General features: G+C 44.2%; 2 protein-coding genes and 2 pseudogenes across 9 annotated transcripts; 2 read left to right on the forward strand and 2 right to left on the reverse strand.

Moving 5' to 3' along the window:
• Nucleotides 1-220: 220 nt before the first annotated feature.
• Nucleotides 221-53,677, reverse strand: MEIKIN (meiotic kinetochore factor). The gene is given in 14 exon segments (XM_090290235.1): nucleotides 221-276; nucleotides 1,259-1,382; nucleotides 11,167-11,286; nucleotides 11,927-12,007; nucleotides 20,137-20,204; nucleotides 22,389-22,453; nucleotides 33,517-33,556; nucleotides 35,896-36,015; nucleotides 43,174-43,308; nucleotides 51,130-51,190; nucleotides 52,810-52,900; nucleotides 53,311-53,404; nucleotides 53,461-53,477; nucleotides 53,580-53,677. Coding segments are annotated over 14 exon segments (1,170 nt in total).
• LOC150000534 (arf-GAP domain and FG repeat-containing protein 1 pseudogene) lies at nucleotides 6,561-8,148 on the forward strand (annotated as a pseudogene).
• Nucleotides 37,527-38,570, forward strand: LOC150000535 (oligosaccharyltransferase complex subunit OSTC pseudogene; annotated as a pseudogene).
• Nucleotides 53,678-60,528: 6,851 nt separating the features above from the next.
• Nucleotides 60,529-114,834, reverse strand: ACSL6 (acyl-CoA synthetase long chain family member 6). Of its 8 annotated transcripts, XM_090288021.1 has the most exons (22): nucleotides 101,981-102,244; nucleotides 96,714-96,934; nucleotides 93,339-93,453; nucleotides 92,589-92,653; nucleotides 92,216-92,317; nucleotides 92,007-92,106; nucleotides 91,274-91,452; nucleotides 90,294-90,326; nucleotides 88,913-88,964; nucleotides 85,448-85,521; nucleotides 83,797-83,874; nucleotides 83,662-83,739; nucleotides 82,219-82,353; nucleotides 81,714-81,848; nucleotides 80,544-80,639; nucleotides 79,523-79,595; nucleotides 77,099-77,187; nucleotides 76,260-76,376; nucleotides 73,268-73,411; nucleotides 71,164-71,265; nucleotides 70,158-70,229; nucleotides 60,529-60,993 (listed from the first exon to the last, which is right to left on the reverse strand). In XM_090288021.1, exons 1-22 carry the CDS (start codon nucleotides 102,042-102,044, stop codon nucleotides 60,856-60,858), a joined length of 2,262 nt encoding a protein of 753 aa, XP_090144147.1. In that variant the 5' UTR covers nucleotides 102,045-102,244; the 3' UTR covers nucleotides 60,529-60,855. The 8 variants fall into 8 exon arrangements, with proteins under 8 accessions (XP_090144147.1, XP_090144146.1, XP_090144142.1 ...); XM_090288020.1 differs by lacking the exons at nucleotides 83,662-83,739; nucleotides 101,981-102,244 and adding an exon at nucleotides 114,604-114,834; XM_090288016.1 differs by lacking the exons at nucleotides 83,662-83,739; nucleotides 101,981-102,244 and adding an exon at nucleotides 114,125-114,229.
• Between the last annotated feature and the right edge of the window lie 29,345 nt (nucleotides 114,835-144,179).

Raw genomic sequence — 144,179 nt, forward strand, 5'->3', positions numbered from 1 at the left:
AACTGAAGTTTCTCTGAGGAAGAAAAATTCCTCCTGCAGACTGCATTAACATCAGCTCCTGCCCCAGAGCCTCCAGCCTGCCCTATAGTTTTTAGCCAGACCTTACAATTGCTCTAAGTCAATTCCTTGAAGTATGTGTTTACATCCTACTAGTTCTGTTTCTTTGGTAGAACCTGGACTGATACGGTATCTACTATTCCCCATGACTATGCTAATGTTATCAGGGATAGAAATAGAAGTCTATTATGTGGTCTCTATCCTTAAAAACTTCATAACCTGAAGAATATAAAAAGTAAGCATTACAAATTCTGTCAGGTAGTAGTATATTATTAAGTGTCAAATGAGTAGCACTGAATTAACAATTCAAGGAACCCAGAAAGAAAAATATCTCTGTGGATTTAAGCAGTGCTCAGAACAGGCTCTGTGGGAAAAATAGGGACAAGGATCAATAGGGTTTGATATGCAGTGAAGGAAGTAGAGAAAAACCTAAACTTGGAGTTTAGATAGAAAGATTGAACTCCTTTCTACCACTTGGTATAAATATGACTTTGGACAAATTGCATACTACTTTAAGCCTCAGATTCTTAATATATAAAATGAGGATAATAGTACAAATCTTATCTATTATAAAGTCATAGTGAGAAATAAATGAGATATAATAAGGTGCTTAGCTCAATGCCTTTCACAGAGAAAGTGCTCAGCCAATGTTAAATAAATGCAGAAATACCATTAAAAAGAATGCTACTAAAAATAAAATCTGACAACACTAAATTTCTAATAGTTGTAAGAGGAATTGTCTTAAATACATTTTTAAATCAATGGCAATAACTAATTTTTAAAAAATGAAGTATTTGATTTCTAAAAAATTATTTTAGCGATGGCTGGTGTGGTTCAGTAGATTGAGTGCCAGCCTGCTAACCAAAGGGTCACCGTTTTGATTCCCAGTCAGGGCACATGCCTTGGTTGCAAGCCAGATCCCCAGTCAGGGGCATGCAAGAGGCAACCACACATTGATGATGTTTCTCTCCCTCTCTTTCTCCCTTCCTTCCCCTCTCTCTAAAAATAAATAAATAAAATCTAAAAAAATTATTTTAACGAGGTTCTGAAACCTGACCAAACTTATAATTTTACTATTTCCATTTGTGCAGGAACTCTCAGAATACAATTTATAACTGAACTTCCTCTATACATAAGGAATTTACAATGAAAACATGTTTATAGCTTTTTAAAAGTAGGCTCTGTATTCATACTACAGTACCTTGAGGAATATCTTTAGGAAGAGAAAACTTCTTCTTTTTTACAATAATATCTTTACTTTTCACTTGTCTAGTTCCTGGCGATGCTCTAATAATACAACATATTTCTGATATATTTGAAGGAACCTGAAAAAGAAGAAAAAGCAGATACTGAATAATTCTTTCAGGTCCTATATTTATATGAATTTTTATTTCAAAGGCAAATATTCTTAATATCCGTATTTTATAAATATTCATAAAAAGCATTTATGAAATGCTTGTCCACTATGGACACTAACTAATTGGTATTAAAACATTTACTTATTTAATACTCACAAAAAACAGTCAAGGCAGATTACATTTTCCTCATTTGTAAAATGAGAAAACTTAAGATTCTGAGAGATTGGATAACTTATTTAAGGACAGAGAGAAAGTAATGATAAGAGTTGAGACTCAAGCATTTCAAAGTGGGAGAGAGTGTTTACAAGATTTACTGAATTAAAAAAACAATTTAAATTTAATTCTGAGTCAAACACTAGATTTCCTTGATTTTCCAACTCATGTAATTTTAACAATTTCCCATTAAGCAGAGAGTCTCTAGAATAAAGAAATACCATATCTTTCAAAAGTGATTTATCTGTTTCTTAGAACACAAAAGTAGAGACATGTATTTATCAAGGGATCCTCTCTTATTTTCTTTTATTGATTCTGGAGGGAAAGGGAGAGAAGAGAGGGAAAGAAATGTTGATGTGAGAGGAGTATAAACCCGCAACCCAGGCATGTGCCCTGACTGGGAATCAAACCAGTGATCTTTCACTTTGTGGGACAATGCTCAACTAACTGAGCCATGTTGGTCAAGGCAGGGCTCCTCTCACTTTAAATAAAGCCTATATAGAAATCTTCTCTATTGTAAAATTCCATATCATCCTCAGTAGAGAATATTTGCAATTTTCCAGCCCAGTATTCATTTTTCATCCTTCTGGTACTTCTAGTTCTCTTGGGAGAACGTATTCATTCCACCAGGCTGCATACCATCCCCTCCATATGGATTGGGTGGAGCTGAGGATACTCCTGAGTCCCAAAATGACCATAACACCCAGCCTAGCCAATCAATGTATTCCATGCCCCTGGACACAGTGACTGACTCAGACAAGAACACTACTAATGGGCCAGCAGGAAAAAGGAAGTTGTTGAAGCTGTGATTCCCACATTAAGTCAAAATCTTTAAAGGGGGCTAAAGTGGCCCCAGGTTGATACCCAATTCTAGCTATAGCTGTTGTAGAATAAACAGATCCAAATACTCTTAGGATGATATGATCCCCAATTTAGGTCCACAGGATTATTATCAAATAAGAGCAAGAAAGTAAACAATCAGGGTTAGGGGCAGTGTCAGAGTTGTCATTCAAGATTCAGCCCAGAATAATTCCAAGCAGAAATGATGGACAAAATACATTTTACCTCCTCCTATAATTTCATTGTAACAATAAAGAACCAAACTCATCAGGAATCAAGGTACCATGTATAAGACTATATAAGAATATCAAACAGTGGATTTAAGCCCTCAGAACAGAAGATATTAGATTGCCAAATCAGAATAGAATAACAATGTATGAAATGATTAAAAAATTAACAATTCAAATCTTATGGATGAGCAAGCAGGAGACTATGAGGAACGCAAAGCAGAATTGAAAAAGAAACTAGAACGTCTTTTTTTTTACATCTTTATTTTATTATTATTGTTTTTCAATTACAGTTGTCCCATTTTTCCTCCATTGCTCCCCCCACCCAGCCCCCCTTTCTCCCAGTCATATCCCCGCCACCCGTTGTCCATGTCCATGAGTCATTTATACATGTTCTTTGACTAAACCCTTCCCTTACTTATCCCCCTTCTCTCCCTCCCCCTCCCCACCCCCGATAGCTGTTATTCTGTTCCTTGTTCAATTTAGTTCATTTGTTTGTGTTGTTCATTAGTCTCCTGTAACAGGTTAGATATCATATGGTATTTTTCTTTCATTGCCTGGCTTATTTCGCTAAACATAATTCTCTAGTTTCATCCATGTTGTTGCAAATGGCAGGAGTTCCTTCTTTCTTTCTGCTGCATAGTACTCCATTGTGTAAATGTACCACAGGTTTTTAATCCACACATCTACATATGGGCACTTAGGTTGTTTCCAGCACTTGGCTATTGTGAACAGTGCTGCTATGAACATAGGGGTGCATAAGTTCTTTTGAATTAGGGTTTTAGGATTTTTCAGATATAATCCTAGCAGTGGGATCGCTGGTTCTAAAGGCAGTTCTGTTTTTAGTTTTTTGAGGTAATTCCATACTATTTTCCATAGTGGCTGCACCAGTCTGCATTCCCAGCAACAGTGCAGTAGGGTTCCCATTTCTCCACATCCTCGCCAGCACTTGTTGTTTGTTGACTTGTTGATGATGGCCATTCTGACAGGTGTAAAGTGGTATCTCATTGTAGTTTTTATTTGCATCTCTCTGATGGTTAGTGATGTTGAGCATTCTTTCATGTGTCTATGGACCTTCTGTGTATCCTCCTTGGAGAAGTGTTTGTTCTTTTGCCCATTTTTTAATTGGGCTGTTTGTCTTCTTGGTGTTGAGATGTGTAAGTTCTGTATATATTTTGGAGATCAATCCCTTGTCTGAGGTATCACTGGCAAATATGTTTTCCCATATGGTTGGTTTCCTTTTAATCTTGCTAATGTTTTCTTTTGCTGAGCAGAAACTCTTTAGTTTGATGTAGTCACATTTGTTTATTTTTTTCCTTTATTCCCCTTGCCTTAGGAGATGTATCGGTGAAAATACTGCTATGTGGGATATCTGAAATTTTCCTGCCTATGTTTTCCGCTAGGACTTTTATGGTATCACGGCTTACATTTAAGTCTTTGGTCCATCTTGAGTTTATTCTGGTGTGTGGTGTAAGTTGGTGGTTAGAGCTTCTTGAAATGAAAAATACAATTGTTGAAATAAAAATTTGCTGGAAGGTTTAAGCAGCAGAGTAGACACAGCTAAAGAGAGAATTACTGAAAAAACCACCCAGAATACAACAAATAAGTGATAAATATTAAAAGAGGTTGAAAGATATAAAGGAAGAGGCCTAACATATGCAAATTACCATTCCAAAGAGAATAAAACAGATAATAGCTGAGAAATTTCCCAAACTGATGTGAGACATGAGTCCACAGATTCAGGAAGCTTAATAGCCTGAGAAAAATTAAAATTAAAAAAAAAAAGTGAAAATATTAATCCATTTATGTACACATTCTCGTGAAATTATAGCATACCCAAGTATAAGGAGAACTAAAAAAAAGCCAGAAAAAAATATATATATCAGTCCCCAAGACCTCCCTCAGGTCCAATGATTTGCTAGAAAGACTCACAGGATTCAGAAAATCTGTTATACTCATAGTTATGGTTTACTACAGCAGAAGCATAAAGATTAAAATCAGCAAAGGGAAAAGGTACATACAATGGAGTCCAGGAGAAAAGGCGTATGGAGCTGAACCCAAAAGGACAAGCTTTGAGTTATCCTCTACTAGTTGAGTCACATAAACAGCAATTAATTCTCTATGCAAAGTGCTGCCAACCAGAGAAGCTCAGGGAACTCTGACTCAGACCCCAGCCCCACAGAGGTCAAATTGATACAAGGTGGCCCAAAGACTGAGGTATCAAAACAGGTATTTACCATAAACCGCATTGTTAGTATAAACTATCTGAGTGGTTCACAACATAAAGACGTTCTTTTCAGGCAGGATAATCCACTATCATCTCTCAGAAGCCTTGCCACAGGACAGTCCTGAGAACTGAGAATATGCAGGACTGATGAATTAACCCTTTCCTGCATACATACAACTTGAAAGGAAACAACGGGATGTTAACAAAAAAATTGCAATAGCAATATGGAAGTCAGAAGGCAGTGGAATGATAACACCAAAGAGTGGAGAGGAAAATGGCTGTCAACATAGAAGTATACACCCACCAGATACAAAAAAAGAAAAAGAATAAAAATCATATTCACATAATAGCAAACTAGAAATAGGGGGAAGTCCTCAATCTTGTAAAGGATGCTGGTGGTCCTGAGTATTGTTTCTCAAAGATTTTTGGAGAAGATGCACTTATTGGCCCCATGGTTCAGTAAGGCCATATGACTATTTCTGGCCTATGAGTTTTGAGCAGAGGCATGTCACTTCTAAGCCAGAATATTTATGTAATTACCAATGTAATAAGACCCTCTATGGCTTTATTTTTTCCACTGGCATCATTCAAGATGGCTTCTCTGTCAAGTATAATGAGCAATGGAGGTATAGCATGAGCCAGTAATGAACCTTTATTGATTTAACTGCTAAAACTTTTGGAGTTGTTTGTTACCACATCTTATCCTGCTTAGTACAAGGTATCTATAAAATAAGTTGTGCAACCTTTAATCTTAACAGTAAAACTTTGAAAATAATTTCCTTTGAGATCCAAATATGAAATGTGTTGTACTGGAGGTCTTATCCAGGTACAAATCCCATGAAAAAAACCAACCCAACAACATTGTCATTACTCATAGATGATATGATTGTCTACATAGAAAATCCAAAAGAATATATAGACATATATTATCATTAATAAGATTTAGCAGAGTTTAGGCTATACACAAATATATACAATTGTATTTTTTATGCTTCATCAACAGCGTTAGAAAATGTAATTTATAAAAAATATATATGTCTAACCAAAAGATACAAGATTATTCTATTTAAAATAATAAACTCTACTGAAAAATATTAAAGAACACCTAAATAAACGAGGAGATAGATCATGTTCATGGAATAAAAGACTTAGTTCTAAGAAGTAAAAAGAGGACACAAAACTCAGGATAAGTTACTTATGGGAGAGTGTGAATGGAATCATGGTGAGACTCATTTGCTTTTGGGGAGTGGTATTTGTAATATTCTATTTCACTGTTAGCATGGTGGGCACAAGGGTGTTCATCTCTCTTTTTCTTTAAACTATGCATATTCTCTTTTGTATGAATGCTATACGTATATAAAAAGAAAGCAGTAGAATCCCAGATCTAGATGCTCTCCCACTTCTTGTGACTACTCTTTCCTAATTCAAAAAAAAAGACTGGCGGATTTTTCTATGAAAAGGGTATATAACAAATGGTTGCTCTCCGAGGGATTACCAGCAGTTGAAAGGGGAAGTGTTCTGATAAACAAAGTGATGCTCTACCTCCAGTCCAAAGAGGCCTATCTATTAATATATGCTCCAGTCAAAAGCTTGAGATTCTGCTCTCAGGCTGTCCCGGCTGGGCCAGTTGGTGTGGCGATGGGTCAGTTAGCCACGCCCAGCCCAGCCCAGCCCAGCCCAGGCGGACGGCAGCCAGGTCCCCCGTGGGCGGCGCTGGCACATGCGGACTGCAAGAAGGCAGCTCTGGCCAGGGCAGCCCATGGGACCACGGGTCCCCGGGACAGCACCTTCCAACTCCCAGCCCCACAGACCTCCTCCCTCTGTGCCACAACCAAGGTGACCAGCACCAAGTGGAAGCAGGAAAAGCACCTGAAGGTGCTGCAGGACATGACCAGCCTCCTGTACAAGGGAAAGTGCTCGACTGGGACCAGCACGGCCCACCTACTAGAACATGCCTAGGGCTCCTTGCTCTGTACTTCCTGTTCCGGCAGCCAGCCAAGGTTAAACCCACCACTCAGGGTGAAACCTATCTCCATGACAACATGTACACGTAACAGGAAATTGAAGTCTGTATACAGATTTAGCTAGGATTATTTGATGGTAGATCTTCAGCAATTTCAGACTCTAGGGATCCACAAAAAGTGAGAGTTCCTACAAAAATATGGAAAGAAAAGATGGTATGTCTTGCCAGAACAAGCCAAAGTGGTGGCATCAGTTCATGCATCTATTTCAGGGTCCTCTGCCAGCAGCACAGGCAGCACACCTGGGATCAAACCCCCAAAATTTATCTCAGGAGGTTTAGCAAGAGCCCTGCACTTAAGGGAACACCTAGTCAGCCCCCTGTCCTGCTCTCAAGGACATCAGCGAAAATAAGCAGTTTGATCTTTTAAGTAATCTTGGCTCAGACATCTTTGCTGCTTCAGCTCCTCAGTCAATGGCTACAGCCAATTTTGCTAACTTGGCATATTTCAACAGTCATGGTCCTCAGAATTCTGCAAATGCAGATTTTGAAAATTTTGATGCATTTGGACAGTCTAGTGGCTCACGTAATTTTGGAGGTTTTCCACAGCAAGTCACTTTCATTTTCAGCCCCAAACTACAGGTAGAAGTGCTGGATCGGTAAATGCTAATTTTGCTCATTTTGATAATTTCCCCAAATCCCCCAGTGCTGATTTTGGAACTTTCAATATGTCCCAGAATCATCAAACAGCATCAGCTGTTAATAAAGTTTCAACAAATAAAACTGGTCTATAGACTGCAGACAAATATGTGGCACTGCTAATTTAGACAGTATCCTCAGTGCTGGGCAAGGCAGCAATCAGGGAGAAGGGTGGCTTTGGGGCCACAAGTAAAGCTCTTATTGGTTCTGTGGCTTCAGTTCCTAGTCAAGTGCTCCTTCAGACAAGTATGCAGCCCTGGCAGAACTAGACAGCATTTTCAGCTCTGCAGCACCTCCAGTAATGCATCCACTTGCCACAAGTAATGTTAGCAGCATTGTTTTTGGAAGAGTGCCAGTGGGTGCTTCTGCACAGACAAGCCTGCTTCTTCAAGTGTGCCTGCTTCCTTTGGAGCTATACCTTGCCCAAATCCACTTGTTGCTGCTGGTGGTCCTTCTGTGGCATCTTCTGCAAATCCATTTCAGACCAATGCCAGAGGAGAAACAGCAGTGACCTTGGGCACTACATCCAGGAGTATGCCTGCAGGGTTCTGTATTCCTTCTCCCTAGAGTCCTCCCAAGAGTTTTGGTGTCAGCTTCCAGCAGCTTGCCTTCCTAGCCCAAGTAGTGTTTTCTCAACATACAGACTATCAACAGCCCAAGGTTACCATGTACCCTTTTCTTGGGAAGCTAATGGATGATTAGCTCCACAAAAATAAGGCAGAAAGAGAAATCCATGGGGGAGACAGGAGGTCCAACCCAGGAGAGAGGGCAAGTGAATCCCCAGCATGAAGGTACAGGGAGATCCCAAGATCACAACTAGGCTCCAATCACAGAGGACAATACAGCAAGCACACTGTATTAGAACAGGTCAGAAGGTTTCAGAAAAAAAAAAAAAGAGTTCTTCAGTAAGTTGAAATTCATGGAAAACTTGATGCAACTGAATATCTAGAGAGGCCACATGGATAACTGGCAAAAAGTTTGGGACTGATTAGACAGAAAAATAGGAAAACAAGTGTTATGGGTTAAATTAGATCCTCAAGAAAAAAAAAAAAAGATATGTTGAAGTCCTAACCTGCAGTATTTGTAAAGGTGACCTTATTTGGAAATAGGGTCTTTGCTAATTTAATTAAATTAAAATGAAGTCATTAGGGTGGGCTTTAATCCAACATGACCGGTGTCCTTATAAGAGGGAAATTTGGACACAGTTAAAGACACACAGGGAGAACACCATATGAAGACACAGAGTCACGCAAACACAGAGGGAAGACAGCGATAGGAAGCCAGAGACAGAGATAATAATGAATTATGCTGCCACAAACCAAGAAGTGCTGGGGGCTGACAGAGCTGAAGAGGCAAGGAAGGATCCTTCGCTAAAGGCTTCAGAGGAAACATGGCCAGTACCTTGATTTCAGATTCTAAAACTGTAACAATAAATTTCTGTTGTTTTAAGAAACTACCTAGCTTGTGAAACTTAGTTGCTGCAGTTCTAGGAAACTAATGAAACACAAGGGGGAAAAAGTTTTAAATTATTCATTTTAGAACAGAAAGTAAATGAAATTAAACAATAATCAGAGTTATACTAGAAAATGTTTGAACTAAAAAGATATTGTGCAAGAGGACTGAAAGGCCTTGGCATATTCCTAAAGGTCCCCCTTTTCTCCTTCCAGTTTTATTGAAATATAATTGCCATACTACACTGTATAAATTTAAGGTGTAGAGCATAATGTTGACATAATTACATATAATGAAACAATTACCTCAAGTTTAGTTAATATCCATCGTATCTACTTTCTTAGCAATTTACAAATATACCTGAAAGCACTGTTCCCTTCACCTTTATTTTAATAAAAAACTTCCATTCAAGTATATCTTCAAAAGGATGTTTTCTACTTACAAAGGACCAGGTAGAAAAATAAACAAGTTATCTGAAAAGGAACAAAAATTAGAATGGTCTCACAGTTTACTAAACACAAGTGCTTTTTCTGCATTTATTGAGATGATCATGTGATTTTTATCCTTCATTTTGTTAACGTGATATACCACATTTCGTGATTCATGAATGTTGAACTATCCTCCATTCCAGGAATAAATCCCACTTGAGTATGATCCTTTTTTTTTTTTCTTCACCTGTATGATCCTTTTAATGTATTGTTGAAATCAGTTTCCTACTATTTTGTTGAGAATTTTTGCATCTATGTTCAACAGGGCTATTGCCTGTTTTTTTTTTTTTTTTTTTTTCTTATGGGGTCCTTATCTTGTTTTGGTATTAGTGTAATGCTGCCATAGTAAAATGAGTTTGGGAGTGTTCTCTTAGCTTTTGGAAGTTTGAGAAGAATTAGTATTATTTCTATTTTAAATGTTTGTTAGGATTTACCAGTGAAGCTTCCTGGTCCTGTATTTTTTTTCGTTGGGACATTTTTGATTATTGATTAAATCCCCTACTTGTTATTGATCTTTTCAGATTTTCTACTTCTTCATGATTTAGTTTTGGTAGGCTTTATGTCTCTAGGAATTTATCCATTTCCTCTAGGCTGTCCAGTTTTGGCATATAATTGTTCACAGTAGTCTCTTATGATCCGTTGTGTTTCTGTGGTATCAATTGTAATGTCTCCTCTTTCATTTCTAATTTTAGTTGAGTCCTCTCTTTCTTAGTAATTCTTGCTCAAGGTTTCTCTATTTTGTTTATCCTTTCAAAAAGTAGCTCTTAGTTTCATTGGTCTTTTCCTTTGACTTTTTAGTCTATTTCATTTATTTCTACTCTGTTCCTTGTTATTATCCCTTTAATTGCCTCTAGTCTCAGTCTTTTATAATCTGTTCTCTACCTCTGGAGGCAGAATAAACTTTATAGAACACCTGATATCATCCCCTGTTCATAATTCTTTATTGGCTCCCCTGAGGAAAAAAATCCAAATAATTTAATATGGATTATAAGACCCTTTACTCTCTTAGCCCTGGTTTATCTTTATAATCTCATCTCTAGCTTTCTCCTCACCACCTGGATCCCCATCCTCACCCCAACATCACACTGACAAGGTCTGGCTACATAGAACCACTACACAACCTTGAAATTCTGCCTCATTCTTTTTCATTCTGCCTCTTTTCTGTCTTACTCTTTCCCTCTGTATCTCTGCCCCAGCTCCCTTCTCTCTGGTCCTTTCTTTCTCCTCCGCTCTCTGTTCTTCTCTTTTTTTTTGCTTATCCCCTCTCTCTATTCCCCACCCCACCCACGGCTCTTAGAGCCATGAGTTCTATGTACTCTATTAATAGAGCATAGTACTTTCATATAACACAATGAGGTTGGTGACCACAATTTATATGTAAAGACAAAAAGTGAGTTCTGGATCAAAGTAGGATAACACTGTTTCCTCTAATTGTTTAATACACCCTAGTCCAGAGGATGCAAAATGTTTTGCCTAGGGCAGCCTAACATCCTTTATTTGGAATTGTAACTGATAGCAGACTCCACATGTACATGATATTAAGCTTAAAAGAGTTACAGATTTTTAAAGGTATCTCATCTACAAAGTATCTACTATAACAGTAAGTATTTATTTTGGTGATAGAAAGGAAAATTGAAAATACTACCTCATTTGAAAAATTTTCTTGCAGACTTGACACAGGAACAATTTCATCTGAATTAACACAGTTGCTAATATTTGGAAATAATTCCTCCAAAGATGCTTTTTGTACTGAGGACAGATCAATCTACAAAAGAATATATTACTCTTTTGTTCAAGTTAAATATTGCAAAACCAATTATTTTTAAGTAATTGAAGGAAAGTTAAAACATACTATTTCATTAGAAGCATTTTCTTGTGAACTTGACAGATGAACAATTTTATCTGCATTAATTGCTGACACTTTGGAAATAAGTTATTTGAAAAATGCATGTTTAACTGGGGACAAATCAATGTATAAAGAAGACTATAATACTCTTTAGCTTTAAAGTTATTATTTAAATAGGTATTTTTATTAGTTATAGCATCATGTAATTTTTTCCTATTCTTTATCCAACTTATATTTATAAGGAGCCATTAACTTAAATCCATCTACCCTTTTTGTAAGCCAAAAGACTGAGCATGACAGTCAAAGAAACAGAGTCAGAGACAGAAAAGGACAGATAGAGACACATCAAGACAGGTTGGTGTTGCCGTATACTAATCTTTTTCCTTTCTTTTATATATAGCAATATACAGAGTACTACCAGTGAAGTGTGTTTATGCAATAGAAAAATAAAAATATTATTCTCTATGTGCAATGTTCCCCTGGTGTTATAGAAATAGAATAAAAGGGAGGAAGGGGAATAAGACAATAGATGCTACAAAGTGCAAATACTAATTCTTACCTCTAAACCAGCTGTGGGTGACGTTGGAGTACTTGTTAACAGGCCTCTGTTTTTCTTATTAGGAGTACTGGGATTTGTGTTCTGTCAATGTTTTGTGAAATACGGGATTTAATAGCAGAAAGAAATTAACTACTTTAATACCATAAAAACACAATTTAAAATTAGCAGACTAAATAATAATGTGTCTTATTTATAAAAACTTAATCTGCTAATTAAATTTTAAACCACTAGCCCTAGCTGGTATGGCTCAGTGGCTTGAGTGCCAGCCTATTAACCAAAAGGTCACTGGTTGGATTTCCAGTCAGGGCATATGCCTGAGTTGCAGGCCAGGTCCCCAATTATGGGCGTGTGAGAGGAACCAGGAGATATATCTCACACATCGATGTTCCTCTCCCTCTCTTTCTCCCTCCCTTCCTCTCTCTCTAAAAGTAAATAAATAAAATCTTTTAAAAAATAATAAAAGAATCACTCTTTAATTAATTAATTAATTTTAAACCACTAGATAAGTAACTAAAGAATTTTCTGCCTTGAGCTAGGTCAAACAACTCCCAAGATAACTTTATGTGGTGTAACAACTATTTGAGAATATTTTGGTTGAAATCACTACTAATTTAGGAAGAAAATCTAATTAAAAAGTTGAATTAGGAAACGGTGCTTTGATTATCTTTGTGAACTGCTAAGAAAGGTATTTTAGTTATAGCATTTGTTTAATTCCTAGTATACACTGTACTTTTTATGGGAAGGAATTATAAGTTATTTCCGAAGCTCTTCAAATACGTAGCAAGAATAGCTGGTTTAAAGTACATACATTTAAATACATATAGATACTTTCATTTACAGGACATCAAAGTTAAAGAAAGTACAAAGTAGGATACAGACTCATTTTCCATTTCCTGAAGATGCAAAGAGGCAGACAGACAAATCAAGAGAGAGAAGAGAAAGTGACAGGATCAGAGAGCTAAAGAGTTTAAGAGACAGAGAGGGAAAGACTCTGAGAGAGAGGGGGATAGGTAGAGTGGAAGGGGGGAGGGGGACAGAGAGGGAGAGAAGAGAAAAGAAGGGAGAAAGAGGAGGAAAGAAAGAGGCAGGGAGAGGGGAACAGGGAGAGAAGGAGGATGGGGAGACAAAAGGCAGAGAGGAAGACCCTCGTGAAATCCAAGAATGTCAAAAAGAGAACCAAGAAGTTCATCTTGCACCAGTCAGTCCGATTTGTCAAAATTAAGCATAACTGGTGGAAACCCAGAGGCACTGACAAAAGGGCCAAGATTCAAAGGCCAGATCTTGATGCCCAGCATTGGTCAGGGGAGCACCAAGAAATGGGCCAACTGTAATAGAACAACAATTAAAATAAATTAAATTTAAAAAAAAATCCTATGCTGCCCAGTGGCTTTCAGAAGTTCCTGGTCCCCAACGTCAAGGAGCTTGAAGTGCTGCTGATGTGCACAAATGTCACTGTGCTAAGACGGCTCACAGTGTCTCCTTCTACAACCACAAAGCCACTGTGGCCAGAGCAGCCCAGCTGGCCACCAGGGTCCCCAATCCCAATGCCAGGGTGCACAGCAAAGAAAATGAATAGAAAGCTTGCGTGCACATAGTATTTTTGATAATAAAACCATAAAATTCTGCCATCTAGCATTTCAAAAAAGAAAAAGAAAAAGGAAAAAGACTGAGGCTATTCCTGCCCAGTCCTGCTCCCTCCCTGCTTTTATTTCTCAGGTATTACCTGCCAATACGGCATTTGAACTCTTAATTCTGTCTGAATATCTCTGCCCAATTGTCAACTGTCAGCCCATTTACAAACATCTACCTTTATAGAGCTGTAAGTATAGCGTCTCTGCATTTTTCCCTAGATTTGTTAAGAAATTGTGCATATCTAAATCTTCCTATAAGTACATTTTCTTTTCATAGTCTTTCCAAGAAGTAGTTAGTAAAAGACCAGGGCTTACCAATGCAGGTTCCAGGGGCTGAGGCAGCAGCACTTTGGTAACTGATTTACTTGCATTGCTTTCAAGATCAGACCTCTGGTGAGATGGCTGAACCTTGATTTTTAGCCGAGAGCTTAACTTTGTTTGAAAATTTGTATCTCTAGGTTCAGGATCTTTTCCAGGCTGAAACAAATTCATAATCATGAAATACTATTCACAGTCTCTAAAAAATTTGTAGCACTTCTCAGATGTCCTATTTTTTACCGTATTGTGACAGAAACAGGGGAGTCCAAAAACAAACCCCAGAGTTTGCGGCTGGGAGACAGAGAAAAGGAAGGAGCTTTCAGGATGCCTTTGCATGCCTGGGGCTAGTGGCTGGAAACTTTCTTGCACAAAGATCCCTTTGAAATTTCCAAGGCTCAGGAAGATGGGAGGGGTCTTGGACTGTGGGATGGTACGGAAGGAGCCTATAGATCCAGCATAGGGTTCTGTGAATGGTCAGAACTGTTTGCAACACCCACTGCGTCAAAGGACACATTCAGGGATATATAAGGAGCTGCGGACATTTTAGCTCGCGGGCTCCCTCCATGTGGCTTGGAGGAGGGGGCTCTCCAGGCTGCTTTAAGAGGCTCTCGCCATGCGGTTTTGAGAAGGAGAGGAGATCCACGTGATTTGCAGGAAGAAGGCAATTTACAATTGAGAGCTGGAGGGCACCACGGCGCAGAAAGGACCTCCCCAATCAGAACTGAGTGATTGGCAGCTGCTGGTAAAGCTGAACTGTGCCTAGGAAGTAGGGAAACAGTGTGTCTGACTTTCCTAAGACTGGCCAGGTCTGGGAGGGGGAGGGAGAACTATGTGCAAATAAACAATTCTTTTTCTTTTCACTAAGCTCTGGTATTGAGAGTTATAATTCTGGCAGCAGGCAATCGGGCCCCTAACTAAACAGCTCATGGGTTCTGTTTCAATCGGAGCAGCCCAGGGGTTCTGTTACAGTATCATATATTATAATTGTTACAATTAAAATAAGATACAATTTTTTCTTCTCTTTCTTCTTTCCCTCTCTTTTTCTTTCTTTCTTTCCATCATCCCCTCAACTTGAAAAAAGTTTTAAACTTAAAGATAATTCTTTTTCTTAAAAAAGTAAGGTTTTCATGTCGGCCTGCGAACCAAGTGTCGCTGGTTTGATTCCCAGTCAGGGCACATAACGAGGTTGCACATCAGGTCCCCAGTTGGGGGCGCGAGTGAGAGGCAACCAACCACACAGTGATATTTCTCTCCCTCTCTTTTTCTCCTTTCCCCTCTCTCTAAAAATAAATAAACAAACAAATAAAAAAAATATTTTTTTAAAGTGAGGCTTTCTATAAAGGGTGGGCAAAGTAGGTTTACAGATGTTCATATGGAAAATAATAAAATAATTAATAAATAACAATGCAAGAAAACACTCTGGCCCTGGCCAGCATGGCTCAGTTGGTTGGAGCATCATCCCATACACAAAAAGGTTGTGGGTTCAATTTCCGGTCAGGGCACATGCCTAAGTTGTCGGTTCAATCCCTGGTCAGGGCATATATGGGAACCAACCAACCAATCAATGTCTCTGTCTCTCTTTCCCCTCTCTTCTTCCCTCCCTTCTTCTCTCCCTCCCTCTCTCTCACCCTTCCTGTCTCTGAAATTAAAAAAATAAAATAAAAAATAATTTAAAAAAGAGAATAAACACTGTATTTTGCATACTTACAACTGCAAACTTATTTCTGCCCACTCTTGTATATTTAAAGAAAAAAAAATATGCTGAAAGACAAAATAGTTTGTAATATACTCAGCTCAAAAAATTCCTCTATCACATTTAAGGCAACATCTCCCAGAAAGTGTGCTGTTAAAACAAATGATAATTAGATATATCTGTTAATCAATACTTAAAACTAAAATTTAGAGAAAACATTAAATATGTCTTTGTTATGCAATAATTTTCATTTAAAAAATCTAAAGTCCTCTCTAAGGTATCAGGAAGCTGCAACTACAAGAAAATGTTGCTTTACCAACTAATCCCTGCTTTGAAAATTGTAGACGGTTCAGTGACTGCTTCTTTGTCCTAAGTTGTGTAACTTGTCTAACGCTCTCAAGATGTAGTTAAAATAGTATTCAAAGTTTAAATATATTCAACATCACCAAGGTGGAGTAATCTGAACTGGGTCCTGAAAGAATGACAGGATTCTGAGTTGGGAGTGAGGGGAACAAAGAGGATGGTAGAGTCCTGGCCGGGTGGTTCAGTTGGTTGGAGCATCATCCTGTACACCAAAAGGATGGCGTTCCATCCCGAGTCAGGTCACATACCAGTTGACGTTTCTCTCCTTCTCTCCCTCTCTTTCTCAAATAAATGAAAAAAACATATCCTTTGGTGAAAATAAAAAATTAAGAGAGGATGGTAGAGAAAGAGAAGGAAGTAGAAGAGGCATATTCCAAGCAAAGGAAAGAACAAGGATATAAAGCAAAGAGGTACTTAACTGGCAGTGAAGATTTCACACCTTGCACACAGCTTTTCCTCTTACTCCTGTCATTATTCTCAGCAATTTCATCATCCAAGTGATAACCCATGCAAGTAACTGGCCTCTGAGTTGCCTGACCTCTACATCTCTAATAACCTCTTCCCCTCATGCTATTTCAGTTACTTCATGACCAAATTTAGGTAGTCCTTACCATAACAGAAACTACAAAATCACCAATTCAAATAGCTTTTTATATCCTTCCAACCCCTGTTCAATTGTCTTCATGAAATAATCTTCCTCCTCCCTGAAATCTCTAGTTTACTGATACTACTGTTTTATCTTTACCCACAATCCTTCTCCTATCTTACTTCCTTATCTACCACTATCCATCACTATGCGTGCTTTCTTATCCTTTTCTCTTCATGATCACAGATGCCTGACAAATCCTAGCCCTAGATGAATCCTGACATCAATATCCTCTAGACCTCCACTGCAAGTGAGTGCTGGGAAAAACTGTACTATCTGGCATAGCAAAGACACCACAAACTCAGGAGTAGCCACAGACTGGCAGCTTCTCTAGCTTCTCATGACTATTTCACACTCACCCTATTTTCCTTAAACTTCTAGCCCCTTTTCTCTACCATTCCCAGCTAACAGCCTCACTTTATACTTCCTTCTGACTACAGAAGACATCAAACAGGATGCATCCACCGGGACTCATAATTTTTAGGACACAAAATGAAAATGTCAGGCCCCTTGTTTAAAAAAAAAAAAAAACTATTAAAAAATGTCAAGATGGTGACAGCAGAGCATTAAGTACAAAGCCTGCCCTGCTACCACGATATCTACAAATGCCCCACAATGGAAATACTGTATCCCTATTCTTTTAAAGGCCAGTTCCTCCGCTTGTGTTCTGGATCCTATCCCCTCCCATATTTTCAAGGACTTCCCTCTTCCATATAACAGTATGAGGACGTTTTTCTTTTTAACACTTTATTGAGATATAATTCACATACCATACAATTCACCCATTTAAAGAACAAAATTCAATGGTTTTTTACAGAGGAGGATTTAACAGAGGGTGCACCAGGCGCACCGGGCACACACCCTCGGACCTGACTTCTAAATGCCCCGCAAAACCCCAACTTTACACTTTTTTCTAATGACACCAAGTTTGGTTTCATATGTGCAATTTTACTCATGTACAAGCTGTAAACTTGCGAAGCCGTTCAGAAGTCGGAGCCCAGGGCACGCGCCTGGTGTGCCCTCCATTAAATCTGCCTCTAACACTACTTATAACTCTGGATCTAATGCTATTCAGTCTCTTCAAATTGTTTTTTTTAATATATATTTTTGTATGCCTTGTATTTTATTGCTAAAAAGTGGACATGATGTACTGGGTAATAGGAACTCTGGTGAAACAGGTCTTTAGTAGTGTAAAGTGGGGGGACAGGAAGCAGCCTATACTTTTGTGATTAGGTCTCGGGTTTTTGTCTAGCCTTTGCCCCTGGTCTGTGAACATCACCAGTGCTTCTCTGTTTCCATCCACCCCCCAGGTGGGACAGCCATGGTTAGAAGGGACTGTAGTTATGTATTTCCATTCCCTCAATGTGGAAGGCTAGAGGGAGCTCGAGATATTTTCCTTTCCCTATTTGGAAGGACAGAACTGGCTGGAGTTGGTTATTTCCCTTCTCCTGGATAAGGTAGGCTCTGGTAAAATACTTTTCTTCTGAGGGTAGACTTTGTTAAGAAAAACAGAATACTGTGGTGTGTTTCAACATTGTTACTTTTTCATTCCCACTAGTGGAAGCCATGAGGGGATTTTTCTGATATTCACCATCAGGATTTTGTAGAGCTCCTGAAGATAAAACTCGAGTAGAGACAAAAGTGTAAAGGTCCTCTGATGACTGGGTCCTCTTCAGCTTTCAACTTTCAGAGTTTTCCACATTATACTTCCAGTAGTTTATTGATCACACTTTTGTTTTTCCCACCCCAGCATTGGTTCTCAGGGAGGTTTCTGTTCATGTGTTTTCGCTCTAGTTAAGTTGTGATTCTCTGTACCCACCTATCAGTCTGTCCAAGTTTGGGTGCACCAGTATGCCCTATGACCTTCCTTCTCTGGTAGATCAAAAAAAGAGTTGTGGATTTTTCAGTTTGTTCAGGTTTTTACTTATTGTTAGGGCAGAGTGGTAACTTCTAAGTTACTTACATATTGGCCTGGAGGTCCGTTTATAACACTGAACCTCCAAGCAGCATTCAACATCATTGACCACTCCCACCTTCAGGAATAAACATTCTTCCTGGATTTTATGATTGCATACTCTATGTATTTTCCTCCTTCTCTCTGTTCACTCTTCCTTATCTACCTGAATGTAGAATTTTCTAAGGATTGACCCTGGACCCCCTTCTCTTCTGAAGTCTATAGATATTATTTTTCAGGTGACTTTGTCCATTTCCATTGCTTTATTTACTTATTTGTTTGCTTATTCTATTACAGTTGTCCCAATTTCTTTTTTTTCCCTTTTGCCCCCCTCCACCCAGCCTACCCCTCTTGCCCATAGTCAATCCCTTCTCAGTGGTCCATGTCCATGAGTCATTTATACATGTTCTCTGACTAGTCCCTTCCCCTTCTTTCCCCAATTCCCCCTTTCTCCTCCCCTTCTACAGTTATCAGTCTGTTCCATGTTTCCATGTCTGTTTCTGTTTTTCTCGTTAGTTAATTTTGTTCATTAGATTCCAGCTATACGTGAGATCATATGGTATTTGTCTTTTACCAAATGACTTATTTCACTTAGCGTAACAGGTTTTCATTAATTTGAAAACATTTATAATATTATACACTCCTCTTCTGTTATCCTGACCTACAGATTTATAGCCAAGGGGTCTTTCAAAATTTTCATCTTTGTGTGCCCTCAGACCTCCTGCTTTTCCCACTACTTTAAATAAAGCCCCTTTATCCACCAAAGCTGCTTAAGACAAAAACCTAGAAGTCTTTCTTGACACTTCTCACTCCTTCACCCTCTACTTTCAATCCATGAACTGCATAGGCAAAATTTTCTGAAATCCATGCATATTTCTCCATTCTTCTTACATCCTAGTCAAAGCCACCACAATCTCACACCAAAAATCTTTGTAACTTCATACTGAGTCTTCCTGCTGGCACTCTTGCCCTCTTTCAATCTGCTCCCCAATGTATACAATAACATTATGGTATGGTGGGAAGAGTACAGATTTTAGAACCAGACAGACCTGCCACAAGCTCCTTAAACATATTGGTTAACAACCAAACCTCATTTTTCTCAGCTATAAAAAGGTAAAACCAAAACAAACAAACAAACAAACAAAAAACCCTCACCTGATAGGAATGCCATAAAGAAAGATATAATTAATGAAAGGTGCTTGGAATAATGCTTAGCATCAATGAGCTACCTAGACAGTAGCTCCTGCTACATAAAATCTAAAGATCTCTAGATTCTAGGCCTAATGTAATAATTCACACACATTCCTCAGCATAAACACTGTTCTGGCTACATAGCAAACATCTTAGTACGGACTTACTGATCAACAGATATCCAACTATCCAAAATGAAGCTGGAAAAATTATAAATTTTAATTCTCTTCCATTAAGCTTATATAGACTATATACTCATGTAATAATAATGTAATAAAATTGCTAAACCCCCAAAATGTTTTGAATTATTGACTTAAATAGCTGGAAAATAATTCCTGTAAAATTGTTGGTTAAAAGTATGTCCTATATTAATGAAATGTATGGTTTATGTAGTTATTCTGATTCAATACTTGCTTTTTTCTTTGTTTTCTCAGGGATTAAGGGGTATATTTTCTCAGCAAGTACTCCACAAGCTGCATTATCTGAAAATAAAAACACACTTTAGTATTTTAATTATTTAACTTGTCATTAACTATAAGTACAGAAAATTCAAATTTGAAAAAACTAATAACTTTGATTTTGTAATAGCTTTAGAAGAAAAACTTAATATACTTTGAATAATCTGACATATAGCATAAAGTATTCTTTTAAATATCTTTATCTCAAGAGCTCCAGGTTTCACAGGAGTGAATAAACCCTATACTGTATAAAGATATACATTTCAATTAGTAGAGAAAGTGTAATTAAAATTCTTCATTACTTATCCTCCAATTTCCACTCTCCTGTATTTTCAGGCTTTTTCTTTTTACTGCAACTTTTCTATCACCATTTAAGACATACTCAGTTCTTTTTCATCTCACCAAAAATACTATCTGCCCCCTCCCCCAACACATATATCCCTTTCCCTCTCTCCTCTTATTCATAGACAAGTTTCTTTAAAGAGCTATCCACATATGCTAATATAACTTCCTTTCCTCCTATTTACTCTCAAGCCCACAGAATCTAGTTTCAACTCCCACCAATATGAGCAGAAACCTTGCCTATCCTACCTTACTGGATCTCAGTATAATAGGTGTGACGATCTTCCCCCTCTGGCCCCTTTAATAGCTCCTCTTCAGTCTTGACTCTTCCCTTTTACTCACTCTCCAAATTCAATTCAAAGTAACAAGTGTTTACTGCTATGTACCAATTTTACCTATTATATGTACTTAATATTGCAAATTTGGCTCTTCTTTATTCTTAACACCAGCACCTTGAGTTAAGGCACCAAAAGATTTTCCTTTAGGTTATTCCAATAGCTTTTCAATTCACCCTCTGCAGTCTGTTGTTCACACTGCATACCTAAAATAAAAATCTAACATAATCTGCTTAAAACTTGGGCTTTCCACCACCCTCAAGTTAAAACTCAAACTCTTTAACTTGGCATGCAAAGTCCTGGTTTTAATGATCACTGTATTGCTTACATATCCCCAAGTAAAATACAGAACGTGCACTTAAAGTTCAAATAAACAATGAACATTTTTAGTGTAAGTATTTCTCCTATATAGTAGTACAATATTTGTGATATAATTATATTAAAAATTATTTGCTGCTTATCTGAATTGCAATTAAACTGGGCATTCGGTGTCTTTATTTGCTAAAATGGACACCCTTGAGAAAAAATTTGGAAGCCCTGTTTTTTACAGGACACCTATACATATCAGACGGTAGATTGAAAAGAGATTAAAACTTGGGAACTAGCCTTAAAGAACTCCAACATTTGATGGCTAACAGCAGTAGATAAGATTGCAAAGGAGAATGAGCAGAAGTTGCCTGAGAAGTAATTTCTAGTTTATTTGTTGTCTCTATTACTAGACTATTGACTCCTTGAGGACAGGAATAGAGGCTATTTCTTGGTTTTCTAACAGTAAAAACCCTTACACACAACTGAAAGAGTTGAATTTGTTGAATTAAGGAATGTGTAAAAAATACCTCTAAAGCAAGACATGATTTATTTAATTTTGAATTTTAAGTCAATCAATCACATAAAGAATACAAAGTACATATAATTCCAGAGTCACTATTCTGACTCACTAGCAGGCATTGTAAATATTATTTTCCATAGCCAAGCCACAACTTTTATTGGGCAAGACCTACGTAAAATCATGGTTTTGGTACCTGTACAGCTTTTCCTTTCATTACTTCTTTGTTAATTCACAAATTCCCTTACTCTTTGGTTTGTAAAACAAATCCTCCTGAGTAGTAGGTGCTATTCCTTCTAAGAAAGTACATTTTTACAAGTTTAGTTTTTATCACTAGGTTATTCCCTTAAAACAGAAACTATCTTAATCATTTTTATACCTATAGTTCCTACCATTATACCTGACATTTAGTAAATACACAATAATGCAACTTCTGTGTGTGTGTGTGTATGTGTGTGTGTATGTGTCACTCCCAACCAGCATATACAGCAAGTACTCAGTAAATGTTTATTAAATGAATTAATGATGGGCGCTATGTTGACAGTAAGACCCAGTTTCTAACCTCACATGTCTTAATTTCTTAAATACTGTACAACCAAGCTAAAAAGCACTCAGTTTCCTGGGCTACCAATTTTCTTAATATATACTGATTTGTGACAAAAAATAAAATGCAGAATTATGAAAATTAGTTTCACTATTTATTACCTGATTCTGAATCTGAAGTACTCTTTGGCTTTGGAGAAATATTTTCGTCTGCTAATGTCATCTCTCTATAATAAGAACAAATTAATGGTATTCTCTTAATCTTTCTGTAACTTTCAAGAATCCTCAATTAATACATAAATAAGGATATGTATATGCAACCAATTATCCTGTAGAAACAAATACAACTAGTTAGAAAAAATGTTACAGTATCTATATAAACAAATAGTTTAATAAAAAGCAATATATTTATATGTGTATCAGTGCGGGACAGTACTGCAGAGGACAAGGCATATGTTTAGAATCAGGCAGGCCTGAGTTTAAAGCCCAGTTCCACTACTCGGACTTGAGTGGCCCTGGGAAAGTTACTTGTCTTGAGTCTTCGTTAACTTATTTACACAAAAAGGATAGCAATCTTGTTTCCCGGATTCTTGTTCCAGTAAAGATCTTAAGTAACATGAAAGATACTTTGAAAAAATTATCTTTTTCTATTCTACACTTTCACAAGTATGACTGCCTCCAATTCTATCCAAAGGTGTAGAAGAAAATTAGCTATTATAAGAGGAATACAAAAGGATCAAAGCTCAACCTTTGACTACCAAAATGGGATTTCTGAGTCCCCAGCAAGACAATGGAATTGAAAACCAAATGTGAGAAGATACTTTTCTAAATTCCTATTATAGGTTTATTGAAGAGTTGAACTCTGTAATCAAAACACAATTTTTCAATGTCACCCTAGTAGATTCCATTTAAAAATTAAATTTAAAAAACATTCAATTTTTTTCTTCCATATTTCCCCTTTAAATTCATCCTGTCAAAACAGTACTTTTGTCCTTGAGTGGAACTTCAGGTGCATTCCATTGCTTTTGTGGTATTCTCTTGTAATAAATGGTTATCTTTAGGTAATAAAAAGCCCGGTGTAATATCACAACACCAAACTCTTATCATACATTTTAAATTTCTTCCTTTTCCCAACATAGACCAGATTTAAACTCATAACCTGCAGTGATAAAAGCAACCATGATGGGTTTCTTTTTGTGTTTTGTTCTTTTTCCTCTCCCATTTGATAACTACTCTTTAGGATCCTTTGGCACTGGAGTAGGAGGAAGTTGTAGAAAGAGACAAGAAAGGTCTTTCTTGATCATGACTGATGCTATTATAATATGCCATTGGTGCCCTTGGATGTGACAAATAACCAAACGCTCTTTCAAACATGAAGTATTTTGGAGGGTGTAGTGATATGATTCATCTACCCCTGGGGCTCTCTCACTGGCTACTATTTATGATCTCAGATTTTGCATTTGATGATGAAATGCCCAACCCCTTTCAATTAAGTTTACTTTGTTTTTTGCAGAAGTCATACTGGGCATGGTCCCTTTCAGGATGATTCATAAATGGCTCCCTTCTGAGCATTATGCACAAATGTCAAGCTCTGAAAATACATCCAGCTTCCTCTTTAGTATGCCAGATAAACTGTCTAGCAGACCCTCTTGCCTTCCATAGGGCATACGTCAAGCTTTCCAAATGGTTCTCTTGGAGTTTCCTTTCTTGTGTTAAGGTGAGGGAGAAGTCTCCACCTCTACTTGCATAAGATACTTACAACTCTTATCAAAGAAGTAAACATTCTTGGCCATTTCATTCTTTCAGTGCAATTTTAACCTTTTCTCAAATAGCTTGAGGTTTGGTAACAGGCTGATGCTTGAAAAATTGAGTTTTGACCTCACATTTTATAAATTCTACAAAGATACTTCTACACAGAATGGGGGATGGAGGATGTTGTCATTTTTATTTTGTCGTTACCTATTGAGGTCACTGTCCAAACTCTAAGACTACATGAAAGCCCCATTTAAGATCCTGCTACATCCCTCAAGTTCCTATTAACATACATAAAGTAAGGATTGGTAGACACAACCATAGTTTTCCTGTTAGCCACAGAATATAGAAAGAACTTGGGTGTGACCAGAGACAGATGCCCCCTCCATGCCTTCCAGACTAGAGGATTATTGAAAAGAGAAAGGGGGACTTCTGGTCAAGATGGAGGTGTAGGCAGATGCACTTAGCCTCCTTGTACCACTATAGAAAGAACTGCAGCCAGATCTCAAAAACAAATAACAATCAGAACCATCAGAAAATGAAGCTATACAGAAATCCAACCACCAAGGATTTAAAGAAGCCACATTCATCCAGATGGGTAGGTGAGGCAGAGTTCCAGAGATGGGACAGAGAGGTGGTGTGGCTCAGACACACAGTGAAGGTGGTGATGGCAGTGGAACAGAGAACCCCACATTCATGTGTGGTGAACAAAAATCAGAAGGGATAACCTGGGAGCAAGGGATCTCAGCCACAGGCCAGACTGCACAGCCCAGGGTTCCAACACTGGGAAGATAAACCCAAATTGCCTCTAGCTATAAAAACCAGTGGGTGTTAGGGTGGCAGAAGAAACTGCCAGATATTTGCCACTTAAAGGGCCTACACATAGAGTGGTGGAACTGCCAGATTTTTGTCGCTTAAAGGACCTGCATGGTCTTAGAATGTACGTGAACCCAAGGGCAGCAACTAGAAGGGTGCCAATGACATACAGGGAGTGGGTGAAGTGACTGGAAGGGGGGCAAGAGCCAGGCAAGTCACCAGAAGTCAGGTAGCGGCATTGGGCCCTCCCTGAGCTCCTCACTACAAATGGAGCCTTAAAGCAGTGAAGGGGGTAGCCCCACCCTAGCAATTACCTAAGGCTCTACCCCATTAAATTTACAGGTGCCTTTTACATAGGCCATGCTACTAAGACAGAGAGTAAAAGCAGCTCTACCTAATACACAAAAACAAACACAGGGAAGCTGCAAAATTGAGTAGGCAAAGAAACATGGCCCAAATAAAAGAACAGAACAAAACCCCAGAAAAAGAACTAAACAAAATGAAGATAAGCAATCTATCAGATGCAGAGTTCAAAAGACTGGTGATAAGGATGCTCAGATAACTCAGAGTACGGCAAAAAATAAAGGAAGAAATGAAGAGTGCACAAAGTGAAATAAAGAAAAACATACAAGGTACCAACAGTGAAGGGAAGGAAGCTGGGATTCAAGTCAATGATTCAGAACAAAAGGAAGAATCAAACGTTCAATCAAAACAAAAATAAAAGAAATAAGAATGCAAAAACAACAACAAGAACAATACCAAGGAGAGGATTAGGAACCTCTGGGACAACTTTAAATGTACCAACATCCAAACCGTAGGGGTGCCAGAAGGAGAAGAGGAAGAGCAAGACATTGAAAACTTATGTGAAAAAGTAATAAAAGAAAAATTCCCTAATTTGGTGAAGGAAATAGACATACAAGTCTAGGAAGCATAGAGAGTCCCAAATAAGCTAGACCCAAAGAGGACCACACCAAGACACATCATAATTAAAATGCCAAAGGTCAAAGATAAAATCTTAAACGCAGCAAGAGAAAAGCAAGAGTTACCTACAAAGGAGTTCCCATAAGGCTGTCAGCTGATTTCTCAAAGAACCTTTGCAGGCAAGAAGGGACTGGCAAGAAGTATTCCAAGTGATGAAAAGCAAAGACCCATAACGTAGATTACTCTATCCAGCAAAGCTATCATTTAGAATGGAAGGGCAGATAAAGTGCTTCCAAGACAAGGTAAAGCTAAAGGGTTTCATCATCACCAAGCCATTATTACATGAAATGTTAAAGGGAACTATATAAGAAAAAGAAGATCAATACTATGAACATTAAAATGACAACAAACTCACAACTATCAACAACTGAATCTATAAAACAAAAAAACTAAGCAAACAACCAGAAGAGTACTAGAATCATAGGTATAGAGAACATCTGGAGGGTTATCAGCAGGGAGGAGGAAGGAATAGATTGGGGGAAAAGGTACAGGGATCAAGAAGTATAACTGGTAGGAACAAAATAGACAGGGGGGGTGTTAAGAACAGTAAATGAAATGGAGAAGCCAAAGAACTTACATGCATGACCCATGGACATGAACTAAGTGGTGGGGGCAGAACTGCTGGAGGGAAAGGGGGTACTGGGTCGAGGAGGGAAAAGGGAAAAAAATTGGGACAACTGTAGCAGCATAATCAATAAAATATACTTTTAAAAAAGAAGAGAAAGGGGGCAGAAGCTTAGGACACAAGCAGTTAGACAATGGGAACTGACTTTTCTCCCTCAAGCCCCAAATCTAGAGATGGTAGTAATAGGTGGGAAGATGAAATTAGAAGAGGTGAAGAGAAAGGCAAAACCCCTACTTGTTTTTACAGCCAGAGGTAACAGGGGTTTATCTTCCCAGTGCTAGAACCCTGGGCTGTGCGATATGGCCTGAGGCTGAGATCCCTTGGGGAGCAGACGTCCACGCATATTGGAAACTCAGTATTAAAAATAAGAGCTCGAGATAGTCAGGCAGGGAGAGAGCCTCAGTTAGCCCTCCTCCGAATCCTTTAATTCCTGAATATTGTGAACAAGTTCTCAAGGCTCCACATACTAAGGGCAATGCAGAAGGTGGTCAAATTTAGAATCCAAACACCTGGCTTAGTGCTACTGTGGTGAGGTGACTCTACCACAAATCTTGCAGAAAGGCAACCAGGTCAAAGTCTGGATGCAGGATTTCAATAAGAGTCAGGGAGTTTGGGGTACCAACAAAAGCAAAGGTGAGGATAAAATCAGCAATGGAGGACCTCAGGGCCTAAATAAGGTCATAAGTTCACCAATGACTTTAAGGTGGAGTCCAGCCCAGGTATAGAATAAGCCTTAACACTTGCAGCACAAATTAGTAAAATTCCAGAGATAACTTGTGGATATCAGACACTTCAAGCTCCAACTTCCCCCTTTCCCCACCTCTGGCCTGCAACTGTGCCTACTTAGGGTGACTACATGTCCAAACTTGGACCTTTCTGAGAATAAAAGTGAGCTCTGTTAACAATTATGTCAGAACAAAAGGCAGATATTGGGACTGTTCCAGGCAAAGCAAGAGATATGACCACCTACCTATATGCCATCCTCAGGAATATGGAATGGGGAAAAAAATCTAAAAGCGTCAGCATTCCCCCAAAAGGGGCTTTTAAAAACATTTTTATTTTTCAATTACAGTTTACATTCAATATTATTTTGTATTAGTTTCAGGTGTACAAAAAGTAGTTAGACAAAGTGTTACTCCTGATATTTCTAGTACCTATCTGGTACCATACAGTTATTACAATATTTTTTACTGTATTTCCTATGCTGTACTTTATATCCCTGCAAAAGAAACTTTTTAAAGGAAGTAACTAGGTGGCATCAATCACTAAGTTTAACTCATGATTCCCCAGCTAAATAAAGAAGGGTGATGAGAGTCCATGAGAAGTTTAGATCAGTTATTTAAAAATAAATATATATTTTCTTTGCATATCTAAGTGGTAGGTTTTGTTTTCTAAAGATAGATCCGCATTTAAGGGAGAGAGGAAATAGGATGAGATACATATAATCAAGCATTATATTACATTTGCCCCATTTCAATACATAGGCAATGGTCATTGAAGTGAGTTTATACAGATTTTATAGCAATAAACAAAATTCCCTTTCTCCATTAAGTACCATATCAAAGTCACAGGGTTTAATTTTGTGAATGTGTTACTTAAAGAGAATGCCAAAATATCTAGTAGATAATAGGTGTTCAAATGTGGTATCATTATTATCCAATCCCCACCCTTTCCTCTTCAGAAAAAGCTGCATTGCAAATTCTGAAGTCCATCATCATTTCTCTCTGGTGACCTTAATCCCTTACCTTTAGAATTTTCACTGGGGTTTACCAAAAAAGAGCAATTCCCCTAGACATAACAGTAATAGATTTTCCTTTCTTCAGAAACTTCTAACCATTCTGATGCAAGTGTGTTCATAAGAAGGCTAGCACCCTAATACTACATTTTTCTCACTCTACACACTTTTCCAAGAGGACAGCTATGCCTTCAGGTCAGAACTTTTCCCTTGCTCTCCAGGCTGGGATATCCAGCTGTTTGCTGGATATTGTCAATTCAAAATAGTGTAGGTATTTTAGTGTTTTCCAAACTAAAATAGTCTGTCACCCCAACTTACTCTTGTTTTTCTATTTGTGTTCCTTCACTAAGTTAATGAGTCACTCACTCAGTTTTCTAAGTCAGAGGACTGGGGGCCAACTTGCACATCCTCCTCCTCCCTTAGCCAACCAATCATTAAAAACTATTGATTAACCCTTGTGAACTGTTCCCAAATTTTTCCTTTATGCTATTCTTGCTGCTAAAGTTCAGATCCTAATCACACCTCACTTGGAATAATACAATAGTCATTCTTTCAATCTAATCACTCCTTCTAATCCATCTTTTCCTTGCTGCAAGAGTACTTCAGGAAGACAGAACTATGATAATGCATATCTCTGAGAAGATGTGGGATAACAGGCAAGAATTTTGGCTGGGTAATATGAAAGTTACACAGAAATCTGCACTCAGAAGTATATCAATCTTTACCCCCACACACTCATCAGCATGGAATATCTATACAATATAGATCCCCACCAAAAAAGACAACATTGTACTGTCTACCATTTAATTCTAGGGCAGCGGGGAATCTAGGTAAAAGATTGTAAGAGTTGTACATTATTATTTCAAGGACATGAAATCTATCAGATAGCTACAGACGTTTTCCTTGTGTGTCAAGAAGCTTAGTGGCAAAATATGGCTCAGTTAACTCATCTGACTCTTAACTTCTATGGCTTATTTTTGTTCTACTCCCTTTCTAATCTATATCTCCTATTAAAATTATATTTCCTTGATTTCCTTGATCCTAACTTTGTTTTTTTACAGCTTTGTTGATATAATTCACATACAACACAATTCACCCATTTAAAGTGTATAATTCACAGAGTTATGCAACCATCATCACTATCAATTTTTAAAAGATTTTATTTATTTTTAGAAAGAAGGGAGAGGAAAGAGAGGTAGAGAAATGTCAATTTGCGAGAGATACATCAATTAGTTGCCTCTCATACTCCCCCAGCTGAGGACCTGCCCTGAAACCCAGGCATGTGCCCTGACTGGGAATCAAACAGGTAACCTTTCGGTTCGCAGGCCATAAGTCAATCCACTGAGCCACACCAGCCAAGGCTCCTTTGCCTATTTTTAAATTGGGTTATTTGTCCTTCTATTGTTGAGTTGTAAGAGTTCTTTATATGTTCTGATACAAGTTCCTTATCAGATACATGATTTACAAACATTTTCTTCCATTCTGTGGATTGTCTTTTCACTTTCTTTTTAAAAAAAATTTATTTATTATGCTATTGCAGTTGTCCTGATTTTTCCCCCTTTGCCTCCCTCCACCCAGCACCCCCCATTTCTTCGGGCAACTCCCCTAAGGCTTATGTCCATGGGTCATGCATGTAAGTTCTTTGGCTACTCCACTTCCTATACTGTACTTTACATCCCTATGACCATTCTGTAACTACCTTTTTGTTACTTCTTAATCTCCTCACCTCTTCACCCATTCCCCAAGACACTGCTTCCCTCTGGCAACCATCAAACTGAACTCTATCCATGATTCTGTCTCTGTTCTTCTTGTTTGCTTAGTTTGTTTAGATCCAATTGCTGATAGATTTGTATTTTTTGCCACTTTATTGTTCATAGTTTTGATCTTTTTCTTTTTCTTAAATAAGTCCACTTAACATTTTATGTAATAATGGCTTAGTGATGATGAACTCCTTTAGCTTTACCTTGTCTGGGAAGCACTTTATCTGCCCTTCCATTCTAAATGATATCTTTGCTGGATAGAGCAGTCCCGGCTGTAGGTTCCAGCTTTTCATGACTTTAAATATTTCTTGCCAATCTCTTCTACCCTGCAGTTTCTTTTGAGAAATCAGCTGACAGTCTTATGGGTACTCCTCTGTAGGTAATTGCTTTTCTCTTGCAGCTTTTAAGATCCTCTCTTTATCTTTAACCTTTGGCATTTTAATTATGATGTGGTCCTCTTTGGGTCCATCTTGTTTGGGACTCTGTGCTTCATGGACTTGCATGTCTATTTCCTTCACCAATTTAGGGAAGTTTTATTTCATTATTTTTTCAAATAAATTTCCAATTTCTTGTTCTTTTTCTTCTTCTTCTGGTACCCCTGTGAAGTGAATGTTGGAATGCTTGAAGTTGTTCCAGAGGCTACTTATATTATCCTCATTTTTTTTTTTTTTGCATTCTCTTTTCTACGTATTGTACTAATTGGTTGTTTTTTCCTTCCTTATGTTCCAAATCATTGATTTGATTCTCAGCTTCATCCACTCCCCTGTTGTTCCCCTATAAATTTTTCTTTATTTCACTTGGTGTATCTTTTGTTTCTGACTGGATCTCTTTTATGCTGCTGAGGTCCTCACTAAGTTTCTTGAGCATCCTTATAACCAGTGTTTTGAACTCTGCATCTGATTGTTTATCTCCATTTCATTTCATTCTTTTTACATAGTTTGATCTCTTCTTTCATTTGGGCCATGTTTCTTTGTCTACTCATTTTGGCAGATTCCCTGTATTTGTTTCTATGTATTGGTAGAGCTGCTTTGACTCCATGTTTTGGTTGTGTGGCCTAATCTAGTGGGTGCCTTTTAGGGTCTGGTGGTACGGTCTCCTCTATCACCCAAGCTGGATACTCCGGTGCACCTTCCCTATAGGTTGAGTATACCCTCCTCTTGTTGTTGAGACTTTGTTGCTGTTGGCAGATCAATAGGAGGGATTTACCCAGGCCTGTCAGTTGCAGGGATTGGCTGTGACAACTGACCACAAACCTCCACCCTCTATCGAGGATCAGCTGTGCAGGGTCAGGGAGGTGGTGCTCTGATGTGGTAACTGTCCACTGGTTGTGCTGGCCCTGGGTTTTCCCGGGTGGTTCAGGCCAAGGTCAGCCCCCACCTGTGTTTTGCCTGGGGCCACCCTGCCTGAGCTATAGAGCAATCTGAGATGGCTGCTCCTTGTGCTGGGCTTGGAGATTCCCAGGCAAAGCCAAGCTGTGAATCTAGGCTGGCTATTGCTAGTGCCAGGCCTGGGGCTCACTGAGGCCAGTATAGCTTGTTTGAGAGGATTTAGGAAGTTGTGAAGCATGAGCCAAGACCAGCCACTCATATGAAAAAGCAGCTTGAGTGGCCCATAAGTTGGGTGGGGCAGAGTCTCTGGGGATCTCCAGGGTGGGAGTCTCAGATAGGGCACCAGCTTGATGGCTTGTCAGGGGATGATTTAGAAAAGGGACAATGGCCTCTGCTCACTTTGATGCCAGACCTTTCAGTTTCCCCCAGTGTGCCACCACTGCCTTTCAAGCTGCTACCCCACTGCTGGAGCTCTGAGAGAGTGAGTCTGAGTAGTTGAGTCGGTATGTGGGTTATTTAAGAGGAACTGCTTGGGGATCCAGCAGTTTCTCCCACCAACTCGATCCCTGGTTTTTGCAGCCAGAAGTTGTGGGACTTATTTTCCTGGCACTGAAATCCTGGGCTAGGGGCCTGGTGTGGGGCTGGGACTCTTTCCTCCCAAGATGTCCCTCCTGAATTTTTATCCCCTACACGTGGGTGAGGGACTTGCGCATTCCACATCTGTGCCCCTCCTACCAGTCTTGATGGATGTGGTTTCTTTAATTCCATAGTTGTCAGACGTCCATTCAACTTGATTTCTGACGTTTGAGTGATGACTACTCTATATTTTAGATGTAATTTTGATGTGGTTGTGCGAAGAGGTGAGCCATGTCTGCCTATGCCGCCGTCTTGACTGGAAGTCCCCAGGCTCCAGCAAAGGGAGGGTAGAGTGGACACTTGAGGAGAGTCTGGGATTGGTGGCACTGTAGAAAGAACTGAGGGAACAGCCACCAGGATCCCTGTGGTGCATCATTCCTGATGTTGCAAGAGCCATCTCCCTCAGGAAGAGCACTCCTTTCTGAATGGCATCAGCCTGAGAGGAAGCAATCTCTTTTCACTTTCTGTATGGCATCTACTGACTTTATTTTTAAACTTGTATGAATTTTTTATAAATTCATTCAACCTTTTAAGATTAAGGTGTTAAAATTTTACAGAACTACTGAAAATATTTCAGGGGTTCCCATCACAGTCAGGATAAAATAAAGATCCCAGCCCTTAAGGCCATTCATGGTGTAGACTGCAACCATTTCCTTGAAATGTCTCTCACATACACCTTAATCTCAGTTTACATGCCCCAAACCAAACTCTTCATCTTTCCCCAGTAATATGTTTATTTTTCCTCAGTCTTCTTCATATTAAAAAATGGCAACTGCATCCTTCCCATTGCTCAAGACAAAGCTGTGGAGTCAGCCTTGACTACCTTCATACTCCACATTCAGTCCATCAACAGTCCACTCTGTTGGTTCTTCCTTCAAATTATATCCAAAATCTCACCTCTCACTCACACTACCTCTACTCTTATCACTATGGTCCATAGTCCAATATCTCTTGTGTAGATTATGGCAAAATTATCTCCCTAATTCTTTGCCTCCTCATAGTCTAGTCTCAACACAGCAGCCACGGTGGTGGTGGTGGTTGTTGTTAAAACATAAGTCATATCATGTTTTCCAATGCATTTATATTATCTGGCCTCCTGCTTCTTCTTTCAGTTCATTTTCTACCTTTCTTCTCCTTCCTTACTCTACTCCAGGAGCCTAGGCCTTCTTGCCTCAAGGCCTTGCTCCAACTATTCCTTCTACCCAGAATGCTCTTTTCTCCAGAGTCACCCATCAGTCTGTCTCTTTCATTAGGTCTCTGCTCAAATGCTACATTTTCAATGATGACTTCTATGACCACATTCTTAAGACAGCAAGCCTCCATCCCAAGGTTCCTTAGCCCCTTATCTTGCTTTATTTTTCTCTATAGAATTCATTACCATATAGCACAGTATAAATTTACTTGCTTGTTTAGTGTCCATATCTTCCAACTAGAATGTGGACACAAGAAAGGCAGAGATTTCGTTTTTAATCAATTTCATTCACTACTATATATCTCCAGCAATTACAACAGTACTGGCACATAGTGAGTCCTCAAAAAATACTTAATAAATGAATATCTAAATTTGCAGATTAACAATCATACCTCCTATATAACTATTAGAATATGAAGTTTTAAAAAGCCCAACAAGTTTAAAAATGTTAGTTCTAGTTCTTACATTTTTCTATGGCATTTCTGATAGTCTTCTGAAGAGGTAGCTAGGAAAGGAAAAAAAAAACCAATCTATTAGAAATATAATTCAAACACAGACCAGAGGCTCATATTACTCTAGGTAAAAGTAAATATTTCCTCTAAAATTCATGGTGATAGTGTAGTTTGTTTTTTGGATTTATTGTTTTACATTGCTTTTATGTCTGCCACTTAAATTAATAAAAGTATTTTCAAAATACCAAAATAAAACACAATTAATGTAAAATTTTATGAGATGCAGGAATCTATCATCTTCCACTTGGACAGTTCTTTTTAACTTTTGAGGTCCTTTTACATCTATTATCTTACTTGAGTTTTACAGCAACCCTGTGAGGAAGACATACCATTTTACTATTTCCATTTTACACATAAAGAAATAACTGGTCAAGTTGTAAAACTAATAGCTATATACCTGAAACTTAAACTCAGGTTTCATTGTTCTTAATCTAGGACCAACTATAGAGATAAGCATATTAGTAGATTCATTAGTCAAGAGAATTCCAGTCAATCAACATTTTATTGCCTAGATACACCAGACTATTACTAGAAATATGAAGAGCCATGGGTGTGGTCTTTTGTGCTATAACCCTCAGCAGCTGCAGAACTCTGCTTACATTAAATCAGAGTATAAAAATCCCAAGTAAGGAGAAAGTGAAGTGAATGGTGCTTTCCAATAATTGCAAACATTTCCCTGAAAGGGAGGTTCCCCAAACATAAAGGACTACAATGGACATGTATCATCCAGCATTCACTCTCTGCTTTAGCTGATAAGAGTTTCCTACTTTTTCTTCTGATGGTCCAGACATTGCCTGTGACTCAATGCAGCAAGAGCCCTGCATATCTCCCTGGCCAAAATGACCATTCAGGGATAGGCATATGAACTACTTTAAGCCAATGAGTAAGGCCCAGGACTTATGTTCAAATAACTGGGAAAGGAAAACACTTAGTTCATTGGATGTGAGGCTGTAAGTATGTAAGTCTGGAGCTAAAAATGGTTGCTATACAAAGGAGCTTGGCTTAGAGTATAAATGATACAGAAGGATCCTGAGCTGAGAAATATAAAGTCATTGGGTCCTAGGGATATCATTTGAAACACTGCATCAAGTTGTATCTGCATCTGACTTACTACTGGATTTTTCAGGTTCATGTGGTAATAAATTTCCTTTTTAACCTAATACAGTTTGAGGTAAGTTTTTTTTTTTTTTCTTATCATTTGCCATGGACAAAGAAGCTAACTGAAAAACTTGCTAAAAAGGCAGACAGTTTCTTTGGGCACTATATATCAGGAAAGGTGTTGCCAAACTAAACATAACACAGAAGATAAGGCCTTCAAACACTGTTGGAAATACTGCCATCCAGACAGGAAGGAGGAAGTGATACTTTTCTGAGAATATATTTTTGGTATAGCTATGACTCTTAGAACCATAATCATGTTTCACATACTTTCACATAGTCTCCTCTCCTCAAATACATAAACAGAACAAAACAGGATGGGGGAACCAAAAACTGAATCTAACACTAACAAATGAATCTAACTATATTACAAGTGAATAACAAATGCACTGAAATCAGGGGAGGGAAAGAAAGAACTAACATACACAACTTTGGAAACAATATTTTGATTGGATACTATAATGATAAAGACAAAAAGAAATATACATAAATGCTTTAATCTATTTAGTAAATGTGTTTCTCACAGGGGTCTGGCGTAACTACTTTTTAAAAAGATTTTATTTATTTTTAGAGAGAGGGGAAAGGAGGGAATGTGTGGTTGCCTCTTGCATGCCCCCATCTGGGGACCTGGCCCACAACCCAGGCATGTGCACTGACTCGAAATCAAACCCGCGAACCTTTGGTTTGGAGGCCAGTGCTCAATCCACTAAACCACGCCAGCCAGGGCTGGTTTAACAATCCTAAAACATTTTTACATGTAGACTTGATTTAACTAATTAAGTAAATAAATAAAAGTATTGGACTTTAACCCATAAAATAAATATCCATAAGCCCATACTGATAAGAATAATTGAATAAATAAATGGCAGAGAGAGTCCTTTTACAGTAAAATTTAATTAATGTAGCAGGAAAGAATGAAGTAGAAAATCACCATTAGACAAACACCACAGCAACAATGGTTGCTGTCAATTTCCTCTGATGTCTGGTAATATCAGTGAGTGAAAGTTTGAGGAGACACAGGATTTTCAGAATGTCAAACTATCTTTTTCTAGATATTTGTTAACTATAAAGAGACACTAATAATTTTACAGTGGTGAAAATCAACAGACACCACCCTTAATCAAGTGATGATGGCTTTTCTTGTGATATGAGAAAAAAGAATGTGAAAACTCACCTAAAATTGAAGAGAGGTTTGAAAACTGTGGTGCCTTCTCTATTGCTACTGCTTTACTGGTATCCAGAAGAGTGGAATTCTTGCATTGTACATACCCTTCCAACTTGACACACTCCCAATCTTAGAAAGCAGGGAAAAATGGCATAAAACTTTGAACAACAGCAGGCAAGTGGCAGGTTACCTTTCCCTACTTCACCTTAGGTTCCCAGCCCATACCCCACCATGATAATTAAAGTTTTGTCCAAGAAAGAGAAAAAAAGACAAGCCTTGATGGCATCAGAATAGCGAATAATCTTTGGCCTATCCCCGTGCTCTAACCCAATTTCTTTCAGACTTTTGCCCCATGAAGATTATTGACCTAAGGGACAGACAGCATACATGGGAGCTGCCTCTCATATTTTATGTATTTTACACCTGTGTCCCATTAACTCTCATATCACTGAATTACATACTGCTCTTACTTGATGTCAGTTTTAAGCTTTCCATTGACTTCCCACTATGGAAAAATGAAGCTATTCTCTCTTACATCCCCTTGTTCCCACATTTCTTACCCTTCCCATTGTCCTCATTATTATGTCACATATTTAATTAGATCAATAGTCAGTGTAGACATTATGATGGTAACTTGCTATAAAAATGTTATTTATTCTTGTGGTATACCATAACCACTGTTTGCTTCTCCTGGGGTCAATAGAAGTGTTTTTTGTTTGTTTAGTTCTCTCCATATTTTCATTTTTTTATCCAAAGCTCTGCCAAATTATACAAATCCATTCTATTTATTCAGTTCTCTGGTGTTCTGAAGTTTCATAATGCTCTATCTTGATGTTTTTCATGTATTGTGCTAGAAACACTATGGCCCTTTTAACCCCAAAATCATATTCTTTATCTCTAGAAAATGTTCTTGAATCATTTCTTTGATAATTTTCTTCTCTCTTGTTTATTTCACTATCTTTTTTCTGGAACTCCCATTACTTGATATTTGGTTTCATGTACTGCTTCTCTAACTTAATTTCTCCAAATTGCAATCTTTAATTTTTCTGAAAAATTTCCTCAGCCTTATCTTCTAATACTTCTAAAGTTTTTCATTCTGCTATTGCACTTAATCTGTTCTCTGAATTTTCTTATAGCATCCTATTTAGCAGATACAATATATATTTTTCTTATCTCAATGAAACTTTTTCTGAGTTATTTTCCTCTCCTCGTGTTTCTATTTCTACTAGGTTTTCTTACTTTTTTAAACTTTTATTTATTGAGGTAGGAATGCCTAACATGAGATCTACCCTCTTAAATTTGTAAATGTATAATAGAGCATTGCTAACTATAGTCACAAAGCTGTACAGCAGATCTCCAGAACTTACCCATCTTGCATAATTGAAACTTTATAGCTGTTGAACAGTAATGCCCCACATCCGCCTCTCCCTGTGCCCTGGCCACCAACATTCTACCTGATACTTTTTTGAACTTGACTATTTTACATATCTCATATGAACGGACTTACACAGTATTTGTCTTTCTGCGACTGGCTTACTTCACTTAATATAATGTACTCAAAGTTGTCGCACATGGCAGGATTTCCTATTTTCTTGAAGCTAATATTCCATTGAATGTATATACCATATTTTCTGGGGTGGCGTGTGGGGTTTGAGACCAAGAGCTGTTCTTGCCACCGCCAACATGGAGACTCTGTACCGAGTCCCATTTTTAGTGTTGGAGTGCCCTAACCTGAAGCTGAAGAAGCCACCCTGGGTGCATATGCCCTCGGCCATGACGGTGTACGCTCTGGTGGTGGTGTCTTACTTTCTCATCACCGGAGGAATAATTTATGATGTTATTGTTGAACCTCCAAGTGTTGGCTCTATGACTGATGAACACAGGCATCAGAGACCAGTAGCTTTCTTGGCTTACAGAGTAAATGGACAATATATTATGGAAGGACTTGCATCCAGCTTCCTGTTTACAATGGGAGGTTTAGGTTTCATAATCCTAGACCGATCCAATGCTCCAAACATTCCAAAACTCAATAGATTTCTTCTTCTATTCATTGGATTCGTCTGTGTCCTATTGAGTTTTTTCATGGCTAGAGTATTCATGAGAATGAAACTGCCGGGCTATCTGATGGGTTAAAGTCCCTTTTGAGAAGAAATCTGTGGAGACTGGATTTGTTCCTGTTACTGAAGTTTTAAAGGCTGAACCAGTCCTCTGATGTGATATATGGAAAAGGATGAAAAGCAGTAGAAAAGAAGCATCTAGTAGAAAACATGGGAAGCATATGAAAGCTCGGACTAGAATATCTTCTCGGTATGAAAGAGACAAGCTTGTCATACTTTTTTCCTGTGACCTAAACTGACATACCGACGGTGTTTTTTCCCTCAGTTCTTAAATTCTTAAAGAAAATATACTCCATTTCTAAAACTATAATACTGAATAGAGTGATTATTTTGTACAACCCCCTTCACATTTTTTGGAGATGACATTTCTGATTTTCAGAAATTAATATAAAAAAGCAGGAAGCAAGATCCTATAAGCTGAGAACTCGGGACAGCTGATGAGCTTTACCTGTGGTGCTTTGCCTTTAAACAGTGTGCGACAGTACGTTATTTCACATGTGTGTGTAAGACTGTTCCCTAAATAATAAGGTGTATGAAAGGAGCAGAAATAAATAATTTTGCAAATTATACCATATTTTCTTTATCCATTCATCCATCCGTAGACATTTATGTTGATTACACACTTGGCTATTGTGAATAATGCTCCAACGAACACAGGAATGCAGATATGTCTTCGAGATCTTGACCGCAATTCTTGTGAATAAATAACCAAAAGTGGGATTGCTGGATTTTATGGTAGTTCTATTTTCAATTTTTTTAGGAACCTCCACACTGTTTTCCATAATAGTTGTAACATTTTACATTCCCATAAAGTGTTTAAGGGTTCCAATTTCTTCATATCCTTGCCAACACATCTTAAAATAACAACCATTCTAACAGGTGTGAGGTAATACATCACTGTGGTATTGATTTGCATTTCCCTGATTAGTGATGTTGAACATCTTTTTTATGTACCTGTTGGCTATCTGTGTCATCTTTGGAGAAATTTCTATTCAAACCCTTTGCCCATTTTTAAATCATGTTATTTGTGTTTGCCCCCCTGAGTTGAAGGAGTTTCTTAATATACTTTGAATAGTAATCCCTTATCCTATGAGGTTTGCAAGCCTTTTCTCCCATTTTGCAGGTTGCCTTTACACTTTGCCATTGTTTCTTTTGCTGTGGAAAAGCTTTTTAGTTGTATGTAGTTCTAGTTGTCTATTTTTGCTTTTGTCACCTGCGCTTATGGTGTCATATCCAACAAATCACTGGCAAGATGAATGTCATGAAGTTGTCTCCTGTTTCCTTTTAGGAGCTCTTATAGATTCTGGTCTTATGTTTAAGTTTTTAATCCATTTTGAGTTGATTTTTGTATGGTGTAAGGTAAGGGTCCAATTTCATTTTTTTGTAGCAGATATCCAGTTATCATAACATCATTTGTTGAAGAGGCAATTCTTTCCTCATCGTGTATTCTTGGCATCCTTGTCAAAGATCAGGTGACTATACATGGATTTATTTCTGGGCTCTCTATCCTGTTCTGCTGGTCTATGTCTGTCTATGCCAGTAACATACCATTATAATTACTCTAAAATATAATTTGCAATACATTTTGAAATCAAGAAATGTTGATTTTTCTATCTAGATGGTCTATCCATTATTGAAGGTGGGAGGACTGAATTCTCCTATTCCTGTAGTGCTGCCTGTTTCTGCCTGCAGTTATGTCAGTGTTTGCTGTATATGTTACTCTGCTGTTGGGTGCATATTTATTTATAATTGTTATCTGTTCCTGGTGACTCGACCCTTTTATCATTATATAATGCCCTTTGTTGTCTTTTATAATAGTTCTTGACATTGTCTATTTTATACGTATAGCCATTCCTGCTCTCTTTTGTCACCATTTGCATGTAATGTCTTTTTCCATCCCTTCACTCTCAGCATGTGTCCTTAAATCTAAAGTGAGCCAGTCTTTTAAAATCCACTCAACCACTGTCTTTTGATTAGAAATTTAATCCACTTACATTTAAAACTATTACTGATAGGAAAGGTTTTACTACCCCTGTTTATTGTTTTCTGTGTTTTGTAATCCTTTTGCTCCTCTTTTCCTCTTCCCATCATCCTTTGTGTTTTATTGATTTTTAAATTGGTATGCTTTGATACTTTTTTTCTCTTTTAAAATTTTGTTTTATTTTTTTATCCTCACCTGAGGACATTTTTTTTTTTTTTCCATTGCTTTAGAGAGAGAAAGGGAGACAGAGGAACATCAGTGTAAGAGAGAAGCATCAACTAGTTGCTTCCCATAGGTGCCTAGACCAGGGGTCAAACCTGCAATCTAGGCATGTGCCCTGACCAGGTATTGAACCAACAACCTTCTGGTTACAGGACGATGCTCCAACCTACTGAGCCACGCCGGCCAGATCTCTTTCTATTTTTCTTTTGTGTACCTTCTATAGGTATTTCTTTTGTGGTTACCATGGGGCTTAGACACAAAACATAGTTTTAATAGTCTATTTGAAGCTTTAATAAAAATGTTAATCATATACAAAAAATCTACATTTTTACTTCATCCCTCATACAGTTACTGAGGTTACAATCCACATCTTTTAATACTGTGTATCCTTTTACATATTTTTATAGACAGTTATTTTAAATACTTTTATCTTTTATACTAGAATTAAAAGTAATTTTTATGCCACTGATACAATATTAAGTATTCTGTATTTGTTTACATACTTACCAGTAAGTTTTATGCTTTCATATGTTTTTATGTGCTGTTTAGTCTTTTGTTTCAACTTGAAGATCTCCCATTACCATTTCTTATCAGGCATGTCAAGAAATGATTAACCCTTTCAGCTTTTGTTTTCTGGGAAGGTCCTCATCACTTCATTTTTTAAAGGACAGTTTTGCTAGTTATAGTATTCTTGGTTGACAGTTATTTTCTTCCTGCACTTTGACTCTGTCATTTCATTATCTTCTGGCCTACAAGGTTTCTGCCAAGAAATATATTGAAAGTCTAATGGAGGTTCCATGTAAATATTAAGTCACGTTTCTTTTTCTGCTTTCAAAATTCTCTGACTTTTGACAATTTAATTATGTGTCCCAGTGTAGATTTCTTTGGGTCAGCTTATTTGAGGTTCTTCCTGGGACTGGATGTACATTTCCTTCCCCAGATTTGGGGTGTTTTTAGCCAGTTTCTGTGATACACTTCTCTCTCTCATATTCTCATAAGCTCTCTCTTCTTCCTCTGGAATAAATATTTTGATTTGTTTATGCCTCTAAGTCTCTTAAGCTTTCTTCACTCTTTGAGTTCACCAGTTCTTTCTTCTGCTTGATCTAGTCTGCTGTTGAATCCCTTTATTGAATTTTTCAGTTCATTTATTATATTCCTTAGCCCTAAGATTTCTGTTTGGTTCTTTTAAAAGTTTTCTATACACCTCTTGAAATTCTCACTTCTTTCATGTATTCATCTCCTGAGCTCATTGAACATCTTTATAACAATTATTTTAACCTCTCTGTCATGTAATTTATGTATCTTCAGTTCATCATGATCAGTTTCTGGAGCTTTATCTTATTTCTTTCCTTGGACCATGTTTCCTTGTTTCTTATTTTTCTTTGATTCTTTGTGTTGATAGCTGCACATAGAAAAACAGCCACCTCTCACAGTCTTTATGGCCAGCTTCAAACAGAATTCTCTCACCAATCAGCCCAACCAGAAATTCTGGGATCCTCTCCACCTTTCCTCCTAGTCAAAACTACCATCTTTGTTCTTAGCAGCCACCAGGTGTCTAGAGTATACCAGGTTCCATCAGTGCTCTGAGATAGGTGAGACAGAAGTCATTTCCTTGGGCAGCTCTCAACTCTTTCCCTTCCCAGAGAAAAGCTGGAATTTAGTGAATACTTGCATGCTAGACTAAGCTTCTTTGTTCTATGCACCCATCAAGCTTCTAGAGTATGTTAGGTCCCATCAGAACTCTGGAACAGGCTAAACAGTATCCAATCCTTTGAGTAGCTCCCATAAAACTTGGAATGCTTGATGCATAGTTCAGTCCTTTCCTTCCCTCCCCAGGGAAAAGCTGGGAGCTGTGGATTTCCTGCCAATTGTATGGTGCCATGTTGGAGGTAGGATTTATGGTGAGAGGGTGTCTTGAATTTTCCTCCTGGCTTTGATGTGGTTGGTTTCATGCTCTTCTGGGATTCGAAAGCCCCTCAACTAGTTTTTAGATTTCTCACAAATGGAATTAGTCCATGTATTGTTATTGAATTAGTGTGCCCATGAGGGAAGGAGGGTCCAAGGCTTCCTATTTCAACACCTTTCTGATGTCACTCCCATATTTTGCTTTGTTTTTATCTTTATGTTTTATGTTAGAAGCTTTCCTCAGAAGTCTGGTGATCCTTGGCTCTATGCTCATATTTAAGAGGGGTCTCTAAAAGGTTAAGTAAAATATCTTTCAGCTTGTCACATAGTTGGCTTCACCGTAGGGTATTCTTGTCAGTCTCATCAAAGGGCTACTGAGGTCATTATCATTAGATATTTTCTTTAGGACTGCTCAGATTTCTCAGCAAAGTATCTCCCATTCTCCTGTGTGAAAGGTTCATGTCTGGTTGCTAGTATTTCAGAAACTGAGCAGAGAAGTGAGCTGTTGGGTTGGGATGGAGGTAGGCACTGAGTAAGCAGGTCCCACAGCTTAGAATGTAGTTTCATTTCAATTTCCCCTCCTCTGTGTTTAATACAGTATCTGAAGAAGTTGGCTTTTTCTGTATAATAAATAACCCCAAAACCTCAGTGGAATAGAATGAAAGCATTTATTATCCCCATGTCTACTGGTTGGTTCATGCAGCCTGTTGATTAACTGCGCAGCACCTCTGCACTATGCAGGCTGCCTGGACTATTCTGCTCTATACCTGTTATTCTGGGGTCCCACACAAGAGGCAGAAGCTAATTACAATATATTCGTCTTATGATGGCAAAAGTGTATAAGAGGACAAGGCCAGCCATTTAAGCATATGTTTTATTCACTAATATCTTATTGCCAAATCAAGTCACATCACTAGCTCCATATCCAAAGTGTGAAAAGGAGGTTTTGGTGAGGAAGACAAGTAATGATCTTCTCAAAAAGATCATTATTCATTGGAGAATTTGTGGACAAAGGAACAATTTCTATAGTGAAAAAACTTTAGGTTGAAATTATTTTCTCACCTAAATAATCTGATCTTCTGAAGACTTCAGGTGATGGAAAGCTACTTAAATTCTCTTCAAAACTCTCGCATTCTGTATAAGAGTCTGTGATTGAATAGCTCAGAAGAGAACTAGACATATTCTGTGAACTTAGTCCTATAGAATAAATAAACAAAGAAGGTAAAATGTTTCAATAGTAAACATACTCAAAATCCTAAGAACTCAAATTTTTAGAAATGTACATGCAGTTATATATTAAGAATATAAAATTACTTCCACATGCAAGTGAAAAAACATACTACTGGTAAACCATTTTAATTTCATCTTAGAAAATAATTGTTTTTGATATAGAGAAAATGCACTATAATTCTTTTCCATTGTTTTTCAAAGTTTTATAACTTATTCCTTCCCTACTTTGGTTCAGTTATGATTCTTGACTCAAAAATCCAAGTTTTATATATAAGTAACCCACTAACTAGCTGAAGAGAAGAAAGGGTAATTCTAGTTATTCCATTTAAAAAACAATGAACATAAACATAGACAAATAGAATGAAGGAACTGAACAGGGAGTCCAGAAATAGACTCACACATATATGAACAATTGATTTTTGACCAAGATGCAAAGGCAATTCAGCAGAGAAAGAATACTCTTTTTTATAAAAATTAAGCTAGAACAACTGGATATCCACATGCAAAACCAAACCAAAACAAAAAATCTGCACTCATACCTTCAATTATATAAAAAATTAACTCTAAATGAATCATAGACCTAAATATACATCCTAAAACTACAAAACTTCCTGGGGGAAAGAAAAACGAGGAGAAATTCTCCTGATAGTAGGTTAGACTTCTTTGCTATAACACTAAAATAACAGTCATAAAACAATAGCAATGATAAATTGGACTTTTTCAAATTAAAAAAAATTATCTTCAAAAGAGACTGTTAAGATGAAAAAACAAGCCACAGGTTAAGAGAAATCATTTGTAGATGTAATGGAATCCAGAATTAAAGAATTCTGAAAATTCAATAATAATTTTAAAAAAATCTCAATAAGAAAATGTATAAAATATTTTAACACAGAACCTCCCAGACTCAGAGTATTCCAGTTATCCTTGTGAGAGTGGACTAGAATAAAGAATTTTCCAATAAATTACTGTGATAGAAGTTAGTAATAAAAGCTAAGAACCAGAAGATTTAGTAAGAAAAGGGAAAATCTGCTATAGTCAGTCAGAACTTATTAAACAATTCCAACATGATAAAATAGGAATCAATACTAATAGAAACTGGTGGGTCGGGGATTAAGGAGTGAAAGAGGAGCATTGCTCTGAAAACTGATTATCCCCTCCCTGCCCTCCTGAATCTGACATATGCTCATCTCTGCTTATCCACCACCTACCTGAGAGAACTAACTCTGTCCTACCTACTTTGAACTCATCACACCTTTCTGTTCCACTCCAACCCTCCACTTAAAGCTGACAATTGTTTCCTACCTGGCCACTTCCTCCTGCCATTACTGCAACACTTAAATTGATTGACTCAATCTACCATCCTTCTGCACCTACTCAGATGTCAGGAGTAGGTTATTCTTCTGAGTATCTTTTGTTTCCCCTACTCCAAGTGCCCTAGAGTGTCCTCTCCCTATCCTTGCTACTTTTTACTCTTTCACTCTACCTTCATCTTTTCCACTCACTTGTTACATCTCTCTTGCCTTCCATCTCTCAAAATTTCCTGAATATCACTCACAAAAGAGCTATCCCTTCCACCAAATCCCAGAACTCAGCTCAAATTAGGAAAGCCCACACTTACCATCTGGGTTGTTGGGTAGAGAAAATAAATGTTCATGACTATATCAGTTGGAGGTTGTTCATGGTGTCACAAGTTAGAAATGTATATGCATTTAAAATTAATTTATATTATACTATACAGTTTTAAAAAGTCATATAATTCTACAATGCTTACAACAAAAAATACCATCTCTTGTCTCATACCTCCCCATCATAATTCCCTACTCTCTAGAGACAACTAGTTTTAACTCTATTAACTGTTTCTTTTAAGGAAACCTTTATATTTATTAATTAAATGTATTCAACAACTCTGTTATGACTGCTCAAATATATTTACAGCTGAGCCATGTATCGTACTATGAGCTTTATTCATCATCTTTTTGCTACAAGCTTTTGTTTTTTCTTGGAGTTGATCAGCTAATTTTTAAATTAGTTTTCTAAGTACCTATCACTGTTTTATTCCAACCTTCTTGTAAAAGTGTAAATTTCCTCTTAATACTTAAAAAACAACAGGTTATTTATCCCCCCCCCCCTTTTTTTAAATCCTCACCCAAGGACATGCTTATTGATTTTAGAGAAAGGGGAAGGTAGGAAGAAAGAAAGGGAAACACTGTATGCGCCCCAACCAGGGACCAAACTGGGACATGCCCCAGCTGGGAATCAAACCCATGACTTGACTTTTCGGTATACAGTGCAGTGCTCTGATCAAGTGAGCAACACTGGCCAAGGTTCTATCAGCTCCTATTTCTTTCCTTCCTTTCCATTCTTCACTCCCTTTCTCCTTTTCCTCCTCTATCTTTCCTTCTTTTTTTCCCTTTTTTAAAAAAAGAAGTATTGCAATTAGAGATCACAATACACTTGCTCAAATTGGGACTGGTTGTCCTCTAGACATGCTGCAGAGGTCTTTTCTTGGGATTTGCTTTTACCATTGTCCTAAGAAATTCTTTCACCTATTTCCTGTATTAGAACCTTTGATTCCTAGATCCATGATCTCTGGTTTTGTTGGAGTATCTCCTTTATTTCTTTAAAAAAGATGCATAAAAGACCTGTCTAAAAATTTCTTTACTCTATCTTCAAACTTAAGCGATTGTTTGGCTGGGTACCAAATTCTAGACTAATATATTAAAAAGCCTAATTCCATGTTTTGATGTTTGACAGACTAAACCCCTCAACTGGGCAAGCTGATTAAGAAAGCCCTTGTGCTCCATCTTTTGACAATGGCAGCAGGTTAAAACCATGTGTAGGAAAACTCATTTCAGGTTCATCCTCTAACCACATAAAAACCTCAACCCAGTCTCCTTCCCTTATCTTTCAAGCCATTTTCAGCCCTGCTTGAGAGATGCCCTCTCCTCCAGAGAGCCTCATTATATGAATAATAGACCCTTCCATTCCCTCTTGGTATATGGATGGCATCAGCAGTCTGGAAAGCTGAACCAAATTTTGGGTGGGGACCCATCCAATCTCTGCAAAATTAGTTCTCTTTAGAATTTTATTTATTTATTTTTAATATTTTATTTCATTTTTAGAGAGGGGACGGGAGGGAAAGAAACATCAATGTGTGGTTGACTCTTGCATGCCCCCAACCAGGGATGGGTCAGGGACGTAGTCTATAACCCAGGCTTGTGCCCTGACTAGGAATTGAACTGGTGATCCTTTGTTTCACAGGCTGGCACTTAATCCATTGAGCTACACCAGCCAGGGGTTTCTCTTTAGAATTATAAATGCATTTGTTCTACCACATTCTAGCTTCTGGAGTTGCTCTTGAGAAGTTCAGTGCTATTCATATTCTTGATAGCTTATTTGCAATCAGCATTTTTTTTCCTCTGGAAGACTGATTTCTTTGTCCTGAGAATTTTTAAATTAAATAATGCTGTGCCTTGGTGTGGGTCTTCCTTCAGTCATTGTGATGGGCAGTTGGTGGTTTTTTTCAGCATATGCACTCATGACCATATTTAATTCTAGAAAAATTTCTATTTTTATGTGTTTAGTAATTTCTTTTCTGTTTAAAATGTCTGAAACAACTATTTTTCAAGATGTTAGAATCCCTGGACTCACCTTCCAATTATTTTTATTTTTAAAATAACATTTTTATTGAAATAAATTCATATTCCACAAACCTCAACCTTTTAAAGTGTCAATTTGGTGGTTTTTAGTATACTCATAGAATTGTGTCACCAATGCCACTGTTTTTATCTTTTATTTTCTCTTTAACTTTGTTAACTTTTAGAATATTTCCTTAAATTCATCATCTAATCCTTCATAGAATATTTCTGATTTTTTAAAAAAGATTTTATTTATTTATTTTTTAGAGAGAGGGGAAGGGAGGGAGAGAAACATCGATGTGTGAGAGATACATAGAGCAGTTACCTATTGCACACCCCCAACTGGGGACCTGGCCTGCAACCTACCCTGCCCCGACTGGGAATTGAACTGGTGACCTTTGGGTTCACAGGCTGGCACTCAATCCACTGAGCCACACAAGCCAGGGCTGAGTTCATATTTTTAAAGAATGGTTTTTGTTCTCTGAATGTTCCTTTTTATACAAGCCTGCACTTGTTTCAGACATTTTTCATCATCCTAAGGACAATAATAAAGGTACAGCTTTTCAAAGTTTTCTTTTCCTTGCATTATCTGTGCCTTCAAATTTCTTTGTATTTGGTATATATTTTTTATTTTGAATGCCTTCTTTGAATGTTTCTTTAAACATTAAAGAACATTAATTCTTGAATGTTAAAGAATGAGGCACTAAAATAGCAGTTGGAAACTGAATACATGAGTGGAGTTTAGGACTTAGTGAATATGACTGAAAGGTATTTAGGCAGAGACCAAGTCATTACCGCCAGAATATAGGTCTTCTCCTGAGCAGAGAAGTTTCCAAAAGAGAAATCCTCCATTATAATAGTTTGGGTGTATTTTTCTGAGCAGGACAAGGGGTCCTGAGGATTTACTACCAAGTATATAGACTTTACTAATTCCCTTCCTGCCTCTGTCTATCTCCATGGTGAGTTTCCTTTTTCTCTCTTTTTTAAAAAATTTTTATTTATTTATTTATTTTTAGAGAAAGGGGAAGGGAGGGGGAAAGAGAGGGACAGAAACATCACTGTGCAAGAGGAACATGGATCAGTTGCCTCTCACATGCCCCCCAAATAGGGAACAAACCCACAAACTAGGCATGTGCCCTGATGCCAAATTGAACTTTTGACCTTTCAGTTTGTAGGCCAGTGCTCAATCCTCTGAGCCACACCAGTCAGGGCTGAGTTTTCAATATAGCACCCCTGCCCTGAGCAGTGTCTAGCAACCCTGAGTCCAGACCCTCTGCTTCAATGTCTCTGGACTGCCAGAGTGGAAAAAGAATAGGTGCCTGGCCATACAGTGTTGGAGAAGGGATCAAATCATCTAACTGCTACTTTAAAAAGATTTTCAAAGATCATTTTTCAACACTACACCCATTTCTTCAGAAATAATGTGATGCCTCTAATTCCTAAATCTACAGCCTAAGTCAATTTAATTTTTGGTTTGTTCTTACTCTAGGCACCTTTATCCCCCCAGCATTTTTTTTTTTTTGTCCATTAGTCCAATTATAATTTATTCATCTGCCTCCCAGATTCCAAACTTGTTGATTATTGTCAGCTGAGGTCTCTCTTTTTCTCCACCTTGTGGTTTCATACCTTCTTTATGGCTTCATTGATATTTCAGTAAGCTTTCAGCAGGGAGAATTAAATGTGTATGTTCAATCTTCCACATTAAATATCAAGTCCTAAATTAATTTTCATCATATTTCAAAGTTATTAGATTCCAAGATAGAATTAAAACAATTACATGTTAAACAGAATTCTGCGGGTTGCTCAAAACCTAACCATTTACATTTTTGAGAAAAAGCATTCCAAGTTGCAAATATCAATCAACAAATAAAATCTAAGAAATACAATCAGTTAGTAAATTAGACAGTCTCTTTTCTACTTCCTTATACCTTCCACACATCAACTTGATAAATCTGGTAACCAAGGACATTTATCATATATTTAAACTACAATTTTAGAAAATACTGGTTAGGTTAAATGGTTTATTTTCTCTAAATAGAGTACAAAACTCATTCAATAGCATTTGAAACTATGTTATGTCCCAAGCATGGGATAGGAAGATAAAAGGTAGAGCTTATTCTTAATGGCTTTAGAACCAAGAGGAACAAAAACAATTACACTACTCTTTTGAGTCCTATGACAAAGAGTGCCACAGAACTACCAGAATAGAGTAATTCATCTAGGAAAAGAAAAGAGCAGCCAAGAGAGGCTTTCCAGAAGAGGTGGCACCTGAATTTATTTTTGAAGAACAGAAGTGAAGCAGGCAAAGAAAGGAAAGAGGAAAAAAGCATTTGTTGAGCACTTCCCATGTCCTTTTGCACTATAGGAAATATTCCTCTACCCTATCTTCTAACTTGTTAATTTGATTTTCAGCTGACTTCATTTAATATTAGGCTCATTTATTGCGCTTTTTAAAAATTTGATATATTTAGTTTCCAGGGACTACAGTTTTTTATTATGGATTAATGGCCTCTTGTCTCTAAAGAGGTGTTTACTTGAAAGTTTTCTGTTATTTATTCAGGTGTTAGTCCTTCTATTTGTTACATTTGTTGCCTCTCTTCAAAAGTTTGGCTGTTCCTGGTTGTTTGTCCAGATTTCTACTGATAAGCTCTGTATGGAAGTGACTATAAATTCTGTAGCCTACTGCTAGCGATTTTAGAAGAGTGATGAGAAATTCTGAGAAATTATTTGCTAGGCGGGGATGTCCCCCTGTGTTTTCAGGGTGTTGTAGGTTACATGGGGGCACTGTCCTAACTGTCTGGCTAGTGTCCACACTCCAGAGAGCCATACCATATCCTTATCCTGGGATTAATGAGAATAATCTATCTTTATTTTTTTTTCCCTCAGCGATCATTGCAGCAATCTGGAGTTACTGCAGACTCTCCTCTGCTTCTCATGCTAGCCCCAACATTGATCCTTGGGAGCCAACCCCTTATCTGGTTCACTTTGCTTGGGAGTAGTTCCCAGGGTTTTATCCTGGCAGCAGGTACTGGTAGCTGCCAGTGTTTTCTATATAAGAAAGGAATGAGGAGAGGAGGCCAGACCATGTAATGCAGAATGCAGTGCTTGACACTTTCATTAATCTGATCTCATCTCCTTTTAGAAATTCTTCAGTATTTCTGGTGTGCTGAAGATACCCTTTCTTGTTTCCAAAAATAACTTCAATTATATCAATATGTATGTGACTCACCAGCAGCCCTCCATACCCAATTACCTATTCAATGGTGCTAGTTATCTTAAAGGCACCCATAACTTAATATATTAAAAATGAAATTTATGATCTTTCCCTGAAGTAAGATTTTTTTTTTCAGTGAATGCAACCATCTTATATATCCAGTTATCCAAGCCAGAAACAGGTATCATCTTTGATACTTCCATCTCCTTCATTCTTCATTTGCCAAATTCTGTCATTTTCTCTTCCTAAACTAGCCAGCAGATATGCCCACCTCTTTCCATTTCCAATGTCAGCTCTTAGCACAAAGTGCCATTATTTCTCCTTTAAACTACTGCAATGGCCTCCTAACTGGTCTATTTACATCTGCTTCTTTCCTTACTGTACCTAAAGTGATTATATTGATCTCTATTTAAAAGACTTCAGTGGCTTCCTGCTGCTCCAAAAACATCAATAGCTCTGACATGGCCTGTAAGGCCTCTGTCTGTCCAACCTTGTCTTATTATCACATTTCCTTCTCTTTCTCTGTACTGCAGCCACACTGACCTTCTTGCACTGCACTGGACACATTCTGCTCAATCCCATGTTAAGGGTCTTTGCACATGCTGTTCCCTCTGCCTGGATTGCTCTTTACTCATCTCTAGGCATTGTTAATTTCTACTCTTCTTCAGATCTCAATTAAATTGCTATTCCCTCATGGAAGCCCTCCATAATCTCTCCAACTAAAACTCAGTTACGCTAAAGTATATATCTCATTTTTGTAGTGCTTATCACAAGTGTAATTTACTGGTCTGTTAGAGGATGAGGGCCACAGCACCAGCTGAAGGATTCACCTTAGAGTAGGAGAAAAACACCTCTTTCAGATGACAGACACACAAATGGATGCTTAGTATGGTCATAAGAAAGAAAACTGAGGAAGTTCACATCTGACAGTCTTACCTGATACCAGTTCACCAGCTGATAAACTACTGTCAACCTGGAGGTCACCAGACAGTGACTCCTATGTGAGATAAGAATTAAGATAGCAAAAGTTATGAGACTGAATGTTTTTATATGGTATTATATTACAATGACTGGGTCATTTTGAAAATGAAAAACTAATGTCAACTTTGTATATTAGTAGAATATTTCAGCTTAATAAGCATAGATGTAATCTGATATTTAATATTAAATCTGAAAATAAATATTAGAAAATAATATTGTAGACATATCAGGGAGTCAGCAAAATATTGTCAATCAACTATTGTGGGATAACCCAGCAACCAGAAGAAAAAGGTACATATTTTTCTGATTCTCTAGGTAGGAAGGGCTTTTTTCCCTCTAAATATGAAAGCAAAATAGATCCAAAGAAACGATTAACAGATAAGTCTAAAATAGCAAAAATAAAATTAAAGGCAAACAAATGTGAAAATATTTATTTTATATATGTGTTAAAAGTACAACTATCTTCAGTATAAACTTATTTCACAAAAAAGAAACACAAATGGCCAATGAAATGAGAGAAGGTGTTAACTTCACTGGCATTCAAAGAAATGTAAAGTGAAAGAATATCCTACTTTTCATCTATCAAATATATATAATGTTCTTTCGGTTTCAGGTAAGATGGTTAGTGTTGATTTGCAAACATGAATCAAAAATTTAAACATGATCCACCCTGTGACTGATTGCAAAGTATATGTCTCAGGATAACAATTTAAGGAACACAAAAAAACTTCTGCAGTAAGATATCCAACTGATATCCATAACAGCACAATCTTGGAAACAGTTTCAATCCTCCAATCACAGCAAAATAGTTATACAAATTATAGCACATCTATCTATAAGACAAAGCATTAGGCAGACACTAAAAATCGTATTTTTGAAGACTATTTAACATTAGAGATATATAATAATTTGTAAAATGAAAAAGAAAGCACAAAAAGAATGTAAAGAAATATATAAAAATGAGAAGAAACTGCTTAAGCACCTTTTTTTGAGTAGTCTGAATCACCTACAGGAACACTTAATAGCTATAATCTAGGATAAAAGCCTTTAAAAAAAATGCTTTTTGTTGAAACTGTCCTCCCTCAAAAAACATGTTATAGAGGAATATGTAAACTAAAACACTGGAACATTACATCAATTTTAATGTTAATGTCAGATGAGTCACAATTTTTAAAATTCGACTTTCTCTAAAATGCTGCTATTCATCTTTAAAATATTGAAAAGAGTCCATATTAAATAAGGTAGATCAAGTCGTTATTTAATATTCTAATGGTAATGAATTCTCTGTTTCTAGTTGTTAATGGAAAGTCAAATAGGAAAACATGAAAATGGCTTTAAAATGTTTAAGGACTACCAAACATAAGAAGTTAGTAACATTAGAATCGTTTTATATCTGTCGCACAGAAAATCAGCCAGTCAGAATTTTCTCAAATTTTTGTCAAGGGAAAAAAGAAACGAAAATGCATGGCTATGAATCTACTAGAATCAGACACAGCACTGATATTTATAAAAACAGTGGAAAGCTATTTAGTCTCTAGTCAACAAATACCACATTACACTTTCATCTGGAAGTACATAGGTACCGCTGGTCTGTACACCAGGAGTATCCAAGGATCACAGGAGAAACATACATACTCTCAATGGTGCGCTCTTCTTATCCAGGGTCTCTTCTTCACTAGCGCTGTTTCCTTGCAGGCTCTTCTCTCCTGCAACTCCTAACTGAGAGCTAACGAGCAAACAACACAATTAGTTGGCACTGTCTGGACTTCGTTCTCTACATCTCTGTTCACTGTTCACACTGTTCAGAATCTGAAAGGCTGTATTGGGGATGACAGGAAGAAACAAGGAGCAGCGTGGGTGAATTGTACCAACACCCAATTGATGCTACGAATGCTTTTCTGGATGCTTTGTCTCACTTCCTTTTAGGTAAGTTGGCAAAATTTCCTTTCAAAAAATAATTTCTTTCTAAAGTCAAATATCGGGGTCTACATTCTGAGAAGAGCGAAATCTGAGTTCCTATTTATTTGTCCTCGTTGACTCTTAGAATGAGAGGCTATTCGCTGTAAGAACTTGCGGGCTTAGGGTTTGGGGGGAAAGCGGGAGGTGCAGGGCTGTTCCTCACTATAGGCTACGCACCTGGGCGGTCTGGAGCCGCCGCGGCCCTGCCCCGTCCGCTCTGCTTGCTCTGCTCTCTCCGCAATCTTTCGCAAACCGTCCGCTTTGCCATTTCCTTTCAGGCCTGCACGAGGGCGGCACATTTCAGGGCAACACCTCGGAGGCCAGGGCTCTGGCTTCAGGGATCCCTGGGGCCGAGGCCCAGCCACGCCACGCCACGCACCCCTTCCTCACCTCACCCACACCCCTCCCCCACCGCAGGTAGGCCAGCCCCGCAGCGCTCACAGTGCGCCTCTGCCTGTGCGGACGCGCCGAGGTCTGGCGTCGGGGTCAGGTTGAGCCTCTGGCTTGCCCTCTTCTTGCGGGTATAGACCCGGAGCGGCCACATTGCCACCCACCCCAGGCCCCTAGAGCCTCTTGCTGTCAACTGCCTGTTTCGTCGCCTTCCTGGGGAGCTGAGCTAACGTCTGAGGGAGCGCTGGGCTGCAGCCGCCTGCCTTGCTCCCGTCTTTTCACCTGGGCTGAGCCGCGCTGAGGCTTCTGGGAAGACGGAGATGGCGGCCGCCCCCTCCGGCTGTCTGGCACCAGGGTATTTGACGGTGGCCCGCGTGGCTCTGGGCCCCTGGAGTAGGCTTCCTAGCTTCATGCTGACCGGAAGCCTACGGGAAGAAGCCTTTTTCCTCCAGCAGGAGTTTGTGCCATAGGCTACAGACGCGCCTCGGCTGTTCTCCTTACCAACACGGCACTAACGCCCTGGTAATGGAGTTTTAGATTGACTCAGTGCAGGAAGGTCAGAGAGAAACGAAAGCACATTAAAGCGAAAGGGTGTTCTCTTGAACAAACAACTCCTGCCAACTGGGGGGCTATGGTACTTGAGACTTTCCAAGCATTTTAAAATCTTGCGTTCCAAAAGTTTCTTTTCAAGGACAAGCAGAATCCCTTAGCCCGTGCCCAGAAGCTACCTCCTTGGCATCTGTGCAACCTCGTGTCAAGGTAGAGAATTCCACAGGGGCACCCGGCCCAGTGCCCCCAGGCTAGCTCTTTTGATCGTTCAATTGGATAAACATAGGAAGGACCTCATTCTCTCCACAAACCCATGCTGAACCATCTGACTGCATCTGATACGCATATTGTGCACATAATAACCATCTTTAAAAATGACATTTCACAAGATTAAAAATGGCATTTGTAGATATGAAATTACAAAAACTCAAACTTTTCTGTGATGCTCCAATATTGTGTTTGACTATAAATACATAGATAGCCACTATATTTTTATATTTCAACTCTGCTCATAGTCATTTATGGTAATTGATGTCATATGTAATTAATCCATTAAAACTTAACTTGGTAAAGAACAGTGGGTCATCATTCTTACCTGACTAGATACAGTGCTTTGAGTCACTGAATCAATGCTTACTCAGCATCTTATTCTTTGTTAGGCATAGTGGTAGGTCCTGAGGATAGAAGTAAATTAGAAATGATCCTTCAGTCAAGGATCTCACAGTTTCGTTGTAGTATAAATCAATAAAAGTGCAAATAATCATATTTCAGTATCTTTTCTTTAGTCACATCCATAATATGCTGACAGTCAATCTTGAGTTTATAAGCCAAGTCTCTAGGCTCCCCTCACTCCTTTTCTGAAATGACCTTTGGGAGGTCTGGGTCCCTGGGATGCCCTAGGCCTACAAATGGAAGAAACATTGAAAGAAGGAAACAGCTTAAAGCAAAGGCTTACCTGCCCTTTGGTGGCTCTACTCCCTAGAACTCTGTCTGACTATACAGAATTATTCAATGAAGTACTATCAAGCAAGATTTAAGGAAGTTCATGGATAGGATTTCAAAGCTGGAAATAACCTTTGGTATGATCTCTTGAGCCAAAAAAGTCCTTAGAGATGACCTAGATGCCCCCTCATTATGCATCTGGAAAAACCACAGCCTGGGGAGGCTCATTTTGACAGATGGTTGGCCTAGGAGGCATGGATCTCCTGACACTTGGTGAATGTTCCCATCATGCTCCCATTCCTCCTTACACACAGCTGGGAAAGGAATGAGGGAGCAAGGAGAGGAGCTTGAAGTCCTTGGTAGCAAGGGAAGGGGAAGGGACAATAGATAGACTTGGTCTGTTTAAAACTTCACCTAAAACCAGCCTGTAAAAGGGGAAGGAAATGAGTCCCCTACGAAAGGGTGAGGTAGGGCAGAGACATCTCAGCTCAGTTATCTCTCACTGTCTCCGCACTCGACCCGCAAATACAGAAACACCAGCACAAGCATTCAGTCATGAGTGTTTAATTGAACTTCCTCCATTTCCCTGTGGTACTGTTCCCATATCTAGACCCAGAAGTCTTCTATCAGTGTTTCATTTCAGTCATGAGACAGGTTTGATTGGGCTTGGGACAGTCATGGAGATGCTAACTTCCATGGGAAAACAAATTCCAAATTTTGACGAGATTTCTGAAGAAAGCTTTTTGGCAAAACAGCCAGTTCAGGGGTTTAGGATTCTCTGGAGCCCAGAGGAAATCTTTATGAATACTGTTTCATTTGTTTTTTGTTTTGGAGTGACCCCCTGAGCCGCTTCGATTGGGGTACCATCCACAGCATTTAGGGTCCAACTGAAAACCAGTTTATTTATGCTTAGCTGTCAAGAATGGAAAAAGTCAGTGATAGATGAAACGTACCTTCAGGCATGGCAGCCTTGATACTATGCAACATATGAAGAAAAGAAAAAGGCAAGGGGATTTCCATTCTGTAGACTTTTCTTGAGCATCACTACTGGCCAGACCTTCTGCACTGGGGCTACAGCCTCAAGCAACTCACAGTCTGAGTGGAAGTGAGGCAAAGGGATAATGAGCCAGTCAATCATGTGGGAAGCTTCTCAGAGAAAAGAATACTTGAGCTGAGTTTTAAAAGATAAATGGTAGGAGTTAGAGGATTAAAGAAAGGGCATTGTACAAAAAGGGGACTGTATGTGCCACATGGAGGCACAGAAAAACACGATGCTTATAGGACACTACAAAAAAATAGGTGGTATGATTGGAGCCAAGGCTCCATGGGCAAAGGACAGAAGAGATACTGGGCCTTCTATGCTGAAGAAGGGAGGCTGAACTTTATCCAGGAAACTATGGGAAGTCTTTGAAGGAATATTAAGCAGGAGAGTGGTGTGACCAGATTTTCAATTTAGAAAGGTCACCGTGACTGAAATGAGGATGGTGAAATTTGAGGAAGCTGGGGTGGAAACAGAAGATTAATTAAGAAAGCACCATAATAGCCTTGGCCAGATGGCTCCGTTGGTTGGAGCATTGCCCTGTACACCAAGTTTGTGGGTTCAGTTCCTAGTCAGGGCACATACTTGGGTTGGGGGGTTAATCCCTGGTGCATGAATGGGAGGCAACTGATTGATGTTTTCTCTCTCCCCCTTCCTCTCTAAAATCAATGTATCCTTGGTTGAAGATTAAAAAGAAAAGCACTATAACCAGAAAAAGGATGAGAGTGAAGCCAATTACACTAAAAGCTGTGAGAATAAAAAGGAGTGGAGGCTAGCAAATATAGAAAAGGCAGAATCTGCATAATTTAGACATGACGGAATGTACCATTTTAAGAAAGTGTACCTGTTAACTTGTTTGTAGGTAAAGGACATTATGGAAATGCTGTTTACAGGTCATCATGATGGAAAATTTGAATATAGTTACTTGTTTGTTTGTTTTTTCTTCTCACCCAGGGATATATTTATTAATTTTAGGGAGAGAGGGAGAGAGAAACATTGACATAAGAGAGAAACATCATTTGATTGCCTCCCGTATACACCTTGACCAGGGACCAAACCCAAAACCTGGGTATACGCCCTGACCAGGAATTGAGCCAGTGCCTTTGGGTGCACAGGACAATGCTCCAAACAACTGAACCACCCAACCAGGGCTGTTCTTTTATTTTTATTTATTTATTTTTTTTGGTGTGGAAACCTGGGAGTGAACCATATTTGTTCTTTTAAAAGTATAAAAATGATTTAAATCATCTCCTTACAGAGGATGTAGAGTATGCAGACTAGTGACATGGCTTGGTTTTTCCATAAGCACTATGATTGATGGTTACCAAATATACTAACATCATGGGATTATGTGTTATAAATATATAAAATAGTAATTACTGTATAAGCAACTTTGAGAAACAAAAAGATCTTTACCTTTTACAAGTTTTCATAAGTGCATTTTATATTTGATATGCATGCTATTATAACAAAGCAACTAAAATATAGTTAAGATACTTTAATGCATATTTAAAAAGTAATATTTTAATCTCCTTTAAAAGATTAAAAGTAGAATAAGCAATTCTTCAAAAAATATCAGTTTTTTCCCCCATGCACTTGTTGCAAAGATTTAACAAGAAAAATTAAAATAACCGGTCAAATGAGTGTTTAAAAGCCACTGTCACCTCATGAAACCTTTTAGCTTGGGATCAGGTTTAGAAATGCTTGTATTGTAGATATTTATCTGTATCCTCTGGGTGACAACCATTCATGTATTGTAACTGAAGTTTCTCATCTGGGGCTTTGTCCTCACTTGTATGCTAATCCCATTCTTCCTGCAGTTCATTGTAGATTCACAGAAAGGCCTCTGCAGCAAGCACACTTGAGAGTAAATTCAGACCATCAGGATCATTTTGTCGTTTCCTGTATATGCTTCCTTAAAATAAAAACAGGCAAGAAAATGCAGCAACGTAGCACAACATGTAGTTTATCAATTTTATATATCATTATTCATTCTTTTTTCCTGAGATAATTAAGAAAGTTTATTAGTAGTCTGTTTTCATGCAAAAATACATTTTTTCATTCTTTACATTCATTCCGTAGTGTTTTGTATTCTGAATAACTAGATCACATTTGTGCTTTATACATCTGGAAAATAAAGAATAATTTATAGTATTTATGCAGAAAATAAGATTATTGGTTCTTCAGTGGGTACAATCAAGTTCAGTGCCAACTTCAAGGACCTAAAATATCACCTGACTATAAAAATAGCATTATTTTCTCATTCTTGCAGTTTTACCTAAATTAGGAATGAAAGGTTGACTTGCTCATGTGAGGAAGACATGGTATGTCCAGTCCTTGGACCCCTGAGTTTGTGAGTTCCTAATAGTTGTAATTAGGCATACACACCACACCTGGTCAGTTTCCTCTCTCACCTGGGAGGAATCACAGTATAACAGAGCAAAAGGAAAAAAAAATTGGTGTATATCCTGTTTTATAATATACACAAGATTAGTTTGTAAAATGTGGGAATTACTAACACATTTGAATGAGAAACAGGTATAAGGCCAAATGTTTAAGGACATGTTTATGCTTAAGGAATTGATCTTGGTTATACCTCTAGACTTAAATTGGATCTGACCTCCACTATGAAGGTGAATGTCTTAAGTACATAGCCTTTTTCTACATTGGTTAAAAACAAATAAAACCTTTTTCTCCCTAAATAAAGTTGGGAAATCTGAAGCAAGAAGGATTTTTCCATTAATACATAGTTTCATTTCTCCTTTATTAAAAAAAAGAACATTGAAGTTAATCAGAGGAATAGATAAAAGTGCATGCAATATATTAAGGGCCCACCGTTCACTTTTCTCAGCACATCAGCAGTAGCTAGTTCATTGGCCCACGTGTGATGATTTCACACAGATCAAGAAGGCTGGGAGAAACGTAAGATCTTTAAAATAAGAAAAAGAAATCTTAAGTTGTCCATCATCAACCATATCTAACCTCTATGAGGTATAAATAGAATCAAAATACATTTTAAATCATTTGTTTATATGGCATTGTTAAAATCCTTTCAGTAACAAAGCCAGCTTTGTTTCCAAAGCTTCATTTTCTTCAAGATGTCAAGTTATTTGCCTTTAAAATAATACAAATATCCAATTCAGGTAATGATTTTCCCTTATAATTAGTCAAATATGTATTAACTATTAAAAAAGATTAATGCTATAGAGATGTGGCCTTAGGTATTTTCTAGTATTTGTTTATTCAGAAATGCCTTTAAAATTAATGTGCATAGAACTAGCTCATTTACAAAAAGTCAAATTTGTCAGTGCAAGGCAAGTAGTGGGTCTGCAAAGAGACTATGTCAAAGGAATATATATAAAAAAACCAGATAAATACATCCAATGCAGCCGTGGTTCACTTTCACCAAGACTAACCTGTAAGTGTATAATCACTGATGCATATTCATCTGGAAGGCCTATGTGATTATGCAGCTTTTAACTCAGGCTGGATTTGCTCCAGGGGTAAGGGGCTTCTGGTTCGTGGACATTGACTCCATCTCTATTTTCATAGCCCAGTTTCTAAATAAAACACTTCCCTATGGACGTTTCCTTTTGCAGGTGGACAGTCTGTGGCTTGGACCTTAATTGCTGTTCATGTTGGGCTTTAATTACAGGAAACTGTTGACACCCAGGTACAAGAAATGTCTAAATACATAATATAAGAGAGGTTTTTGTGGTTGTGCTTAGAAGCATTTAAAGATTTTATGAATGGAATTATGCCCCGAGGAGATAGTCTTTGAAATTGTTGTGGAAAAATTACTTTATTTGAAAATAACATTCCTTCCTTCCTACATCGTGCTATGATAGTCTTGCTGAAAGAAAGTAAAATTGTTCAGAATTATAGCCATTTCCGGTTTCCCAGGCCTGGCACAGACCTATTGAGAATGGAAGACTGGAAGAACCCAGCAAGGAACATAAGTACTTTAATTGCTGCCCACCCTGAGAAGTAATTCTGGGTTTCATTTCCCAAGTCTTCCCCAAAGGCCCATTCATTGTAGAGTCAACAGCTTTTAGAATTCATGTAGTAGGAAGTCCAAGAATATAAACATTATTCTTGAAGTAGTTACACATTACCTTTTTTCTAGGTAGTTACTGAATATTTTAATAAGCTTATGAGAAAGATTTTTATAACATGTTATATAAATATGACATCTGTTTTAAGAATATCTGAGTTTGCATTTTCATGAAAAAAAAAGTAAAAATTAGAAAACTTTTTTCACATCAACAAGGACTGTCGTGTTTGAAGAATCTGAAGTTATGTAGAATGTGAGTTATCATGTTTTGTTTAGCATGAGTCTGTATACCCAGTTTTAACTTTTAAGTTTGATTTAATTATGATTTTGACAATCAGTTATTGAATGAGGTAGTCCACATTGCCTAGATATTTGCTCTCTCTGGTTATTATTCCACAAGTAATTAAGTACAATACATCAGTTATGTTTTTCCTTTGTTTAATAGGAGTGCTGAGAACATTGAGAATGTATTTCTTTTAGTGGTACACAGTTCTTGAGAAGTCTTGATTTTTACATTGCCATTTGCAATATTTTTAGCAGCTTGCTACAATATCATTTTAATAAAAATAAAGTGTACTCAGTGATGGTAGAGAAAATATTGTTAAAGACCTCTTGGGACAAGAAAAGGCTCAGGCATAAGGTCACGTGCTTATTCACTTTCGGCTGCATCACTCTGACTCATTATTTTCAAGAATAACTTTAATATTGCTACATAGTCCATTGTACTGAGAAGAACTTCCCTTGAACTTCACATGGAGATTGAGTAAAGCTCTTCTATTTGTTTTTTGAAGTACTCTCTCAGCTCCGGTCTCTTAGCCTTTAGTGTTGGTGTCAGCAAGCCATTTTGAACTGAGAACATGTCAGAATGGATGTGAATGGCTTTAACCTAAAAACCAAATGCAGAATACATCTTTACTGGGAATACAACACAGCATTTATAGCATACATGAGCAAAATAAACAAGCATATGGGGATATATTGATATATAAAAACACTGTGTCTATTGAAAAGTCAAAATCATGTGAATAACATTTCAGTCTACTTGACATGTCTGAAAGCTGCCTTCTTTGCCTTCCTGCTCCTTCATTTAGCCAGTCAACAGAAGTGAACAGGTTGCTCACTCTGTGCTGGGCACTGAGGGCACAGAGAGGAAACCTGAGTGCCCCTGCCCTCAGGGAGCGCCCATTCGCAGCCAGCAGAGCAGACACACTGGGTAGTCACAGACAGCCTGCTCTGCACAGGATGAAGGCACCTAACCTGGTTACGGCAGGGAGCAGGAGGGGCTGTCAGGGCAGTCCTCCCACATCCATGAACGTTCAGGAATGAGTAAGAGTTAGCCAGCAAAGGAGGAAAGATGGGTGGAAAAGGGCTTTTTAGGCAGAGGCAATCTCAAGAATAAAGCTATGGTTAAGTGGTAAAGAAAGAGAGATGGTAATGGTTCTAGGTTTCTATTTGAGCAGAAAACTGGAAGAGGAACAGAAAGATTCATTCTTTGGAGGTGAGAAGATCAAGTATTCATGTAAAATTTGAAATGGTTCTGAGACACCAAGTAGTCTTTGGACACTGGATATATAAGTATTAGTGTGTAGGACAGAGCTGCAGTCTAGGCATGAGACAGAGAAGGAGGGATCTGAGAAGTAGAAAGAACTGGAATGCGGTTTATAAATGTCAGAACAAGAGAGAGAGGTCATGCATCAGCTGCAGCTGTCATAGAAGTGTTAATAAAATCAACAGAGAATTAATAGACTTCCAGTCAACATGGTGGCACAGGTGACATGGCTCACCTCTTTGCACAACATCAAAATTACAACTAAAATATAGACCAACCATCACTCAGAAATGTCAGAAATCGAACTGAACAAAAGCTTGACAATAACAGAATTAAAGAAACTACATCCATCCAGACTGGTAGGAGGGGCGCAGACACAGAACGGGCTGGTCCCTCACTCACATGTGGTGGATAAAAAATCGGGAGGGATATCTTAGGAGAGAGGGATCCCAGCCCCACACCAGGCCCCCAAGCCCAGGGTTCTAGTACCCGGAAGATAAGTCCCCACAACTTTTGGCTGCAAAGACCAGCAGGGATTGAGTTGGTGAAAGAAACTACTGGAGTGCCAAGCGGTTCCTCTTAAAGAATCCACGCACCGACTCACCTACTCAGACTCACTCCCTCTGAGCTCCAGCACCAGGGTAGCAGCTTGAAAGGCACCCAGTGACATGCTGGGAGAAACTGAAGGGTCTGGCATCAAGGTGAGCAGAGGCCATTTTCCCTTTTATAAACCCTCCCCCACCAGGTAACAGAGCTGGCAAGCTGGTGCCGTATGAGACTCCATCTATCTGGCTAACACTGTTTCACCCACCTTGGAGATCCCTAGAGACTCTGCTCCACCCAACTTACAGGCCCACCCAAGCTGCTTTTCCATATAAATAGCTGGTGTTGGCTCATGCTACACAACCTCCTAAATCCTCTCAAACAAGCAACAGCTGTCCTCAGTGAGTGCCAGGCCCATCACTAGCAACAGCCAATCTAGATTCACAGCTTGGCTTCTCCTGGTAATCTCCAAGCCCGCCACAAGTGGTAGCCACCTCTGATTGCTTTATAGCTCAGGCAGGGTGTCCCAGGGCAAAACACAGGTGGGGGCTAACATTGGCTTGAACCACTCAGGAAACCCCAGGGCCAGTGCACCCAGTGGACAGCTACAGTGGATGTCAGAGTACCACCACCCTGACCCCACACAGTTGATCCTACACAGAAGGTGGATGTTGGTGGTAAGTGGTCAGTCAACCCTTGAAGCTGATGGGCCTGGGTAAACCCTTCCCATTGATCTGCCAACATCAACCAAGGCTCAACTATAAGAGGAGAGTATACTTAGACCACAGAAAGGGCGCACCTTGAGTACTCAGGTTGGGTGATAGGGGAGGCTGTGCCACTGGACCTTACAGGACACCTGTTACATTGGGCCATGTTACCATGATATGGAGTCAAAACAGCTCTACCTAATACATAGAAACAAACACAAGGAAGCTGCCAAAATGAGGAGACAAAGAATATGGCCCAAATGAAAGAACAGATCAAAACTCCAGAAAGAGTTAAACAAAATGAAGATAAGCAATCTATCAGATGTAGAGTTCAAAACACTGGTTATAAGGATGCTCAAGAAACTTGGTGAGGACCTCCGCAGCATAAAAAAGATCCAGTCAGACAAAAGATACACTAATTGAAATAAAGAACAATTTACAGAGGAACAACATTAGAGTGGGAGAACCGAGAATCAAATCAATGATTTGGAACATAAGGAAGGAAAAAAAAAACCAATCAGGACAACAAGTAGAAAAAAGAATCTCAAAAAATGAGAATAGTATGAGCAGCCTCTGGGACATCTTCAAGAGGTCCAACATTTGCATCATACGGGTGCCAAAAGAAGAAGAGAATGAGCAAGAAATTGGAAATCTATTTGAAAAAAATAATGAAAGAAACTTCCCTAATTCGGTGAAGGAAATAGGCATGCAAGCACAGGAAGCACAGAGTCCCAAACAAGAAGGATACAAAGAAGCCCACACCAAGACACATCATAATTAAAATGCCAAAGGTTAAAGATAAGGAGAGGATCTTAAAAGCAGCAAGTAAAAAGCAGTTATTTACCTACAGGGGAGTTACCATAAGATTGTCAGCTGATTTCTCAAAAGAAACTTTGCAGGCTAGAAGGAGTTGGCAAGAAATATTCAAAGTCATGAAAGGCTGGAACCTACAGCCAGGATTGCTCTACCGAGCAAAGATATCATTTAGAATGAAAGGGCAGATAAAGTGCTTCCCAGACAAGAAAAAGATAAAGGAGTTCATCATAGCCCAACCATTATTATATCAAATATTAAAGGGACTTATTGAAGAAAAAGAAGATCAAAACTATGAACAATAAAATGGCAAAAATACATATCTATCAACAACTGAATCTAAAAAACAAACTCAACAAGAACAGAGACAGAAGAATGGATACAGAGAATGTTTTGATGGTTTCCAGATGAAAGGGGGGTATGGAAGAATTAGTGAAGAGGTGAAGGGATTAAGAAGTACAAATAGGTAGTTACAGAATGGTCATGGAGATGAAAGTACAGTGTAGGAAATGGGGTAGCCAAGGAACTTATATGCATGACCCATGGACATGAACAATGGTAGGGGGGGTGACTGCCTAAGGGAGTGGGGGGTGCCGGGTGGAGGGGTCAAAGGGGGAAAAATCAGGACAACTGTAATAGCATAATCACTAAAATATAATTACAAAAATATTTTAAAAATCAACTGACATGATTAGGAAATGACTTACTTCAAAATCAATGTATATATCACCTCATACCTGGTAGGATGGCTATCACCCAAAAAAACAAAATAAAAAGTGAAGGTAGAGAGAAACTGGAACTCTTGTACATTGCTAGTGGGAATGTAAAATGGTGCTGCCACTGTAGAAAACAGTATGGCATTTCTTCAAAAAATTAAAAATAGAATTACCATATGACCTAGTAATCCACAATATCCCAGAAGAAGAATTGAAAGCAGGGTTTCCAAAAGATAATTGTACAGCCATGTTCACAATAGCATTATTCACAAATAATGGAATAATGTGGAAGCAATCCAAATGTCTATCAGTGGATGAATGGATAAGCAAAATGTGTTATATCCATACAATGGAACACTATTTACTTTTAAAAGGAAGAAAATTCTAACGTATGCTATAATATGGATGAACCTTGAAGACATTAAGCTGAGTGAAAGAAGCCAGTCGCAAAAATGCACAAATAGTGTATGATTCCTCTGATATGAAGCACTTACAGTAGTCAAAGTCACAGAGACAGAAAGTAAAGTGGTGCTTGCCAGGGGCTGGGAGGAGGGAGGGGCGTGGAATTGGGAGTTATAGTTCAATGACACTAGAGTTGCAGTTTTACAAGATGAAAAGGATCATGGAGATGGATGGTTGTAACGGTTGGACAATATTAGAAATGCATCTAACACCTCCCAACTGTACACTTAAAAATGGTCAAGATGATAAATTTTATCTTATGTGTATTTTACCAGAATTAAAAAAAATTGGAAAAAAAACTAATGTATGCAAATAGTTGCAAAAATTCAGAATGTCACTGATAGTTTTTAAAATATCTGATGCTAATAGTCTAATGCCCTGGCGGGTGGGTATTCTGAGATATCAAAGAATTCTCTGCTCTGAGAACTCTCCATTATATTCACTGATATACAATTATACAAAGAATATCTCTAAAACAGCTATACCTCCAACTTCTTGAAAAGCTTTAATTTTAACAAATTCTGGCTTTTTTTTTTTTTTAAAAAAAAACCATGCTTATAATTTAAAACTGCGGAAGTTTTCAAATGAACACAGTATTAATAAACCAGAGGAAAGGACGTGAGGCTAAAATGAGAGCTAGCCTTATAGGCAGCTGCCTCAACATTACACAGTAAAATGATTTCGATTTGGATATCCAATATAAATAGCTGGAAATCTGGGCTAAAAGGGGTTGTTATCAAATATTTCAAAATTAGTTAAGGTTCAGAGAAGCAAGGTGCTGACAGGGAATAGGGCTGCTATTTTCTGTACTCTGTGAAAAGGACTTTTTTCCTAATTTATTTTTATTAAACACAAACCATCCTAGGGGACACCAAATTCACAGGAAGCAGGTCTCAAGGGAGCCGTTTTCAGGCTACAGTGCATTGAGAACTAGGGGTTCTGAAGAGGCTACTGCTGGGGCAGCGTGGAGGTGAGGCGTAGATAGGTAGGGGTGGGCAGAGGCGGATTTAATGGCAGGCACACTGGGTGCGCTCCTTGGACCTCGACTTCTGAAGGGCCCCACAAAACTCCAACTTTATACTTTTTTCTAATGACACCAAGTTTGGTTTCATTACTATGCTGCATAAAATATGGTTAACATGTATTTTTATTTTCCCTGTCTCTCTTTTTTTTAAGGGGCTCAATATTTTCTTCTGCGCCCCAGGTCTCAACCGACCTTAACCCGCCTCTGGGGATGGGATGAGGTGGGGAGTGGCAGAAGTGTGTGGATGGAGTGGGTCAGGGAGGGACAAAATAAGGTGGTGGGCTGGAAGGAGGGGGACGACAGGCTCTGGTTCAAGCCCAGAACCCCCAGAACAATGTTGCTCTTAATTTTGTGCAGGCTTCACTTTCATGTAAGATGCCATCTAAGTTCTGCTACTTAGCAAGTTGGGAGATTACCATTTGACAACAAAATTAGTTAACCTGAAGAAGACATGTACACGATTTAAATCAAACTGAATTCTACACGCAGCGATTCAACTTCATTACTCACGTTCACTGTCATAAAACGAAAAATTGAAAAATCGACAGTGCTAATGTCCTTAACTTTAAAAAAAAGTTCTCTTCTGATAGAAACAGTATCACATAAAGACTCCTGGCAAGTGCAAACCAGCTAACCACTTTCTTTTGTAAGTGAAATTAATTACATAATTTTAGAAGGGGGTGCAAAGCCAAGATGTAATTTCCAGTGTCCCCGCAGCCTGGCTCCAGCTCCTCTGCCTCCCTAACAGCACGTGGAGAACAACGTGTAATTGGGGCAAGAGTCTGTGTTCAGTACAGGCACGGGGTGAGCACCTTTGAAAATCCAGTAGTGACAAGCAGAAGCTAAAAAACAGTACAGGCCAGGGAATATGGTGTTCATGGGGAGAGCTACATGACGCTATTTAGATGTTAAGTAGAAGGTAAAAGAAAACGTTATGATCTTAGGAATAAAGAACGGCATCAACAGGTAGATTCTGAATATCTGTAACACCAGCTACCTGCAGCAAGCCAAAAGGGATGGTGGAGCATCTGCAGCTCAAGCTGCCTCTACAAAGAGGCTCTGTGTGAGGGTAACTGAGCACCATGGCCCTCAGCTCAGCTCTCAGCCCCTTAGGGAGCAATCAGGGGGCCTGTTCCTGCTGCAGTCTGACCTACAGGCCTGGGCCTCTGTAAATTCTTCCATGAAAACACCTGTACAAACTGCTCCAGCAACTATAAGCCTCATCAGTAAGTGGGGAAAAGATGGGTCAAACCAACTGTCTAACTATCATTGCCTTTAACTGTGGGTCACAAACCCACAGTTAAGGAGTAAACCAATGATAAAACCAATTTTAATTTTTTAGAAATAATCATATATTTTCTAATACAACTAAACTGTCAAGTGTGAAAAAAGGATTGAGAATAATCTCCCTTTATGCCTAATAGAACATGAAACTCATTTTCCGATTTGTAGTAAGCAAACATTTTGTTGAGGGTTTCATTCTGAAACCCTGCCCAGTAAGTCTGTATTCTTAAAGCTTTTGTTGAATGATTTAAGCCTTGGGCTTGGATACCTATTTGCGTGTGTTTCTTCAAAAACTCGTGTTAAGCATTAACTGATCACTCATATTTGAAGAAAAAGGAAAAGGACGGGCTGACGATGGATTATGAATTGTCACTGAAAAGCGATTCTATAGGCTTTTTAAAATTTAGAAGTAATGTAACATTTAAATATTTTTTTGGAATAAAATATGTGAAAAGTGTCAATTTATGTTAATTCATTAGAGCACAGAACTTTTCTTAATTTTGAAGAAATATAGTATTTAAATATTTTCAATGGTATTACTTAATGAAATACTTTTAACATACAGTATTGCTTGTAAATAATAAACACAGAGTGATTAATTTAGGACAGAAAAATAAAGTGGAAAAACATTTATATTAATTAGGAAAATGTTCAATTCATTTCTAATTAAAAGGCATATTGATTAGATAAGTATTCATTTCAATGACAGAAAATTCAATAAAATGTTTTTAATGAGGGCTTCCCAGTCAGAATTGAAAAATTTATGAAGTATCAAAGTTCACTTTGTATTGCCTATGCAAACTAGTAAAGCATATAAAAGTCACGAAAATGGTTAAATCACAGTTACGTATGCTCAAATACTTCCCAGGTACCTACATTTTAAAGTTATTGATAGTTCCTTTAAATGCTTCATATCTATTCACTACTCATTAAAATGTATCTTCCAAAGATCTTCATAAATTAATAATGGTTGGCTTAGTTCCAGGAATTGTCTGTTTCTATAAATTAAATTACATTAATTTTTAAATCTAATTTGAAGTTTAATTCATATCAACCCTGCCCAGTAAGTCTGTATTCTTAAAGCTTTTGTTGAATGATTTAAGCCTTGGGCTTGGATACCTATTTGTGTGTGTTTCTTCAAAAACTCGTGGCAAGCCTTAACTGATCACTCATATTTGAAGAAAAAGGATGGGCTAACAATGGATTATGGATTGACCCAATTTCTGTTTAACTTTGCAGCATCAGTGGACCCTCCTCAGGCATGAGGCCTGGTGTGTGCTCTCCTGTGGTCAGCCGAGGGCACATACTGGCTGTGGTGGGGAGGATGCCGCAGGCCAACAAAGAGGCGGCGGCAGCCTTGGCAAGAACACTCAGGTCTTTGGGATACCACATGACTTCTCTGTGTTTGACGTTACCATGGTGATGGCAGATCGTTAGAGCAGGAACTCTGCTTAAAGCTTATGGAAAGTCAAGAACACCTCCTCTCAGTGGAAGCTCTAACTTGCCCAATGTTTAACACTGGAAACAAAGCCAAAGGTACCTTTTTGGCATAATTTTAAGAATAAGTAGTCTTCCAGGAAGAGGAATCTAGATGTTATACTTCACAGGCCCTAGGGCAGGTCATACATCCCAAGCCCAGCAGGGGGCGTGTAGGCCTTAGGAATCACAGGAACGGATCACTTCAGTAATCCTGGTCCCAGGCCAGGTGCTTGCCCAGTGCCCTCAGAGGCAGTGTGGAGATCAGCCCGCAGGCCAGGGCAGCCTGGTGGTGGACCACCCATCTGTGACACTGCTTTACGTGACTATACGATGTGTCAACAGCTTCCCTTATGGAAGGGCAACGAAGTCAGTTCTACCAAATTTAGAAATTTAAATAACTATTATGCCAGGATTGGCCCTTCATTCAGAAAGATAAATATAATTTGCCTCAGATTTCATAATTTTATGAGGATTTATTCATATAGGTCTTATTTGCCCTAAAATATGCTGTCAGATGAGAGTAAAGCAGTGTGTCTCAAAGTAGGTTAATATAAAGATCTATTTCAAAAGAAAAACAATTCTGTCAGATCCTAAAATTATGTTCAGATTTCCTCAGTTTGGAACTTAAAAAAATAAATTAGTCTTAAACTGTGGAAGCATTTAATTGCAAGTAATTGCTCTAAGAGCTTTATATTTAAAACTGGTTTTAAAATGTTTTAGGTTATCATCAAAATGAACATACAGGATCCCTAATACTATATTTGGGGACCCTTACTGGAGAAACAAAATTTTATAAAAAGTAATTATTAATTACATACTAAGAAATTTTAAAAATCAGTATTTTTTTTCTGCTTGATTTTTCTTCTTAAATTTTTGACTAAAGAGGATGTAAAAATGGTGTATGTAACTAGGATCAAGTGTGCTTATGAATTCAGTTACAGCATGAACTGCAACCTTGCAAAGACAAAAGGTCTTAGAGAACTACTGTGTCCTCTCCTAACACATTCCTTGTTTCTTCCCCCTTGCAGAAGGCATGCTATGTTAACAGATCATTGGCCCAAGGAGCACAATTTTTCCAACGTCCTAGCAAGTAAGATTCCCTGCTGCAGCCAAGAGGAGTGTCCCCATAAAAGTAAAAATAAGACAGGGCTCTGGTCTGGACCAGTGCAGGCAGTTTGGAGGCAGACCACGCACACATGATCTAGCAGTGACGGCTGGGGTCAGGTTTCGGCTTTCTGAATATCCGTGCTTCTGAGGACAGCAAGCGACCTCACTCAATCTGTGGCCCGTTTCATTCTTGGAGGCAGGCTGTAGCCGTCAGGCTGGAACAGGCCTTCAGGGCTCCATGGGTACACAGCCTGCCTGCAAGCCACAGCATGGAGGCTGGGCATCTTGGTCAGTGTCACTGCAGGCTAATTTAATTTTCATCACTGCCCAAAGGGCTATAACAAATGTGGGGAAGATTATAGTTACCTGTTCAAAAGAATGGAGTCCACTTTCTTTTCCTAACCTTACCATATCTTCCAAAATGGCTTTCTTCAGCTCCTGAATTGAACCACATAGGTAAAATTACAATACCAAAAACACATTTCATACCAACACACCATCACCCCCCAAAAAAACTAGGGCTGACACTCCCTGGGAGCATACTGCTCATCTGGCAAGTACTAGGCATGCCCAAAAGAGTGACAGGCTAAGGGACCATTTGATTTTTTTTAAATTGAATGTATTGGGGTGACATTGGTTAATAAAGTTATATAGCTTTCAGGTGTGTATCATCTATGCATTGTATTATGTGTTTACCACCCCAAGTCAACCAACTGATGTGGCCCTCTGGTCCGCCTGGTGAGTCCCAGGGGCCCTGTCACCCCCAGAAGAGCCCAGGGCTTAGAGGAAGCAATGGGGTCTGTGGTTGCTGCTGAGAAATGGACCGTGTGACTGGAGGGGCTGATGCTGAGCCAGAGCGCAGACACCCTCTTCCACAGACCCCTCCATGTACCATGAGGTTTCTGCAAGGTGTGAGTGGCTAATGCTCTAAGCAGGAGGATCTGTGTTCCTTCTTCAATTACATGACTGTCTCTCTAAACCCAGTAGATACACAATCCAACTCACACTGGGAGAGAGCATGGCCACTGAGTCAAAGGCCTGTGCTCACATCTGACCCTGCTGTTAACCACCTGTGTTGGCCTTGGGCAAACCGCCAGGCTCTCTGGCCTCTGCTGCAAGCTGCAAAACAAGCTCTCTGTGATGTCTCCTGGCTCTAAAATTCAATTGTTCACCAAACTTTCTAAGAAGAAATGTGAGTTCCTTCAACAACAACAAAGAAGATGAACTTCTGGTTTAAGATTCCCACCATTTATAAAGTTAGTAATTTCCCTACATGTTCCAATCTCGCCAGTCTACTATTTCTCTGTCTTTCCATTATGCAGTATCATAAAAGGTCCAGTGGCCTTTTAGGCAGCAGCCCCACGGTACAGACCTCATTTGCACACAGCTCTGCATATGTCCCTTCAATTCCTCTCTTCTGTGCCCAGGAGGGCATGACTTCAGGGTCAGGCACAACGATGCCCACCAAAAAGGCCTGCAATCTCACCAAAGAAACACAAGTCATGACATTCTACTCTACCATATTTATTTCAATTTTTTCCTAAGAAAATTATAAAAATTTTGACATAGATACAAAATTAAGATATAGTACTAAAAGATACAGCAATCACCAAGATAAAACAATTACCAAAATTAACAAAAGCTTTTAAAGTCACAAAAGCTCTTATATGCTTTCCTTTAAATTTACTAAAAGTCTAGTTGGCATACAATATTATATTACTGACAAAAGCTTTTAAAGTGGTAATTTGTAGTCCAGCATTAAAAATAATCTCTTGGTATTCTCTGACTCCACCCTTTTCTAAAAATAAGTATATGCCTTATGTTATGAAACATTTCCACCAATATATCACACATACTTGACTGTTTATTTTCTGATCTATTTTCCTAACTTTGTAAAAAAATTAATAAAGAATAAATTTAAGGAGATTAAGGATCAACAAAGTTAGGCCTGCCTGCACCTTTGATCCTTATGCTAAACTCAAATGTGTACATTGTCAGGATGTTAATCAACAACTCTATGAACCAAAACATGTATTTCTCAGGACTTTCTGACCATTTAAAAATTGTTGATTAATATGGTCCTCCATTTCATTAATATGGTTCATTAAGTTATAAAAAATAATTTCATATTTAATTATAGAAATCTAATGAATGCAAAGACTACATTCATAGTGATCTTTCTGACTTCAAGTCTTAATGATGTTGAAAGCAGAATAAAAATAAACCCTCTCCAAATAATTTAATCCTAAACCATATAAATTAACATATTAGCTTAATATATTAAGCTTTATCATCATCAGTGCCTTTATTTGCGACGCTATACTGTCGGGTTCTCCCTGGGAAAGTATCGAGACTTGGAACCCCACACAGGCCAGGTAAAGGAAATGAAGCCTATAAGACCTAACTGGAAAACTGGGAAAGCTGGGTGCATACATGCCTCAATGCTTTAGCCAGTGTGTCCAGGTGGGAATCTAGACATGAGAAAATGCTTTATGTCCTTTGAAGCTTGCCCTGCTCTTTTACCTCACTTGATCACTTTATCTTACCAGCAGCAGAGGTTTTAACTTTAACTCAAAATGAACTTATCCTCCCGATTTTATAGCCATCTGAAGTCTTTGTGTCCAACACACCCTGACCTGAGGGAGGTCTCAACCTTCCTTCAATTATTATCCCTGAACAACATCTGTTTTCTGTAATCAGCACTGTTTAACATTGATTGATGAGCTTTACATGTATGCTATGTGCCCTTAACCTTACTGCACTCAATAAAAGACCTTGGAGGAGGGCAACTGAGGCATTTGTCTCTCAGACATTTGCTGGCCTTCTCTCCCCTAGCACAAGCAGCCTGGGAAGTGTTCATTTCATCCGCGGCACCAGGGGATCTCTGCAGGTTGGGGGTCCTCAACACTATACCTATTTATCTGTGAAGGTCATTTGCATATTTCAAAGTCAAAACAGTAGAAACCCTGAATCTTGCTTCAGCATCATACTTTAATATTCCTCTTGGAAGTAGGTGGAGCATTAATTAAAAGTAGTAGATATAGCACAGGGAATAGTCAATAATACTGTAATAACTGTGTGTGATGACAGATGGGTACTCGACTTACTGGAGTGATCACTTTATAAGCTATGTAAATATCAAATGACTGGGTTGTACAACCGAAACTAATATAATATTGTACATCAACTGTAATTGAAAAATAAAAATTATTAAACATACACGTAAAGTTAAAAGTAGTGCCATTGTCCATTACTACTACTTCAAGCAACTTATTACCTAAGTGCAATTTATCAGACCCTAAGCAATTAAGATTTCTCCTTCAAAAAGGAAATTTATCTCATAATCTAATATGTAGCAGAATACTGATGTCTGTTAAGAAATTAATGATTACCAAATACCTAGGAAGTCACTCTGAGACAACTACACTTCCCAGCAGGCCCAGCACAGGTGGGAGGGCTAAAGACAGGGGACTCACCTGTAAGCTGTCCCCATGGACATAGGTTTGTGCCACGGGTTCACTTCGGATGTAGATGTTCTCAATCTTCTCAGGCGCAATATATTCTCCCTGAGCAAGTTTAAATATGTGCTTCTTCCGATCAATAATTTTAAGAGTTCCTGCCTGTGGAGTTGCACAAACAGCTTCATTTAAAAAATGGCATCCCCTGAGTCTGAACCCCTCTCTCCTTGGTGCCATAGCCACTCATTCCTGTCCTATCCCACCTGCAGGCTCCACCCTGATCTGCTCCTCTGTCTGGTGTCTCTGCTCTTACACAGCCACTGAGCATCACAGGTGGATGGCTCCCAAGCTCTGCTGGGGCCTAAGTGGCCCCTGTCCTTTCCTCTCAGCATTTACCCCCTCCCTTGCTCCCCTCCCACCCCTACCACTCTTCTCCTCAGAAAGCCCACCTACCTTCCCACCAGGTTTCACCCCTCACCCAGGCTGTTTGCTCCTGCTGTCCCTTTGCTCCCAGCATCTCCAGATCTGCTGCCTTAAGCCCTGCTTAGGTCTCTCACCCAGTTACTGTGCCACCCCCAAAGAGCGGCCTCTCCTTCCCCAGCACACAGCACAGCTCTGGCAGAGGTGCCAGGGGACACCCACCTGACAGGCCAGAGGGCCAGGACCTCCGCAGCAGGTGGGCCACCACTTGGGCAGTACGTGCATATGCTCCTAGCCTCCGGGATCCCCCTCACCTCCCGCTTCCCTTTCTTTCTGCATTTCCTAAGTGGGTCTCTCCTTAGGCTTGACCCTTGAATGTTGCACATTGCTTGCCTCTACTGACAATGATCCTTGAGGGAACTGCCCTTGGCCAGTGCCACATCTGTCTAAGCTTCCAGCCAGACCTCTTGACTGAGTTCAGACCCAGAACTCAACTATCCCCAGCCATCCGCAGATGCAGCATGTCCCCTCCCCCTAGGAGACTCCTCCCTATCCTCCTCACGCCTGTCCCAGTCCCCAAGCCCTAAAACCGGGCATGGCATTGCCACTTGCCTCCCTGGGGCTTCTAGCAGTCAGGTCCTAGCTCATAAGTCTCTCCCCATGAAAACCATGCCCTGACCAGACTTCTGCATATGCTCTGTCCCACTCCATCTGCTTGAGCCACTAGAACCAGAGCAATCTCTCCGGAAGAAAACCAAGCAAGCCCGGTTCTGCTCCAAACCCAGGCTGGACATCACGCCCTTTCCCTACACTGGCTTCTTTGGTACTCAGGGCACCCACCAGCTGGGTGTTGTCACTTCTGCTGCACAAAGGAAGGGAAGATCATAGAGGTTACTTAACTCTTCCAAAGCCACACAGCTAGGAGGCAGGGGAACCAGGATTTGAATCAGGTCTTTCTGGATCAGAAGCTTATACCTTTTCCTTGATCTCTTTATCTAATACTATTTCAAAAAAATAATTTTAAAAAATTGACTCCCACAGACTGCCTGCCTGCTGTCTTGGGCTTTGAGTTCAAGCCCAAGTTCAAACACTAGGTGCTTTACATTAATTTACTTGCTTCTCAGAACAGCCTGCAAGGTAGGTGGTTTCATCCAAGTTACTGGGCATCAGTGGCAGAGCCAACATTTTGTGAGGCTTTATGCTTTATCCAATTTTGAGGGTTCTCTTTAAGAAAAATAACAGGAAGTGAAGTGCAGAGCCTTGGAAGGGGGCCCACATAAGTGAGGGGACCCAGGGCCTAAGCTTCCTTAGCTGAAGGGACAATCCACCCTCCACCAGGGTCCAGGGCCTGCTGCCTCCACCAGCCTGCCTGCCCTATCCCTGTGGGTCCGCAGTGAGAACTGCTCACTTCACAAGTCCCTGCTCAGCATGAGCTGTTACTCCTGTCCCGAGGGCCCTTCCCACTCTCTCCTCACACTCAGGGCAGGACTCAGCTCCTGGGACTGTGCCCAGAGTAGGCTCCTGTCCTCCTCTGCCCCTCCCAGGTGCATGCAGCCCTCGGTTCCAGCCCACCACATGGGGCTAGGAACTCTCTGAAGCCGTGTCTCTGCCCTGAGCAGAATCCCTGGCCCAAGGCACACACCAAGGACACATCCTTTGCTAAAAGAGTAAGCATTTTTCAAAGGGAAGCATGCAGATCCAGGCAGTGGCAGAGCTCACCCACCCTGGAGACGGCTCACCACCACCCTCACGACCAGTAAACTCTGCATCTCAGAATATCCACCACGAACCTTAGCCCCTTCCTGGAGACAGGACAGGTTCCTGGGGCAAGCTGCATCTGGCAAGGGCTCTTGCTTTCAGTGATGTAACCTTCCGCTCAGAGCTTTTATCTAAGCATCTCCTATGTGCCAGGCATTGTGCTAAATGCTTTACAGTATAATCTCACTTATTCTGCACAGTAATAACTGTACAGGTAAACAGTGGTATTATCCCCATTTTACAGATGACAGAATAAGGCACAATAACTGATTTGGGCTAAAAGTGGGGGGCCAGAGCTGAAGAATTTCACGTAGCCTCACATTCTAATTCTGCAAGTGAATCAACACGGAGTCCCACAGAGGGAAGAGGCTTTGCCCACGGTCACGAGAGCCACTGCTGTCAGAGCCAAAGGAACTCAGCCGTCTTCTGGCCCAGCTCCAAGCTCTTCACACTGCTCAGCACCACCTTTCAGCTGGGGACCAGCGTCCATGGGCTCCCAGCCCTGACCTGTCTCATGTCTTCTGCAACTATGAACTCCTGTGCCCTGCAGTCCACCCATCAGATTCCATGGCACTGTTGGGGCTCCTTCTGGAAGCCACTAAGGGTGGGAGTGGGTCCCATACTCCAGCTCACCCTCCCACAAAGATCCCTAGGCCTGGCCTTAGGAGGCTGCAGAAGCTTTGGAGACAAGGTAAAGAAGAGCATCTCAATCCCTGGAGGTGCCCCAGGATGACAAGGTGTTGGGCAGGGCATGGAAAGAACCACTGCCTCAGCATGAATCGGATTCACTCCCCCACCCAAATGCTGTGCTCGTGGCTGCAGACATACGAACCGGCAGCCAGCGCCCAATGTCTCCTGTGTGGAGCCATCCATCGCTGTCCAGGGCCTCCTCGGTCTTGGCTGGATCTTTCAGGTAACCTTTGAACACATTTGGTCCTCTCACACATATCTGTGGGGACAAACGCCCGGTTTCCTTCAGCGCACGACATGTGGATTCCTGGCGTGAGGTTGTCATGAGGCCCGTGCAGACACTTATGCCGACGACCCTCAGGAAATCCACCATGGAGACGGTAGTGATGACAACAGAGGACAAAAACAGCCACCAAGGTCGGAGCTGTCTCCTGCCTTCTCTCGAGCAGCATCCTCTCCATCTTTCCTCTCTGCCCTGGCCATCCCAGGCCTCCCCCACAACCTCTTCTTCCTCAGGAAGCCCCAGCCTTAAGCACATGCTGCTTTGTGGCACTGATGGGGTCACATCAGAACATGATGGTTGGCTGACTCTACCAGAGATGCCTCTGCCCCCAGCCTCATGACCAGAGAGCCACCCACTCCCAGGGAATGAATGAGTACAGGCCGGCTCTGCCTACCCCATTGGGCCTATTTGCAAATGGTCAAGTGTCTGCTGGGACAGAGCCACAGCACCAGGCCATGCCACTGAGGGAAAAAATGGGATTTTTAAAAAAGTTTGGCAATTCTAGTTCTTGATTTAGATCAGCTCAGTCCCAGCCTTGTTTTGTAAACATGAGACAAAACACTGAATTTAGCTGAGTCAAATTAATCAGTAGTTTAAAGTGACTTTACACATAGGGTAAAATGAACATTGTTAATTTTTTTCTTTTACTCACTACATGGGGCACCCACAGACACAAATGGCTAAATGCTGATGCGTACCTCTCCTTCTCCTTTGCTGGCCCAGTAGTTCAGCTCCTCAACATCGATGAGCTTGATGTGATTGCAGGGCAGAGGCGCCCCGACATGCCCTAGAACATGGAGCAACACAGCATCGGTCAGTGTCCAGGCCAGTTTCAGCAGTGAAGACGCTCCATGCCACATCAAACCCCCAAGGGGTCAAAGTTAGGAATTATGGATGAGAAGCAACACACCTTTAGATGGACATTTGTTACAGGCAAGTGCTGATAATAAAACATGCTTAGTGATTTTAGACAGAGGGGAAGGGAGTGGGCGAGAGAGAGGGAAAGAAACATCGAAGTGGGAGAGAAACATTGACTGGTTCCCTCTCACACTCACCCCCACCAGGGACTGAACTGGCAACCTAGGTATGTGCCCTGACCAGGAATCGAACTTGCAGCCCTTCAGTTTGTGGGATGATGCTTCAACCGACTAAGCCACACCGGCTAGGGCATATGATGCCTTTTTATTATTTTATTTTATTTTATTCTTTTAATTTTTAATGATTTTACTTATTCTAGAGAGAGGGGAAGGGAAGGAGAAAGAGGGGGAGAGGAACATTGATGTGAGTGAGAAACATTGATTAGTTGCCTCTCATGTGTGCCCTGACCAGAGACCAAACCTGCAACCCAGGCACGTGCCCTGACTGGGAATCAAACCCGCAACCTTTCAGTTTATCAGACAATGCCCAACCAACTGAGCCATGCAGGTTAGGGCAGGATTTTTTTTACAATCATGCCCATGTTAAAAGATTTTCTCCATTGTTAGATCATATGCCTTGGCTTGGGGTTCATAAAATACAGTGATCATTGCTTTTGCTCCAGTCACCAGACTGTTGGTTAATATACATGGTGATAATCTAGAACTCTGGTTAAAATACAGATTTTGATTCAGTAGGTCTGGGATGATGCTTCTGGTCCACACACTGCACTTTGAGTAACAAAGGGATGGAAAACAGATTGACGTAACTTGTCCCGAAAAACAATACTTCAGATTTTCTGAGTCTTATATATTCCAACCACAAAATTACACTGAAGTCATTTTCTAGTAATTTTTTTTTTTTTTTTTTGGTGGTTACAGAATTCACTGGCAAGGTGGTGGAATGTTAATCCGGTGCTGGCCAAGGTCCTGAAAGAAAAGTGAGCGGCAGAGCCATGGAGATAAAAAAATTAGCAATGACACTTTGGTTTCTGTTTTAAACGAGAGTTGAAAAATCTTTCACAATTTGTACAAAGATACCTATCTTTCCACACTCAAAAGCCTTGGCAAGTTTTTATGGTAAGGAGGAATAAAAAAGGCAAAACATCAAAAGTCTTACATAGGAAAATGTAGAGCAGGACATAAGAGGAAAGAAAGCGTACAAAAGGAAGATGGCATGTCAGATTGATCGGTAAATATGATGGTAGCAATAAGAAACAAGTTAGTGAACCAGGACCTCAGAAGACAGTCCTTGTAGTATATTTGCCAGTGGCAGAAAGATCAAAGAATTTACGTATATGCCAAAGGCTTTATTCAGCTAGAGTTTAAAAGATAAAACTCAGAAAAAAAGTGCTTCTATATTTGAGTTAGCCAAATATGATTTTGGTTTGGAGTCCAGCTCTCATGTCTCTGCTGACCCCCTCAGGGCGCCCTGCACATAGGATTGCATCACGGGGCCTATCTCTTATGCACACATGCTATCCCAGGCTTTCTAGTCTGCAGCTGAGCAAACTAGAAGCATGAGCGTGGTCCTGGGCTCACAGAGGAAATGGATGCCCCAAAGGATTCTTTTGCTGAATGGTTTTCAGATTCTTCCAGAATCTGGTCAAAACTTGTGATGGACAGTAGAGGAGCTCCCTGCTGCTTCCTCCTGGCCCTGAAAGATGAGTCTCTTCAGAATAAGGGTGTGGACAGGAGCTACTCCTTCCTGAGGCTGCCACTGTCATAGGTCCCTAGTTCCCAAAGGGCCTCAGCAATGGCCCTTTAAGAAATAGTGCTCTTGTCACTAGGAAGTGGCCTCTCTTTCCTTAATAACATCCAATTCATGGCCTGATTCCTTCACTCTGAAATGACAATAAGCAAGGCTGTGTGGTATTCAGAATCTGTGAAACCCAGTATACTGATATTTATTGATATAACCATTTTTCTACTGGAGCTATATTGTAATCTATTACTTCTTTTTTTTAAACATGACAATAAAAGAAATGGTAACATGCCAAAAAAGGTAGGAAAATACAAAATTTTGTAACAAAGAGAACAACGGCTCCATAATGCTGCAACCTAGATATAACAGCCATCAGTGTTTTTCCTCTATTTCCACTATTTTTCTGAGGTGCCCTTGTAAATTTACTTTCCATGAAGAAGTTTTGCAGCTGTTTTAACTCAGCAGTTTCTGGTGAACCATTCGACATCGCCTATCCATCCTACCTGAGGTCCAGTCCCCAGGTGTGGTGAAGGTACATCCAGCTGTGCACTCAGTTTGGCCATAACCTTCATAAACCTTCAAGCAAAACAGGGAAACCACACTGTAGGCACGCTTCCCCCTGCAGCAGGCTGGCTGCTCTCTCAGCCAGCTCAGCTCCCACCTGACACCTGGCTGCTCCATGCTGGGCATGGTGGGAAGGGAGGTGCTGTGGAGGTAGGTAACTCCAGGTGAAGCCGAACACAGACAACAAGAGTGTTTACTTTGCTTGGAAGAAGTGCCACTTTTAACACACTTAGTAGATAAGGTTATGGGGTTTGGGGTAAAGATTTCTGACCGATTTTCAACTACTGACTCTATTTTTCATTCGGATAGTATGTATTAAAGAAAAATACTTAGAAATCTACTGTATGGGTATTTTGTCTCTGTAAGATATTCCCCTTCACAGCCTCATGTGCTTGCAAGAACATACCACATGCGAGAGTCTGCCCTTAGGAGTGGTCAGGCAGTATTGGGGTAGAAGAAGAGGCCAGTGGCTTTGAAAGTATAAAAATTTAAGTACAAACATCGATGAAATAGATGTGTCTAATTTACTTATGACCCATCCGTCACAGCTGTGTTACCATACCCTGCATATGTAGAAACTTAATAAATATTAATTGAATGGGTAAATGAAGCAATGGATTTTTTAAATCAAATGGCAAAACTCAAATGGACTTTCATCATCCTTTCGCTTGGGGACTGGGTTGGGCAATAATTTGTAGGCTGAAGCTTGCAGAGGCGCTGTTACAGGTGTGGTACGGATTCCCCAACGCGCTGATGTTCCTTATACAGTTTATCAGACCCCTCTTCCCAGAGTGGATGCACCTGGGCTTTCACTCGCACTGGGGTCTTTAATCCTCAGAGGAACTGAGCTTTTGTCCCACTAAAATCTCGTCCCCAGGACCTTTCTCTGTACAGTCAAGGGTGTAACAGGTTTCTGGCCCTGTCACATCACCCCTAGGGAAGGACACAGGAAGGTAATACCTGGCACCCTAGAGCCGCCCGGAGGAATCCAAGGACTGTTGGTGACGCGGGGGCTGCTCCAGTCACAATCATACGCACACACCCACCAAGGCTGGCCTGTGGGGAGACAGAAGCACCTGCCAAGGTCTATGCTGCTGGAGGTGGCATCTTGCCCATCTGGGCCTTAGCCAAGGTCAACATTCAAAAATTGGACTGTACTTGGAACCTAGGGCAGGGATCAGAGAGAAGGTTTGAGGCTGCACACCACGGGCTGAGGAAGTCCCTTCTCTTTCAAAGGAACCAATCTGATCAGCTGTGCAACTCAACCCACCATACGGCCAACTCTTTAACATCTTTTGAGAAAAGTGCCATTAGTCTACGTTGCATTCTATGATTTTGGTTCTACTTTCCTTAAAATACACAGCTATTCCCTCACCCACCCATGATTTGCAAGCATCCAAAAACAATTACTTAGGACAACTCCTTCCCACTTCCACTCTAATGGCCTTGGCTTTTTTCATTTACAAATCAGTACTGAGTCTGCTTTATTTACTATGCACTGCAGAGGACAAAGAATTCTTTAAATATGTTGTTCCTGTAAGTTGAGCCAAGAGAGTTTAAATATTAATTTTCATAGCTAAAAATAGAGTAGTAAGAAAAAAATGAGTAATGATACTAATTAACTAAAAATTCCTTGGGTAATGCAGAGCTTGAAAGCTTTCATGGGGAACCAGATGTGAGTAATTCACGATCAGCCTGTTTTGGGAGAGGCTGAAAGGGTAGGACACGGGAAGGCAAAGGAGGATTCTTGGCCATCTGTCTGGAACCCAGTGCTGCTGGAGAGCCGTTGAGACCAAGGCTACACACGGGACCAAGAGAACCCTCAGGCCCAGGAGCTCCCTGGTGGACCTGACCCCCTGAGCAAAGTTGCCCCAATGCCCAGGAAGTCAGTGGACCTACTTTCCAGGAGTCCTTCTTGCTGGTTGCCTTTTGGCAAATATAGCACATCTCCAAATAACAAAAGTGAGTCCTTTAAGATTTCAGTAATAGCTTAAAGCTTTGATTTCATGGCCAAATGAGTTATTATCTGATAGGACTATAGGCCACTGGGATGAACTTCTCTAATTCTTCCGTGGGGTCATCCGTTGGACATTTGAACATCACTCTATAACTGCTTATTCATTCTCTTACCTGGATCTTATTAAAGAAGAGTTCATCCCAGATACTGTCATTCCTGATTATTCCACTCCGCACCTCAGCTTGTTTGCGCTTTGCTGCAAATTCCAGAAGCCAGCGCTTTAATGGTGTGTCTGCCTGGCTGAAGATCTGAGGAGCAGAAGGTGGAAGGAGCTGTGGGCCTGCATGTCCCACCTTCAGATGGGATGAAGGCCCAGACTGGCCCACGGAGGAGCCACACTCCACTGTGCCACTGTGGGAGGTCAGTGAATGTGTGACATCTGGCCAAAGGTCAACACCACCAAGGTTGGGGCATGTGGTGCTAGAAATTCCTGGAAAAAACCTCCCCAGTGAGGGTTTTGGAAACTAGGAAGAAAAAAGATGAGAGTCAGGGAATATATGAGAAGAAGCCATTTCCAGCATCTGGAGGCAGAGGCATGGAGAGCCTGCATGGGGCTGCAGGACCCGCCCACACAGATATAGCCCCTCAGCCTGGCCAGGGACTCCCTGAGGGACTCACCTTGTCGTACATCCGGTTCAGCAGTCTTGGGACCACCGGGAAGATGGTGGGGCACAGAGCCTTCATGTCATCTGAGAGGAGACGGATGTCTCCCTGGAAGAAGCCAACACGCCCTCCGTGGCAGTAGACAACAGACTGGAGGAGAGGACAGGAAGGGAGGAGGCCCTGAGGGCAGACACTCTTGGCTGCAGTCCAGGGCCATCCACATTTCTGCCCTACATGGAGGGCGCCCATGACCCCTACCCCAGCTCTGGCTGCTGCCATGGGACACTGAACACCACCTAAGGTGACACCCTCCCTCCCTCACCACTTTCCCACTAGGTCCCACTCAGGCACGGGGAGCAGAGCAGGAGACAGAGTGGAATCAGAGCCTTTGGGAGGTGCCTGAGCAGCCAGTCCCACTGGACCGCCCCTCTTGCTCAGTCCCAAAGCCTGGGCAGGAGCCTCCCTGGGGACTCCAGTCTCTGAGCTGTGCTACACCTACAAGCGGGTCTGCTCCAGGTCTCAGAGAGCCTGTAGATTCCCCCAGGACACTGCAGCAACTGTGGAAGGGTGTGCAATGCCCATGAGTGCTGGATAGGCTGCTAATGTTGGGTGGGAGGCTGAGGAGGAGCCTGCTGGTTGCTAAGGGGACCAGCGTGTGCCAGGAGCCCAGCCTAGGCTCCTGTCTTTAATGCTCATAGCCACCCTATAAGGGAGACAGTAGTTTATAGGTGAGGAATGCAAGGCTCAGAGACATAAAGGGACCTGCCCAGTCACAAAACTAGTTCACAGTGTTGCTGGCATTCTAATCTAGGTTTGGAAAGCTGGACAGTCTGACCTAATATGCCACATCTCCCCCCAGGCATGATAAGAGAGGTTTAGAAGACAATTTACTCACAGGCTGGCCCCTCGAGTGACACATATGGAAAATTCTTCGTTCCCAAAATATCATGTGGTCCACCCCCACCACACCCCCGCGCCCCCACAAGACCTGTCTCAGGGCCAATCATAACGCCAGTCCATCGGTAGCCTTAGGGGTCATGATGGTTCAACTGCCCAAATTTCCTGTCTGCTCTATTTTTGAGGAGTTTGTGAGTAAGGGAAGTTATAGAACATAAAGAGTTTGGGCCATAAATGGAGCCATACTGCACTGAGCCTGGATGGTCAAGCACTTCTGCAAAGCTGTGATGCTCCCTGGGCAGATGCCACCAGCTGGAGCCCCTCTTGGCCCAGATGCGTTCACAAGTAAGAAAGACAGGACAGGCCTGGGGTCTTCCCTGGGGCCATGCTCCCAGGAGGGACAGGTGGGTTGGCCAAGGTCCTCTGACCCCTCAGACTCCTGTGGTACCCTCTGAGGACAGGGCAGTTTAGTTCTACTTCCTGGCACCAGTGACAAGTGACACTCTGCTAGGGTTCTGGGTTCTGGGCACAGACTGTGCCTCCCTGAAGCCAGGGCCTTACCTGCACCATTCGCTCAAACATGTGTGCTAAAGGCAAATAGGAAATGTGCACATCCGCACAAGTGGGAGCCCACTGACTCTGCAAGAAAAGAGAAGGAGCCCAGGCAAGGCCCGGTCAGTCAGGTGGGCGTCTTACCTGGATCACTCTCTCAAACATGTGAGCCAGAGGCAGGAAGGAGATGAGCACATCGTCCTGTCTCGGAAAGATCACTTTCTGCAGGTGACGGGCATGGGAGACAGAAAGGAAAGAAACACTGACAGGAAGACAACAAGAGAGTCATAACACAATAAAGAGAAAATGGTCCTGGAAGGGCAAACAGGAAGGGGGGATGGGGAGGTGGGGGGTACAGAGAAAGAGGGGAGATGAGAAAAAAAATGAGAGTGAAAAATGAGAGAGAGGGAGAAGAGGCAAAGCAAAAAGGAGGGAGGGAGAGAGGACAGGGAGGGAGAGGGCAGCATAGGAAGCAGAGCGTTAGGTCGCAGCGCCAGCGGGTCTAGTTATCTGCAGAAGCAAAGAGCCAAATGAAGCACACATAAACCGGCAGAGCACAGCTCCGCAGCGAAGTCTCCTTTGGGGAAGGGCCTGCACCTCGCTTGCCATCGGTTGGCGCCACACAGCCTCTCCCCTTCTCCCCTGGCTGCAGGATCTGCCCAGGCCCCATCTCACCAGTCTCCCTGGGCCACGTGGTCAGCGCTTCACAGGTCTCAGCTTGTCAGCACTTTCTAGTCTTTCCAGAGAAAGGGGCCCAGAAAACCCTAGACGTACACCAACTGTGGCTGGGGTGCATGCCCTGGACAAAGGAGGGGGCGAGGCCAAGCCACAAATAGATGACTAAGTCAGGCCTCTCACTAGTCATGGCCTAGAGACAGGGCCTTAAAGGGGGAGGCTGAGAGGGAGCCCTGTTGTGTCCCCAAGTCCATGTCTCACAGATGGACTGAGCTCAGGGACAGGGCTGGGCCAGGGGGTTGGAGGTGTGTGTGTGGGGGCTGCTGCACAGGCCTGAGCCAGATGAGCCGTGCCTTCGGGAGCTTTCCTTTGCTGGAATTCCCTGCTCCCTGTCCTTCTGTGGACACCTGCCTTCTCCTGAGCTGACTTTTGGACAAGATCTGGGAACCTGGCCCATGGCTCCTGTTTGGGGGCTACACTCCATAATGCCACCTGCTGTGGATGTGGTCTTTGGCCAGTGGTGAAAAAGCATGGCTTACAGGGAACGGCGCCTTCCCCGCTCCTTACGGAAACTGTGGGACATTCAGATACTCACCACGTGTGGGAAAAGGTCCTTCTTTCTTAGCCAGTTATTAAATGCTAACATGTTTTTGTCAGACCTTTTAACTTTAGATTCACCTTTTTAAGCACAGTATTATGTATTAGCAGTTCCCACTGTTTCTCAGACTCTAGCAGTCCTTCAAAACAAGACGGCTGAATTAAACCCTGACAGACTTGAAAAACAACTTACTCAAGATTCCCTTCCAAATAAAGGTGCACACAAACCAAAGGTATATCAGTTTTTTGAAGTTCAAAATGCAAAAACAGATTTATGTGTTTTTCCTTCTGGGACCTTAGCACTCTTAGAAAGCAACTGAAGATTTATCAGGCAAAGATCATTTTGGTGTCTGGGATTAAAAGCACCTGTAAAAGTGGGCTTGCTCTAATGAGAACAGAAACTCCTGCCTGTGAAAGGCAGCCCAGATCATATCAGGGGGAAAAAAGAAAACAAACACATAAAAACCTCTGAGATTTGAGGATGTCCTCAGAGACACTGCATTAGTGAGTCTACTTTATTCACCTCTGTCACTTTCAGAAAGCCTGAGAAGTCAGCCACCACGTTCCCATGGGTTAGCATTGCACCCTTTGGGTTCCCTGAAAAGAGAAAGCAAGAAGGAGAATTAGTTGGAGATCAAGGGCTACACTCCTTAAGAAGAGCACCCAAGCGGGCAGTGCCGGACACCAGCGCTGTCCACCCCAGCCTCTGGCCTCTGTCCATAGTCACCTGCAGAGTCTGGGGCAGATGAACACTGCGCCAGGGACCTCTATCCTGTAGACACTTGAAGCCCATCTGGAGGCTCCCAGCAGCTTAGGACCAGAAGGCCAGGGGCACAACTGCACAGGTGGGGTGACTCAAGGAACTGGGGACTTGTGGTCTCACCCTCTCCTGCCTCCCTCTGGGCCCCTCACAGACACCCCAAGCCATGCTGCCCTCTAGGCCGAAGCAGACTCAGCCCCCAGAAACCAGCAGCTAGCTCTGCTGGCAGGAGGCTTCCTTGCTGTGTCCAGTCCCCGGGAAGACCCAGGCTCAGGCCAGGCTGGAGGTTAGGAGGCTCAGGCAGTTCCTCCTGCCTGCTCATCGCAGGGAAGGGACATGGACGGCCCTGCTTTTCATTACATGACCTTTCACTACTGCTTGCAAGGATGTCCAGGGCTGCCAGGGTAGCTCAGAGGACCAGAGGCCTGGTGGGGACCCAGGACAGCGGTGGTGTGCCACCTGGCAGATGTGACTGGGCTCAAATTCTGGCCTTGCCTCTCACTGCCAGCAAACCATTCCCCTCACTTTCCTTACCTGGAAAATAGGGACAGTACACCCATCTCACAGGGCTTCTATATGCTCTAAGGACATAATCCATGCACGAAAGATGTTAAATTAGAAGTTTTCGCTGAGTCAGCAGATACAATAGCTGTAAAACTCCAAAAGATAGGGGCCAGGCCATGTGCAGAAGTTTCCCCCCAAATAGCAAGTAAACCAATACAGTATCTTTGCAGCCCTCACCTAGAAAGCAGTGATCAAAGGGCTGAGTGAAGGGATGGAGAGTATTACACCAAGTAAGCAAGCGTCCATGGAACAAAGAATGTATTTTAACTGTCTGCCCCAAATCATCTCCCAGCTTCCCTTTCCCGTGTACTTATTCTTCCTCCTCACATGTACCTGGTGGGTGACAGTAGGAACCTTCACTAGCAAGGGAGGCCAAGGAAAACCAGAGGCCCTGGCTGGGTGGCTCAGTTGGTTGGAGCGTCACCCAGCGTCATCCCATACACTAAAACGTTGCAGGCTCGATTCCCAGTCAGTGCACATAGCTAGGTTGTGGGTTTGATCCCTGGGAAGCAACTGATTTATGTTTCTCTCTCAACTGGTTTCTCTTTCTTTCTCTCTCCCTTCCTCTCTCTCTCTCTAAAATTAAGGATTTAAGAAAGAAAAATAAAGAACGCCTAGAGAGGAAGGGTGGACCACGCCTTCCCCACCACGCCCGCTGCCAGCCCAGCTGGGTGGGGAGAAGTCCCAGCAAAGCAGACTGATTCATACTTTGGACCGACACACTTCTGAATCAAGTCCCATCACGGCCTAGAAGAACATCTTCCCAGGATGACCCCACTACCAGGATATGAGCCACATGTTGGGTTCTGATCATCTTTTCCACCTTTAACCCCTGAAAGAACAACATGGCTTTTGACGAAGCTCGGAGCTGGGACGTGGCGTGGAAGGGAAAATGTCTGGGGCTATGATGCCAAGGACACATGTGGCTTGTGTGCTCGACAGGACAATGATGACCAAAGGCGCAGCACAGGCTTAGTCTGACACCAAGGAAACCCAAGTGTGCCACCAGGCAGGGTGACCTCAGCCAGCTCTGCCCTGGCACCAGCCACACCTCTGCAGGGGAAGGCTTGGCACCAACCACCACCTGCTTTCAGGCTCCGTACATCCCGCTCTCACATCCCACCCCCTCCCCACGTTGCAGACAGCCTCAGCAGGACGACTCAACGTCTGGAAGAGCACTGGACGTGCAGTCTGCCCTTTCCAGTTGGGCAATAGCATATTTATGCATCATAAGTTCTTTTTTGAATACGGGGGCACCATCTGTGACCAAGTGACCTGTTAAAAGCCCGAGGCTGCTCTTGCATGGCAAGGGTCAAAAACTAAAAGCCATAGCAGTAACCAGCTGCTCCCTGGCCCAGGGCAGAGGGCCATGTCACCACAATTTCACACTGTGAAATTCATGACAGAAAGCAACATAAACCAGAAGCACATTTTTGAATTCTGGGTTGGCTCTGGATGTCAACTCCTGGAGAGTGAGGTCTGTGTTAATTTCTTTCTAACAGGGTTTAGCAGTGTGTTGGAAATTCTCTAGCCCACTTTAGTTAATGGCAAAAATCCATCTTGATTCAATAAAGCCAAGTTGATCACGATCCACCCACATGGACAGTTCTGTCTGTGGGGCTGGTCAAGGATCTGCCAGGTAGGTGCCTTTGAGGCTGTGTCTGCAGAAGGCACGGGGAGGCCCGGTTCACTGTCCACCAAGAGCTATCAGCAAGGCAGGCCAGGCTTCAGCCTAGAGAAAGATGGCTGGAAACTTCTTGCCAATCCAGGGAAGGGTTCATTGGCTTCCCAAGTCATCAGAGGAGGCAGAGAGGCAACACTGGGAAGAGCACTGGGCAGGGAGCTCACAGAGCAGGGCATGGGTCCAATGCTTCCATTTGCCGGTGGTGTCCGCTGGGACAGTCCCCACACTGCTAGCCTCACAGGCCCCAGTGGCACAGCGAGAGGGTGAACGGGCACTGCAGACTGTGAGGTGCGGCGCCTATGGCCACGGTCCTCATGCGCGCACAAGGCCTCCCCCGGGAATGCACCATTCCCTGGCTGTTCCCACTGATGCCAGTGTGTGCCCCTGTCAGCAGCAGGCACACAGTGCGTCAGTTCTGCTTGTCCTCTTCCTGATCGCCTTGGCCATGGCATACCAGCTTTGGCCTGCAGAGCACCTGCGCTGCCCTCTCATGCATCTTCCCGTCTTCTGCTGGGCACCTCTAACCATCCTCATCACAGGTGAGCCACTGGGGACAGCGGCGGCAGAAGGGTGAAGTCACTAGCTTGTAGCCCCTTGGAAAGTGGCTCTCAGACACCACCCCCCACACCTTCCACAGTCCCTGACACAAGGAGGCGGGGGCAGGAGGCTGAGGGGTGAGAGCTGCTTCTCATAGAGGAATGGTGTGACTCCGCAGCCCTGCCCTCCTGTGGCTTCAGCTCTGGGAAGTGGCAAGCCCCCACCCTGGACCTCCCAGACCACACCTGTCCATCCATGTCCAGCCACCCTGTGCAGCCCTGTGCTGGGCACTGGGGGTATCAGGAGGGACTCAACATCTGGAGCCAGGCATAGGACCAGGCTCAGCCCATCACAGAAGCCCAGAGATCCCCGCCGTCACCCAGACCAGGCTGCCAGGGAAGGGCACGGGTGGGCTGCCTGGTGACCTGGGTGCCTCTACTTACCTGTTGTGCCACTTGTGAAACACACAATGGAGAGGTCGCTGGGCTTTGGGGGCTGCAGAGGTGAGAAGAGGCATGTGTTCAAGAGACCCGGTGTGGCCAACCAGGGCACAAGACCCGTGGGCCCTGCCGCCAGCCAGCCCTGCGGTGCAGTCCCCTGCATGTGCTGCGTCAGCACGCATGCGTGCCTGTGGCTGCAGTCAGAGGGGTCAAAAGGCAAGTCCCCAGGGCAGGAGGAAAGAAGCTGAGGAACCCTAAGGAGGGCATGGACAACACCCTGTCCCATCAACCTCACACCCACTACTGCTGCCTACCCCTCTTGAGGCTGAGCTGAATTCCAGGTGGGACAGGGCTGCAGTGGCCACATCGAGGCCTCAACCAAAGATCTGGCCTTTGTAGTGAATGGGACCCAGTTCCCTCCTTCCTTCCCATGTTCTCTACAGTGGCTGTGCTTACGCTCAGGAACAGCACATGTACCCCAGGGCACTGAGCTGCCCACTGTGTCACCAAGACTGCTCTGCGTCAGGCCCTGGCACTGGGCACAGAGTCCCGGGGTCACCAGGCAGAGCTCACCGCAACTGCTTGCACATGAAGGATGGCTTCCCAGAGGACATGACATGATTTGGGACTGAAGGACAAGCAAGATCTCTCCAGATGAAATGAGGGTGAGGAACTAGCTGGAACCCAGGCTGTGGCGCGAGAGACCAGGGCATGCCAGGGTACTGGAGAGCAGTTCCCTGAGGCTGGGGCACGGCATGTGAAAGGCGGGTACTGCCAGGGGCTGCTCACGAAGTGCCCTGGGAAACAGGGCTGTGACCTGCTCAGGTCTGTGTTTGAGAAAGCTCATGGGGGTGGTGGTGGGGGGGAGTGGGGAGGGCTCAGTTGGAGGGAGGGCTGGAGGGGAGAGGCCTTGTTGGAAAGCCAAAAACCCCTGAATGGCCCTCCCAGGTAGCACCGAGCTGCACTGGTGACTTGAACCTAGGCAGCATCACTGGGGAAGACATACAGAAAAGATGAACAAAGACAGCAGATGCCACCAGGCCCCAAGGCCCTGGGGTCCACTACTAGCTCTGTTGCTGCTTCTCTCTGTCCCATCCTCTGTGGAGTTCACTACATTCGAAGGAAAAAAGGAAGACTTCCCAAAGAAGAAAGATCGGCTTCCCTTTCTTCTTCCTCCCAAACATCTGATTCCTGTTCCAGATCCCTCTCGGGACCCTCACATAAGCACCCACATGGGCATTTCCTGAGTTGCTCAGAGGCAATGCTTTTTAACATGGGGGTACTGCTCTGGCCTCTGCACTGAGTCCCTGCCCAGAGAGGGTTCCGTGAGGGTGTGTCCTCACACCGCCCTGCTCAACAAAGACCTGCTGGTGGGTGACCTTACCACAGGAACACGAGGATTCCGTTGGCCGCAGTCCTAGAAGAGGAAAATACTGATTTTAAGTGCTCAAAAGTACTCACTGATAAAAATAAAATTAAATTAAATTAAGATAAACTCTGCACTGTATGCCTTGCTCCTGCACCAAGCCCAGAGTTCAGGATTCTCTGTCCAGATGTGGCCCACGTGCAGACAGCACCCCAGCAGTCTCCCCTCAGACACACATCCTGGCCAAGGCCATTGCCAACATCACAGATGAGGCCTAAGGCACAGGGAGAGGACAGGCACTGCGCACATGCACAGCGGAGGCCACGGCCCAAGGTGCCCATGGTGCATCTGCACACATGCTCAGCACAGAGTGGCTGGAGACCTGGGCTTCCAGACTAGTCAGGGCTGGGGGGCTGCCAGCATGGGTGTGGCCCTTAAAACCATGGAGGGGTGCATGTGTACAGGCATTGGAGGTACAATTAGGAGCAGACAGGGAGGCAGGAGGGAGATTGGAGGGCCCAGATCCCATAAGGCAGAATTGGGGTCAGCTGCTACTGAGCAGAGCCTGAGGCCCTAGAGGCCAGGATGTCCTGTGTTACTCCAGCAGGTCACCAGCTGCCACCAATCTGACACCTTTGGTGAGGCTGCTGGGGCCTGGGACTCATTTGCAAGAACATCTCTGTGACTCCTAAACCATGTGTCTACATCCTCAGGCTCAGACAGGCTGGAGGAGCTGGAAATGAGGAGGCTGTGAGAGCAGCTGGGGGCAGGCTGGTACCACGGTGGACCTGCTGGTGCCTGTGTCATTAACTGTGCTAGCCAGCTGAGCTTGTCACCCACCACCAGCCCTGTGAAGCCTGCTCTGTCTCAACCCTCACATGGCCTGACAGTCCAAGCCATCCACCCGAGGGCACAAGAGGGGCAGACAGCCAGCCCTCTGGTGTGGTGGCCCTCCAGCTACGGCCAAGCAAACAGCCCAGAGAGAAGCAGCCCCTCACCTCCACAGCCTGCATGGACTTCAGGACCACCCCACACTCCTGCCCTCTGTCTTTCAGAGCTTCCTCAAATGGTTCCATGAGGATGATCAGCTTGAGTCCTGGAGTCTCCTTCCTCTCCACATGCTCCAGCAGAAGCTGGGCCTTCTGAGGTTTGTCCACAATCACTGTGCTGATGTCAGCTGCAGGGGCCATCAAGGAGAGTCAGGCAGTGATTGGGCAGCACATGCCGGGCAGCAGAACTGAGGGATGTGTGTGCCACAGGGGGTGTGGAAGCAAACAGGTAAGACTGGCCACGTGGGTTATGTGCTGTATTCAGAGGAGAGTGCATGGAGGCTGAATGGAGCCTGGGGTAGAAGGCCACGGCATCTCCTGGAGAGGTTTCCAAGCGCCCTGTGCTGCAGGCTTAACCCCTGTCCTCCGTGGTCGGCTGAGATAGTTGCTACCGCCAGCATCTGCCCCAAGCTGCAGTGACCACAGAGGGTGGGCAGCCCGGGTGGGGGCCAGTGCAGAGGCTCCCTTCTGGTAGCCAGGTCCTGTGGAAGGAGCCTTGTGGTGAAGTCTAACTGGAGACAGCTGGACTCAGGAAAACAATGCAGGGGCAAAGCAGAAGCCCCTAGTGTTCTCTGAGCGGAAGGAAAGTGCTTTGGATACGCAGTGGACAACTGGCATACCCTGAGAGGCTGTGGCCGGGGGCTGGCTGCCAGTGGCAGGGCGGGGGCGGGGGTAGGCTCACCTGTGTTGATGATGTAGCGGATAGCCCCAGGACCCAGGGTGTCATAGAGTGGGACCACCACCATAGAATATGTGTAGCAGGCAAGCTCCGCAATGATCCACTGTGGAGACAAGTGGGTCAGGGGAGGGGGAACACAGAGCAGGTGGGAGGGCTGTACTCAACCTCCTACTCCACTGATACTTCTAAAACCTGTCAAGGCAAATGCTCACCTCTGGTCGATTTTGTGCAAAAACGCCAATAAACTGGTCTGTACATGCTTTACAATTGTGCTGGAGAAGTCCGGACCCTAGAAATTCAGCCCTGTCGGCGACCTGCACATGTATGTGGGGAAGAGATGGGAAAGCAAGAAAGCAGGGAGTCTTCAGCAGGCGACAGAGACCCGGTGGGACTCCCACAGGTCTGAGACCTCCCCAACTCCCTGCCCAGGTGTCTGGCAGCCCAGTGAGGCTGCTGCGAGCAGTTTGGCAGACAGGCCAGGCAAGACCAATATGTCCCCCCCTGAGACCTGCAGGATGCCTACAAGCTCCTTGAGTGCCAGATCTGCAAGGGCAGACAGAGTGGAGCCTGTCCCCTATCACTCACCTCCTGGTAGGACAGCCACTGATAAGGCTGCTTGGGCTTCCTGAAGCCAAGACATGGTCCACTCCCTGCAGAGAGATAAGCAGGCTTGTGCAAGGGAGGAGGGTGAGGGGCAGTGACAGCAGACACCTGCATGGATCCACATACCGTGGGGTGGTCCATGGACCAAGTGCATCGCCTCACCCCAAGCTGCATGTCTGACCTGCTGGAGCCCCAGGAGGCCTCAAGTACACAGCACGGTGTCCACCCAGGGGCCAGGGAGGTCAGGGTATGGGGCCAATGAACTATGAGTTCCCACCATGGCCTATATGGTGCAGCCCCAAGAGGACACAGTGACCTGGGGCCACTGGGCAGAGGTAGCAGGTTGCCTCTCTGCACCCATATGCCTTTGCCTCATACCCTGGGCCACCCAGACATCTCAGAGGCTCAGGGTTCAGAACCGGTAGCTGGTTCAGCCAGTAGCCTGGTGGTTCAAGTGTCACCGGGGGCTGCTGATGGAAGATACAGAGTATGGACTAAGAGACGTCTTAAGGTTAGGTAGTCCTAGGGCTGGAACAAAGCTGAGGTCAGCCCTCTGGCCACATAAAGCAGCTACTTCTCTGACTGGGTGGAAGGAGGGCCAAGAGTGTCTTCTCTCCTCTGGACCTGGGTACCATTCACCTGCCATGCCCCTGGTACCATGCTGCCTCATCCCTACCCTTGAACCTGCTCAGCCCCTGCCATGGCACCTACACACCCCATGGTCCCTCTCACCTGAGATGCTGAGCCCACGACGGAACACCTGGTACATGGTCCTGGCATCATCATAGTAGTGGGTGAACAGCTGAGGGCCATCCCCAATCACGGATCGCCGGGCCCCACCACTGTCCTATGAGCCAAGCACAGGCCAAAGAAGCTGGCTGAGGCAGGCAGGGGCATCAGGGGAGGGCACCAGGCTGTGCATAGCTTGGACACGCACCCCAGTGGGGCTGGGGCATGCTCTGTGCGCTCACATGCATGGCCTGTACATACCTGCACTGTATACACACAACCTATACACAAGTTCACATACACGTGGCTTGTGCACACTTGACCCGTATGCATCCACACACACAGCTGGCTCATGCACACAGGCCCCATACACTGGTCTCTTGCACACCCACACACAGCACCCACGCAGTACATCAGCATACACAAAATGTCCAGAATTTCACTGGCTGTTCATACCACCTACGGTTCACACAATGGAGTGGAGAGCATTGGCCGAGTTAGGCTAGCACTGGCTTCATTGTCTACCTGCCAAGGTGTCCCCCTCCTGCCATCATCTGCTGCTCCTATGACCCTAGGTTAAGAATCATTTGGGTGCCACCCATCAATCACATAGTGAAACTTCGTCTGAAGACTAGCTGAAGGTACTTTCCCAGGAACAGAGAGGCCCAGAAGACCATGAGGGGAGCAGGGCAGCGACTTCTGGGCCCTCGGTGCTGTGGGTCCAGAGTGGGAAGGCAGCAAACACCCTCTATGCCATGAAGTAGGGAGCAGAGCTAGGCCTCTTATGCCTCCTTCCCTCCCAAGATGCCACCCCTCCTCAGGACCCCAAACCCAAAACTCTCAGCTCCACCTCTTCTCTGAGCATGATTTGGGCTGCACTGGGCCGGCCCATGGCCCACCATGTCTGGAAACATCAGGTCTGAGGGAAAATGTCAGTGAGAGCCATCAGGTAAACAGCCAGCCTCACAAGCACAGACGGCACTCAACTGTAGAAAGTTCTGTTTGCACCAGGCCCTTGTACAACCAATAAGGGGAACTGGGGGCATTTACCATCAGAACTGGATAGACTCAGGGTGACAGAAATGACAGAGCATGCCAGGGACAGAGGGGTTCAAGGGACGTGCGTGTCAGGGAGTGGTTGCTGAGCTGGGTTTTGAAGGATGCACAGAAGGCAGAATGAGGAGCAGAAATGGTGGTCTCGTCAGAGCAAGAGCAAGTGCAAGTGCATGGGCAGGAGACACAGGTGCATTTGGGAACCTGGGGGCAATGTGTGGAGTTCCAGGCGGCAAATGGAGGATGACAGAGAGACTGCAGGTCAGGCAAGGAGTCTGGCCTGCAGGCTGAGGGAACAGGAACTAGGAGATGATTCTAAGCTGGGACGCGTTACGTGATCCGAATTGTGTTTCTCACTCTGTGGCACAGTAAGTGCTACCAGACCCTACAGGGCCTGGGCTCCTCTCACCCGTTTCCTGCTCTCCCTCTGCCTACTCCACTGCAGCCTCTCTGGCTTTTTGTGCTCTGGGTGAGGCCGCACTCAGTCTTCCCAGGAAGGGAGTCCTTAACTGTCCATGGCCTGTCCTCCCAGCCAGACCCATGAGGTGACTCTGTGGCCTCCACACACTGAACCAGGGCCACTCTCATCTAGACTTTATCCAGATCACTGTCACCTCCAGCTCAGACACCCCAATTGCCTCCTCATCACTGCCCTTCCACAGTCAACCTTCTACAGCACAAACTGGCTCTGTCCCTACTACCGAAGACCAAAAATAAATCCATGCTGTTCACCCCTGCTCAGTTCATGTGACTTTGGCCTTGTTGACCTCTCCAGGTGAGTGGTCATTCTCGGCTTACCCAAAACAACTAGTGTTAGTGTTTTTTCTGTATCATCTCAGCAAATCCTACCATAGCTGTAGGAAATAGTACTCTATCACTCCCTTGACTGTTGAGGAAACTGAAGCTCAGAGAGTTAAGAAAATGCCAAGGACCATATGGCTAGTGAGGGGCACATCCAGCCTTCAAACCCAGGGTCACCAAGTGCCATTCTCATCACCACTCTGCTAGCCCATCTGCAGCCCATCCTCAGCGCCCAGCCACCCCCATAAATCACCGCTTCCCAAAGCCACCAGGAGCAACATTACACACCCGTACTTTTGCACACATTCTTTCTGCTGGAAAAATGCCCCGAGGGACCGGCCCTCTCCCAGCAGGCAAAACTCAGCCATGTTTACGCTCACCAAGATGCACCATGAGGAACAAAAAGCAAGATGCTGTACAGTGTACGCAGCATGGTATCATTAAAAACAGGGGTGGACCACTCTTATTAGGGATTTCTGGACCCAAGGGTAGGTAGGACGATGACCATGTCCAGCTTGAAGCAGCTAGAAGAGTTCAAGACCTTTGCCCACTGTCCTTTATAAGATTATAAAGGGTCTTAAGTCTGAGAGGGAGGGATTGTTATTTTTTATTGCTAAAATAATTAATTATTTTTTAAAAAAGAAGAATAATATATGAAAGGGTGAAGCAGGAGAGCTTGTATGTATGACCCATGGGCATGGACTTGGGGGGGATTGTTGGGGGATGGGGGGTGCTGGGCGGAGGGGAGCAAAGGAAAAAAAATGGAACTATTGTAACAATATAATCAATAAAACATACTTAAAAAAAAACGGGGGTGGCTATCTACACATTCGCTCATGGACAATCGTTAACACGGTCCTCAGGGTAGCAGAACTGGGAGGCTAGGGAAAGACAGTGGGAGCTTCTCAAATGTGTGTCCCTTTGTTCCTCTTGAATGGGATGAATATCTTATCTATTCAAAATTAATAGAATTAGAATTCAGGAAAAGAAAATTTTTAAAGGCAAAATAAATTCCATAAGCTTAATACAAAAATAAGTATCACTTGTCCTTCTAGACTTAAGAACACCCTTATCCAGGCTGGACCACTGCACCCCCTTCCCCTCATGTGCTCTGGGAGGGCAGGGCGCTGGGGTGGGATCCACTCTGGGTCCCAGCAGCAGACCAGGGCTGGGCACAGGGTGAGTCTGGAAGGGAATTGAACTGGCAGCCCCTGAGAACCTGCTTAGGCCTCCTACTGAGGCACCAATGAGCTAAGGCCCCCACCCAAGAAGCAAGCAAATTAGAAGCCCAGGTCAAGGCCAATGTTAGGCTCTGCCCTGGGCTCAGTTTCTGGGAGAGGCAGAAGGGGCCTCTGGTAGGAGATGCTATCCAAGGCAAATGGGGCTTGCTGGCTGGCTCCCAGGGGAAACCAAGACTCTCTGGGCCATCTCAGGTCAAACAAGTCACAATTTTGGCTTCTACATTTCAGAAGCCTGTCCTCTGCCCACTACTCTCCACAGCTTGATGGCTTGCACCCTGCTCACCTCCACTTCCTCTGACTGCATCAGGAGGTTGCACGGTGGCTGCAAGGCCTTTGGCCGGTGAGTGAACCAGTAGGCGAGGATGGCGGCCAGCGCACCCACACTCATGAGGGTGGTAGCTGAAAGGCTGCGGAAGAACTGACCCAAGTCGCCCAGCTCGGGCAGCCGCAGCAGCCTCAGAATCTCCTGTGTCTGCATCTTCTCCAGAATCGAGAGAATGAACTCTGCAAGGAAACAAGAGGCAGGTGAGGGAGGAGACCTGGCAGCATGCGCAGGAAGGTCCTGGGTGTGTCCTCTCACCTGTCTTGGATCACGTGACACAAGGACCTTGGCCAAATATACCACAGGACAGGCCCGGAACTAGTGGGGTGTACAGTCTCCTGTCTCCTGGTACAACACAGTGTATCCCCAGAAGCTGGCTGCCTGAAAGGCCATAGGCCAGAGCCCTTAGCAGTCACACCTAACAGCCAGCCAGCCAGTTCTCCTAAGAATCGTAAGCTCAGGCCCTGACCCATGGCTGACAGCTGCTTCCGTATCTTACAGGGCCTCTGACAGCTCTAGAGTCAATGCCTCCTGAGATCAGGGCCCAGGCGCTCTGCCTCTGTTGTGCGGTCACAGCATTTTGCTTATCTTTGCTCCTGGGGTACAGAGAGGACAGATGGCTGTGGGCATGCCTGGCATAGTGCTCAGCCTGAATGGGGGTGCAGGGGTGCAGACTCCTCCCACTCCATCTCAAAGCTCGTACCCCTAGGCCCAGATCCTGAGGAAGACAGAGTAGGCAAGGGCTGAGTCCACAGACCAGCCCTGACAGATACCTCCAGCCCTCACAGTGTGAGAGCAAGGACCTGCCCGCCAAGGGTCTTGTGGGTGACACACAGGATCTCCCCAGGCCCACATCCTGACCCACCATGGGCTCCCCCTGAAGAAAAGTTGGAGCCAAAGGTGTCCCAGGGCCAGAGGTGATGCTGGTGCCAACTTTCTGAGGAAGAGCAGAGTTCCCATGAGCAGCAGGGGTGGGGCCCAGACACCACTCTGCTGGCCCCAGACTGCTGGCCACTGTGCACTGTGGCCCTGGACCACCACAGGCCAAGCACCAGGAGGCACAGCTGTCCCCATCTGTGCTGTCCTCTCTGGGATCCCGTCAACTAACGTCCAGCTCATGGCAGAGAGGAGCAGGTGTTAAACTGATGGAAGGCAAAGGATCCGAGGCCCAGAGAGAAAGGGCTCAGCAAAGCGCCTGTGCTGTGCACTCCTCGGGTAACCAGCAGCTCTTCAGATAGTGCATGTGGTGGTCAGGGTGCCACACTCCACTACTGCAGTCCAAGAGGACACAGCAGGGGGACATGGAGGATGTCCTGGGGTGGGCAGTGGGAGCACTGCTGTGAGAAGCACTGGTGACTGACCTTGGTTCAGGACCCAGGGGCCCCAGCATCCTCCTGCTAGCTGGTGAGTGAAGCAGTGTTGGCAGGGCAGACCTACAGCCGGTTGACCTCAGGGGTCTGCACTTTGCCCAGGACTGAGGAAGGTAGCCAGGGCTTCCATCCTCAGTCACTGCCCAGTAGGACTTGAGGCTAGAAGTGCTGTATGACAGCTACAGGCCTGCCAGCCCTGGGGGGTTCAGCACTCCAGGACACCATGCTCCCCACTCAGGCACCCTCCTTACCAGCCCACAACCTTTGGGAGTGTGGCTGTAGTTTCCCTTCTTAGGGAAACAGTAAGAAACCCAACAACAGCCACGCTGCAGCCATGGGATATGAGCCCAACAGCAATTGCCTGACCCCTGAGAGAGGAGAGATCTGCTGAAATGCCAGTCAATGGCACTTGCACTAAACTGTACCTTCACCACATCAGAGATGAAGTCAGTGATGTGCAGGATTACTGCAGAGGAAGCAAGTCAAGGTCCCCAGTCCACGTCCTTTCTCCTTCACTTAGAAGCTACATAAGACTGAGCATATCCCACCTCTCTGGACCTCCACTTCCCCTTCTTTAAAAGGGGGAGAGGATCAAGTTCCTTGTATTGTATCTGACATAGTGAGGGGCATGCTGGGACCAGAGGGTTGGCTGAGGGGGTGCTTGTCAGCAAGGAGGCTGCTGGGCCCAGACGCTGGCCTCACCAGAGTTTATGCTCCACACGTGGCATGACAGGCTGTCTGGGTCCTGGGAACACTCACCAGCTTCCCGGAGCTTTGGTTGCTCCCCAGAGAGCAGGGAAAGTGGGCCCCAGCCAGAGAGAACATTCTTTCTGAGTTCCTGAGCCAGAAGCTGTGCTACCAGCAGCCTCCATGAGCTGGATCAGTTTAAGACCATTCGACAGGAAGGAACCACTCCTGGTGTAGGCTCAAATCAAGGTTCTTCATCAGCAAAGCAGAGGCCCAGCTACAGACCATAGTGAACCCACCAAGGAAAACTGCTCTGGGGAGAGTCCTGCCCAGTTGGCCAGCTTGCTTCCTTGGGCCCATCAGATAAGCGACTTACTACATAGTGGACAATCCAGATACTCCACAGGCACTTGGGTTGGGCTCTGAGCTGACTGACGTTTCCTCTAACGAGCAGAACTGACTCAATAGACTGGGAAGCCAAGCCTCAAGCAGTTACTGCCCAGCCCCTAAAAGCTCAGCTCCATGGAACCAAAAGTTTTAGAGAAAATCTGGAATTGCACTACACTGGTCCCTGGTCCTTGGCAGTTGCTCACAGGCCCTAAGCTATAGTAGAACATTGTGGCATCTGCTGCAGCGCCAGGTTTTCACAGAGCACAGCCCAGAATGGCCAGAGCCCTCATCCTCCTGTTGTCAACCCACCTAACCACCCATCCACCCATCTGCTCGTCCACCCATCTACCTACCAGCCCATCCATCCAATCATCCACCTACCCACTACCTACCCACCCACCCATCCACCCACCCACTCACCCACCCATGCATTCACCTAGAGGTCCTGCTCTCACTAGCTCAGTTTTAGGCACTGGGATAAGCCAGGTGGGGGCCTGCCCTCAGCCCCATGGGGCTGCAGTGTGGTTTGGGGCTGGGATCAGGCCTGAGGAGCCAGAGGAGGTGCCCGCCTCAGGTAGGGAGGCTCAGCGCAGGATACTGGCAGAGACTGACAGATCAAGAGGAAAGGGGGTCCCGAGCAGAGGGAAGCAAATACACAAAAACCGGGGTGGAGGGAGATTACTGAGCACTAAGCGAACTGAATGTTCTATTGAGGAAGAAGTCCTGAGCCCATGAAATCTTATACAAGGGTCAGCGCCACAAGTCTGAGGATGGTGTCCCAGATGTGCTGAGCTTTCAGAAGTCACCAAAGTGTCACAGCCCCCAGGAGAGGGAAGAACAGACCTCCTGAATTCTTGGGGTCTGGGAAGCCCTTGCCTATACACAGCACTGTTGGATTCCCACAGCAGCTCCCTGGACTCACTATAAGGTGGAGAACAGAGACTCCACTGAAGAAATTATCTGCCATTTACAGGTACACAGTCAGCGCATGAGGGATCCAGGACGCAAGCCCCAGATGACAGCCTCCCGAACCTCTGCCTCGGATTGTGCCGCCACCCCACCCCTGCCAACATCACACCACCCATGCCCACGACCCCTGCTCTCCTCTGCAGGAGTGCTGAGCCAACAACAAACCAGCTCCAGAACTGTTCAGAAGAGCCTGGGCCCGGGATGTAGGGGTTGTGGGGCCGTGCTAGGCCACCAGAGCGTGTGAGTGGGAACAAGCCGGTCAGACCCATCCCTGTTCTTTGCCGTAGACCCTCTAAGGGTGGGCTCCCTCCTGGACTCACATGAAGAATTCTCCATAGTCTCAGGGGGCTGGGTCTTTCTCCTCCAGGAAGCCTACCCGCCTGGCATGATGGAAGGTAGTGAGAAAGGGCCTGGCCACCCACTCCTCCCCTGGCTCCTACTTAGTGCCCACCAATAAGATCTCGGAAGTGGCAGCAGCTCCTCTTCCCTGTGGCTGGGCCTGCACCTCTCTCCCTGGCTGGGCAGTGACCAGAGGGTGCCATTCTTCCAGGCTCATGGGCTTCTCAGAGTCAATAATGCTTGCCTTTACCCTGAGATCCTCTCCAGACCTGGAAGCCATTGTAGGGCAAGGCTAAAACTCAGGTCCTCTGAGGACATGGGCCTCAGTCAGCCTGAACCACCAAGCCCTTGGCAAGGGGCAGGGGAAGGCCTAGCCTCTCCTTCTCTGGTGCACCCAGTCTAGAATACCAAGTGGTGGCACAGGCGAGGGGACTGGGACCCCACCACCACCTCACCATGACCTGTGCTGACTCAGGGCACATGCAAGGTGGGTAGTGAGAGTCAGCTCTCCGAATCCAGCAAGGGAGAGAATAGGAAGAAGGGGACCCTGGCAGGAAGCATGTGGCTTCAAGGTGGCAGTGACAGAGGCCAAGTTCCACCCAGAGCACAGTCTCTGTGGAGGTGGCCCTGGGGCCCATGGCTGGGCTTCAGGAACCCCCTGCTGGTCTATCCTCCCAAGCCCAACACTCTAGACCTTCACAGTCTCGCTCAGTAGCTCCATCAGCGACACCCCCAAACGTCTCTCAAACCCAAATACTCTGCTGCACCCCACCACCCCGGGCCTGGTGCAGCCACCCCTGGGTGCAGCCCAGAGGCCTGCAGAAGCCTCCTCACTCGTTTTCTGGCTCGGAGCAGTGCTTACACTGGTACCAAAGTCACTTTCCTGATACACAGATGCAACCATCATGCCTCTACTACATCAGGACAAAAGCGCCAACTACGCATGCTGTCACAGAGGCCCTCTGTGACCCTTGGGCTCTTCCCTCCCCTCAGAATCACGCCAGCTTCCCTGTGTCAGTCAGCCTGCAGCGGTGTAGGGATTCTTGTGACAGGGTTCTGGGTCTCTACAAATGTCTGAGGACTTCAGAAAGGGGTGTGGGGGTGGAGAGCACAAGGCAAGCCACCAGATAATCAAAGTACCTGCTCGACACCCAATGAATAGCTGGGGGTGGGGTAGGGGGAGAATCACAATTGCTGCCAGGGCTAGGAAAGGGTCTGAAGAGGAGTTCTGGTGCTGAACTGACCTGGGTCCAAATCCTGGCTCAGACTCCTGATAGCTGTATGACCTTGGACAAGTCACTTCACCCCTCAGGGCCTCATCTTGAACAAGTTCAAGGATAGAGAGTACAGTGCCAGGCACGTAGAAAGGGAAACACTCAGAGGACAGTAGTGAGCTGAAGCTGTCCCTCCATCCCTTTACCAGCCTCTGGGACACAAAGACCACTTGCAGCAGTACTTGCAGTCACACCCTACCTTTCCAGTGGGCTCCTGGCACTGTGGAGGCAGCTGAGCTGGTCCTGCCAGTACCAGCCTCCATTTATAAAGGATGTGTGGGGCTCAGAGAGAGAGCTTACCACATCTTGATCAAAGCACAAAAGCGGCGAAGGCCCTGTCCCATGTCTGCCCTCCTGGGACAGCGGATGGCAATGGCCGCCTGCTCTGAGAAGCCGGTGGTGTTGCAGGCATGAGCAGTGGTGGCAGAGGCTCCCTGGCAGCCGTGGGAGCAGGTCTGGCAGGGACCCGGGCACAGAACAGCTCTGTGAGAAGCTGCTGGTCCCTCAAGGGCCCCGCTGGCCCCCCTCCATTTGCACACTGGGCGGGGCTGGCTCAGATCAGCTCAGAGCTCAGCAACCCAGCGTTAACCCCCACTCTGCCAGGTTGCAGGAGCCTCAGTTCACACCCCTCTGCATGCCACTGCACCCCCTTTGCTCCTGGAGAGGAGTTTGCCAGATGGGTTGCTTAAGGACAAAGCCTCCTTACACATCCATTTGTGACACTGACTGAGGGCCAGGGCCTCTGCCATGGGCTGGGGACCTGCAGCCAGTAGGGGGGTTGGGGGTGGGAAGGAGTGGGAGTGGGCAGGGATGCCAGGCCTCAGGGACTGAAGGAGGCCTGCCCTATGGCCAGGAGACTATACCTCATCCCGCCCCTCCCAGGGGCTGCCTCCTCTCCCCACCCTCCACAAGGTCACAGCCAGTCTACTTGGGGAGAAGGAAACTGGTCACAGTCACAGATAAAACATCTGCTCAGAGAGGCTCTGGGTAGTGGGGACACTCCGGACCAAGGGTCAGGGGTTGCAGGTGGAAGACACTGGCTCATCTCCTCCACCGGAAGAGGCGTCTTCCTGGGGCATGGCTGTCCTGGAGCCGGAACCCACACCTGGGCCTGCTGGAACCAAGCCTGAGCTCTGAACTCCCCAGCACTCCTGGCAGACAGACTGCAACACTGTGGTCCTGGGACTCCCAGGGTCTCACTCCTGTGAGGTCTGTTGCCACAGGGTGAGGGATGGGGTTGGGGATCAGGTATGGCCTACTTTCACACCTAGTTCTACGACCAGCATGGGCTGGGCACACAGTGGGCACCAGATGGCTACTGCTACAGAGTGAGAGAAGAGCCCAGCTCAACCCTCGCCCCAGGCGCTGCCCGCAGTGGGCGTTTCTGAGCCTCTCAGCACTGGGCCGCTGCTATCCCCCTAAACCCAACTTACATCCTCTGTAGCAGGACCAGCCGAGGCCATGGCGTGGTGCTCTCAGCCCCTCCTGAGAGCTGTTTGCACAACTTGACTGGCAACTGTATAGCGCACAGGCCTTGCAACACCTCCCCGGGGGTGATAGTTTCTACTGCTCACTCCACCACCTGAGGACAGGTCCCTGCACCAGCAGCCCTCACTGGGTACTTGGCACAGCTTTCTGGGCCCCTAGACTCCAGCCTCAGCCAACCTACTAGGAGGAAGCTTTAAAATGCGCAAATGCCTGAGGACCCAACTTTGGCCCACAAAGAAAGCCCTTTCCCCTGCCTCATTGGCAGGTCTCCTACTCTTCTCTAGACATCTTCAGAGGTATCTTTGAATACAAGAAATGCTTCCCTTAATGCTTCTCAGGGCTGCTTCTGGGGCAGAAAAATCGGGAAGCTACAACCAAGGTGCTGGCTGAAAGGGAACTGCATAGGGTACGGGGCCATGGAGCCACAGCAGTTCTGCTCCAGGAAGTGTGGGGCCCAGTCACTGGGTGAAAACGAGCACAATCTCACCAACACACCTGCGTGACCCTCATCTGCAGGGACGCAAACAGCAGCCCACACGTGGCCCACATCCACCCGGTCCACACAGGGACTCACACTGATCTCCGCTGTGACAGAAAGGCTTTACCTCCGTCTTCCCCTTGGGTTTTCATTAGTTTCAGAAGCACAGTGACTGGGGCACAGCTGGCGCTTAGAGCCGCCTCAAGCCCGACCATACGTCCCCCAGGATAGATGGCCCGTGAGTCAGGGTTGCTAGGTTACAGGTAGCTCACCCACCAAGCCTCCCTGAGGAGCCTGGTTATAGCTCTGAAGGTTCAGTGAAGCCTCTGGAGTGTAGAAAGGTACAGCTGTGCCTGACCACTGCTCAGGGCCACTTGTACTCATCAGCTCAACCTTGCAGGGAACATGCCTCCTCACAGCAATTCACGGGGAGTGGGAAGCAGTCTCTACTGTCCTCAGCCCCCATCCCCCATCCTCATGCCAGCACCTCAAGAATCTCACTCACCCTAAGACCTGGTCAGGGACCTTGGGCCCACATGAGGAAAGCACCGGGAAGCCAGGCTCAAACAACACTTTCAGAAACTGAAAAATATAAATAGCCTTGAGCACAGAGGAGCAAAGAGAAACACAGTGTCTTTTGCCAGCTCTGAGATAAACGTTCTTCCTACAGAGCAGGCTCCACAAAAGTCTCAGAGCAAAGAGGAGCAGCAGAGGTTAAGACAGTGGCAGTGTTCCCTTTGGAAATGTCTCTGGGGTATGATGACTAGGACTGATAGAGTAGATGAGCCCCTGCCTTGTCATCCCTCCTTCCACACCAAGCCCTGGAACAGCAGGCCCAGCCCCAGGATCCTGGTGAGGGCCACCCAAGCAGAGGAAAACCCCCTGGCCAGGCCCCACTGTGCAGACAGCCAAGATCTGGGGCTGCAACATGACCCTCTTCCCTGCCAACCAGTCCTATTAGGGCTGCCAGGGTCCTGGCCTCAGGAGCAGCGATCCGTTTCCACCACCAGCGCAGACTGAGGACAACTGCAAACTCTACAGGTTCAAGCTCAGTGAAGGGCTACTCCTGGCAGGGCCAGGCTCTCAGAGCAACTATAGGTGTCCAGGCCCCAGGGTACAGGGTGTGACCACCTCCAGCTAGTGGGAAGTTCCTTAAAGTAGGGAGGTGTCCTGCTCAGACCCGGTTGGGGCCCTTGAACTGGGGGGAACAGGAGAGGGATTTGCTTGCTCCCTTTTTCACTCAGGAGCACCTGGGGACACCATCCTCTGGGAGGGAGGCACAAAAGACAGAACCTGAGGCCCGTCCTCAGTCAGGGAGGGGCAGCAAGGAGAGGATTAGGAGCACGGTAGGAAGAAGGGATAAGAAAGGGACAGAGTGGAAGAAGTGGGCTGTGAAGTCCCAGGAAGAGCCTGGAAGATGCTGGGCTCCTGGGAAGGAGGCAGTGGCCAGGCTGCACTGAGAATGGGGTCAGGAAGCTGAGGCTGGGAGGATACCACTTAGCTGCAGAAGGAAAAGGTTGTGGTTGGTTCTGTCTACCCCCCTCATGCCTTTGAAGTCATAGCCTCAAGCTAACAGTACCCACCAGCTCACCTGACCTTGTACCCTGGGGTTTCAGGTTGTAAAAGTGCCCTAGGCAAGCTTGGCCTCTAGATCCTGCCAGAGGGCTGGCTGCTGCAGGCAGGTCTGGGTCCTTGACCCACCATTCCAGGTGTCAGAGAACAGACAACGAGCAGAGAAAAGAGTTTTGCTTTTGGTTAAAGGTACATTTTCTGGCAAATTTGATACAGCTTAACTTTCTGGCTTCCCCACACTCTGGCCAAGTTCCTCTTCTGAATGACACAAGAAGAAACAAACCTGAATTTTGCTCAGTTCAGCAGAAGACTGTGCTGGTCAATGGGACTCTGCCACCTCCTGAATCATCCCTCTGGAAGCTAGGGCCACATAGCAGCTGCTGCCGCCTCTCACTGCCTTCTGGCCAGGTCCTGTTGTTGGCCAGTTTGACCCCATGGCATCCACAAGGTTAATGCCAGGCTCCAGCAGCTCAGCCCTCAGCTGGGCAGGGAGCACTGAGAACTCAGGCCTCCTTTTCAAGGCCAGGGTGAATGGGAAATATGCAAATGACCCCTGGGAGGAGAGGAAAGGCAGGGAGGGCCTGCTGCTGGCAGGCCTGCAACTCTGCTCTGGGCCTGTCACATGGAGGAGTTTGTATTCCTGCCTTGGCTCCAGCCTGGCCAGGCTGGGGCTGTTCTCACCGGAAAACAAAAATCTCTTTCAGACCAAAGCAAAATGAGGACTGGCTAGCCCAGGAAGGCTGGTGGACGTTGTTCACGCTGACCCACCGAGAGCACCCATCTCCTGGATTCTCACTGAACCCACCACCTTTCCAGAGGGAGCTGGAGGCTCTGTGGCCCCCAGGGAAAGCTCTGCATCAGGTCAGGGGTGGGCCAAGAGATGGATGGCCCATTCTGCTGCTGTTGGTTTTGTCTTTCTCAGAAGTAATACTGGATGGGTCTGAGGTCTAAGGAAACTTTGGTAATTCTCATGGTGTTGATGGTAAACATGGAAAAAGAAGTAGGGCCCTGGCTAGGGAGCTCAGTTGGTTAGAATGTCATCCTGATACACCAAGGTTGTAGGTTCAATTCCAATCAGAATACGTATAAGAATCAATCAACCAATGAATGCATTAATAAGTGGAACAACAAATCCACGTTTCTCTCTCACTCTCTCTCCTTTCTTCTCTCTCTAAAAATCAATCAATCAATAAACTAATTAAAATAAGGCAAAAATAAAATACTATTTTAAAAAAGAAAAAGAAGTGGGAAGGAAACGTGATGGTAAACAACAGGCCTTATAGTGCACAAAGTGGGCTTTCAGGAATGGGGGCCACAGGTGTCCCTGCCTGCCCCCACAGTGCCACTGTCACCTGTGCGCCCGCACTGTGAGTGGGCTTTGTGGTAACCCAGCATCCGGGGTGCGCCATCACTAGCTTCTGGAACACTCCAGGGTTTGGACTCCATCCTCAACAAAGGCACTACAACAGGGTCCAACTTCAATCTTTTGCAGACTTTCAGAGCCAGAAACGCTGCTGTGCTAATGCCCTAGGCCCACTGGAAGCTGTCCATTAACTACAGTGCAATCCTTGTACCCTATGGAGCGTGGGTGCTACTCAGATGCCCGCCAACAGGAGTCAATGACACAGTAAGGTGGTATGGCCTGAGAGGCAATCTAGGACCAAACCACTTCAGAAGGGATTCTGAAGCCACAGGAGGGTCGGTGGACACTCTGAAGACCTCCTGCAACCCATGGGAAATGGGCCTCCTCAGCCTCTCAGCCCAAAGAAAGCGCCCACCTCTGATGGCTATCCTGTCGCCTCCCATCAGGGCCACAGTGTGCACAGAGCTCACAGAGTTGCCCCAGAGAGGAAGGGGAGTAAGGGGGGCTTCATAGGTCACAGTCTTGCCTGCTATCTGACCCGTGGCAAGGATATCAGAGACACGTGTACACAATCTTCCCACCAGTTCACTGGCCAGGGGTAGGCCCATCACCCCCCTTTCCCTCCACCACCCCAGAGAGCCAGGCTTGTGGGGAGAGCCTACAAGCAGGGTGGGGGGCTGAGTATGGGTGAGTCAAAGGTGTCCCCTCAAGATCCACATCCAAGCCATCTGCTGGAAGGTCCTGTCACTGTTAATACTGAAGTTCTCTGGCCACTAAGCAGGGTCCTGGGTTCTAGAGGGCTCTAGGGGGCCAGAAACACTGCCCCTTCCTAAGTCAAGGGCCACCTCAGGCCTGGGTGGGTCCCCACTGAGGGCTCTTTCTCTGTGCTGATCACTGCTTTCTTCTCATTGGCTTCTAGGGCTTCACTGTCCAGAATCTGGCCAACCTCCTGGTCCAGTCTCCCTGGCTTGCCCACATCTCATCTTGCTGCTCTATCTCAGCTCTGACGACCTTCTCATCCCCATCTCTGACTGTCCTTGCTGTGTGGCCTCCAGCTGGCCTTGCTGTCCTATCCTTGGTTGACTTCACTGTTACTCCTGATGGCCCTTCTGCTTATTTGGCAGGATCTGCTGTCAGTGCCCAGAATGGTTTATCGCCATGGCTGAGATGGTTGATGGTCAGTAGGAGCCTCACAGGGGAGTCTTAGCCCCGACCATCCTGGAGGCAAAAAAAGGATTTAGTAGCAGGGCCAAATCCTGCTCAGCCCCTCAGGATCGACCCCTGCACTGCTGGGCCTGGCTGCAGTGTGCTGGGAGGAAGGCAGGGCCCCTGGCAGGGTCGGTCGGTGGGATCTGTCTCAGAGCTGCCCATTCAACCTGTCCTCTCTCTCACTCCTCCAATCACTAGGTCTGTTCCTGGCTCAACAGGTGCCAACTCAGATTTGTGTAACCCAGGGTCTGAAACTGAGATGCCCATTGTTCCCTCACTGGCACCATCTCCACCTGGCCTCCTGCTCCAGAGGCCCAGGAGACAGCTGTCTCAGAATGCACGACACCTGAGTGGGCAGATGGCAAGTCAGAAGCTAGCCACCCCTGACTCTCCACAGACACCTCCCAAGAACATGTCTGGAGTAGCTGCAAAAAAAAAAAAAAAAAAAAAAAAAAAGGTGTTTCCAGGAAGAGCAGGTGAATAGGCACAGGTAGGACTTCTTGGGATTTGAAACCCTTTGGGCTCTGAGATGACAGGTTGGACCTCAGCTCAGCTCAGAATTTGTCCCAGCCCACTTCCCATCTTCCTACTTCTGCATGTCACAGATCCCAAGCCTCACATGAATCAGAAGCCACACAAAAGGACTAGGTCTGAGAATGACCATACAGACCACAGGCTCCGAGAGTGCCTAGGCGACAACGAGGACCATCCCTGGGCCTGCTGCAGGACAACCCCCAGGGCCCAACGTGGTATCTTGCCCACAGCACCCACGTCCTACAGCCAAGTGGATGTTCAGTGGGGACTCTGGGGAGGCCAAAGCAGGAGTAGAGCCATCACACCAGACCATCCAGGGAGCTGCAGACCTTGACTGGGGCCTCCTTTCCACTCTGTTTGGCCAGAGCTCTCAGCTTACTGGGAGACTGGGAATTTGGGAGCTCTAAGGAAACTATAGGATCTTCTCCTAAGAGAAGGCTACATGCCACAGAACCAGTCATCCTGCAGCAGCAGGTTCCATTCTTTCCTTCATGTCTGGGGTCCTCCTTCTGATCTTGTTCTCAGCACTAAGAGTTGTCCAGTGAAGGCTGCCCCGGACCCTGCCTACAAGGAGTTCACACCTGCTTTCCCCTATTGCATCTAGCGCATTGGCTGAGGCCCATCTGGGCATAGAGCCTGGCACTTAGTAGGAGCAGACTCAAGGTCTGTTGTTTGTTGATCGACTTGCAGTGTGAAAATGGCTAATAAAACACATCAGCATTAAAAGAAACTTCTCAGGGAGCTGTTCATATCACTCATGTAGGCAGTAACACTGACTCACACTGTGTGCCCGCCTTGGCACTGCCCTCAAGAAGATCAAAGGGCTAGTGGGGGAGGCCAAAGACTAGTTCAGCGGAAGGTGTGCCACCAGGGGATACATGTGGCTTGCAGGGCGCAGGGACAGTGCCACCTTGGCTACCTACATGCCCGGTTTGAGCTGTATGTCTTTGCTGCAACCACTGCACAGAACAAAATCCATGCTGCCTGGCCTGGCGTTCTAGGGCCTGCAGAGCCCCGCGCTGGTGACTTCACTGGCCAAGCAGAGAATGTCCTAGATCTCAGTTAATCCTATTGCCAATCTTTCCTCACACAGGTCTATCTGCCTGGAATGCCTTTTCTTTCCTTATGCCCTTTCTGCAGGTCAGAATCCTACACCCCCTTTCAAGAAGGCCCAGCTCACATTGTTATAATCAGCTAACACTTAATGAGTCCTTTTCCTGTGTGCCAGCCCTTGATCATGGAACATCACACCCATCCTCTCTTAAACCCTGTCCTGTCTGTGCCCACAGACAGCCTGTTGGAGGGGCTCAGACCCTACCTGACCTGTGCATGGTGGTCCCTCCCTGGACTGGCAGTTGGAGGATGGGGTCTGGCTCACAGCTCCTAGGAGCTGCTTCACCACTGAACCTCCCTGTGTCTTAGTGCTTCATCTATTCAGTGGGATAACAACATGACAGCATTGGGGGAGAGGAAAGGAAAGCTTGGGGGATTGTAGAAGAACACAGTGCTTGACACATGGTAGGTGTTCAGGGAAAGAGCAGTCAAGACAGCATGCCTGCAATACTTCTCCGTAAAGAAAACTTTCCCCTACCCACAGTACTTCATTCAGTGAATATTTGAGTGCTTACCCTGGCTGGTTTGGCTCAGTGGATTGAGCGTCGGCCTGAGAGCTAAGTGTCGCTGGTTCGATCTTCCAGTCAGGGCACATCAGAGAAGGAAAACTCTGACTCCAAAAAACCTCCGCTGCCTTGCGGCATACCTCTTCAGGGGAAAGGCTAAGGGAGTAAAGCCCGACAGAAAATCCGGAGCCGGAGTCCCTAAGGCGGTTTGACGTTGTAGTCAACACCGGCAACTCCTGCGGCGCACCTGAAGCCAAGCTGTATTGACTCCGTCTTTCCCTTGGACCCTTCAGCTGCGAAGAGAGGGGGGAGGCTGCTGCATGGGCAACAGCAGACCCTCCATATCACCCTGCCCAGGCTCTGTAGCTTCAGCTTCACTGGAGAGGACACTCCAGCGTCATCGCAAGATGTCGATTCAACACGGGAGGAGACAGATACCGTGTCACTCCCGAGTCGGACTGCACAGCCATTCTCGGCGGTGCAGATAGACTCCTAAGAAGCTACACCATCGTCTCTCGAGACGGACGGCTGCCGACGACGACTATGTGCCAGGCACTGGCTAGTTACACACTGAAGCTTCTATTATACAAACACCTATAACTTTTGCCTCTTTTTGCAAATAAGCTGGAGCTTCATGCTCACTTATCCTGCTTGCTGTGTGTAGGGGATAGCCCTGGGTCCCAACTAGGGTTGTCGCTGAGCCAAATTCGGCCTTTGAATGTCAACCTAGAGCCCTTATAATCACAAGAAACAGGAGACCAGCCTGAGAGCAGAATGTCCTGGCTCTGGTTGCCCCCTGGTGTCTGTGTGCTCTCACCGCAACCACCCAGTATCCTACTCTGGGCTGGAGAGGGTGAGGTGAGAATTCTCCCACATGGTGGTGTGCCCTGTGCAAGTCCAGGCTGTCTTTGTTGAGGCATGTCCTCAGCTGCTCTGCTTGGAGCTCCATCATCCATCAAGGTCCTAGCTGCTTCCCTGGGACCCCTAGCATGGTTCCAGACCTCACACCAGTCCTCCACCCTTGTGGGGGTCTAGGGGGGTCAGCGGAGGAGATCTTATAGGGCTGAGCTGAGCCAGGCTGTGCAAGTCTGCACCTGCCCTGGACACCTACAGCCAGAGGGCTGCCACACCAGTCTCTGCCACAAGGCCGCCACTAGGGTCACACTGGGGCCTCCTACCGCTCCATTCCTGGGGCTCAGCCTCCAATGGGCCACATCTATTCTCATACACATCACAATAGCCTCCCGCTGCTCTCCCAGGCTGCACTCTTCCTGCTGGCTCAGCCTGGACACTACAGCTAGTCGGGGGCTTCTCTGCCCCCTAAATGAAAGCTTCTCCTCCAGGACCCCATTTCTATCCAGACGCCTTCCTCCACCCACAACTTAGGCTCCCCATTCACAAGACCCTGAAGACCCATCCCCCACCATGGTTCTTCCTGCACACCTTTGCTGGCCTGATTTCCTCTACCTGGAGTTTGGCCTCCCTGCCTTTGACAAACACCCCTCTATACTGCAAAAGTGCACTCAGTTGTCATTGCTGGCTGGGTATACAGTTGAGCAGACTGGACCCTGTACAAGGGCATGGTGCTGCATCAGCCTGGGGGAAGGGGTGTCCTCCTAGAAATTCATCTACTTTGCACAATGATGCCATATAGGCAGGCAGGAGTGTCAGCCCATTGCTCCCACAGTCCTCTGAGTGCTGATGGTGCAGAGACCAGGCACGGCATCTGACTCATGCCGGATATATGTGATCTGTTTCCTTGTTTACTACTCAACACACGGGGACTGTGGGCTGGCCTCTCCAGCAGGGAGCAGGGCAGATGCAGCCCTTGCTCTCAGGAGCTCAGAGCACATGGCTGCATCTCCCAGATAGTCAGTTCCTCCTCTGGCAGCTCCCTGCTACCCTTCTCATCCGTCATTCTCTCTCTGTGGCCCCTTGAAGGCAGTCCTTGTCTCCCTAGGGCCAGATTAGGTGGCAAAAAGCACATAACTCTACAAAAGGGTGATATCACCTTAAGGTTTTCTGTTTTGGGCTAAGCCAATGGGTTGTGGCAGCTGCAAGGCAGAACATGTTCTCAGTTTTAGCTTAGGGGTTCCCTCTGCCCCCAGAGAAAGGCTGGGGTCCAGGTGAGGTACCAAGCAAAGTGAATGCATTATCTGGGAGTGTCCCAATGTGTGTCTGGGGTGTTCTACCCAAAGAATGCCATACACCGGCCTCAGTTTCTTAGACCAAGTGTGGCATCTTGAGGAAATTCCTCTTTGTGTTGAGAAGTTTGGCCCCCAGGGTGGCAGCTGCCACTTGCATAAGATTTGACCACTCCAAGGCCCTTGTACAGCCCCCCAGGGAGGCAGCTTCCCCATTCAGGGAGGCACCTGACCACTTTGGGAAATGCTCCACAATGAAGCAGGGCAGAAGACCAGTCTGAGTCAGTACCTGCTGAACCCTACTTTCAGACAAGGACTCCGCACTTGAAGGGCTTTTTTTCTTAGGCTATTGATGACTCCTGGCACATGTGGCCCTGTAGCCCTCAGATACCTCCCAGCAGCCACAGACAACCGAGGCTCCGGAGAGCTGGCTGGGTGGGGGCCTTCCAAGAGTAGGGCAAAGGGGTCCTTGTTCTGAGACTGTCACCCAGGCAGTACATGGTGGCCATTACTCTCACCAACATTTGTGGGATGACTCCTGTTCCTTCCCTCTGACCCCAGCTATAGCCCGACCTTGCCTGTTGGATGAGCACATCAGGCCCCGAGTGGCCCTGCACGGACACTGGCAGACAGAAGGAGCTTAGGGAGAGAAGGGGATTAGAGAGGCTTCACCTGACCCTGGATCAGGGGACATGTCCCTGTGGCCCAACTCAGGGCAATGGGCGTTGTGTGGGAGGAATGAAGGCCTGGCCCACCAACTTTCTAGTGTCAGGCCTAATACCACCAAGCACTTAATGATGGTTGATCAGTTAAAACTTCATATGGAACCCTCGTCTGCCAGATATTATCCGTGTGACACTGCACAAGTCAATTAACCTCTGAACTTCAGTAAAAAAGGGGAAAGCTCCACCAACCTCTTAGGATTTGCTGTGAATATTAAATAACATGCAAAGTTTCAGGTAGGATTCCAAAAGGGTCAGCTCTCCCCCTTCTTTGGCTCAAAAAGAATCTTATTCCCTCCTCTGATGCTATTTGAATGCAAAATAGTAAACACTAACATTCACAGAGCATTTGCTCTAGGCTAGGTCCAGTTTAAGACCAGTTTGAGGTTCAAGCATTTAAGTACGTTATCAGCTGAATCTGCACCTGGGGTGGGGTGGGGTGGGGGGAGACCCTTCAGTGCATTAATGCCGGGTTCACAAAAGGAAGGCCGGGCAGGCGCAGAGTTGGCGGAGGAAGGGGCCTGTGGCGAGGCCCCAGGTGTGCGCAGAAGGAAGGGGAAGAGTTCTGAGCAGGGAGGGATTCAGAAGAGGTCCTCACAGCCTCCTGCGAGACTGCAGCGGTGAAGCTGACTCCTGTGCGGGGGATGGGGACACACGCTCTGAGCAGAGCTGAGGAGTCAAGGGAATCCCGCTTTACAGAAACCTTGTACTCTGGCTGAAGGGTGGGCAGGGAGGGGTCGTGAGGAGACCCCTTACCGAAATCAGGAAGCCCCAGGTGAGTCCTTGTTATGTTGCTCACCTGCTGCGGGACCTATGGAACCAACACCCTCACTTTCGGACCCTAGAGACGGACAAGGATATACTAAGTCTGTCCCTGAACTTGGCCTTGGGGGACGGATGGGCTCAGGGCCTAGTCTGATCAGTGAATAGTCCTTGCCATGAGGGGAGGGGAAGAGGCCGCGAGAACTGGAGGGAGGTTGCCGTGCGGTCGCAGCGAGCAAGGGCCCTCATTTCTGTAGACCCACCCAACTGCCTCTCAAACCCGCCGGTGCCCGCCAGAATTGGGGGGGATGGTGACCTGGGCGGCTTGGGGGAGGAGGGCTTGAAGAGATGGCTTGGCAGCTGGGGCTGGAGGTTCACCCTCACTTGAGACCAAGACCCCCACCGCGCGCTGGACCTGGGGGGTAAAACACCAGGACGGGGTGGGAACTTACCCGCTAACAGCCATAGAGAGCCCCCCGAGACGAGGAAAAAGGTCAGCATGTCCGCCAGTGGGGCCCGGACTGGCCCGGCACCACCTCCCCGGCCCGCAGCTCCGCAGCCCCGCAGCCCCAGCAGTCGCCGCGCCGCCGCCGGGTATTTTTAGCCCCCGCCCCCTGCTCCGCAGCGCCCCCTCCCCGTGCCGCGGCTGAGCCTCAGTGGGAGGGGAAGGGCGCGGCCTGCGCTTCGCACGGGAGCCCCCAGCCTGCCCTCATCCCGCCTGGGTCTGCGGGCGACTCGAGCACACAGGCGCCTCGGAACCGCTGAGGCCCCTGACGGGGGAGGGGCCTGGCCGCAGCGCGGACCAGCAGTCTCCGCCTCCGCCCCCAACGTCAAGACCCGGCGTTCCGGGGAAACCGGCAGAAGAGGGGCGCACGGGGGACCAGCGCGGGAGCGTGACACCGCATCCACCCCACCAATGCGCGACTCTTACCTCACGCGACCCTGGCTTTTATAGCTCAGGTGGCAGAGGGGTTGCGATCACTTGTCCTAGGAGGCACACATGCCTGTGGGCTGCCGCCAGCTGACGCAAACCTGAGGGCTGGAATTGGCAGACACCGGGGTCCTCTGGGTGTCAAGTCTGCAAGGTAGTGAGGAATGAGGGGTGAGGTTCTTTCTAGTCTCTAGCAGAGGGGTTAGCTAGGCCAGATAGTGCCCAGATCCTCTGGGACTCCAGTCGTTCTAGTTCCCCTGTGGAAAGATTGGATCTGAGGCCGCCCAAGGTCAGAGGGGGTTCTATGTAATCACAGGCTGCCCAATGAGGTAACATGAGATCATAGGAAACCACATGGAATCACAGGTGTCTCAAAGGACACAGACAATCACGATCTGTATACACAACCACACGTGGCATCTCATAGCTACAGTGAATGGCCACACGGCTACCCAGTGTCAAAAATGGACACACTGCTGGCTGTGGGGTTGGACGCCTTCTGTTCCTGTGCCTGTGGCTGAAAGGAGAAAGCCCAGTTGCACATTTTTCGGAAAGAAGTGTAGATACACCTGGATTTCAAGGTCACCTTCCCCCAACACTCTTGCCTGTTCTCAAAATAGGCATGTCCCACTAGTCCTCCAGCACCAAGGACAGTGCTCCGGCAGCCCAACCCTTTGTATACACAATGTATGCGGTCCTCCAGCGCCGGCTCTAGCTGACTCAGGAAGAAGAGGCTAAGAAACTAGAGAGCAGACGTCAGGCAACAGATGATGGAAGAGCCAGAGGTCTCTTCAAACGCACCAGAGACCACCTACCCTGTGTGTATGTGCACTCACAGCTCAACAGCTGGGGCACAAGTTTCTGTAGGGACCTGTGCACGCAGTGCCAGTATATGGCATGTGTGTACCCAGGCCGCCTGTGTACACATTGTAGGGGCAGGTGTGCAGATACATATCTCTGAGACATTTCCCATGTTTACAGTAGGACCCTCCACCTTCTTCCCCGTTTCAAGATCTGGACGACTGGGAAAGTTGCTCCTCCTGGAACTCAGGAACAGCCGGGCTGGAACTTGAATGGAATCTCACATGCTCCAGGGTTGGCCAGGCTCCTCCAAGGGGTGTCACATGACTGTCAGAATCCCCCCCGCCCCCACAAGCATTGGCAGCAGATTAACTGAAGACCTGCTGGAACTCAAGAGGAGACCCATAGGGAACCAGAAGGCTGGGCAGAAAGGCATCTCCCCAGACTAGATTGCCACAGGGAGTTGGGCAGACAATATCCCCATAGGCCAGGGGCCAGCAAAGCATTTCTTCACAGAGCAGGGGGCCCAGAAGCCAAGCAGCAAACCCAGGCCCAGTCCTGCTCTGCAGTGCTCAGCTTCAGCACTGCTCCAGGCCCTTGAGCGGCTCCTGGCAGCCTCCTCTCTAGAATGATGTCATGAGACGCATTTAGTCTGGCCTCCTGCAGAATGTTGCATCCAGTTATTCTTCCTACAGATGTCTCTGCTACTTGTGAATATCTTAAACCTAAAACCTATGCTGGAGCTGTGAGATTCCAACTTAACTGAGTATTTCTCTGTTTTCCTCTGAGCACGGGTTGGTTGTTTTTTGTTGTTTTCTTTAAGATTCAGTTGTTGGTACTTGTTTGTTGTCATTTTAGTGTTCATAGTTTTGATCTTCTTGTTTTTCTTAAATAACTCCCTTTTACATTTCATGTAATAATGGCTTGGTGATGATGAACTCCTTTAGCTTTACCTTGTCTGGGAAACACTTTATCTACCCTTCCATTCTAAATGACAGTTTTGCTGAATAGAGTAATCTATGCAGTAGGTCCTGAGCAATAGGGACAGGAAGGCCTTAAGCCTGGCTTTGGGAACATGGCCAGGTATTTCTCTCCTCTCTTGGCCTGTTCCCACTACTATAGATGACTTGTTCTTTCCTATCCTGGGCTCCTGAGGTATTCTTCTTCTCTGTGGTTCCCCATCTATGGACCATCGGTGGGCCAGGGCATTTGTGACTCTGAGGCATCCAGACTGTGTGGGCGTGACAGCCATGGAACCCAGCAGGAGGGACCCAGCTCCCAGAGATACAGAGGCTAGGCTGGAGGGTCCTTGAACTTTTCTTAGTCAGTAAGATCAGCTACAGTAGTGGCATCTCTCTTCGCACCTTCCTTCTCCCAGATCAGCACCTCTGAGAGGAGAGAGCAGGCAGGCTAATCCTGACCATGTTTTTAGTCCTAGCACAAGATCTGGCCCAGAGAATGCAGAGAACATGATCCCATTCGACAGAGCAGTAGACTCAAGTTCAGAGAGGGGAGTATCTGCCTCAGGTCGCAGAGAAATTCTGGCCTCTGAATTCTCATTCATTCATTCATTCATTCACTCACTCATTCACTTGAAGGGGTTCAGAGCAGACTTCCTCAAGACGTACCACTTTGGCATGTAAATTATGTTGAGCTGGGCCAAAAGACTTTTACCTCTCCCTTAAAGAATTTAAATTAAAGACCTTGCCCATAATAAGAATTATCACCAGAAATATCCCTGACCTATGTGGCTCAGTGGACTGAGTGCCGGCCTGCAAATGACAAGGTCGCCATCCCAGTCAGGGTACATACCTGGGTTGTGCGCCAGATCCTCAGTTAAGGGCATGCAAGAGGCCTATGTTTCTCTCACACATCGATGTTTCTCTCCCTCTCTTTCTCCCTCCCTTCTCCCCTCTCTAAAAGTAAATAAATAAAATCTTTTAAAAAGAAGAACTATCACCAGAAATACTTCTTCTATGTATTTATAGGGCAGGGAAAACTTCTAACAATTGAACATCTGCTGCTCTTCTAATCATCCTACAATGACCTTCCTCTTCTCTGAAACCCCCAAGGCACCTTACCTCCTCCTCAGCTCAGAACGTCACGTGTATCTTATTTTAACTTCTTGTTTCTGAACCTCTCATGTGTATGGAGTCTCTTACTCTTTCACGTATGTGGGGTTCCATGCATATGTATAGAATTAAGTTTGGTCATTTTCTCTTGTTAATCTGTCTTATATTGTTTTAATGATTAGACCAGCTGGAAAAATCTAGGACAGAAATAAGTTTCTTCCTCCCCAACATGCTCAATCAGCTAATGCTCACTCATGTGTGTCCTGCCCCTGCTGGGCATAAGTATGTATGGAGACAGAAAGAGCGAAGCAGTAACAGCAGTCCCAGGTGGTGAATGTGATGACATACATTGATCCTGGCCTAACCCAAAGCAGACCTGGAGGAGGAAATATTTGAGCTGGGCCCTAAATCTTGCCAGCCATTGAAGTGGGCCAAAAGACACTGAACCTGGAAAAGCCAGTGTTTGTGCTGCCTGTCACCACCAGAACCAATTAGCAGAGACAGGAATTGAATCTTTATGGGCGCTTTAGTCTGATTGGCAGTGAACTGAGAAGACAGCGGGTTATGTATACCCTAGCAGACTGCCTTACATTCCATTTCAAATTGACCCTTTTTATAAGAAAAGTATAAGTAAGGGATTTAGAATTCAGGGAAAAGGTTAATTAGATAAAAAAAAAAAAAAAAACGTTCTTTCATCTGTTGACTAGTGATTTCTTATCTGTGTCCTGGGCAGTGGACTTCTCTCCTTGGAGTACAATGGCCCAGATACCATCTTGATGGCTTGCAATCCTCCTGAGGCACAAAGGTGGAAGTGCTTGTGGTCTCCTGGAGTCAGGGTGGGTCATACCTTCAGTTCCTGAAACGATAGCTTTTTATATGCATTAATTACTAAGCTTATTGACTATTACCTAAAACTAAAATTTTCCAACTCTTCCACATCAACCCCTCTCTCAGTCCTGGCTCTGATTCTGTTATGCTCTGCAGCCATGGGCAAGCTTCTGTCCTTCTCTATGTTCACTGGTACACATTGGGGCTACTCTAGAGGCTTCTGGGCATTAGGACCAATGAGCCATGACTCTGCTGCCTCTTTTTCATCAAAAGTGATCACCCTCTGCTCTGTGAAGCCCAGTGTCCACTCTCTGTCCAGCCTGCTAGTGGCCCTAAGAGCCAGACAAGGATGGCAGTCAGGACATCTGGGCCATGCTTCTCTATCAGTGGAGGACCTCTGTTATGTGAGCTTCCCCACATTTTTAAACATTCTCCTATATTTGATAGTTTCTCACAGTGTAAGTACTTTCTTCCCAAGGTAAAACCCAGAAAGTTCTTTTCCAGCCTCCCTTGAAGGAAGGGACAGGCAAATGGCTCAGACTGTGCCAGTAAGGTGCGGTTCCCTGGGCCTCTGATTCCAATGTCAGCAACGAGCGTGACAGATGCCAGGCAGTGGCCTCCATCTCACTGGCACAGGGCTGGGAGCGGAAGCTACGAAGAGTGGATGGTTTAGGGAGTTGTTTCTGGAAACTGAGATTTGACCCTATATCTGGAATCTTCCAACAATGCTGTTAGCTACCTAACATTCTTTAATATGCTCATTTTCTGCTTAAAATAGTCAGTATGGATTTTGTTTGAAACCAAGACCTCAGACTGACCTACCAACTACCCCACTGCTAAAGGTTTTCCCAGCCCTCTAGAGGGTGTGGCTTTGGGCAGGGCTCATAGCATGCTGCACCCCTACCTGTTGCTGCACACACTGGGAGACGGGAACTCTGGCTGGTGGGCCTGGGTGAGCAGAGCCAGACCTTCGCTTCTCTTTACTCTGACAACCACCAATCTGGAGAGCTGAGCCAAGAACTTGAAAGCCTATCAGAGCAAAGTCTTTGAATATATGATGAAATAGTTGAAGAGCTGTGAACAATGTTCAACCCACATCTTTTATTGAATCGTAATGTGCCCCACCCTCAATACATAAAATTATTCAAGGTAGAAATGTTGGAAAATGCAGAAAAATATAAACTAAAATCACTTGTAATTTTGTTACAGAACCCCTGGGCTGCTCCAATTGAAAACAAAGCCACGGGCTCTTTAGTTAGGGGCCCGATTGCCCACCGCCAAAATTATAACTCTCAATACCAGAGTTTAGTGAAAAGAAAAAGAATTGTTTATTTAACAGTTATATAGATTTAGTTATTTGCAGATTTCTGTTGTTAAGTCTTACATTCTTTAAAACACCCATAAACACATATCCTTGCCTCCCCCCCTACCAAACCAGGCTAGTTTTAGAAAAGTTAGAGAAACCCTTTCCCTACTTTCCAAACACAGCTCAGCTTTACCAGTAGCTGCCAATCATTTAATTCTGATTGGGGAGACCTCATCTGTGTTATGGGGTCCACCAGCTTTTAATCCGGAACCTCATGGATTCTCAGCCTCCTTGTAAACTGTATAGTTAGTCCTTTTGTAATCTACATGGTCAGTCTGTTCCTTTTCAAAGCAGCAAGGTATGTCCCTTCCTTAAAACTGCATCGTCAGTCCCAGTTAAATCCGCACAGTCAGCCTCAGCCTCAGTCAAATCCGCACAGTCTGCCTCAGCCTTAGTCAAATCCACACAGTCCGCCTGGCTAAAATGTCTGCCGCTTATTTTTAAATCCCTGACTGCGCCCTCTGATGCAGTGGGTGCGGTAACCAGTTCTGACCATTCACAAAACCTCACGCAGGCTCTGTGTGCTTTCTCCATATCATCCCCTGGTCCAAGTCCCCTCCCATCTACCTGAGGCTATGGATGCATTAAAGTCATTTTGCATAAGAAAGACACTAGCCACCAGCCTCAGGCATGTGGAGGCATTCTGAAAGCTGCTTCCTTCTCCCCATCCCCCAGCCACAAACTCCGGGGTTTTTTGGAACACCCCTGTTTCTGTAACAATTTTACTCCCCAAGGATAATGACCAATGTAACTTTGTGCATTTCCTGATAACAATATCAAACATTTATATAGTGCTTTGTCTGTGCCAGGCGTTGTTTCTAAGCATTTTACATGTGTTATGTACTAAACTGTCTCTCCCCACATTCATGTGTCCAGGACCTAACTCCCAATGTCATTGTATTTGGAGATAGGGTATTTAAAGAGTGGCCTTAATCCCATAGGACTGTTGTCATCATAAGAAGAGACAGGGGCACTAGAGAGTGCACACAGAGCAGAGGCCATGTGAGGACAGAGAGGAAGGTGGCCATCCACAAGCCACAGAGAGAAGCCTCACCAGAAATCAACCTGCCAGCACCTTGACATTCCAACGGTGAGAAAATAAATTTCAGTTGTTTAAACCACTCAATCTATGGTTATGGCAGCTTGAGAACACTAATACAATATGATAATCAATTTAAATCTTATATCAACCCTGGCTCCACCACCCCCATGCAGAGCACAGTTCAATAAATATTTCTTAAATGAATGAACAATGGATACAGTTTATTCAGCCTCATATGCTACCTGATGTTATTACCTCTTTAAATTAAAAAAAGAAGACACATGGCAGTCATTCATACATTAATTCAGTTTACAAGTATATGTTGAGTACCCACTGTGTTTGAGGCATTAGTAGGTATTGGGGATGTAGCAGTGAACCAACAAACAAAAAGTCCCTGCCCACATGGAATGCACTTGCTCTATGGAAATGCCATTGTCCAGATGTCAGATATTAATGAACTCACTCATGTGGGAAGAATTCTTTTTCAAGTATATTTTATTGATTATGCTGTTACAGTTATGCTACTCCCCTCACCCTTTGCCCTCTTCCACTCAGAGTCCCCCTTTTCTCCAGCAATCCCCCACCTCAGTTCATGTCCATGGATCGTGTATATAAGTTCTTTGACTTCTCCATTTCCTTTACTATTCTTAACATTTCCCTGTCTATTTTGTTCCAACCAATTATGCTTCTTAATCTCTGTACCTTTTCCCCATTCTCCTCCTTATCACTCCCCACTGATAACCCTCCAAATGATCTCCATTTCTATGGTTCTGTTCCTGTTCTGCCTGTTTGCTCAGGTTGTTTTTTTTTTTTAGATTCGGTTGTTGATAGTTGCGAGTTTGTTGTCATTTTAGTGTTCATAGTTTCGATCTTCTTGTTTTTCTTAAATAAGTCCCTTTTACATTTCATGTAATAGTGGCTTGGTAATGATGAAACCCTTTACCTTTTCTTTATCTGGGAAGCACTTTATCTGCCCTTCCATTCTAAATGATAGTTTTGCTGGGTAAAGTAGCCTTGGTTGTAGGTCCTTGCTTTTCATCACATTGAATACTTCTTGCCAGTCCCTTCTTGCCTGCAAAGTTTCTTTTTAGAAATCAGATCATAGTCTTATGGGAACTCCTTTGTGGGTAACTCTCCACTTTTCTCTTGCTGTTTTTAAGATTCTTTCTTTATCTTGAACCTTTGGCATTTTAATGATGATGTGTCTTGGTGTGGTCCTCTTTGGGTCCAATTTGTTTGGGACTCTCTGTGCTTCCTGGACTTGTATGTCTATTTCCTTTGCCAAATTAGGGAAGTTTTCCTTCATTATTTTTTCAAATAAGTTTTCAATTTCTTCCTCTTCCTCTTCCTCTTCCCTGGCATTGCTATGATTTGGACATTGGCACTTTTGGAGATGTCCCAGAGTCTTCTTATATTACTCTCATGTTTTTAAATTCTTGTTTCTTCTTTTTGTTCTGTTTGATGTTTATTTCTTCCTTATGTTCTAAATTGTTGATTTGAATCCTGGCTTCCTTCCCTTTATTATTCATTCCCTGTGGATTATTTTTTATTTCACTTAGTGTAACCTTAATTTCTTCCTTTATGTTGTTGCTGTATTCAGTGAGTTCTCTGAGCATCCTGTTCACCAGTGTTTTGATCTCTGCATCTGATAGGTAGGCTATCTCAATTTTGTTTAGTTCTTTGTCTGTGCTATTGTTCTGTTCCTTCGTTTGGGCCATATCTCTTTGTCTCTTCAATTTGGCAGCCTCCCTGTGTTTATTTCTGTATATTAGGTAGAGCTGCTTTGACTCCCTGTCTTAGTGCACCTGTTAACTGGTATGGGGCAGAGCCTCAGGTATTTTCCAGGGCAGGGCAACCCACCTCACTGCTTTGTGGCTCTGTGTGAGGGGAGGGCTCAGAGAGGGGACAATGCTACTGCCATTTTTCTGAGGGTTTACCTGGCACTCACCCTGTTTCTAGTCATTTTAACCACTTCCTGTATGTGACTGGCACCCTTCCAGCTCTTGTCTTGTTGGAGAATGCCAGTGTGGGTGGGTTTATGCATGTTCTAAGTCCCTGGGGGCCCTTAAGTCCATGTGGGCCCTTTACACGAACCCTCCTGAGACAGTGGCAGTTTCTTCTGCTGCCCCAATCCCCACTGGTTTTTATAGCCAGAATTATGGGGCTTTAGAGTTCCAGCACTGGATCTTGGGCTGTGTGGTCTGGCCTGGGACTGGGACCGCTGGCTCCTAAGGTATCCCTCCTGATTTTTATCTATCACTAATGAATATGGGACTGCCCATTCTGCGACTGCTACCTCTCTGTGTCTGACTCTACATCTCCATCCCTCCTACCCATTTGGATGAATGTGGCTTCCTTAAATTCTTGGTTGTTGGGCTTCCATATAGTTCAATTTTCTGACAGTTTTGGGCATTATTTGTTTGAGGTTAGTTGTAACTCTTATGCTTATACAAGGAAGCCAAGTATGTCGACCTATGCCTCCATCTTGATGGGAAGTCAGAAGATTTATTTTAACTAAAAATTATCTGATGAGCCAACCAGACAGACACAGCAACCAGATTCTTTTCTTTCAAAAAAGCCAATAAAACAACTATTGTGCTCCCTGGATTTTCCTAGAATCATAGAAGGACACAGATAAATCCCTCAGAATTTGTCCTGAGTCTACAGGGTTGGAAGTTAGGACTGATCAAGCCATCAGCACTGGTCCCTGAGGAAATACCTGTGCATGTCTCCCATAGGCACAAGGTCAGGATTTGATGGGAAATAGCCACATTCTTAAGGCTTTGCAAATGAAGCAAAAAAAGTTTTGGAAGAAAACATAGATAAATTTTATATCATCTGGGAGTAGGTCTTTTTTAAGTACATCAAAGAGGGCAGAAACCACAAAGGAAAAGATAGATAGATTTGAAGATCTATTTAAATGCCTACATGTTAAAAACCACCATTAAAAATCTAAAAGATAGGGAGAAACAGGATGACGGAGGAGTAAGTGGAAGCTACACTAACTTCCTCCCAGAACTAGTCTGGAATAACAACGTAATTTTGGAGAAATCATCTGGAATAACCAACCGAACACCAGCTGGAGAGAAGTCTTATAACCACAGAGAGACAAAAAAGGCCACTACATCACAACGTGACCGGTAGGGAGTGCGGAGACGCGGAAGGGCTGGCTGGGCTCACACGGGTGGCAGCTGAAGGGACTGAGAAACAGCTCAGCAGCCAGGGATTCCCCCTGAGAAGGGCAGGGTCCAAACCCCCAGCCGGGCTCCCCAGCCTACAGCAACAGAGTGGAAAGTAAAATAGTATCCAGCTGAGAAAAGCGAAAAGCCACAGGGTTTCTTGCTAGCCGGAGAGAAACAGCTGGAGAAAAAGAGCTCTTAAGCGGATCACATACAAAAATATTTTGGCCACCACTTACCCTGGGCACAAGCAGAGGGAAGACAGAGAGGACTGGAAATGCTTGGGGAGAGTTTGGTGTGGTGGCTTTGAGGGGAGAGCTGGGGAAGCGGCCGGCCGGATCCCAGGGCTGACTCATCCCCACACTGCAGGCAGACCATTCCCGGCCAAGTGGCGTCAGCCTGAGGGGAAGCAAAGGCCCTGCCTACAGGAATTAAGCGGCCACACCCACGGTCCTTAAGCCTGACAACTAATCACAGATTGAATAGATTATCTACTAAAGGAGACAGACAAAGGCAGTAGATCCCTGGAAGTCTCCAATAGGCTGCCTAGGCCCAGACTGGTACAGGATCTGACGCCACCAGGGGCAGACCCAGGAAGTGCAGATCATTTTAAGAAGCACCAACAAACAATAGGAGCCACAAAAATGGGGAGACAGAGAAACAACCCCCCATCGAAAGGAAAGGTAGAGTCCCCAGAAAGAGTGCTAAATGAAATAGAGGGGAGCCAACTATCAGATATGGAATTGAAAGCATGTATTATGGAGAAGCTCAATGAGCTCAGCAGAAACTACAAAGAACTCCAGAAAAACTACAGTGAACTCCAGAAGAACTATAAGGAACTTACTGAGAATTATACCAGCATCAAAAAGGACATGGAAGCTATCAATAAGAGCCAGGAGGAAATGAAGAATACGATCTCTGAATTGAAGAACACAGTAGAAGGAATTAAAAACAGGCTAGAGGAAGCAGAAGATCGGATCAGCGAGCTGGAGGACAATGTAGACAAAAACTCACAGACAGTGCAACAAAATGAAAAAAGGCTGAACAAGACTGAAGAGGCTCTAAGACAGCTGCAGGACAACATGAAACGTAATAATATCCGTATCATAGGAATTCCAGAAGGAGAAGAAGAAGAGCAAGGAATAGAAAACCTCTTTGAAAAACTAATGACAGAAAACTTCCCTAACATGAAGAGAGAAAGAATCATGCAAGTCCAGGAAGCACAGAGGGTCCCAATGAAGATGAACCCCAACAGGCCCACTTCAAGACACATCATAATTAAAATGCCAACATTCAAAGACAAAGAGAGAATCCTAAAAGCAGCAAGAGAGAAACAACTAATAACATACAAGGGAGCTCCAATAAGGCTATCATCAGATTTCTCAGCAGAAACACTACAAGCCAGAAGGGAATGGCAAAATATATTCCAAGTAATGAAAAACAAAGGCCTACAACCAAGAATACTCTACCCAGCAAGGCTCTCATTCAAAATGGAAGGTGAAATAAGGAGTTTCCAAGACAAAAGAAGGTTAAAAGAATACATCTCCACCAAACCAGTATTGCAAGAGATGCTAAAGGGTCTGCTTTAAGAAGATGAAGAAACAGAGAGAGACAGAGAGGAACACGAGTACAAAGGGGGAAAATGACATTGAATAAGTACTGAAAGAAAGAAGGAACTTCTACCATTTGCAACAACATGATTGGAACTAGAGAGAATTATGCTTAGCGAAATAAGCCAGGCAACAAAAGAAAATTACCTTATGCTATCACCTGTTAAAGGAAACTAATGAACAACACAAACAAATGAGCAAAATTGAACCAGAGGTATGTAAACGAGGAATAAACTAACAGTAACAAAGGGGGAGATGGGAGGGAGAGAAGTGGTAAGAAGGGGAAGGGTCTAGTCAAAGAACATGTATAAATGACCCATGGACATGGACAACTGGGTGGGGACTGAATGTGGGAGAAGGGAGGAACAGGGTGCAGAGAACCAAGAGGGGGAAAAAAGTGAGACAACTATAATGGAAAAACAAACAAACAGAAAAATTTTTAGTGGGGGGTGAAAATAAAAATATAAAGAATAGAAATGCAAGTTCAGTGAATATTAGAAGGACAAGGATTTTCCTTCACACTGTATATATTTTCTCCCTATCTGATCCATCCAGAATTTGACATTCTAAAGAAGTAAGTAATGACCTAAGTTTCTTTGCATAAAACTAATAAGACCAGTTGTTAATAACAATTTTTTTGACTAAGACTTTGACTGGAATGTCATGCCTAAAGGAGACATGCTTGGGCTTTGGTTGTTACCAAAAAGCCCTGAGCAACTGGGACTGACTTTCAAAGGTAATAAAAGTCTACGAGATAAAAAGCCTGGTACCTTGGATGGATGAGCGGTCCATAGCAATCTTTCCAGGGAAGGAACGAAGGTTGTTTTCCTGAAAGATGGCTAGAAGGGACCTTAAGGCACAATGGAAAACCAGGAGGACCTGGAAAAGACAGGTGTTTACAGGTAAGGCTGAATGCCAGGTATGTGGCCCAGCTTCTGTGCCCTGAAGGGCAGACTGAAGGTCACCCTAAATGTTCCTTGCGTAAGTTCCAGCAAAGCAGAACTAAATATCATAAGTGGTCATTTGCTGCTCTTGTTGTGTTTATGCAAATGAACAGGATAAATTAAAAATGAACTTAATGCAGCCCCTTTAATGACAAGGAGGGTACTCTTAGGGAGAAAAATCAAGATTCAAGGAAGATCACAATGCCCAGTGGTAGACTATAAAGTAGTGCAGCTAACCGTCTTTAAAGTTTCTTTTCATTTAAAATTTGTTTTCATTTGAAAGTTAAACTATGTCTGTGGCATTATCAAAGATGTTTAATTTACAGGCAAGAAGAATGTCAAATGCCTTGCAACTGGATGTCTTTCCGATAAGACAGTCCTACAGTTTTAGAGACTTGTATGTGGGTTATGTTACATAAATTAACATGTGTTTTCTGTTTTCAAAGGGCATAAGCCTACGATCTCATTACCTGAGTGATTGTCTGTACGTATAGGCCTCACTTAATCCTGTCTGCATTGCTGCCTCCTGAGACTCAATGGTTTGGCTGAACTAAGTGGCTGGGTTGGTGAAGAATGGGGTGGTCTGTGGGCTTCACTTTAAAACTGGTTTCTCGTTTCTATCCTAATGGCTTGGACAGAAAGAGCCCAGAGGCCTGAGAGGGGGGAAACCTAAAATATTTCCCTCAGTCCAAACTAAGTATAATGGGCAAAAGGGTTTTGGACAGGTGAGATGTACCTGGCATACCTTCCTCCAAAGAAACCCTTATTTTCCCTAATGTGGGACATTGAAAAATTAATACCTGTCTTTTGTCATCTAGTGGTTACAGATTGAATGATGTTCTTTAACCCTGTTGCCTCCAGAATACAACACGGATGCCAGCCGGTTAAACCAAGCATGCCGTTGTCCAGAGACAGCCAACCAACCTGGAGTCTGCACGATCCTTCCCCTTGTGGGAAGGCCACCCTCCCCTCCACACCCCCACTCTTATTAGGGATTTCTTGACCCAAGGGTAGGTAGGACGACGACCATGTCCAGCTTGAAGCAGCTAGAGGAGCTCGAGACCTTCGTCCATTGTCCTTTATAAGATTGTAAAGGGTCTTAAGTCTGAGAGGAAGGGATTGTTATTTTTTATTGTTAAAATATTTAACTAATTAATTAATTATTTAAAAAAAGAAGAAGAATATATGAAAGGGTGAGCCATGGGCATGGACTTGGGGAGGGGATTGTCAGGGAAGGGGGGTGCTGGGTGGAGGGGAGCAAAGGGGAAAAAATTGGAACTATTGTAAATATAATCAATAAAATATACTTAAAAAAATCTAAAAGATAGATAATGTGCAAAAAAATATTTATAGTATAGGCCACTGAAAGAAGCTTTGACATGTAACCCAAATCAAGAAGATGACAAATAAGCAAAGGACAAGAACAGGCGATTCAAAAAGGAAGAAACTCTGCCCTGCTCTGCCTGCCTAGCTGCCCACCTCAGGGGCCTATGAAGCTACTATCTGAATGTCACCACTTGTTTTTGTGTCTCCTGCCTCCAAAGACTGAGGTGGGGTCCCCCATCCCAGACATGTCCCAGGGTGCTGATCAGCATTCCGTGAGCCCACCTCTCTCACTTGGAAGCCCCTGTACCCATCATCATTTTCCATTTACCCGGAATCCAGACCAGTTTTCCTGGTGGCCACCTAGGCAGCTCAGCCGGGGGCCAGGCCAGATGATGTCAATAATAAAAGCAAGGTAGGGATCAGGAGACAGCGTAGGCACGCGAGAGTCTTGCAGCCTGCAAATCCTTTCTGAAGAGCAGCTTGGCAAGGTGTGTGACCACCTCAGCAAATTCTTATCCTTTGACCACCACTGGCAGGTGTGCATAGGCACTAACACAAAGAAAAAAAAATCAGAACCTATTTGCAAGGATTGTCACTGCAATATTATTTACAATAGTGCTAAGTTGGAAGCTACCCAAATGTCCAATCACAAAGCTGAACTCACTTTTGTGCCTCCATAGGAGAGTGTATGCTCTGCTATCCATAAAATGCTGATGCAGAAGACTGCACAGTGATATAGAGAGATATTTGTGGCATGTGGCCAACTAAAAAATACAGTTTATAAAACAGTACATTCAGGATGATGCCCCTTAAGTTTAAAAGCATTTACATATTTGTGGGAAAATGGAAAAGGTTAAAAGTGGTTATCAGCAAGTGGTGGGAGTATGTGTTTTTTTTCCTTTGAATTTCCTTGAATTTTCCAAATTTTCTACATGAATAGATATTTAACAAGCAAATGTCGATTATAAGAAAGGCCATTTCTCTTGGTTCAGAATGGGCTGGGTGCAGGATAGGGAGAAGCAGATCATGAGGAGAGCATCAAAATCAGAATGATGTCCCCTCCCATGTGACAAACTCAGGGTATGAGCAGGTCATTACCACCAGACTCCTCAGCTCCTGGATCTCTGGGCAACTGCCCCAGGCTCCCTCTTCTCTGGTGGCCACTAGAATCCTCACTGAGCTGGGGCTGAGGAGAGAGGTCAGGGCTGGAGGTGGCCCTGAGGACCTTCAGCATGGCTCATGTCATCCCAGGAAGGTGTCAGAGAGGGAGGGGAGCAGCACACAGGCAGACCCTTTAGAGGTGGTGGAGGGAAGCACTCTCAAGGAGGGCCAGGTGCCAGAGAAATCCAAGGAGAAAACTTCTGGAAGAGGGTGGTGCATCCCATGGAGGCAGGTGGAATGCCTCCCATTCTCCGATAGTGTTACAGGGAACCAAAAAATCAAGGTCTACATCATCACCTGAGCAGTGCTTTGGGAGAGCACCCTCAGGGCCAGGAGAAACAACACCACCCAAAGCACCTCAAAGGTGGGGAACTGCTGGCTAGAAGTCTTCTGGTGGCTCCAGAAAGGTGTGGAGGGGTCTTTGCCCAAAGAAATGACCCCAAGTATCAGAGGCTGACCATAAGAGAAGGCCAGCTGGATGGGGGCCCTGGCATCTGGGCCAGCTGTCCTCTCCTCCCTAATTCTACAGAGGCTCAAGGAGAGGCAGGGACTTGCTCAAGGTCTCACAGCAAATTTAGAGGAAGACCAAAGCAAAACTCGGGCATTCTGACTCCCAGACTAATGGACCATCCATTACCCCAATAGGAAATTTCTTTTAACATTTGAAAACATAAATAATCCCTGTATTATATAAATTATGTAAAACTATGTAAAAACATTATTGGTCATCCAATTCAATTTACTTATTAGGTAAATATAGAGAGAATTCTGAAATTTGATGTGATACCAAATTTTCAACAACTGAAAACATAGGCCAATATCAGAAATAAATGCAGACACAATAATTTTAAGTAAAATTTTAACAGATGGATTAAGTGTGTAAATTGAATTCCACTAAAATAAAATAGATAGAAGCTATGTCTACAGTGCCAGGATTTTGTGGAACAAGCAGCTGGGGCAACACCTAAAGATTTGTTAAGCATCATCCAAGTGTAATTGCATGGTGAGCTCATTCTCTACCCCCAGAAACTCTAAGATAGGAGAATTATTTATTATTATCTAAGATAATAAGGATCATCTCTCCAGCAACTTCTCTAGAAAAAGTTGCTGTCACTACGCCCTTCACTCACTGGGAGAGAAAAAGAAACTTTCCTCTACCCTCCTGGGTTCTTTCAGCTAGGACATCATTAAATCAGCACAAGACAGATTAATAAAAGCAAATGACCAGATTTAATTACATATGTGTGCATGGAACCCCATGTACATGAGAGAGTCAGAGACCCCACATACACAAGAAGTTCAGAGACAGGAATGTTAAAACTAGATACAGGTGACATTCTGAGCGGAGGAGGGGTAAGGTGCCTTGGGGGTTTCAGAGAGGAGGAAGGTCATTGCAGGATGATAAGAAAGAAGAGCAGGTGTTCAGTCATTAGTTTTCCCTGCCCTATAGATAGGTCAGAAGAACTGTTTCAGGTGATAACTCCAATAATGGGCAAGGCCCTTAATTTAAATTCTTTAGAGAGAGGTAAAAGTTTCTGGTGAGCCTGCAGTCTCAAACGCCTTCAGATTGAAATGTCACATGCTAAAGTGGCACATTTTGGGGAGTCCTGTTCTGAATCTTTTCACTCTCCCCAGTGTCACACAGTATGACTTTGTCCCCTGTCACTGATGATTAATTTATTCAGGTGACCAATAACCGATCTAAGAGCTGGACCCATCTGGTTCTCCCCCAGGAACTTGGAGCTAGAATTTTAGTTCTTTTATGCAGAGAGTGCATATGTGCAGAGAATACGAAAAATGCGAGAAACAGGAACTCATTTTTGAGTTCTCTATAGGGTCAGTGAGGGGTGGCAGAAGCCAATACAAAAACACCAGAGGCCACGCTGCATTCCTGTGCTTGGAGCACATGAGACACTTCCCAGTGACACGTGATCAATCTTGAGCTGGCTTGAGTAGATTACTATTGCTTGTGGTCACTTATACTAATACACATAATTTTGCAGGTGAGGATATCAAGGCTTAGAGAACTGAAGTAACTCACCTGAGATCCCACAGCTGGGCTTGAACCCAAAGCCATCCAACTCCCAAGACTGTGTTTTTTCCACTCTACCTATTAATAGAAAAATTTGCAATAATCATATAAAGAGGAATCCACAGAAACCAATAATTGTCTCTCAGTAAAATCTCTTAAAATTAGAAGTCAAGGATTCCTTAGGTTAAAGAAAGCAAGAGTTAATTTCTTGGGTTGAGAACATTTGAATTCAGGAGCCAGTCTGCTTTTAAAGTGGGAGAAGATGGCAAGTGTAAGCACCGCAACCAGTCATTCCCCTCCTCCCTGAAGCTATTTCAGCCTTTGTGGTTTGCATAGGGGCAAACCCTGAAGGGAAGGAAAGAGAGTTGCTACCAACCACAAGCTCTCAGTGATGACAGCAGCAGGGAATCCACCCAAAATACCAGTGGGCCCTGCGTACATATGCTGTACAACTCCAATCCCACTCAAAGAATTTCAAAAAAGTATTTCTCACCTGTAGAATGAAAGCTCCCCAACAAGGAAAAGGTAATGGAATATAAAACACCCAGGATGGACAGGCTTGGCCAAGAGTCCGATGGAGAGAGGACAGAGTCACAAGCAGAGGTGATTTAACGGCAGGCACACCAGGTGCATACACTGGGCCCCAACTTCTGAAGAGCCCCACAAAACCATGTATTTTTATTTTCCCTGTCTCTCTCTCTTTTTTAAGGAGCCCAATATTTTCTTCTGCACCTGGGGCCTCAACTGAGCTTAATCTGCCTCTGGTCACAAAGTGGATTCCCAGGACTGTGAGGTAAGCAGTGAGGGGGTGACTAAACCAGTGGTACCTGCGGAGAGTCAGAAGGACCCACAGGGTCACCCTCTCCCTATAGGAGAGACCTGAAGCCTGTCACCTCCTCACTCAGTGCTCATCCTGGTATCTGCTCAGCCATCTGGCTTTCAGGAGACACTAAATAAAAGTTAGATGTTGTAGAATTTTAGAAAGAAAGACAAATCATTAAATAAATGTCAAGACCAGCAGGACATGTTCTGGTGGAGAATTCAGGCCCATTTCCCCCAGGGCAGCACTGTTAAGTCAGCACTGGCCCCCTGGTAGTGGAGAGGATGGGCCTCTGAACCACACTCTTAGGCAGCCTGAGAAGGGGTTTCCTCAGTCGGTAAGGAGCAGACAATGGCACCTGAAGGAAGAAGAGTACCAGGCAGACAGGTCCTCCATCTGGGCCCTCTGTTTCCTTTGGCTCCCTTCCATGGACCCTGCCCCATAACATGCACACATTCAGCCTCTCTTCCTCCTCAGGCCCTCCATCTCCATCACCTCACAGGCAAGTCTTCCTTGCCAGAGCAGGAAGTTCAATGTCTCCAGCCAGACCCAAGAGCCCAAGGCCTGCTTTTGCTGAATTTCTAGCTGTATAACCACCACTCCCTCCAAGGGGTCTCTGCTTCACCTGGTGCTTCTCCTCCCATGAGACCTGTTTCTGTGGTTCTTTGACTGGGAGGATTGTGTTCTTCCTGTCTCATCCTAGGCTTCCAGATCAGACTCATCCATCTTCCAAGGCAAGCTGATGTGATTCCACAGGGGAAGACCACTCACACTTCTCTGAGGACAGGAGTGCGTGCTGCTCAGTCCTCCTGCTGTGGCTACTCAAGCTTAGTTCTGCCTCCATCTAGGATGAAAGAGAGAAAGAGGAAAGACCACAAGTGAGCACCTAGAGGGTGGGAACTCCAAGAGAAGTAACTAAACAGGAGTGTTAGTAAGGTGACTGAATATGTATTAAATGTGAGAATAAATACAACAAAATACACAGGAAAAAGTTTCATTCGTAAAAGCAGAAAAAAAAAAACCCAGAAAAATAATTGGGGATTAATAAGACATGTGCAGGACCTAGATGAATAACATCCTAAAACTTTACAGAAGGATGTTGAAGAAGGCCTCAGTGAATGAAGAAGTGAACTATATTCCTGGATTAGATTAAAATACTAAATATTACAAAAATGTCAATTCTACCCAAAGTTATGTTTCCATTTAGTGCAATCTCAATTTTAAACTTAATAAAATAGATTTAAATTTAATTTGAAGAACATACATTTATAATATTGGCCAAGAGACATTTTTGAAAGGAGAATAATACTAAAAATTAAAATGCCACAATAAATAATTAATAAATAACACAAAAATTAAGTCTGTGGTACCAGCACAAAAATAAATAGACCAACTGAGTAGATGCTCAAATACTAAATGAAAACACTAAAGAAATTTTAAAATTTTGCAACCCCAAAATATTTCTTATATGAGGATCTCTACAAATCAATTAGAAAAAACACACATCAAAAGAATAAGGGGCAAGAAGATAACTAAGCAATACAGAAAAAAAAATACAAATGGCTATTAAACATAAAAATTAGTCAATATTACAAGTAATCAAAGAAAAATTCAATAAAAATAAGGTACATTTTTTTCCTCAATTATCAAAGTTTAAAACATGATAATAGATTCTATTGGAAAGACTGAGGACATAGGATTTTGATCAGCTCTTTGGCGGTGGGAGTGCAGTGTGGCAAAATGTATAGAATTTTAAGTGAGCACATTCAATCTGGCAATTTCGTTTCTAGGAATTTATTTTCAGGAAATAATGTGCAGAAATAGCTACATACGAATATTCAAAGATGTTCTTTCTGCATGAATTTACTGAAAGTATAAAGAATTCAAGGCAACTTCATTATCAACAGTAGTGGGTTAGATACACAGAGGACAAAATACTATGTGGCCACTCAAAATAATGACATTAAGACAAAACAAGTGATGTCAGAAAATGGTTAGTTACATTGCATTAAGTGAAAACAATTATGAAATCCATTCTTCTAACAAATACATACTAAGTGACTACCAAATGCTAGTAAACAGCAGTGAACAAACTAAAGAAAACTTCTATTCTCATAGAAGCTAACATTCCATTATAAGCTTTCTACACTGAATTGTAAGGTATGGTTCCAATTTTTTTAAAAAGAAGTGGTTGGAAGGTCATCAGGAAAGATACAAACTGATGTGTCAAAAGTGAGTGCCTCTAAGTTTGGGATTCAGGGTGGTTATTGTACTCTTTTTTGGTGCTTTTCTGAGTTTTCCACATTTTTTGTAATAAGTGTATATTACATTTGTGGCCAGAATGAAAACCAAAAAAAAAAAAAAAAAGAAAAAAATCATCTTTGTTTTTCAAAGAAGCAAGTAGAGACATACGTAATAAGTGGCTTTTCAAAAAAGGGATTTTTTTTTTTTTTTTTTTTTTTGATAAATGCATTGTCCACTGCTGTAGAGAAGACAGGCTGGATAGGGGTGGGCACAGGGCCTCCCCCACCAGCACAAGTGGGTGTGGAATCCAGATAACACAGGATGAGCAGTGGGAGGAAAGCAAAAGGAACATCTTAAAGATCTTTCTCTAATATCCTCTGCCACAAAATCACAGTTATCCTCATTACAGTGTTTTTCCCATGAGTCAGTGGCCTCTCATCCCCAGGCATGGCTGAGGCCCAGGCCTCCCCTAAGAGCCCAGACAGATAGCCCCCTGCTGCCTTATTGGAAATTGGGTTTCAGAATTGATCATTTTGATCACCATCTCATCAAATGTTGTCACATTTGGCTCCTTCCTTTCCCACACCCTGAGCCGTTACAGAAGCCCTCCAACAAATCAGCCCAGCCAAGTCCAATTAAGTCTTTCTTCCAGAGATACCTGAGGTCCCAGGGTCAGCCATGGAGAGGTCTTGCCCCTGAGAATCAGAGTGATGGTCTGTCATGCTGACCACCTCTCACATGGCTTCCTTCACTTGTGTGGATGAAGCTCTGGGCGGGAGTCTGGCATTTTCTCTTTGTAACATGAGTTAAGAGACAACAAAGCTCAGAAGGAAGTTAATACTTAAAACACTGCAATCGGTTGGCACCAGCTCATTGGGCTTCTCCCAGCTCAGGTATCACCATCATCATAGGGTAGCCTCCAAGGATGACCAGGACTCTTATGACCATGTTCCCGCCCTTTCCTTCCAATTACTTCTGTAACCCCAGTTCTCTCCATCAACCACGCTTACCATTCCACATCCCTCACAAACACAGCCTCAGGCCTTCCCAGAATTCATGCTGTACTTCCTGCCATGCCAGGGCCATTGGACCTCAACTGTCCCACACCCTTCACATCCATTCCTGTCCAGCCACTAAACCACTGCTGCCCATCCCCACATCCCTATCAATCACTTGAGTCAGTTCCTGGACTTGTCCCTGAGCTGATGCCATAGTGAACGGGCTCAGTGCTCCACTCCACTCTGCACTCATCCCCGGGCGAGCCTGGGCTCCTGAGAAGAGGTGGGTGTGGGTAGGCACAGCGTGGTAGGCTGTGTACTCTGACAGAGGAACACCAAGGAGCAGAGGGGCAAAGGGGGGCTCCTAGCCCAGGGAGGCTCTGAGTCCAGCTACATCCCAGAACAGAGAAGAAAATGACTCCTGTGGTCTGGCTGCTCCTCTTGGCCCACAACTGTGGCCCACACAGGCACTGGTTCTAGCCAGGGCAGATGAAGCTTTACCTGACTCCATGTCCCTTCCAGATGCCTCACCTTTTATTCTCCCCCATTCACAGCACAACTCCCTGAAAGAGTCACCTGTGCCCACTACTCCCACTTCCTCACCTCTTAGTCTGTCCACTGAGGAGTCACTCGACAAAATCACTAATAACCACCATGTTGCCAAATCCAGAACCCATGTCTTTGTTCTCATCTTGCTGTTTTTGCTCAGCAACTTTCAATTCAGCTGAAGGGAAATCTTTTCCTGAACCTTTTCCTCTTTTACCTCCACACACTCCCTGGGCTTTCCTCCCACCTCACTGGCCACTCCTTTGCCTGCTCCTTTGTTTGCTTGTCCTCAGGAGTGAGTAGTCCTACTTCCAAATGTTGAAGAGTCCCAGAGACGGGTCAGCACATTGCCATCTACACTCACTGCTCAGGTGCCCTCCTCCAGCTTCATGTTGTAAGTACTATCTATACACCAATGATAACAAATGTTTGTTCTCAGTCTGACCTCCTTCCTGAGCTTCTGCCTCCTACATCTGGCTTTCTTCTTGGCAGCTCCCACTGCACATCCATGTCATCATCACCAGCAAACGGTGATCATGGGGACATCAGAGCTGCTTTCCCAGTATCCAATGTGTTCCGCCCCCTTTGGCAACCAGCAACTCCTACCCACAGACCCCGGATCGGTCTCTGCTTGGTGAAGACAATTAGTATAACCCCATCCCCTCTGGCCACAGTGATTGGTTATATAAATTGCTCCGATCAAATTGAACAAAAGCTCAGGACTTTCATTTAATGTTTGGGCAGTAGAAGCTGCTTCTTTGGGTAGGTGTTGGGCAGAAACTAATGCAGCCCCCTGAGGGAAGCCAGACTGAGGACGGAGCCAGATTAAGGGCCCACAGAGAAACTCTGATGGAACCATGTCTGAATTCTGCACTTTTCAGTTATCAGAGTCAATACTTTCCCCTTGATGTTTAGGCCAGTTAACCTGTGTTTTTTGTCTCTTGCCCATTGGAGCATCATGACCCATGGAACAGCCAACACAGAACTCTTGTCCCCACCACTCCATTCTGCCTTTCTGGGCTCTTCCCCTGTTCAGTTCACCCCGATCCATCCAGCAGCTCAGCCAAAATCCTTCAGCTCATCGCTGACTCCTCTTGTACTCTCACACCCTGCATCCTGTCTGTCAGCAACTTCTTTCAGCTCTACTTTCAAAATCTATGCAGAGTCCATCCATTCCTACCCTTGCTGCTGTCCGCTCTGTCACAACAGCTAGATGAATCTTTGAAAAACCTAAAATAGATCATGTCATTAGTCTGCTTTAAACCCCTCCAATTTTGAGTAGTATTGAGAGTCCTCACCAAGTCTACAGGCTCTCTGTGATCCAGCCCAGCCTACCTTACTGGCTCATCCCCTTCTCTGTCCCCTCCCCAGCTATGCTGGCCTCCTCTTCCCTAAAGGCTCCCCATCCTCCCATGGAAAGCCTTGGCACTGCCCTTCCATGTCCCCATTCTTCCTATGGTTGCCTCTCTATTGTCATTCAGGTGTGAACTCAGATGGCCCATCCTCATGGCGGCCTTGCCTGAGGACCCAAGCTCAGGGTGCCCACCTAGTCAGCTCATCTGTTTCCTACCACTTATCACTGCCTGAAATTATCTTGTTTGTGTGGATACAGTGTTGCTATTGTTGTACCCTAAGACCTAATATTCATTGTGTTGGACAGAGTGGGAATTCCAGCAATTTGGGCTGAGGCCTTGCTGCCGTGTGACACTCTGTCCCATGGCAATGAAGGCTCAGAACTCTGTCGGGCTTCTGGGCAGAGTGAGAGTGTGTGCAGGCAGATGAGAGGATGCAGCGGGGAATCTGTGAGGCTTTCAGGGACTGTGGCTCCAGATCGGGTTCACATCAGTTCCCAGCTGTTCTATGGAAAAAAGCGTCAGAGAAAAGGAGCGCGAGCAACCTCTGTGGCTGCTGTCAAATGGGAAGCCCCAACTCAGAGAAGCCCTGCGGTATGGGGTGTGTGGGTAGGTCTCAAATAACCCTGAGGCTTTTGGTCACAGATTCCACGTCAGCTGGGGCCTGGAGTCCCTGGGGCCAGTGACAGCCTTGACCACGGCAGCTCCAATGGCAGGCGATGCCACCTGGGAGGGATTGGTCACTGCTGCCATCGTGAGCCTCCGGTCAGACACTCTGCTGGAGGGAGGCCACTCAGGCCAGGGAGGGGCTGCCACATGCGTTTCCTGGCATACATTTCCTTTCTCCTTTTTAGATGAGCAAATATTGTTGCTGGGGCCTTGGCCACAGCTTCCTGCCTTCTTCTGAAATCAGAAGCCACAAACACAGTCTCAGCGATGGCCCTGACAGAGACATATGAGGCACACTGGCCCCACTCCCAGTCTTTCCCAAGGTGGGTGCTCTGTGACTCAGGGGGAGGCTTAGTGGCAACCAGCTGATGTCTTGGGGAGGGGCAGTTGGGCCCTGAATGGACAAGACAGCTCTGAGCAGACCTGCACTGAGCAGAGGCGAGCAGGCACCCTGCGGCTCCAGCTCCATGCTCTGGAGCACCCTGCTGATCCACTGGGCAAGGCTGCACATGCGCATACTGAGCAGCTACCTTTGGGCTAACACCCTGGGGCTGTGATCTTTACCAGAGCTCTCATTGTCCTCCAGATGGACACCTCTCACTCATGCTTCCCAGCTCTCCCACCAGAGTGGCCTGTCTGTGGGGCTCCATGGAGCCACTCTCTCCATCACCTCTGGGCTGTTGCCCTTGTGTGGAGGAGAGACTGTTCCATGGTGTGACCACTGCAGGATCTTCAAGTTAGATGCAGCTAGATCTGGGCCAGAACAGAGATTGCTTCCTGTATATTGCCTCAGAGACTATCTGATGGATCTGTCCCCCAGGCATGCTGATTCCTAGAACAGGCCCTTGCCCTGCCCTGAGCAAGTATGTAAGGCCTTTACGCTTTAGCAGGGGTGGGTCACACCCCAGTACTCCCACCTATCCTGCTGTTCTATAGAACCCTTTAGCACCTGCCATGTGGTCTCTTGCTGCTGCCTGAGAGGTACCTCGTATGCAACTTCCCTTAATAAAGTCTTGATATAATGATGGAGTTGTCAGCTTATTTCTTTGGTCTCTTGGCCTTGGATAATTTTATGTCAGACCATCCTGCTTCCGTTGTGTGGAAGACCTTTCCTGCGGTCTTCAGTCAGCTGACTCCTCATCTTACCCTTCCAGGGCCCCACTCCTGGAAGCCCTCCATAAACCCTCACCTGCTAGGTGGAGGGTACTGCTTTCTGCCCCCACAGCCCCTCCCTACGTTGTAGTTCCCAGGAAGCTGGCTCCGAGAGTCGCCCTGACCACCATATTTAAAAGTCACTATCCCTGCCTTCTCTTATCAACATTCCTGATTCCCTTATTCTGCTCTACTTTTTCCAAAGCATTTTTATTACCTCCTAACATGCCACATATTCTTTAATAAGGACCTTACCATTGTATAGTCTCGCCCTGCTGAGCTTCTCAAGGACAAAAATCTATGGCTATTTTGTTCACTTATGTATCATAAGCCCTTGGAACAATGCCTGAAAATTAGTGGGTAATCAATAAACATTAGTGGAATGAAGGAATAAATAAAGGAACCATAGTTGTCTCTTTACTTGTTGGTGAGCTCCTTGAGGGCAAAGCCTGAGCCCTCTCTCTATAAGCAGCGTTCCACACAAGACTGTGCAGAGTGGGCATCAGTGACTCCAAGTCCTTGCCTTGGTCTGGCATGCAGGCTCCTGTCACCTGCAGCCACACTTCTGGCTGGCCTCGCTCAACAACATGCAATAGGAAGAGGGTCTGGGTTGGCTCCGTCCTCCTCACTGTGGGTCATGCCTGCTGCCCACTCTCTCAAGACCTGGATCATTGCCTCAGTGGGACGGGTGCTGCCCCAGTCTCCTGCCAACCATCGGTGGACAGTTGTACTTGGATTCTAACATCTGAACAAGTGTGTGGGCATCAGTGTGTAGGTTGTGTGGGACCACAGGACACTCAGAAATCATTGACAGATATCTCAGGGACCTGGGTTGGGGTGGGGGAGTGGGATAAAGGGAAATTCCGGCAATTGTCCCAATCCCTCGAATAACAGTGGGAGAGGGGGGTTACAAATTACAAATCCACGAGGAAAGGACCAATTCTTCATTAAATGGTGATGAGGAAAATGTCTATTTGGGGGGAAAAAAGCCAGTCAAAATCCCTAACTTCATGCTACACAACAAAATTAATTCCAGCTAATTAAAAATGAAGTGAGAAAGATGGACAAATGGCAATTAGAAGAGGAGGGTAAAGTCTTCCATCCACTGGGGAAACAGAACTGTCTGAGCCCCAGAGCAGGTGAGTGACCCAGCAGTAGAGTTGCCTGGAGAAAGAATCATCTGTGCTGAAGCCTGAAGAAGGGAGAGGTGGGAGAGGGAGGGGAGGATGCCAGCATTACAGAGTGAGAGAACAGTTGAGGAAAGGTCTGGAAGGGAGGGAAGGAGCATGACCTGTTCAGCCTGGGTGAGCCCAGGGTGCAGGGGGCACAGGGAGTGATGGGAGATGAGGCTGGAGGTTCGAGGGACCATGGCCTTGAATGCCAGACAACAGAAACACTCTGTGAAGAATTTTGAGGATCAGGGGAGTGAAATGACTAAGTTCAATTTAAGAAAGATTCCACTTCGCTTCTGGGTGGAAGAGTGTTTGGCAGGGCAGGACAAGAGGCTGGAGCTCTAGTGAAAAGGCTGTAGCAGACACCAGGTGGGAGGCCAGAGGAATGGGATTAGGGCACAGAGACAGGAAAAGTTTCCCTTATAGGACTGAGGGAGGATTTATAGGGAGAGTGAGGCAAGGGAGCAATGTGAGGTGAGGACGCCCACCGAGGTCCGTGTGGATTGTGGTACCAGTCATTGGGGTGAGGAAGGCTGTGGGAAGAGAGGACTCAGATAGAGAGGGATGATCCAGTTTACAATGAGGTGAGTTTAAGGTTTTTATGGAGCCTCTGAGGGGAGAAAGCCTAAAGGTGGTAAAGGGGCTATAGGATGGTGGCTGTCCTGGTCCCAGCAGTCGAGTTCCAAGATGAAGACCAAAAAGGGGAGACAGGTAGAGGCAGAGGAACAAGTGACAGTGACCAGAAGGGGCTGTCAGGCAGTGAGCCAGAGGCCTGGCCCTAAAAGGCTGATGAGCGGTCATGTGGCTACTGCAACCAGCTAAGGACTCTGGAACCACCCAGTGAGATTCCTGGAGCAGAGGCCCCCAAATTAAATGCCCATGTGCTCAGAGGAGAGCAAGGCCTGGAGCAGTGCCCCCTTCAGGGCAGCCTCCTCAGGTGGTGGGCTTACAGCTCCTACTGGAGCAGAAAAAAAGGACAGATGAGGTTGGGAGGGGGGAACAGAACTGCTACCCACACCTTATTCCCTCTCCTTGTCACTTGTGGTCCCTGGGCCCTTGCTTTCCTTATTAACTTGTTATTTCCCAAGAAGCCAAGGGAAGACTACCTGATGAAAATGAGATAAAAGTAGAAACTTGGGAAACAATACCCCAGTTTGTTTTCCTGGTAAATTCTGCAGCACCACAAGGCTTCCCTCTCTGATTCCTGCAGCTAGAATATGAAGTACACAGGACTTCAGAAGAAGATGCTACCTCAGAAACAGAAGAAAGGGCTTTTGACCTTCAAATGCCTAGACTCTTAGGGATTCAGGACACAAAGAATGAGTGCAAGATGACCTGGGGCCAGGCTTCCTGCCCAACTCAGGAAAGGTTCTTTGGACTGGTGCAGGGGGTGTCTGGGGTCCGGGCAGCCAGAGAGAGAGTGAAGATGCTTGGAAAATGGGAGCCAGAATCCTGTCCCATCCTTCAGTTTGGCCAGAAAGATTTAAGGGATCTCAGTGCAGAAGGATCTTCCTTTGTCTGGTTTAGCTAATCTTCCAAACTAGTAGAGAGGGAAAAATGATAAAATAATAATAATAACAATTTTTAAAAACATTAATTAAAAAAAAGAAAAGAAATAGAACTGGTAGTGAAAAATGAAAGTCACTGTATAAAATGATAAATTTATCCAAGATATAACAGTAATATTACATTCAAATTAGACTTCCGGCCAAGATGGAGGCATAGACTGACATGCTCTGTCTCCCCCTACAACTAAGAAGGATTATAACTACTGCAAAACTAAAATTAATAAGAAGTTCCTGAAAATAAAGCTACATGGAAGTCCAACGTATAAAGTCATAAAAAAGTGGTGCTTGTCCAGACGGGTAGGAAGTGCAAACCCGCGGCTGAGAAAGATCAATCTGTGCTGGAGGCCGCAGCCGCAGCCGCAGCAGTGAACGGGACCCAGTAAGCAGACACCTGTATTTGGGGGAAGGAGAGAAGAGCCTAGGAGCCGGCCCCGGCTGCAGACCAGATCCATCAGCTCCCAATTCCAATGCCGGGGAAGGCAGACCCCACTGGGAGGCGGCCCTGTTCCTCAGCGGAGAGTAACAGCAGAATCCATCTTATACCCCCATCCCCACGCAAAGCACCACAGTGTGGTGAGAAAGGTCACCAGGTTGTGATGAGCACACAGCGCTCCGCCCAAGAAGGAAAGATAAACAAAATGGTCAGATTGGCAGAATTAATGACTGAAATACCAATCACACAGCTAACGAAAAAACAAATAAAAGCCTTGACCAATGAACAAATAGCGAATCTTTCCGAGGCTCAGTTCAGAGCTGTAGTCATAAGGCAGCTTACAGACCTAACAGCGGGGCTGAATCAAGACAGGGAAGGAATGAAGGCTAGTCCTGCTGAAATGAACAAAAATACATACAAGACAAGTGGTGAGGAAGGGAAAGCCATGGATCAAATTAACAAATCAGAACATAGGGAGGGAACGAACAGTCAACCAGTGCAGAAAGAGGAAACAAAAAGTGAGAAATATGATGAGAGGCTCAGAAACCTCTGGGACAGCTATAAGCGAATGAACATCTGAATTATTGGATTGCCAGAAGGTGAAGAAGAAGAACTAGAAATTTAAAAATTATGTGAAAAAATAATGAAGCAGAACTTACCTAACTTGGGGAAGGAAATGAACTTACAGGTCCAGGAAGCACAGAGAGTTTCAGATAGGCTGGACCCAGGGAGGACCACACCAGGACACATTATCATCAAAATGTCAAAAATTAAAGATAAAGAGAGAATCTTAAAAACAGCAAGAGAGAAGAGAAATATGTACAAAGGGGTCCCAATTAGACTATCAGCAGATTTCTCAAAGGAGACTTTACATGCAAGAAGGGACTGGCAAGAAATATTCAAAGTAATGAAAATCAAAAACCTACAACCACGATTACTCTCTCCAGCGAAGTTGTCATTCTGGATAGAAGGGCAGAGAAAGTGTTTCCAGGACAAAGTAAAACTGAAGGAGTTTGTTAGATCCAAACCACTGTCATACGAGATGTTAAAGGGACTGGTTTAGAAGAAGGAGGATCAAAACTGTGAACATTAAAATGAAAACTGCATCACAACAACCAACAACAGAAGCTAGGGAATCGAAACAAAGGCAAACTAAGTAGGCAACGAGAGGGGAAAAAGAATTATAGGTATGGGGAACATTATGGGGGGAGGTCAGCAGGGAGGGGGAAGGGGGAAAAGGGAGGGAGATGATGCAGGAATTAAGAAGCATAGTAGGAGGGAGTGGAGTAGACAGGAAGATTTGAGAAGAACTATATGCACAACCAATGGCCATGGACTAAGGGGGTGGGGACAACTGGAGGGAGGGGGAGCAGGGGGGAAAGAAATTGGGACAACTGTAACAGCATAATCAATAATTAAAAAAAAAAAACCCAACTGAACATTCCAGGTAAAAGATAAAGACTGTCAGACTGGACTAAATAGTAAAATGAGCCCTGGCTGGGCTGCTCAGTTGGTGGGAGTGTTGTTCCATACACCAAAAGGTTTCAGGTTCAACCGCCCGTCCTGGCATGTACAAGAGTCAGCTGATGAATGTTTCTCTCTTGCATCAGTGTATTTCTCCCTCTCTTTCTCCCTCCCTTCCCATCTCTCTATAAATAGATAAATAAAATCTGTTGGTGGTGTAAGGGACAGAAAAACTGGTGACTCTCAAACCAGTAGGAAACAATTAGCAGCAAAGGACAAATGTAATCTTGAATTGGGGTCTCCAAGCCAGAGTCAACAGTATTAGCACACTTACAAGTCAGGAAGGGACATTCTGCAGCTCAACACAAATGCCTGCCTCTGAGATCAAAGGGGGAAGATATTCATCACCAAACATAGGGAAATGGGAAAATGTAGCTAGACAGCCCAGCAAACAAGTTAGGAAAATTTCAAAGGAGAGCTGGAGACAGACCTATAACCAGATTGCCCTTAGTTAATTATTACCCTCAGTTGATTTAGCTAATCACCTTAGATTGTAAATCCAGAGTATCCAGCATGGAAAAACGGAGGAGAGGAGGGGGAGGAGGGAAAGGGAGGTGTTTTACTCGTGTTAGAATAAAATGCGTTAGGATAAAACCAGCCGCCTGCTCCATTTGTCGGCATGCACCTTTGATTTGGCTGTGCCCAGAGCTGCAGATCTGTGGGAAAAAAACTGCCTCGGTTACTGCTGAAGTCCTGTGTCCCGGTGTTTTATTGTAAGCATATCTCACAGTGGGAAT

This window comes from Furipterus horrens, unplaced genomic scaffold (genome assembly GCF_987537825.1).
Source record: "Furipterus horrens unplaced genomic scaffold, mFurHor1.1.pri manual_scaffold_10, whole genome shotgun sequence".
Classification (NCBI taxonomy): Eukaryota; Metazoa; Chordata; class Mammalia; order Chiroptera; family Furipteridae; genus Furipterus; species Furipterus horrens.

What these genes read in the sequence shown, in the direction of transcription:
- ACSL6 (XM_090288021.1), bottom strand. Translation starts at nt 102,044, where the DNA reads ATGGAGGCTGGTACTGGCAGGACCAGCTCAGCTGCCTCCACAGTGCCA. An exon ending in TCGTGGGCTCAGCATCTCAG is followed by an intron (nt 92,654 to 93,338) that starts GTGAGAGGGACC and finishes ATCTCTCTGCAG; the next exon opens with GGAGTGGACCATGTCTTGGC. An exon ending in TGTTTGAGAGAGTGATCCAG is followed by an intron (nt 83,740 to 83,796) that starts GTAAGACGCCCA and finishes CTTTTCTTGCAG; the next exon opens with AGTCAGTGGGCTCCCACTTG.